General features: G+C 43.0%; 1 protein-coding gene across 1 annotated transcript; it reads right to left on the reverse strand.

The window, feature by feature from the left end:
• Positions 1-5,671: 5,671 nt before the first annotated feature.
• On the reverse strand, positions 5,672-99,041 carry LOC309545524 (protein ABHD15-like). Its single transcript, XM_082244736.1, has 3 exons — positions 98,461-99,041; positions 59,107-59,459; positions 5,672-6,351 (listed from the first exon to the last, which is right to left on the reverse strand). The coding sequence occupies exons 1-3, from the start codon at positions 98,908-98,910 to the stop codon at positions 5,811-5,813; spliced, it is 1,344 nt and encodes a 447-aa protein (XP_082100862.1). The 5' UTR covers positions 98,911-99,041; the 3' UTR covers positions 5,672-5,810.
• Positions 99,042-144,179: the final 45,138 nt, after the last annotated feature.

Here is a 144,179-nt window from a genome sequence, read left to right on the forward strand (position 1 = left end):
CTGATCATGGAACATGTACATGATTATTATTGATCATTTCAAATCCATTTTGTATAAGTGAACTTACCAAACCATTAATAAGTCAAGGTGAATGTAACATTACTCTGGTGCATGAAGAAGTATATAAACTGGAGAATAGGATTTAATTATACATTTGTCATGATCTGATCATGTCAGAAATCCAGAGCTGTCCTGTGTCTTGTGCCCACTTCAAATGGAGCAATTAGAACTCCCTTCTTACTCTGAGACTACAGCTAGATTAACGTCTATGTTGTAGAGGTCTAAGACTGGGAAGATTGGAGAAGTTTAGCAAGGGAAAATTAGGCATGGCTGAAAACCTGTTTCTGTTCACAAAAATACTGTGTTGTCAGCCCAAAATAAGAAATATAATTCTGTACTTGCAAAGTCTTCTAAAACATTCAGAAAAACAAACAATGGTACTTGTGCCAAGGAAGAACAGTTAGGACCAACTGGTTCTGCTAAAAAAAAAACAAAGAACACAATCTCTGTATGCTATATACAGGGTCCAAAAAGGCCATTAGAGAATGTCCATAATTTACAAATTGTAGCTTACTTGGGAGGCAGCTCTGCGTGCAAGCAAGAAGGGGCTTGAGGACAGCTAAGAGTAGAGCACAGGCGCCAAACTAAGTGCAGCGTATAGGGTTTTATTAATAAAAACACATGTATAGGTACTCACAAACTATGTAAGCATCAGAGGTAAATAGCATTGTAAGCGCTGTTAATTTTCATCCCTGTCCATGGAGTGGAAGATCAGGATGGCCTCTTGCAGTCGTCGCTTCTAAGGATGCTGCCGGTGGTTGCCGGCACTTCCTCTGGCTGTGGAATGCACGAGCTCCTCCTCCTGACGTCACTACCTGGAATTGATGGGATGCTGTAGGCGACGCGTTTGCCGAAGCATGTGCTCCTTCTTCAGGACTATACAATGCCATGTTAGATGAGTGAAGCCACTGGGTCCCATCTTCCAGCGGTTCCTCTCGATACAACAATCTTAAAATATACCATAGTAATATACTATAGAATATGCGCCACTCTAAGTGCAGTAGACTCTATGGTTTATTACACATCCACCAATACTGGGTACTCACAAATATAAATGATTAAAACATCATGGGAATCCTTAAAGGATCGGTTGTTCCACTGCCTGAGCAAGGGGGGATACTGATGTACTCCAAGGGAATCCGTGTCCGACTGTGCAAGCCAGCAATGTCCGGACCCAGGGGACACCTGTAATACCTCTGGCGGCGAACTTCCGGGTTGGGCGTGGAGCGTAGGACGTGATGACGTAGGCGACGCGTTGTCGGAGCATGCGCTCCTTCCTCAGGCCTCTAGACCCGCCATCTTGGAGAGGGGCATTATATAGGAAAGGAACATTCGGCTGCCGCAGGGTCCTAAGAGGAGTCCGATTACCTAACTGTGGACTCCTGAACGGCTGTGGAACGTACTGGCTGATTTTAAATGATGTTGGATATATGCACAAATTGAGTGTGGTCATATAGTGTGAATAAATATGAATGACATACATGCTAATTAAAACCCTAATGGCAGAAAAAAATGTACCTTGAACCAATCAAAAGAAATAATGAGAATAAATGAAAATGATAAATGGTGAAAAAGAAAAATGAATACTAATAAAACTAAGAATGATAAATAAAAATGAAAATAAGAATAAAAATAAAAAATAAAAAATTAATAATAAATAAGATAAAAATAAAAATAACTTTAATAAAAATAAAAGTAAAAAATAATAATAATAAAAAATAAAAATGATAATAAAAATAATAAAAAATAATAAAACAAAATAATAATAATAATAATAATAATAATAATAAATGTGAAGAATATAATAAAAATTAAATAAATAAAGAATTAATGAGAACTAAATGTATACAGCTGGAATAAATTGGAATATATAGAGTTAATGATAATTTAGCTAAAAAGAAGGGGAGTAATATGCATATAACATGCCGTCTCGCAACCTTCAATAAAATATGAGAAGGAGAGCTGTGTGCACATAAAAAATCTACGTGCACACAATCTCGCAACCTTCGGAGATAGAAACTATCACATACCATAAAACATATATATATATATATATATATATATATATATATATATATATATATATATATATATATATATATACACACACACATGTGTTCATGTACACACATATATATGGGGGGGGGGTGTATATTGGATAAAAATGAACGATTTTAAATAACCAATTTTAAATATAAAATTCTTTTAAAAATCTGTTGGAAAATATCATGAATAAAGAAAAAAAAGAGTAATATGTAGTGTCCAATGTAAGCAATCGCAGATCTATTGGAAGGCGTCCCTCTCTCCCCCCCCACCACAATACGGGGTAACCCTATCTTGCACAGGACTAGTCCAAACCCAGGGACACAAGGGCCCTACACCAGGGAATTGGTCTCTACTTCCTCATTGAGACCCCCAGGTACTAAAGTATCTAATGTGTATATCCAAAAAGCTTCTCTTTGACACAGCTGTTTAAAACGTTGGGCTGCTGAAGGCATAACGGGTATAGATTCTATGATCCAGACTCGTAGCCCTAGAGAAGAATGATCATGGTGAGTCAGAAAATGGCGGGGGACACTGTGCTTATCATCTCCTCCTTCAACAAACCTACGGTGTTCCCCAAACCTCTTCCTGAGTGTGCGAATGGTCCTCCCAACATAGAACAAGCCACAAGGGCACGTTAAACAATACACTACAAACTCCGTCGAGCATTAAAGAATTGCAGTATCCTGCAAGTTTACTTCTACACTTGAGCTAAAGCTGCCTTCAATAGTGCACAGACCGATCCAACTTTATGGACTTATTGGACTTTGCAGCACTTCATCCAGGTCCGTTCTTTATTTCCCTATAGGAGGCCATTAAGGTTCATTTTTTGATTTCTGTTGCGCCAGTCTATTTATGTTTGTTACTATAGAATATGCATTATATAGCCTAATGTAAAAATGTACCCTAAAATAATGGACAGCAGCAAAGTGACAGGTTCCATTGTACACATTAAAGCAAAAATAAATAAATAATACAAATTAAAATAAATCATAACATTGAAAAAACTAAAAAAATGAGGATGATCGATAAAAATCAATAATCTAAGAAAAAAAAAGAATGCTAAATAAATATAATTTGCTTTTTAGTGAGTGAAATGAGTATTTGATCCCCTATTAATCAGCAAGATTTCTGACTCCCAAGTGTCTTCTACACAGGTAACAAGCGGAGATTAGGAGCACTCTCAAAGGAGTGCTCCTAATCATAGCTTGTTACCTGTATATTAAAAAAAAAAAAAAAAAAAAGACACCTGTCCACAGAAGCAATCAATTACCAGATTCTAATCTTGCCACCATGAGTCTCAGCAAGCCAATTGTAACCCGATTCAAAAGGGTTGACGATAAAGCGTCTATATTGTATTAGCAGAAATACAATAGGCATATGAACGTTTGTATTTTGTTATTTTTTTTGTATGTGTCTACAATTTTAAACAGTGTACAATAAATTAAAATCTTTTGATATATTTTTTAAACCATTGGTACCATCAAAGTCCTTAAATAGCTATAGGGTCCTTTTGTGCAATTTCTCTGACAGGATGTGGTACCTGACATTAATGTCCAAATGCGAGAGGGTTCCTTGATAGGCCCTCCTCCCGTCCCCTCTTTTTTTCCCTCCTGAGATGTGTGCAAACCTGGTAGCCAACTACAAGAAACATCTGACCTTTGTGATTGCCAACAAGGGTTTTGCCACCAAGTACTGAGTCATGTTTTGCGAAGGGGTCAAATACTTATTTCACTCATTAAAATGCAAATCAATTTTTAACTTTTTAAAATGCATTTTTCTGGATTTTTTTTGTTGGTATTCTGTCTCTCACTGTTAAAATAAACCTACCTAAAATCTTCAGGTTTCTCCAGTGTACTGGGCATGTAGAAGTATATAAACTGGAGAATTTACTTACCCACATTTAATGGCAGCACCCACTTATTGAACCTTTTTGGAAAGATTACAAACCTCATAGTGAAAAATACTTTTGTGACCCTTCCACAGAACCCTTGGGTCCTCATGTTTCACAACTCAGTTAGGTCTGCCCCATATATGAGAAATTATTGATACCACAATACTTACCTACAGCTGAAATTGATTGTAATGGCCTGATCCCCAAATATTGGAAAACCTTCAGGCCACCATCAGTAGCAAAAAGATATTGCAAGTTGATCTGCTACATTTAAAAAATATGGATAGCCACTGAAGGACTGTTTTTGCTGTTCTAGGACACTTCTCACTACTTACAAAATAAGGGTGTACCAACATTTATAAATGCTATAATATATTGTGACTGTAATACTCTGAAATTGTATATACACAGTTTTTGAAATTTCTCCCATTTCTTGTATGGATATAATAGTAATACAACTTTATTGAAAAAAACAAAAAAACAAAAGAACCCAACTGATTTTTAGCTATTTATCGCATGCATAATATTGACAATTTTGTCTATTTGCTCTATGCAATTTTAACAAATATGCAAATATTTTAGTACCTTTAACAATTTACAAAGCCTTTCGGTTGTTTGTTTGGTTTTTTTTTTTGTTTTTTCTCTCTCTCTCTCCTTATTGGAATATGTACAATTGGGGGAAACCAGGTAAAATTTTCCCCAATTGGTTGATGTGTTCTAAAACGAAAAGGCAACGATTTATCTAAACTTTATAAATAGTGCAAATAGTCATGTCTACTTTACCTGAAATGGTTTCAGCTATTGACATATACATTTGGATTAATGTTGGTGAGAAATGATCTATTTATGTGCAAGGTTTTTATAGCTTGTTTTCTAATTTGTCAGCAGAGGAAGGTAAAATGACAAATATTGCTACAATAAGGACTGTACCATCTATCATTCTGATATTGAGGAAGGTGAGGCAATCAAGTAATGTGTTGCTTATTAATTTTATAGAATAATCTTTAATGTTTATATTAATTATCTGTAACATAATGTAACCCTCTGTCAGTCTTGATACTGATCTTTTGGGATTTTTTTCTTCCTGCAAGCATCTTCGATGTAGCCACATTTTTCATCTGGCCTGCATTGAGCAGTGGCTGCATACCACCAGAAACTGCTCCCTGTGTTGGTTTGACCTACGAGCTACCCACACCACCAAGGGTGCAGCTCCAGACAACTAAGCAATAAAGGGGGTAGGCCAAAAATCGAAACGTTTATTTCTTTTTCTTTTAAAACTTTCTTTCCTCAACAAACTTTTTTTTTTTTTGAGACTTTAATTTGTCTACGCATGGTAATGAAAAAATATATATATTGTTAATAGCACAATACTATCTACTTTCAGCACGTTTTGGGGTTACACCTGTTTTTTCTTCGTTTTATACAGTAGGTATATAGGGGAACTTTATATGGCCATTTTATCTTTCAGTAGCATTATGCTAGTTATACATATTACAGTCTGATTGTACAATCTCTATTCAGTCTCCTTTTGATTTACCTTGGATATCACTCATGCAGTTAGGGATATTGATACACTTAGCATCATATTACAATCTGATGGCCAAATCTAGTAAAGTTAGGTTGAATAATACAAACAACTGCAGATGGGCTTCCGATGGGAAGATGGGCTTACGATGTAAAAAGAGAGACTGCAGCACACTTGGGTCAGTACAGATCAGAAGATTTCTAAAGATTTTACACAGATGCCAGTTTATTCTCCATCCCATACTAAACTGTCTGTTTGAAGAAAAAAAATCTGGCAATACAGTTCCTGTCACCTCGTGTAGGATCTCTGCCAGTTATAAATTTCATGGATATTATGGGGACAGCTTTGTTCCTTTCTACACGAGGCCCTGTCCGGTGTTGTTCTGTTGCTAGAGACAGAGATAGTTCCTTTTCTCCTTGAAAGACCTTTAAGCCTTTCTTCCATGGCAAAGAAGTCCACAGTAGACTTGAAGAAGTCAAGCAAAGCACCGTGGCTCCACATTGTACTAGATACATCTTCTTTGATAAAGCCACAGTGGCCACCATAACGGCTCATCAGTAGGAAAAAGTGAGGGTTTGTCTCAAAGAGTTCAAAGGGTATTGTGCTGTAGGGCTCCCCGCGTATGGGGTCATCTTGGCTGCAGATACACAGTACTGGAATAGCCACTTCATCAATGTCTCTGAGTGGGTCATTCCTTTCCCAATAGGAATCCCATGACATACTATTTGAAGTCTTGGTCTGGCAAAATAATGCTTCTTCAAGTTCCTTTAATGTCCGGCTCCCCACAAGTCTTTCTGTATTGATCAGATGTCCTAAAGCTGTAGTATATCTATAGAAAATGAGAATAGAAATATAGAAGAAAAATTTAGTTTTTGTAAATCGCAGTCAAATCATTTTTTATTATGACATAACCATAAATATAAAGTGACCTACAGTTAAGAGATAGGCATTTACAAACGCATATAATTAGCTGAATTTGTATCTAGAATAAATAAATGATGCTATAATAAAAACCTGTATGGTTAAAAAAAAAAAAAAAAATAAGTGTATAAAACGCTTCAAGAAAAGCTCATCTCTCAAACTGCTAATGCATTTTAGAGTGGGTGGAGTGATTACCTGACAGGTACAATTACTTGCATACTGAAAATTAGATGTGAAAATCTGCCATGCTAAAGATCCCGTACGGATTCATTAACTGCTCACATTTGACCAGGACAAGGAGAATGGTTATGCTGGCCCATCGATGAGAATTTCTTCAACGTATTGTCAAACGAACAGTGACAAGGAGATTCACTACTCACAACGTGCCCTAACCACCATCCATCCAAAACCAAAATTCAAGACATAGTAGGCAGGTTTTGCTCCAAATTTTTAATTCCAATCTACACATTAGCTATGGCTAATACAGCACAGCCACAATTTGACAGAAGGGCTATTTCATGCCAAAAATGACGACTATAAAAGTAGGGTCCTGATCTTAAATATCATGCAGATTTTTGCTTTAACCTAAGACTTTAGTTGATACTTAGAACGCACTAACCCATAAATGAAGCTGGCCATAGTGTCGTTGATGTCTGCCTTTGTACTTTGTGAGGTTCAGCAAAGTGTTGCTTTTGCAGCCAAAAACTGTAGATGGCAGTCATGCTACTCCTAGTCTCATTGCTGCAAAACTTGTAAGAGTTTGAAGAGATTGCATTTTGAATTAAATATATAGCTGGGACTCTTCTAGATGTCATAAATTAGTATATTTATAGTGATAATTTACCAGCAAAAAATAAATACAGTAATTAGCAAATAATTGCATAATTATTTTGGCAAGGAAATGTACATGACTCACAAACCGTGAATACAAGAAACACATAAGTTATTCAGTAACCCATAGCATGCAACAAATATTTATCTTTTACTAATCTGGCCACAGCAGTTTTGCTATAGATTACCACACTTGATTGCACTGAAAATGAAATGCTGAGTTGTATAAGGGGACACACTAACCTACCTTCTTAGTACTTTAGCACTTCATTCAGGAATTCTAATGTATCGGTGCACTTAATTGGTCTGTGATCTGCTCATATTAGTATATACAGTACTTACTTCTAAAGCTAAAACATTCCTACAAGCTCCCTAAGGTCTTTCACATACATAAAATACAATACTAAAGGAGTTTAGTATAGCAACCAGTTCGATTCAAACCTGCTTTGGAAGTTTGAATGTATTTGGAAGGGCATGCAGAGAGAGAGCAAGAAAAAAAAAGTATTATAGCACAAATTTTAGAAGTCTAATCTTTCTGCTCCACTTACTGAACATGTTAAATGGACTGTGCAATCGGGGTGTAGTAAATAACACAATACACCGAATAGCACAGTGCAGAATTTACTTGATGCCATTTAGAAGTTCACATATTGCTTTCACATTTTGCCTGGAATCAATTAAAGGGGTTGTAAAGTCAGAAGGTTTTTTTATCTGAATGTATTCTGTTCATTAAGATAAAAAACCTGTGTGCAGCAGCCCCCCTCAAACTTACCTGAGCCCCTCTCAATCCAGCGATGATGCAGGAGTGTCTTGGCTGCCTGGTACTCTTCCTCCTCATTGGCTGAGACGGCAGCATGACGTCATAGGCTCCCACTGCTGTCTATCAAAGTCAGTGAGCCAATGAGGAGAGAGGGGCAGAGCTGAACGGCGGCTCCTGGTCTGAATGGACACACAGAGCAGTGGCTCGGCTTGGTTGACCCCCTAGCAAACTGTTTGTTGTGGGGGCACTCGGCAGAAGGGAGGGGCTAGGAGCGCTGGCAGGGGACCTGGGAAGAGGAGTATCCAATCTGCTCTATGCAAATCCCCTGCACAGAGCAGGTAAGTATAACATGTTTCTTATTTTTAAATAAAAGAAACTGAGACTTTAGTATTACTTTATAATTAAAATAGGCTCACAAATGTTACAGTTCCACATGCTTTTTACACCCCTTCAAAAAGACAGTTCTGTAGTAACAATATTTAACCTGCAGCCTTTAAGCTTAATAAATACTTCCAAAAATACTACTTCTGAAAAAAGAAAGACACCTAAAGATGGCACACCACCATACCCTACATAAGACAAGGCAGCAAACAGGGCCGGTGCTACTATACAGTGGCTTAGGCAGCCGCCATACGGTGGCAGAATGGGGGGACTGAATTACTTGCACAGGTGGGGGAGCCAGTTCCCCTCCCCCCACCACTCAGCACTGTGTAATCAGGCAATGTAAATCCCTGCATGCTTGCAGCCAAGTGAGAAGGTACGCGAGTCTGCTGCAGCTTGCCACACTCCTACAGTCTTATGTCAGCGTCACTATGCAGCCCCGCGATCCTCTACTGCCTGTGTAAGTATACAGGAAGGGGAGACATCGTGACTCCTCCCTTCCTGGACTGGGAGAACCAATAGGAGAGCTGACTGCTATTCAATGACAGAGTGGGCGTGTCCCCAAGGGGCTGAACAGCATGAGCATGTGGACGTTGTTCCTGTAGTGAGGCAGCTTTGGAAGCATCCTCAGAACTGAGTGCTTAGGGGAGCAAGTCCTGCAAACAGGTTAATGTATGTACAGTAGTGTCAGCAGGGTACAGACTGGTCTGTAAATAATGTACAGTATGGTGTCGGGGTACAGACTGTTCTGTATGTATATAATGTACAGTATGGTGTCGGGGTACAAACTGGTCTGTAAATAATGTACAGTATGGTGTCGGGGTACAGACTGTTCTGTATGTATATAATGTACAGTATGGTGTCGGGGTACAGACTGGTCTGTATATAATGTACAGTATGGTGTCGGGGTACAGACTGGTCTGTATATAATGTACAGTATGGTGTCGGGGTACAGACTGTTCTGTAAATGTACAGTATGGTGTCAGGGTACAGACTGGTCTTTAAATAATGTACAGTATGGTGTAAGGGTACAGACTGGTCTGTATATAATGTACAGAATGGTGTCAGGGTACAGACTGTCTGTATGTATATAATGTACAGTATGGTGTCGGGTACAGACTGGTCTGTATATAATGTACAGTATGGTGTCGGGGTACATTATATATATATATATATATATACATACACGCACACACACACACAGTGCCTTGCGAAAGTATTCGGCCCCCTTGAACTTTGCGACCTTTTGCCACATTTTAGGCTTCAAACATAAAGATATAAAACTGTAATTTTTAGTGAAGAATTAACAAGTGGGACACAATCATGAAGTGGAACGAAATTTATTGGATATTTCAAACTTTGTTAACAAATAAAAAACTGAAAAATTGGGTGTGCAAAATTATTCAGCCCTCTTACTTTCAGTGCAGCAAACTCTCTCCAGAAGTCCGGCGAGGATCTCTGAATGATCCAATGTTGACCTAAATGACTAATGATGATAAATAGAATCCACCTGTGTGTAATCAAGTCTCTGTATAAATGTACCTGCACTGTGAAAGTCTCAGAGGTCTGTTTAAAGCGCAGAGAGCATCATGAAGAACAAGGAACACACCAGGCAGGTCCAAGATACTGTTGTGGAGAAGTTTAAAGCTGGATTTGGATACAAAAAGATTTCCCAAGCTTTAAACATCCCAAGGAGCACTGTGCAAGCGATAATATTGAAATGGAAGGAGTATCAGACCACTGAAAATCTAGGAAGACCTGGCCGTCCTTCTAAAAACTTTCAGCTCATACAAGGAGAAGACTGATCAGAGATGCAGCCAAGAGGCCCATGATCACTCTGGATGAACTGCAGAGATCTACAGCGGAGGTGGGAGACTGTGCATAGGACAACAATCAGTAGTATACTGCACAAATCTGGCCTTTATGGAAGAGTGGCAAGAAGAAAGCCATTTCTTAAAGATCTCTATAAAAAGTGTCGTTTAAAGTTTGACACAAGCCACCTGGGAGACACACCAAACATGTGGAAGAAGGTGCTCTAGTTAGATGAAACCAAAATCGAACTTTTTGGCAACAATGCAAAACGTTATGTTTGGCGTAAAAGCAACACAGTCATCACCCTGAACACACCATCTCCACTGTCAAATATGGTGGTGGCAGCATCATGGTTTGGGCCTGCTTTTCTTCAGCAGGGACAGGGAAGATGGTTAAAATTGATGGGAAGATGGATGGAGCCAAATACAGGACCATTCTGGAAGAAAACCTGATGGAGTCTGCAAAAGACCTGAGACTGGGACGGAGATTTGTCTTCCAACAAAACAATGATCCAAAACAAAGCAAAATCGACAATGGAATGGTTCACAAATAAACATATCCAGGTGTTAGAATGGCCAAGTCAAAGTCCAGACCTGAATCCAATCGAGAATCTGTGGAAAGAACTGAAAACTGCTGTTCACAAACGCTATCCATCCAACCTCACTGAGCTCGAGCTGTTTTGCAAGGAGGAATGGGCAAAAATTTCAGTCTCTCGATGTGCAAAACTGATAGAGACATACCCCAAGCGACTTACAGCTGTAATCGCAGCAAAAGGTGGCGCTACAAAGTATTAATTTAATACTGAATAATTTTGCACGCCCACTTTTTTCGTTTTTTATTTTTTAAAAACGTTTGAAATATTCAATAAATTTCGTTCTACTTCATGATTGTGTCCCACTTGTTTTTGATTCTTCACAAAAAATTACAGTTTTATATCTTTATGATTGAAGCCTGAAATGTGGCAAAAGGTCACAAAGTTCAAGGGGGCCGAATACTTTGCAAGGCACTATATATATATATATATATATATATATATATATATATACACATATATATATATATATATATATATATATATATATATATATATATATACATACATACATACATACATACATACATACATACACACACACAAGCACAGTGTATCGGGAGCTGAGCCCAGTCGTGTGTGGGGGTGGCGGGGCCCCAGTATGCATTCACCTTGTCAGTAGCTGGGATGGAGATTGTTGGATTGGGAGCAGGCAGATTGCCCTTCCTACCACTGGCTGCCTGCTGATCCAGGCTGTGAACGAGAAGTGCCAAGCTTTGTATGTGTAGCACCCTCCTAGGTAGGTGCTAGGTAAAACATATCTGTGACCCTGTTCTGCTTATCAGGAGGGTCTGATCTACCACAGCAGCCAATGAGAGAGCTGTGGGGCAGGATTCTTCCAGGAAAACAGTATTTTGAGTACCTAAGCATCTGCCCAGGGGTCTGCCTAAGAGAGGGGACCACTCCAGAAAGGTCAAGGGGATCCAGGAGCCAGCCAACCTGGAGTGTTACTGTAAAAGGGGGTGCCACGTTGTGAAGCACTCCCTGAAGATTAGGGGGTTAAGGGGTGCCAGGAAGGGCCCTGAAGGTGCTCAGCTGTACAGTCTACTTTAGAGGACTACCTCAGGAAAGGAGTGCCTTAGTAAGCTAAAGGACTCTTTCACAGTCAGAAGGCAAAGTAAATTAAGCGGCCTAGCCGTGACTAGCTCAACTCAGCATTATTTAGCATTTAACCAGCATTAAGCAGCATTTAACCAGCGTTAAGCAGCATTTATCAGATTGTCCCTGCTTATTGTGCATAGTTTAGTTCTGTTGGAGTATTCCACTCATCCCTTCTCCTATCCAAGTTCCTAATAAAACATAAAAACCAAAGAAACTGGACTGGTCCTTGTCTGAGGTAAAGTCACTTGGAAACATGTCTGAATGTCCTACTGTTACTAATGGTAACCCAGGGGAACCTGTCTTCAGCAGCTCCCTTGGGAGAAGTGCTACATATGGGATGATTGGCATCATCGGCCCAGTACAGACCAGGTCCAATGATTTTGCTCCTCTGAATTCCTCAACATTATCTGGGCTCCTTCTGTTTCCCAGGCAGCACCAGTCACTAAAAGTCTGGCCTTCAGGGAGAGGGAGAGCAGCTTAGGAGAGGGAGATCAGGTAAGTGATTACCACTTATATGCTTCAGTCTCGGTTCACACTTGTGCGATGCGGGAAGGCTGCGAATTCGCAGCCTGTTCCCTCATCGCACCCGCACATCTGGCAGTTCACACTGCCATATGCGATACGCAGGGGGTGTCAATTAAATGTTAACAACACCCCCAGTTTGATCGCATATCGCAGTGCGATCTGACAGTTCGCACAGGATCGGATCGCACAAGTGTGAACCACTGTGCGATCCGATCCTGATGCGGCTGAAAAAAAGGGTCATGTGCGAGTTTGGTGTGGATACAGTGCGAATTAAGCCATACAAAGTTTATGGCTGAATTTGCATCCGCACATCCGATCGCATGTAATGAAGGAGCAGTGCGCTCCGAATTACATGCGATTGCCGCACTCGCAATAATGTGAACCGGCCCTCACTGCTGCCACTGAAAAACAACGGAGGGGAGATGTTTAAAGGCTAAGTTCACCTTTCAGAAAATGTTACATGTTCAACCCATATTTAGGTTCAACCTGCAGACGCCTCGCTTCTCAATCCTCCCCTCATTGTGACAGTGGGGTTACCTGTGTGCCTAATGTGTATTGTGTGTAGTATATGCTGCTTTTCCTAGTAGATTTGTTTGTTTTTTCTCCTTGCTTAGAAAAAACAGCCACATCGATTGCACTCCGTAAAGAGCCTTGTGTTGTTAATAAACACAGGGCTCTGTTCGGTCATTTGCTATGCCGATCAGCAGGCAAAGTGTATGCCATATGGGGGTAAGGGTTTGCATTGTGGAGGGGAAGGGGGTGGCAGGGCAGCAAAATGCATCTTCGCCTAAGTAGACAAAAATCCTTGCATTGCATCAACCTGGCCGCAACTAATACCTCAAAAGATTCTGGAAGCGATTTCTGAATGCCAGACACCCTGACTGTAAATAGCGGTAAAGCTAGATACAGTATATCTAATGTCTGGCAAAACTTTCAGAAGCTACGTAGGAGTCACCAAAGCAGAGTTGTGCCCATTTCTTCTTCATGCTGGAACAAACAATTCAGTGGATTGAAAAATGCTACTATCAGAAAGCCAACTCTACGAATATCATTATCCCATTATTTTGCCTTGGCCTTAGACTTACTCTAAATCCAGCCATTGACATTTTTTGAGCACAGTGGTTGGCTACCATAAGTTTTAAACCTGGTCTACAGTTACGTTGCTCTCTTCCTCATTCAGTCTTCGAATGAAATTTTGACCTGCCTTATGTTCCATAATTTATGCTTTGCTGAAGTTCAGTATCCTTATACATTGGTATATTTTAGAATATATTTTGTATTCGTTTATTTATGTCAGACAGGGAAAAAAAAGTAGCCTATTTATTGATCAACGACAGCGAAGGCCCCTTGAACCTCCTTTAGAGAAATCACTGTGGGTTTGAACCTAAAAGAGAAGTTAAGTAGCTCCCTTGGGATTGGCTACAAAGACCTGAGGTGAATAGGTGGAGCCTGAATCCTAGGAAAAGGCTACGCTGAGGCACATCCAACTGCTCTGAGGAGATTCAGCTGTCACATACTCTAGAGAGAGTTCAGAGAAGAGCTACTAAACTAGTACATGGATTGCAGGAAAAAACTTACCAGGAAAGGATAAAGGACCTTAACATGTATAGCTTGGAAGAAAGAAGAGACAGAGGGGATATGATAGAAACTTTTAAATACATAAAGGGAATCAACTCGGTAAAGGAGGAGAGCATATTTAAAAGAAGAAAAACTACCACAAGAGGACACAGTTTTAAATTAGAGGGGCAAAGGTTTAAAAGTAATATGAGGAAGTATTACTTTACTGAGAGAGTAGTGGATGCATGGAATAACCTTCCTGCAGAAGTGGTAGCTGCAAATACAGTGAAGGAGTTTAAGCATGCATGGGATAGGCATAAGGCTATCCTTCATATAAAATAGGGCCAGGGACTATTCATAGGATTCAGATATATTGGGCAGACTAGATGGGCCAAATGGTTCTTATCTGCCAACACATTCTAGGTTTCTATGTCACAAGAGTTGCCCACCTCCGCCTCTTGTGAGGTTTTGTCACAGCTTTATTGGCAGTTTTTGACCTTCCCAGCAATTGATGTTTCTTTATGGGCTGTGCCCTCAAGTTAAATTCTGGGGTCAGTCTAATGTCTGTCTGGCACTGATGGTAAGGACAGGCCTCTTAAACCAGCCTTTTTCAACCAAAGTACCCAGGCACCCTGGGGTGCCTTCAGGTCTCTTCAGGGGTGCCTGGGCAAAATGCCTAAAAACTGATCAAAAATTTTATACAAGCTAGCAGGTGAATCAATCTGCCATTTAGTAACACAAAGCCACTGGTTTTCATTATGCAAAATTATGACTTTCTAGTCACTGGCATCCTAATAACCAATGACATCATCAGTTGATAAGGAGGATGTCTGTTGCCTCCACAGCATCCTTGTTTGACCCACCTGTGCCTCTCTCCCTCAGCATTAGGGGGACATCAGCTGACTGATGGAGAGAAATTGGGGTTTTGTGTATTTGCTTTGGAAGAATAAATCATCTCCAACGTTGGGTGCCCTATGTGTGGATGTTGCTGCTTTGTGTAAAGCGATTAGTAAAGTTTTAACATTTTAGAATGGGATGCCTTGACATCGTCTATCTTTTAAAGGGTGCCTTGACTGAAAAAAAGGTTGAGAAACACTGTCTTAGACTATGTGAGTTTATGTTTATGGGTGCTCACAGTATAACCGTGACTGGCATGGTTGTTTGGTACATTTGGAAAGTTGTTACTTTTGCATAGTTCAAAAAAGCTGGAGGCCTTGCCCTATTTCCAACTTACTAAGCTGTGTCTTTTTGGGGGGCAAGGTATAGGTTCATTAGTTGGTCATAAATGCGCCTATGCTTCTTAGCAGTCATGACCTGAGATGCAGAAAGAGCTTCCACAGAAGTACTGTTGTGTACATATAACATGTGCTTGCAAAATAGTGGTGCCATTGACCGAAAACAATGTATATAGCCGTTGAACAGAATATACAGGAATATTTTTTTCCTAAAATGGGTCCTCTTCAAATTTTTAAACCAGTGCTTGCTATTCTTTTTAGTGCAACTCCAGGCATTTTCAAAAGCACAATATATGAGCTGGTACTGCGGTTTCAAAACAGACTAATGTTTCTGCTCAGTACATCTGCTAAGGGCGCTTCAGTGATTCTAAAGTTCCTTTGTGCGAGATTTACAATAGTACTGTGACTCAGTACATGTTTTATCATTTATATACAGTATATTTTTGCAGTAAAAGCCAGAAAAAAAAGCATTACCATTTAAAACCAATTAATCATTTTTCTAAGTTTTGCAAAGAGAACAGTCTGGGGAACATCAAAAAAGTTATGCCTGAACTGTTGTGACTTGAGTAGGGCTTGCATCTATATTAATCTCTCTGCACGTCAGCCCCTAATGCGTGCCTTAAAAGTGTACCTGTGATCATGAAGGCTTACCTGGAGGCTGCACCCTCTACAAAGTAAACATGGCACCACAGGGTTACTTTCACAAAAAAGCCCACCTGTAAAAGAAGCATTATTTAATTACCTTTTGACCCCTTCTCTGCTCTCCAGCCATTGAAAACATTTTGTCGAAACAGTAGAATGCTTGCCTCCCCCTGCCCGCTGCTGTGGTTCTAATGCCGGCTCATACCTCTATTGTAGGGACATAGAAGCCACCTGGAGGAACCACGATGCCATGGGGGGGAAAAAACATTTATCCGACAGTAGAATGCAGACAAACACTGAATAGTGGTGGATTTTCCTTACATAGACGGTTGGAAAGAGAAGTACATAATTGCTTCTTTTACAGGTGCACTTTTTTGTAAACGTGACCATGTGGTGACAGGGTCCTGTAGTGACGTACAGGCTTTTCCTTACACGGGCCTCCAGAAATGTACAGTACTGTGCAAAAGAATGAAGAAATTCTTCAAAGTGAAAGTAAGCATGCTTTCAAAAATCTATATTTTAATTATTTTTATCAGTTTACAAAATGAGTAAGCCAAAGAAAAATGTATATCAAATCAATACGGACTACCCTTTGGCTTCAAATCAGCATCAATTCTTACACCTAAACACGTTTCACAAATCAGGGATTTTGTAGGATTAGGGTCAGGTGTACGATTAACCTATTATACCATGCAGGTGCTAATGATCATCAATTTCATATGTAGTGTCATTAACTGAAACAAAAACAGCCGTGTAGGAGGTTTAAACCTGCGTGAGGAACAGCCAAACTCTGCTACTAATGTGAGGTTGTGGAAGACCGTTTCATTTCACAGGTCAAACACCATAGCAAGACTGGGCGCAGCAACAAGAGACAAGGTAGTTCTATTGCATCAGCAAGGTCTCTCCCAGGCAAAGATTTCAAAGCAGCTAGGGGTTTCAAGATGTGTTGTTTAGGCTCTTTTGAAGAAGCACAAAGAAAACAGGCAATATTGAGGACCATAGACGCAGTGGCCAGCCAAGGAAACAATGCAACAGATGAAAGACACATCATGTTTACTTCCATATATGTGCCCCATTGGAGGGGGAGCAACCTCAAGAGGTCAATATCCAGAAGGGGAAACCTTCTGGATATATGAGCTGAGATGTTATCGACCTTTGGGGTTGAATGTGGAGTGGGACATAAATACCCACATAAACAACAGTTAAATTATTTCCATTCCTTAATTTTAGCATTGATGATTTTATGAAAGATAATTTTAATATGCATATTTGATAGAATTTTAACATTATACATTTTTAAATATTTGTTATTTTAACATTTTAAAGTATATTTATCTAATGTATAGTGTATGCGCTTTAAAGAAGAACTTTTATGTAAATTCGTGTATTGTGAAGTTTTTAATATTTAAATATGAGATTCACAGAATGCCCCTATAGGGAAACACTAAGAAATGTTATTTCCGGTGTCCCGATCTCCAAAAATATATAATATACAAATTTTTACAAATACGAGATGATATTCTACACATTAGCTTTTAACATTACTTACGGTAATCTATTAATAAAGGTTTTAACCGTTTTTAAACAAATCCCACCGGTTTTTGTATCGGCTTCGACACTTCCTGTAGTTTTCTGCGTCACCGGAAGTACCCATTCAATCTAGGAGGTATTTATAGGAGAGTGTGGCGGCGCGCACGTCCCTCCTATCTCGGCGGAAGTCTCGTCAGAGGAAACACGTCAGAGAGGAGGCGTGTCGCGCCGTCACTCGCGTCAAATCATTCGCCCGTGCTGCAGCCGGACGTGGGAGGTCTACAGGCTCAAATTTTGATACATGCCAGTGAACATTTGGATACATGTAAGTGTAACTGCCTACTTTTAATCAATAAATCGGGGGTAATGCACTATTATTGGTCCATTTGCATCTTTTCACATATGTGACTTGCGGAGTAACAAGGAGATAGAATAACACCCTTCCATGAACCATAAGATCGTTCATCAGCTACAGGCTATATTCTGGAGTGAGGAGAGTTCCATTCCCAATGCCCAATTCATCTGCCATCTGGTAAGCGGCTTTTAGTGTGCTCACATGCCGGGTGAAGGTGCATGGGAACACAGTTGGTTTTATTTCATGTGGACCACTCACACTATTCATATAGTTTCATCTGGTAAGAAGATTAACCTGCTGGTAGTGGGGATCGTCTCACATGGATGTCACAGTTTTTGTATTAATTAGCAGCACTGTATATCATCATAGAAGTCACAGAAGTTCAACAGATTGTTTTTTCTGCACATCGTTAATTATACATTGATGGACATTTTTCACATATATGATTTATTTATAATTTTTGCACTTTTGTGGCAAGTGTTATATGTTTATTGATTTAAGATATATTCAAGTTTAGCTAGTGCACATGCTCAATTTTATATGCATTTTCTATCCTGAGCATTTCCTCCCTATCACACCTGAGCAGACTGACGAAAGAGTTACACATGTGGGCGAATGCTGTAAACAGTGGTAAATGACAGCCCACGTGGGTTGAATGAAAAAAAAAAAATAACTTGATTCCCCCATCTACACACTCTCGATGTGATGGGGGAATCACTCCATCTCAGGTATTGTATTCGGCTGCTACAATCGGCAGCGCTGATTGTGCAGAAAATTTCCAATAGAATGGTTGTACAGAAGTTAATCTGTAGATTGACTTCTGTACAACAAGCCTGCCCTTACATGGTTTGAAATTCAACCAGTCTCTGCTGAAGCAGCTGCCACTATTGCTTTGCTGTGAATTTCGTTTGGCCAGGTCACAGAAATAATGTTATAAAAAGTTTGTCAGATGCAATATTTTTAAATTTTAGCTAAAAATTTTAACAAATACACACATCCTGTGAATTCACTGCTTGCACTGAATTGTTTATTTCACAGGCACACACACATACACACAATACTTTTTAGGGCCCAATCACACCACCGCAGTGCGTTAGCATGTTGTTAAGGAAGTCCATTTACTTGATTGAGCTGCCGGACGCACCAAAATGCTCCAAAAAAAAGGTGCATGTAGCAATTTTGACTGCACACTGCAATGGACATCAGGGCATTGGCACTGCAACTCTCATCTGTGAGCATGGTGTGTTGGGGTGCCATCTAGAATGAAGCTTTGCCCTAATGCGCAGCAGTAATGATTGCCACAGCACAATAAAGTGAATGTAAAAGTCGGTTCACAAATATCACCCTGTTTTTTCCTACTTAAAATACAGCGGGTTTCAGGCTATGACGGTGCATTTTAATAAGGTGCCTATTAAAAGAGCAGGAAGAGGAGCATTCTAAAAATTGCTTTCTGGAGTTAAAAAAAAAAGCAAAACAAACATAAAAAACGATCAAGAGATAAAAAAAAAAAAAAAAAAAGCACTAATAAAAAAACTCATGGCTTTGTAAATTGAAGTTATTGTAACTCAAGGCCCTGTGCACACTGGGCTAAAAAAAAAAGAAAACAAAAAGCCAGTTCCCTTGTCAGAAAAAAACAATCATATAGAGCATTTTTTTGTACACAGTTTAGAAAGGTTTAGGAGAGTTTTTCTGCCATAAAGCTTCAATCAAAAATGCAAAGAAGACGGTTTTTTCCTGCTTCTTAACGTTGAGCTTAAAATATGCCTCAGTTCTTCCGCAGTCTCCGAGAAAGACACCCTGTATGAAAAATGTTAAAATGTAACACTCCAGAGGGGGTATTTCTGGTGGCATTTATCAGAAGAATTGGCCTACTTCTATACCTCATGTTTATGGGATTGTTATTGATATGGCTCCTTATGTTTAACGGAAACAGGTACAGAGATGTTTCCACTGTTACTGTATTTTTTCTTACTTTTGTCCTGTTTTCCATGTATGACCGTTGTTGTACCTATCTACGGTTGTTCCTAATAAAAATTTATATTTGCAAAAAAAAGGTGTATGGACACATAGGATAACATTGATCTGCTTTTATAGGCAGAACACATAACTCCTGTAGAAACAGCGATTTTTAAGCCAATGTGCATGGAGCCTTAAAGTGATTGTAAATGACCACCTTGTAAAACAGCCCTTTCAGTTTAAAATAGGAATGAAATGCAAAACAATTTTGTTTAGAAATAAAAATACAATATAAATACCTTTTTTCCCCCTATTTTTATAAGTGATCTAAATCCCTCTGTTCTGCATAAGAGATGGGGAGGAGAAGAAGCAGCAGCACACTGAGCTTCCCAGTGAATGGCTATGCGGGGTGGGGGGGGGGACATGTCAGATCATTGGAGGAGAGCACACAGAGTTCCCAGCATAGCTAAAAACCTGACCATGGTGTGTTCTCCTGCTTAGTGTGGTCAGTTTTTAATAGGAAAGCAGAGGGACTGGCAGAACACCAGGGGTTTCACATAAAGGAAGCAATACAAAGAATGAGATACTTTCTCATACAAGTACAGCAGGCACATATCAGGAATATGAAAGGTTGGGGTAACAAACACTTTAAGGATCGAAGCTTGGTCCCTGGGGTATTACAAGGGCAGAAAAAGGTGAAGAATAAAGTACATGGCAGCCTATTTGTTTAGCCTGCTGCCCACCCAATGTACATAATACATGCATTGCCTGTCTTGTCAAAGTGTTGCCGGTGCATATGGGTAATATGGAGTTAATGAACATCATGATCTAGAGACAAAGACAGCTCTGCCAATGTAGTGTGACCCAGTGGGTGGATTGCACATGGGTTTTGTTAATCAGTTAATAAAATAGACTTCCAGATAATTTCATTAACTGAGCCCTGGTGAATAATCACTAAATTATGGTGTCTGATACTTGATACACTCAGGCAGATACGGAATTAAAAATATAGTTCCAGTATACACATTATTTGCTGTAATCTTTTCACATGAGCCGAATATAAAAGGTAATGCTGTGAACCTGCTGTAAGAGAAAGCATGAGGAAAGAAAACTAAACATAAAACTGTGCATTATAAAAGTCGAATGCGAAGTCTCCACCTGCAAGCTATGGTATTCGGATAGCCACAGCACCTGTGTAAGCAGGGCCGTGATTCGCTGGCAACAACGACCATACTGGCATCTTCACCATTCTCCTGCAGCAGGAATGAGATGGGCACACACACACCTGTAACAGTAAGAAATGCCGCCATCCTTGGGCACGCATTCTCCAGGCCTGTGGCCCACCTCCAATAGGTCCACATGTTCAGCCTTTCAATTCTTTTACTGATAGAATGTAGAGTTTTTTTTTTTTTCCAACAGGTCTTTCATCTCAGGTGGTGCCAACAGGGACATTCACAGCTGGAATGTTGTCCAATTCAGCAGGAATCCAGCACTGAAATTTGAGTCCTGTATGGCCAGCTGCTACATTATATTGTAAATATTTCCGCTCCTCCAGACCCAAAATTCACACTGTGCATTTGCAACATAAACACAGGATAACCGCCCAACTCTTCCCTGCAGGTCCTTCATAAATGGATTCTCCAACTTGGTCTGTAAACGGGCCTACCAAAGGGTTCACTTCCTAAAGCTACATGCTTGTATATTAGTAAACCAGGAGCAGCCTGTTTCCATTACCTTCTGCCCACAGGCTCTTTCAGCTCTAGAACATGGGACCATCCTGGTCCTTCCCACCATACCCACCCAGGAGAGGGACCTCAATAAAAAAATGGCACTAACCCCTACTTACACTCCCTGTTAACACAGGCATACCCCTGTTGCAAGGCTACCACAATATTGGAAGAGCAAGGTGCGACTGCACATTCACTGAAAAAAAAAAACAATATGATACAATATATACATCATATAAAAATGGCATACAGGTATTACACCTAGTTGATCACTTAAAGTGGATGTATAGGCAAAACCTAATCTGCCTACGTGCACCTTGCCTTTCTGGCTAAACCTATTCCCACCCCCATTCTAAGCCTACTCTAACTCTGTATATTGCTATACTTGCTTCTGAAGATCGCTATACTTGCATATACTGAAGCTGCTCTTGTCCGGTCCCAGGCTGAGCTGTCAGCGCCAGATGCAGTGTGTAGGGGCGCCAGCCGACAACAAAAGCCCCATAGTAAGTCTATGGGCGATGTTACTTCCCAGGCATTTCCCAACTGTTGTCAGCTTTCTCCTGCACAGAGATGGTGCCACTGGAGACCGGACCAGAGCGGCTTCAGAATAGATGGGTGTAGTGATCTTTTCTGTTGGATAGATTAGGTTTAGAATGGGGGTGGGAGTAGGCTTAGAGTTAGGTTTTGCCTTTACTTCCACTTTTAAACGGTTAGAAGCTGTATAGTATTAATGCATAGAAAGTATAGAAATAACCAACTGCAGCTTTTGTAAAGGCAATTGATCCATTGCAAATCCATTGCACAGAGCAGGTAAGTACATGATTGTTATTAAAAAAACAAAGTTGCCTTTAGTATTACTTTCAATACACTATATTGTCAAAAGTATTGGGACACCTGCCTTTACACGCACATGAACTTTAATGGCATCCCAATCTTAGTCTGTAGGGTTGGATATTGAGTTGCCAAACCCTTTTCAGCTTTAACAGCTTCAAATCTTCTGGGAAGGCTGCCCACAAGGGTTAGGAGTGTGACTATGGGAATTTTTGACCATTTTTCTTGAGACCTTCAACAGCAACCTTTATCATATTAGAATAGAATATACATTATATATCTGCATATAAATAAAAAAAACTGTCATATCAAAAAAATCACTATTTTGAGCCACCGAAAAGTATACAGGCTTTGTATAACTGCTAAAAGAGGGCATACAATATATAAATAGTACAGGAAGCCACAATAAAAAGCAAAAAACACTGAAAACCACATGAGGACAGGAAGTCCTGCCTTGAAAAGCATGCAAAGTGACCACAGCACAAGACAGCATTATTCACTTGAAGCCTGAAGTCATGGGAGAGAAAGATGTAGCAGGGCCCGGGAGAGAGAACAAGCATGGTGTTGTGGAAGAAGTGCGCTTCCTATATCCAGTAGCAACAGTGGGAGCAGTCATTGGGAGTGAGGTGATGGAATTGTCAATTTGGTGGCGATCAGTACATGCTCTTTGCTACCGGTTCAGAAATGCTGCACACTTAGTAGTAGTGTCCAGACTGCTTAGTGTTAACAGTGTGAGAAGTATAGCCATGGATTACAAGGAGTCAAGTTGCTGCTTGCTTCTAAAGTCTGGGGACCTGCCTTAAAGGGGTTGTAAAGTCAGAAGGTTTTTTATCTGAATTAATTCTGTGCATTAAAATTAAAAGCCTTCTGTGTGCAGCAGCCCTCCTCAGCCCCCCCTAATACTTACCTGAAGTCCCTCTCTATCCAGCAATGTCCACGAGTGCCTCAGCCATCTGGGACTCTCTCTCCTGATTGGCTGAGACACAGCAGCAGCGCTATTGGCTCCTGCTGCTCTCAAACTCAGTTAGCCAATCAGGATAGAGAAGGGGCAGGGCTGAATGGCAGCTCTGTGTCTAAATAGATATACAGAGTTGCAGCTCAGCTTGAGTGCCCCCATAGCAAGCTGCTTGCTGTTGGGGCACTCAACAGGAGGGAGGGGCTAGGAGAGGCGAAGAGGGACCTGAGAAGAGGAGGATCCGGGCTGCTCTGTGCAAAACCAACTGCACAGAGCAGGTAGTCATAACATTTTTTTTTTTTTTTTTTTTATCAAAATAACAAATAAGACTTTACAATCACTTTACTGTTGATTTCAAATTACCACAGCTCCCTGTCTAGGGTTTAGGCATTAGTGAGTGCAGTTCTGCAGTGCCCCCACTAGGGGGCCTTAAGCTATGCCCACATATTGGTGCGCTGTTAAACAAAATTGAAATTATTGCTGCCCATAGCAACCAAAGCCAGCATCACATTGTCCTTTAGGGTCAGAAAATAAGCAAAAAACAATTATATAAAGTGAAGAGAATAGATTTGTGTAAGCTACTTAAAGCATATGTTAGAGAAAAGTAAAAACATTCAGTACACTTTCTGTAAAACAAGCACATTTGCCCCTGTTGCATCCAGTGGCTGCTGGTGCTCAAAATTTTTGGGGGGGGCGCAAAAAGAAAAATTTGTGGCAAAAAACGCGGTAAAAAATTGTGTGACTTTGACCAACTTGGGAACCATCTTATACCAGGCCGCTGTGTGCCATTTACTATTAATAAATATAGTGCCAGCCAGGCCAGCAGCCTGCTTAGCAGTGTAAACAATATAATATAGCGCAGGCCAGGCCAATTACATTGTACACAGGTAAAGTGCTATGCTAAGTTAGCATAGCACTTTATCTGATGTTCAATGTAATTGGCCTGGCCTGCACTGTCTTATATTGTGTACACTCACTGCTAAGCAGGCTGCTGGCCTGGCACTATATATTTATTAATAGTAAATGGTACACAGCAGCCTGGTATAAGATGGTGTAAAACTCATTAAAATTATTAAAACAGAAAGTTAATATTATGAAGAGGAGTAACTGTCCTATGAAAAGCAATGCCATTTAAAAAGTAAAATAATTTAGAGCCTGCACACTGAATTCTCATAAATTAGTAAAGGTCTGCACATGAAGTAACTCCAACACAGATATATACTGTACACAGGCTGTTAATATTTATAGGCCACAGATGCCCTGTGTATGTAGGCCTTAGACATGACCAGCGTTCTGTGCCCCCATCAATGCAGTGACCAGCTTGCATGCCCCCATCAATGCAGTGACCAGCTTGCATGCCCCCATCAATGCAGTGACCAGCTTGCCGTGCCCCCATCAATGCAGTGACCAGCTTGCCGTGCCCCCATCAATGCAGTGACCAGCTTGCCGTGCCCCCATCAATGCAGTGACCAGCTTGCCGTGCCCCCATCAATGCAGTGACCAGCTTGCCGTGCCCCCATCAATGCAGTGACCAGCTTGCCGTGCCCCCATCAATGCAGTGACCAGCTTGCCGTGCCCCCATCAATGCAGTGACCAGCTTGCCTGCCCCCATCAATGCAGTGACCAGCTTGCCTGCCCCCATCAATGCAGTGACCAGCTTGCCTGCCCCCATCAATGCATTGACCAGCTTGCCTGCCCCCATCAATGCAGTGACCAGCTTGCATGCCCCCCATCAATGCAGTGACCAGCTTGCCTGCCCCCATCAATGCAGTGACCAGCTTGCCGTGCCCCCATCAATGCAGTGACCAGCTTGCCGTGCCCCCATCAATGCAGTGACCAGCTTGCATGCCCCCATCAATGCAGAGACCCCTTCAAAGCAGTGTGTGGGCCCCCCCCCCCTGAGGCATCACTTCACTTACCTCACACTGGTGCCGTCACCGTGCCTGGCGTGCTGCTGCTGCTGACGGGAGTCGGGACTACTGACTCAGACGAGACGACCTCTTCTGTCTTCTTCCTCGATCACGCGTCCGCCCTCCTCTCTGGTCTGACAGCGGGCGGGAAGGTGATGACGTGACGCTGGGACGGTGAGTGACTGACGCATGCACCGCCCCCACGCGTCACGTCACCCGGGATGTCCTCCTGTATGATTGGTCCAGGCTGAAGTCTGGACCAGTCACAGACAGGACAGCACTAAAGTGGGGAGTGTCGGGGCACATTGCTCTGCGCCCCAATGACCCCCAGAAGGCCGCCAATCGGCGCCTCTGCCTGGCGCACGTGGGGTGCAAAACCCCACCCCCCCATAGACCATAGTAGGTCCGGCACCCCTAGTGGGCTGGAAATGGTAATTTTATTTATTTATTTTACACAGATTGGGGGGGCGCCCCCTATAGACCGGCCGCCACTGCATTAGAGGGTCTTTAGGAGAATTGACTATACGTTCTCACCATAGAATGGATGGTTTCTCTGACTAATGGAAACTTTACCCCAATCAGGAGACCAATTGTGGAGGTCATTCTGTAGAGGCAGTAAAAGAACCATATGCATTGACATCCCTGCATCTGCAAGTACAAAAAAATATCAAAATGATCTGCTAGAAATGCACTCCATTCCTAATTTCTTGTCGTGGCGTGTCTTTTCTAGACGTATTTCGAAATACTTCAGTCTGTGGCACTTATATCTCCTTTGTACAATGAAAAAGCTTCTCTTGAAAATTTTGACCTCTTGTCTCTCTGCAGCAATTCTTTATCTCAAATTCTGATCAACCCAGCTTCATGCCTGGTAAGGGTACCCGTGACAATATTCGCATATTGTACCTGAATATTAATAGTGATAACATCTCTAAGCAAGGTGGGTTAATGGTTCATAAAGGGCTTTCCAGACTTTGTTACCTGTTGTGAAGAACTTCAGGAGAGTCTCTGGACTAAAAGGTGGACCGGGGCAAATCCACTTCTTTTTCTATACTATACTAATCCAATCTAACCTATAGTCCAGTGACCAATAAAAAAAATGTTGTGAATTAGCTTAACTAAAATTTGAATTTCCCAACATGTCCCTCATAACTAACATGAATCCAGACTATAGCTCTGGAGCTCCCTACATTTAAACCTTTTTGGTCATATAAAATGTGATGAAAATGTATTTTCTTCATAAGTTTCTGTAAGACCTTAAGGCACTTCCCAACTTTTGCTCCAAAAACAGTTTCAGCGCATTATCTATTCTAGGTCTAAGTCCTCCCTGCAAACTATACCAGCTGAGAATGGTCTGGCTTACCCTAATGTTTAGAACTACAGCATTTGCTCTCAATTCACCTACAGTTAGGATTGCCTGCATTCTGTCAGTTCCAGTCCCACCACTGCTTTAATTGGCAGCAATTAAAAGATCATCCCAGGCCCTCACAGACAATACATTGTTATGTTTAAAAATTGTAATGGCAGATCTCCAGCAGACAATTTCCCTTCTAGCCTGGATAAGGCCTGAGGGTGCGCTTTCATCTTTTTAGTCCTTTCCCACATAAGACCTCCCCGTGGAATTATCCCAAGCTCCAGGAACTCTTTATCCATCCTGACTTTATTCAGTGGTCCAAAAATGGTATTGCATAGCGGTCACATATTTGAGAATGGTTCTCTACTTTATTTTCCTCCTGTTAAGTGATAAACAGGCATCACTAAACACATTTTTCCTTGCCCCCCCCCCCCAGTCCTCGCTAATGCTTATCTGAGCCCCTTATCAATCCAGGGATATCCACGAGTGCCTTGCCTCTCTAGGGACTTGCACTCCTGATTGGGTTTGGCAGCAGCGGGAGTAACTGACTCCTGCTGCTGTCACTCACAACCAGTGAGCCAATTAGGAGACGGAGGGGGCGTTGCCAAGTTGCGGCTCCGTGTGTAAATGGATACACCGAGTCGTGGGTTGGGAGCGCGCCTGCTTGGGTGCCCTCACAGCAAGCTGCTTGCTGTGGGGACACTCGGCAGGAGGGAGGAGCCAGAAGCGCTAGCCTGGGACCCAAAAAATGAGGATCCAGGCTGCTCTGTGGGTTTTGGGCATTGTACTAAGCAGGTAAGTATGACATGTTTGTTATTTAAATAAAAAAAAAAAAAAAAAAAAGGCTTTAATACCTCCAATTACATCATGCTTTTAAATCCAGGTCGATACTATAGATCGGACTTTGTCTTCTCCCTGGAACAATGCTTTTATGTTGAAAGTGTAGGGATCTGCTGCCCTTTACTGTCTGAAATTGTATATAGATTTATTTAGAGCTTATTCTTTACTACAGAGTTAGTTGGTTACAGTCAGGTACTTTCTGACTTGGAGGGCTGTGATGTTATATAAATGGGGATTTACACAGAACAGCCTCATGACCTTACATACACACAGGAGCTGCTGTAGCATATAACCCAAACCAGAAACGATTAAAGTATTTCTATGTTGCAATAGTTTAACTGCAGCTGCCCATAGCCTCGTGAGTGCATTTCTGAATCCAGTGCCGCGCTGACACCACGGAGAGGGCTGACATCTTCCTCAATCTCCTTTGGGTTTGCTGCCTCCGGCTACATGAGTGGCCAGAAGCGAGATGACGTCACTCCCACGCATGCGCGTGGGAGCTGCAGTTTCCACTATGTGCGCTTAACCTTCAGAGCCTTTGTGCAGTTGACCTCATCGGCTACATGCACCCTGAATATCTCCTAAACAGTGCAAATTTAGGAGATATTCACAGTACCTACAGGTAAGCCTTAATTTAGGCTTACCTGTAGGTGTAAGTGGTGTAACAGAGTTTACTACCACTTTAACTGGAAGAGTTCAACTCCTCCCAACATTATTTGAAGTTTTCCACCTAGTTACTATGGGGCACCCTTATTTTAAAAGGTAATGAACACTTTCAAATGTTTTTGGGTTTTTAAACTAGGTATTAGTGTACTTCTATTATCTGTGTCGTTTGTTTGCCTTGCCTTGCATTGATGGGCTCACATGATGTAGATGCAGATTGTGGTGTTATGGCTGATCGATTCCCCTGTGTCCATGCATTCATTCACCTAACTTGTCCCTATTCACTAAAGAGATGGGGGAACCGCTTGTTCTAGCCCACACAATATCCAATCCATGCCTTGCCATTTGCTCTGTGGTAGCGCTAATGGGATGAAATAGTGATCTCTGTTATTGCTCTGCACATGTCAGATCTTATTGCTAGCTTTCATCTGCAGAAAGCTAGACTGACACCCAGGGATTGTGGGATGGTGGCTATGCAGCAAACCTGTTTCTATGCTCGAAATGGACAAACTATAGATTCTTTTTAACCAGGCTATGCTGTTTGTGAGTGACATTTCTTCACCAGTATTTTTAAATATTAAAATCATCATTCCAATTGTTTTATTATAGTGCCATGCATGTAAATTTCATAGCAATTCGGCAGGCCACATCTTGGCTTCCAGCCTTGCCACTTCCTCCTTCTGTGTACTGGGTAATAGTCATCTATTGTGCGTGCTCACGTCATCAATCACTTAAGATTTTTGGCTCACACAAGCTGAACTCCGCTCTGGTTTTCCACACAGTATCAGACAATAGTGTGAACACTGAACAGTACATTTCTAAAGGCAACTTCATCATCTTCAGAATTTCTTAAATAAAAAAAGTTGATATTGTAAGTTCCATCTTCAAGTGGATCAGTTGCATAAAATTTGCAGAGATATCTTATAAAAGGTGCTCCAATATTCTACCCATCCATCCATTGGTCACTTTTCCCCAAGAAACTGACAGTGTGCATATTCGCAGCATACCCTCAAATAAGGTTTCAGTCTAAGGTATATATTGGGGTTGCACCAATACTGTTTTTTTATTGCCAATACCAAGTACCAATACTTTGTGGTGCAATTTGTGTCAATACTAAAAAAAAATTGGCGCAAATCGCACTGCAAAGAATTCCATGCAATTTCCGTGTGTGTTTTCAATAATACTCAAAAGGCTACTAAAAAACAAGGCTAAGGAGAAGAGCAACAATACAAATGATAAAAGGGGTTTGTCTGACCAGTGCCCAGCAATGCAGAGTGCCTAACCGATTCCCAGCAATGCAGCCTGACCAGGGTACAGTTATGAAGCCTGCCTGACCATTGCCCAGCAATGCAGCCTGCCTGACCAGGGCACAGCTAAGAAGCCTGACCAGGGCGCAGCTTTGAAGCCTGCCTGACCAGGGCACAGCTTGGAAGTCTTCCTGACCAGGGCACAGCTTGGAAGCCTGCCTGACCAGGGCACAGCTTGGAAGCCTGCCTGACCAGGGCACAGCTTGGAAGCCTGCCTGACCAGGGCACAGCTTGGAAGCCTGCCTGACCAGGGCACAGCTTGGAAGGGTCATATTCTCCGTGTTGTGAGAGACACAGGACTCTGATCTGGAACAACGGTTGTTTATTCAGGACTCACTGTACACTCCTAACATGCATTACAGGACAGCTCTGTATTTCAATGCATCCCTTGCATGTCTCTAAGATGGCCACTCTGCCCCTTGACCCTTGTCATCACTTCTGGGTGGAGCCAGCCTTAAAGAAACAATACATGTGAAACCCTTCAGGTATAGCACCTTCCATCCATCCCTAAAAAAAAAAAAAAAAAAAAAAAAAAAAAAAAAAACACAACAAAACAAGAACAGGCATAAAACAGTAACTAATAATTGTCCCATGCAGTCCTCCAACTCAGGAGATTTACATGGCTTCTTCCGCGTCCAGATGTGAGAAAAACTTCCAGGGACACTACGGGGAGAAAATAGCAGCAGATCACTTTCGGCGGGCCAGTCGATAGTCTCGTAACCAGTCTTGCAGCTGAAACCGGTCAGGGGGGCGACAGCGTAGTTGAGGACGGGCACCCAGCGACTCGGGGCTGGAGGAAGCAGGGCTGGCCGGAATGGACACCGGCGGGGCCAAGAGGGGATTCCCTTGCTCAGAGGGTGAACAGACCTCTGGACCAGGGCTGGAGGGCTCTTTTGGAGCTGAGTTCAAAAGTTCAGAGTCCCCCCAAGCATCAGTCTCAATGCCTCCTGATCCGATAGGAGCAGATCCTTGAGACACTGGAGGTGCAGCCGATGTCAGGGATTCGGGCAGCTGAGAACGAGGACGCAATTGGTCCGCATGCTGTCTGCAAATGGAACCATCTTCCAGGCAGACCCTATACATTTTGGGTTCCACAGTCTCTGCGACGATAGCAGGAAGCCAACGAGTGTTGGAAGCGCCATAAGAATGAGCCCATACCTTTTGCTGGGCTGTAAACCGGGAATCTCGTAGTGTTCGACCCTCTTGTCTTGGGACTGCCGTACATGTTCCTGGACCGTTTGAGGGCGGAGCATTTCCAAAACAGTCCATGGCTGCCGACCCAAAAGAAGTTCAGCTGGAGTTTTCCCAGTGGTTGCATGTGGTGTGGTTCTGTAAGCAGAAAGGAAGGAGTCCAGCTGCTGGGGTGACAGGGACTGTTTACTTGTAGCCACAGTAGCTTTGAAATAGCGTTTGAAGGTCTGTACAAACCTTTCTGCTTGACCATTTGTAGCCGGGTGGTAAGGTGCTGTCAACTTGTGTTTGATGTTGTGGGCAGTCAGGAAACTCTGAAACTCCTGGCTTGTGAATATTTTGCTGCAGTTGGCTTGACTGCTGTTCTAAAAACTTCCTCTTTAACCTCTTCCCTTCTGCTCTGGGGGTTCAATGCCTCTGTATCTTTCACAGCCATTTCCATCACTGAAGCTATCTCAATTGCCTTTGTAAGGGTAAGGTCTTTCTCTGTTAACAGTCTCTTTTGGCTAGACTCACTATTTAGTCCCATGACAAACTTATCCCTCAGTGCAGTCGGTAAAAACTCCCCAAAAGAACAGGTTGAGGCTAGTCTGCGAAGGGCGAGCACATAAGCCTTAATATCTTCACCCGGCTGTTGCTGCCGCTGATAGAACCTGAATCTCTCTGCAATCTCTAGTGGTTTAGGCTGGAAGTGATTCCCTAACAGTGTCAGGAGCTCTGCCAAAGTCTTAGTTGCTGGTTTTTCGGGGAAAAGTAGATCCCTAAGAGTGTCAAATGGCCTGCCTGACCAGGGCACAGCTAAGAAGCCTGCCTGGCCATTGCCCAGCTAAGAAGCCTGCCTGGCCATTGCCCAGCTAAGAAGCCTGCCTGGCCATTGCCCAGCTAAGAAGCCTGCCTGACCATTGCCCAGCTAAGAAGCCTGCCTGACCATTGCCCAGCTAAGAAGCCTGCCTGACCATTGCCCAGCTAAGAAGCCTGCCTGACCATTGCCCAGCTAAGAAGCCCACCTTACCAGTGCCCAGCAATGCAGCTTCACCAGTGCGGGGAATCAGAGAGAGAAAGACGAGGAGAGCCAGCTGGATCATCAAACAGGTCGGCATTGCCCGCTGTGACAGCTTTGATTAAATTGCCGGGCGCCTGCCGTCACACAAAGTTCCCCCTCCTGGATTGGCTCCTATGATAGACTGCACACATCCCGGGCATTGGACCAGTGTGCTGTCTATCAAAAGGAGCCGATCCAGGAGGCCGGACTTTGTGTGACGGCAGGCACCCGGTGATTCAAATTAAAAAAAAAAAAAAACTGTCACAGCGGGCGATGCCGACACGCCAGCATTACCCCCCAACACTACCCGCCAGCAGTAACCACCAGCATTAACCACGCCAGCAGTCTTGCAAAATAAGTAAAAAGGATATGTGCTTTGGCGTGTGTAAATTGTTGCAATATGATTTTTTAATAAACTAGTTGTGTTTTGTCATAATTTGTCATGTCCTTGTTCATACATTTTCTGGCTGCCATATCATATGTGCTAGGGGTGCAACTAGCCCCCAGCACATAACTGTAAATATTCCAGCATGTGCAGTGTTTCTGACTCCTACCACCATGACCAGTCCCGGGACAAGGTCATCCAGCGCCCAGGGCAAATATGTCAAACTGTGCCCCCTCCTTACCTTAGGGTTAGGGTCAGAGCGCCCCCATCCCTGCAATAACCCATTGCACCCAGGGCAGCCGCCCCTCCTACCCACCCCATGTCCCGGCCCTGACCATGACCACTTCAAATCACTGAAGTAGTCATGGTGGTTAGAGTGTTCCTTTACTATCTCTCAGAAGAAGTAAACCTCTGTATACTGATTCCATTTCATTTGATCATCCTCTAGTTGTGTTAAAATTAGTGCGGGGGCGCGAGAGGGGAGGGGGGCAGCGGCGGCGTGGAGTGCCACCTCCCTGAAATGAGTTTGCCACCTCCCTGAAATTAGTTTTTGCAGGTTGGGATGCCTGCCACTAGTCTGCAAAGGTTAAAAACAGCAAACCCAGGTATTAGAGCATTAAACAGTAATCCAGCCTGCGGAGCCAGGCATTGCAGGCATTGCTGAGTTTATAGGAAAGACTCAACTTTGCACAGCAACACCTGAATATTAGGCCATGCATTAGCAGTACTGCAGACATAACAAAACCAGTGAGGCAATAATGAAACAAACAGAACTATAATAGCAAGTTACCCTACTTTGGCAGCCAGACATATTATCCGCATAATAATCATGAAAAACCATGACAGCCTATGATTTAGCTTACCTACCTGTACAGTACACATCCCTGGCTGGCTTTAAGGTGATGGAAGAGGCTCTATTCCTGAACAGGTGGACACCAATAAACCCCCAGGCAGCCACCCAGGGCTCCCGGTCACTACTACTGCGAGCTGGAAGCTATCCCAATGCCACCTTGCTGCTCCCTGTTGACCGCAAGTCTGCCGGTCGCCATCCCCATCCACACATCCATTTGGAAAGGGCAGCCCACAGTACAGATAGAAAAGGAGGCATCTTAGATGGGGGCAACCTGACAACAATGCCAACGTTTTGCAAGGGAAACAAAACCTACACAGTGTGCCAGACTAACCAAATAGTGTGGGGCCACAACTCACCAGGGAAGAGAGACCAGTATCCTCTAAACTCTGCACTCTGTAGGTAGAGTGATCCTGAGCCCTGCACTCTGTAGGTAGCATAATCCTGAGCCCTGCACTCTGTAGGTAGCGTAATCCTGAGCCCTGCACTCTGTAGGTAGTGTAATCCTGAGCCCTGCACTCTGTAGGTAGCGTAATCCTGAGCCCTGCACTCTGTAGGTAGCGTAATCCTGAGCCCTGCACTCTGTAGGTAGCGTAATCCTGAGCCCTGCACTCTGTAGGTAGCGTAATCCTGAGCCCTGCACTCTGTATGTAGTAAAAATTGAGTTTGACGCCCCTCTGCTAGGGGGTGTTTTTCAAAGTGATTTCTTGGCAAAATAAAGCGTGGAGATTTGGGCAGATGGGAGAGTTTGCTTTGAATATTAAAAAATCAATTAAATAGCGTTTTTGTTTTGTGGTGCTCACATGCAGCGTAGTTTCGCTTTTAGTTATCAAACAAGGCCAGATTGTGGCCATGTTGGCTTCGGGCATGTGACTGAAGTTCATGGGCCCTGTATTATAGTTCACATTGGGGACCTCAATGTTAATCACAAAGCTACTGCAGGAATAAAGTATTTTTTTGAGATAGTTGCTGGTCATGTCATAATGAACCAGACAATTTCTGCAGATTTAAATAAATAACCTTGCTTTCACCAGACAGAAGCCCTTTTTTTAGAAATAGTTCTATAGTCCCACAGTGATTAGCAGAATACAGGTTTTTCAGGAAGCAGATTATGTGGGACATGCAAATAAATAATACACTAGAGATTTTCATAGTTTTGTGTGAATTCCTTCTTAGTATGAAGCAGTCGTCCTCTAGCCAGAACATGCAAACCAAGTATTTGCTTTTCCTCTTTGCTACTGAAGCATAGGGGTGCTTTCAGCTTGGTAAAGCTCAGCTGTGGCTACATACAGAATCTTATATGGAACAGAGAAACAAACAATATTGACTATACAAGAATTCTATACAAAGAGAAAATGGCAGCATATACTAGCAAATCTATACATTTTGAGGTTTTCTAAATATGATGAAAACTGTACAAATATACAAAAGAAAGCAAAGACTATCTGACTAATTTTTTTTTTTTTACAATTGCACTTTGGGGTTATAGCCAAGGGGTGTACTTGGATGGTAAAATGTTGCTAAAGGAAAAATCTGAAATTACGACATGTATGATATAGTCTATTGCTATTATTACAAAACTGTCTTTTTTTCCTGAGTTCCCCTTAAAACTTCGCTTTTTTATTTTATTTTACCGGTTAATCCTGCTGTTAGATTTCAACTTCATTTACCTACTTCAGTACCAGGCTCTTTTACCCCCTTCCTGCTTAAGCCAATTTTCAGGTTTCAGCGCTGTCCCACTTTAAATGACAATTGCAGGGTCTTGCAACACTGTACCCTTCTGAAATAATTTTTTTCACACAAATAGAGCTTTCTTTTGGTGGTATTTAATCACCCCTATTTTTTTTTTTTTTGCTAAATAAACAAAAAAAAAGGGCAAAACATAAAAAAAATAAAATGCTTTGTTTCTGGGTTTTTTTTTTTCATAAATTTAGGCCACATTTCTTTGGTGAAAATAACCCAAAATTAGTGTATAATATTTAGTTGGTACTCGGTAGGAAAGTTAGAATCCACAAACTATGATAGATATCTGAAAATTTATCAATCTTGATGTACCCTCATTTCTTGAGGCAGGACAGTACAAACAACCCCCAAATGACCCCTTTTTGGAAAGTGGACATTCTGAGGTAATTAGCAAGAGGCACGGCACTTTTTTTTTTTTACATACCGTCACCAATGCAGTACAGCGTCATCCTATAACTGGTGTGGCGGTGACCAGGGACACAGACTAGTGACAGAATGTAAAAAAGAAAAAGGGGGGTACTTTTTTTTTTTTTTTTAATACTACATACTATGACCAGAGCAATACAGTGTTACCATAGTAACACTGTACCAATAGGGAGTTTATCAGGATTTTATTTTTATTTTTTTTACATACGGTTTGCTTATAGCAGTGAATTTCACTGCTATAAGCAAATATTTTTACAAATATTTTTACTGGATGACATTGTGTAGACACTGTCTAGCTGTTATTGCTCACAGCTAATAACATGGTACAAATGGGCTGTGATTGCATACAATGAATGGCATGAATGGAAGCTATTCATTGTTTACAACTGTCATGTGGTCTGCTGTGATTGGTCATAGCGATAACATGACACTGACAGCTGGCTGGTATAGTAATCAGTCATCCACTGTGCCCAGAGGACTCAGCGGGTGACAGATCGCACCTTAGCATGGCCCATTCTCGTGAACACAAAAGCACCAACACCAAGCAAGTCCTACAAGGTATGCAGTCACAAGCTAAAAGAAGGGAACTATTCCACTATTGCATATACAATCTCCAAACATCACCCAATGGATTTAAGCTCAACCCTCTCTTTAAAATTCAAAATATATACCAATTATATATATATATACCAAAAGTATGTACAAAACTATTTGATAGAAAAAAGGTGTGAGACAACTGCCATTAATATAAAAGGGTCATCATCTTTAATTGGACTTGAATACAAAATCCACAAATACACATATAACAAGACATATATAAAAACATATATAAAAACATATCCCCGCTAAATGGTTCCCTCTCGAACCTGTATAAAGGTAAATCAATGGTATCATGTTAATACTAAAACTGGGCATATAGTGCAGGTAAACACTAAGTGGCCAATCAAGTGAACAGATATCTGTCCCTCAAACACCATATTCCTCAGGATTCCCCTTTGGACTAAATGGTTCTGGATGGTTGGATGTATATATACACATAGGTGGGTCAATTCCAACCAGACTCAAGGATCAATTAAACCCACAGGGGTGCGGTTTGAGGATTAATTGGTGTGATGGGAGTCACTTTGGTTGGGGGGGCCCATGGAACCCAGCTTACCTTTGAGAGGTTGAGAAATCCCTCTCTCAGCTTCCTAGGCCCCTATTATGTGTAAATCACCCTGTGTCTATTAGGGGCACAGGGTGGCCAAGAAAATGATGGACCTAATGGACACTGAGAATATGGTTTGGATTACTCAAATGGGGCAGTAATATTTGTCAACAATATATCTCAAAGAATATATGAAGACTCTGGGACTCTAGACCTAGCTGCCTATTGCCAATAAAAGACTGCTTCACACAGTCAGACTCATAGCAGATGCTAATATCTCAACCACCTGTCTTCCACACATTGTTAATTATGCTTATTTACACTTATAATAATGTGTATTTTTTTTGTTTTAGCCTTGTTGCCGGCAGTCTGATCATCCAGGCTGATTTAAGTGCGCTGAGTTAATTAGCATGTTAATGATAACCTCGTCTAGATGGCATCAGCCTTGAGTCAGCTTTACCTCATTATCTAACCATTGTGTGATGTTTTGGGTAAATATTAGGGTCATTGTTCATGTAGTGAATGACATACTTCTCAAGTGTAGGGTTGAGCGAACCTGGACTGTATTGTTAGGCATGCAGCGTGTAGCGGCCATGTAATGCAAGCTCAGTGCATATGTGTCTGCTTAATCTGGATTTAAAAAAGAAAAAACTTTTTTCCTTCATATTTTACTTTGACATACAGCATTTAGACACTGCTTTTCTAATCTGCTCTTCAAAAAGCACCAACTAAGGGGACAATTATTTTTCATTCATACTTTACTGTGACACTGTCATACAGCGTTTAGACACTGCTGTTCAAACCTGCTCTTCAAAAATCACCAATTAACCACTTTACCACCGGAGGATTTTGCTGTCTTACGTCTGGGCCACTTTTTGCGATTCGACGCTGTGCGACTTTAACTGACAATTACGCGGTCGTGCAATGCCGTACCCAAACAAAATTTACGTCCTTTTTTTCCCACAAACAGAGCTTTCTTTTGGTGGTATTTGATCACCTGTGCGATTTCTACTTTTTGCGCTATAAACAAAAAAAGAGCGTTTATTTTGAAAAAATAACAATATTTCTAACATTTTTTTATATGAAATTCCCCCCCAAAAAAATGTAAAAATCGAATTTTTTTAAAATTTTTGGCCAATTTGTTTTCTGCTACCTATATTTGGTAAAAAAAAAAAAAAATCACAATAAGCGTATTTTGATTGGTTTGCGCAAAAGTTATTGCGTTTACTAACAAAGGGAAAGATTTCTGTCATTTTTGGTGTTTTTTTTTTTTTAACGAGTAATGGTGGCGATCTGCGTTTTTTTTTTTTTTGCGGAACTGCGACATTGCGGCGGACAGATCGGACCCTTGACTGACATTTTTGACACTTTTGGGGGTACCAGTGACATTACTGCAGTAATCAGTGCTATATATATGCACTGTTACTGTAAAAATGACACTGGCAGGGAAGGGGTTAATTTTATTGGAGAGGGAGGGGTTAATGTATGCCTGGTGCTTACTAACATGTGGGGGGGAGGTGACTTAGTGACACAAGGACAGATCGCATGTTCAGCTATGCTGAACACTGAAATCTGTCACTCCTTGTCACTTAGGAGATCCGCCCGCTCTGTTTACACAAGTGGGCGGATCTCCAAACTAGATTCCCAGACGATCGGGGAAGAGCAGCGGCGATCGCCGCCTCTCCTCCCCTGGCCCGACTCCCGCTGTGACTAAAAACAGCGGGAGCGAGCCTCCAGCAGCGCGCGCACGCCGCCGAGAGAGGGGAATGTCTGGTGATGTAGACCTACGTCGCCAGACGATAACGAGCCACTGTGCCGCAGTAGCAGCACAGTGAGCAGTGGGGAAGCGGTTAAAAGGGAAAAATAAAAAAATTTCATTCATACGTTACAGTGAGATACACCCATTGGATACAGCTGTTGTATTCTGCTTTGCAATAAAAACCCATTTAGGGGAAATAAAATGAAATTGCAGCCTAGTCTGAATATGTTACAGTGAGATACACCCATTGGATACTGTTGTTGTATTCCGCTTATCAATAAAAACCCATTTAGGGGGAAAAAAAAAAATGTAATTTCGGGCTAGTCTGCATATGTAACAGTGAGATACACCCATTGGATACTGTTGTTCTATTCGGCTTATCAATAAATAAGTCAATAAGTCAATCAATAAGTCTGTGCAAGGTGTAGTTCCACCTTGTGGGCATGTCACATATGAGGCAGTGAGCGGGAAGGCCGAAGTTACGCTGCAGCACTGACAGTCGAGCAGCAGCAGGGTGAGAACGCTGAAAGTGCGCACAGACGGTCCGCACTTTCTGCAGCAGCTCTGACATATCAGGGGAATTTTTAAGGAAGCTCTATACCACCAAATTCAGCACATGCGCCAGGCAAGGGATGTGCGTCAAACCGGCTATGCCCAGAGCTGCTACGAGATTTCGACCATTATCGCACACCACCAGGCCGGGCTTGAGGCTCACTGGCACCAACCACTCATCGGTCTGCTGTTCCATGCTCCTCCACAACTCCTGCAGGGTGTGGGGTTTTTCCCCCAAACAGGCAAGTTTTAAAACTGCCTGCTGTCGTTTACCCCTAGCTGTGCTGAAGTTGGTGGTGAAGGTGTTACGTTGACCAGATGAGGAGGCGGTAGAGGATGAGGAAGCGGAGTAGGAGGAGTTAGGAACAGGAGGCAAATGGAAGCGCCCTGCAATCCTCGATGTTGGAAGGACATGCGCCAAACTGCTATCCGCCTCAGGCCCAGCCGCCACTGCATTTACCCAGTGTGCTGTTATGGAGATATAACGTCCCTGAACGTGCTTACTGGCCCACGTATCCGTAGTTAGGTGGACCTTGCCACAGATGGCGTTGCGCAGTGCACACCTGATTTTGTCACCCGCTTGGTTGTGCAGGGAAGGGATGGCTTGCCTGGAAAAGTAGTGGCGGCTGGGCACAACATACTGTGGGACAGCCACCGCCATAGGGCTTTTAAAACTCTGCATCTCCACCAGCCAGAATGACAGCATTTCAAAGGCCAGGAATTTTGAAATGCTGGCATTCAGGGTTTTTGAGGTGTCTACGACACTGCAGCTCGTGCTTTGCACTTAGATGCCTGGTCATGCAGGTTGTGCTCAGGTTGAGAAGGTTTATGCCTCGCTTCAGGCTCTGATTGCACAGCAAAACCACTCGTGTCCTGTCATCATCACATTGTCTGAAGAACTGCCACGCTAGGGAACTCCTTTGAGCTGGCTTTGGTGTGCTCGGTCCCTTGCTGCGTTGGGCAGTAGCAGGCGTAGTGTCTAGGGCACGGCTGCTCCGCTTTTGCACCCTGCTCCCTCTTCTGCTGTGGTGGTGGCTCTGTGCGACCACCGCCTCTTCCTCCAAGGTCACCTGCATGACGTTTATTCCATGTGGGGTCGAGGACCTCATCGTCCTCCACATCATCTTCCACCCAGTCTTCATCCCTGCCCTCCTTGTCGGTCTCCACAATTCGGAATTCCGCAGCAGTTGGCACCTGTGTTTCGTCATCATTCGAGACGTGCTGCGATGGTCCTCCCATGTACTCATCTTGAGACATAAGTGGTTGGGCATCGGTGCACTCAATCTCTTCCACTTCTGGGGCAGGGCTAGGTGGATGGCCCTGGGAAACCATGCTAACAGAGTCATCAAAAAGAAGAAGAGACTGCTGCATGACATGGGGCTCAGACTGCTTGGCGGATTTGCAAGGGGTGAGGTGAAAGATATCGGCTGCAGGTGCTAACTCTGACCTTTAGCAGAAGACTTGGTGGGAGACAATGTGAAGGAACTGGAGGCACTGTCAGCAACCCAATCTACTATCGCCTGTACTTGTTCTGGCCTCAACATTTGTAGAGGCGCATTAGGCCCTGCCAAATACTGCTGCAGGTTCTGTCGCCTACTCGCAGCTGAGAAAGGTGTTTCCCTTGTGCGTGTAGCTGGCACAGATCGACCACGTCCTCTCCTTGCAACAGGAGCTCCACCAGCAGCCCCACGACCCAGCACTAGCAAGGTGGAGCAGTATGTGTGCACACGCCTAGACGTACTTAATGATGGGTCTGCCCCCTTTAACTTCTGGGTCTCCAAGTTGGGCACATGGGCTGAGCTTGCCCTTTATGCCTTGGAGGTGCTGGCCTGCCCTGCAGCCAGTGTATTACCTGAACATGTCTTTAGCACGGCTGGGGGCGTTCTCACAGACAAGCGCAGCCGCCTGTCCAGAGCCAATGTGGACAAACTCACGTTCATTAAAATGAACCAGGCATGGATCCCACAGGACTTGTCCGTACCTTGTGCAGAATAGACATGTATACCGGCCTTACCCAGCCATTGTTGTATTTGATCTTTCTAAAGGCCCGTACACACGTACCGATCGTCGGCATACAAACGTCGGTGGACGAAGGATCTGCCGATTGTACGCGTGTTAGTATGGTGCCTCCGACAGATGTCTGCGCACAATCCGCGGACAAAAGTCTTTCGTGCAAACATGAAAATATTTGTATGCCGACACCAGAACGGACGATTGTTCGCCTGTCAGTACACAATTCGGCCGACAGACCGCAGATTTGCAAGACTGGGCATGCTCAGAAAATAGAAAACACAGGGAAAGTTAACCATTACATGACATCACTTCTGCAGTCGGCGGACAAAATTCTTGTGCTGTCCTTGTGCTGTCTTTGCACTTTTCAGCAGACACCGACATCCCGGGGAGAAAAGAGGAACATTTGTAAGCCGACCATCGGTACGTGTGTACGGGGCTTTACTCTTTTGGGATGTACCCTCATATAAAAAAAAGTTAAATTAAAAACCAAAACCAGTGTTGGCTTCCCTTGTCCTCCTCCTCCACCGCCGCTTCCACCTACACCGCCATATCCACCGCCACCTCAACCTCCTACTCCATATGGTCCTTGTCCTCCTCCTACATCATTCAAGATTATTATTTTTTATTTTTATGTATTTTATGTTATTTTAAGTTATTTCCCTATCCACAAAATTTGGGTTGTCCCCAATGAGGGCACAGACACCAATAAAAACTGACAAGCATTCTAATCTCTCTCCACTCTATCCAAAACTAATAAAGCATTTAATTATACTTTTAAGAATTTTAAACATTTTTGTCAAGTCATCTAATGTACTGATAATTTTTATATGAATGTTTATACAAACAAACATTCATTTGAATATATACTAGTGTATGGACAGCTTTAGTTCTTCAAAAAAGTGGCCAGCACAGAAAGGAACCTGGAGCAATTATTTTCATTAGTTCTCTTTAGAACTTCTATTTACACAATGTTTTTTTAGGCCAATAACCTAACAGCCATGAAAGGGGTTGTAAAGTCAGAAGGTTTTTTATCCTAACGCTTTCTATGCACAAGATAAGCCTTTTCCTGACACAACCATGACAGCATACATGTAAGGGTATAGGCTCCGCCCCTCACCCCAAATCAGCACTGGTTATACTATATAAAAAGGAGTCACCTCCCCTAAGGTAAGGCAGCATTCTATTTCTGTTCCTCAAATGCTCAACTGGCTATAACTATTGAAAGAAGATTTTTATTTTTACCCTTTACTTTGCCGGATTTATCTGGCCAGCCGCACAGGTTTAGCCTCTCTTCTGTGACAATGCTCCCTCCGTTTGGATGTAAACCGCCTATACGAAGGAGGCCTCCCCCATATGCGCTACAGAGTTTAGGGGTGCACTGTGTACAGAGTGCAGGGTTTAGTGGTGCGCTATGCCTAGTGTGCAACTCCAAACCCACCCCCCCCCCCCCAAAAAAGAAAAAAAAAGAAAAAAAAGAGGGTTTCCATATCTCTACTCTTTTCTACCTGGCCCAGCTCTAGTACCTCCCTGCATAGGTGGCTTTGCCTTGCATTGCAGGGAGATTGTTCTCTCTCTCCGAGATTCTGTAAATCTGTCCCTGCCGTGAGTGCTTGCAAGGATCTGTTAGATCTGGGAGCCACTAAGAACAAAGCTGTCCCCTGTAAACACAGAAGACTTCAGTGTTTACAAGTACTGCAGGGAGAGGAGGGTGAGAGCCAGAAGTGGTGGAATGGAGTTACCCTACATTCCGGCTGCAAAACTGGGTGCAAGGGCCACATGAGATGGCCAGGTGGGCCGAATTCATCTCACGGGCCTTGCGTTTGATCTGCATCAGTGCATTTTATAGAAAGGGCCAGGGACTTTTTCCTGGGGTTTGGTTCCATAGACGTCAACGGATCAAATATGTGTATTGAAAAACGCAAAATGAACCTTGAATATGCAAACTGCAACCTGCATAGGTATGAACCAAGCCTAAAAGGCAGAGGATTCATATCATGAAGCGTTTAATTTCTGGAATCCATCTGCCCTTAGTTCAGGCATGCAGGGAGGAGGGTGTGCTTAGCCGAGAAAGCCCTTCCTCACCTCCTGAAGACTCCTGGGGATGTATGACATTATTTGCCTAGGCCTGGAAACCAGGAAATAATTAAAGAAATGTAAACTTTTTTTTTTTTTTTTACAACTCTGCTATATACACTGCTCAAAAAAATTAAAGGAACACTTTATAATCAGAGTATAGCATCAAGTCATATAAATTCTTGGGATATTGATCAGTTAAGTAGCAAAGGGGGTTGTTAATCAGCTTCAGCTGCTTTGGGGTTAATGAAATTAACAGATGCACTAGATGGGCAACAATGAAACAACCTCCAAAACAGGAATTGTTTTACAGGTGGAGGCCACAGATTTTTTCCCCCTACTCATGTTTTCTGACTGTTTTTACACAAGTTTTGCATTTGGCTAGAGTCAGTATTATTACTGGTAGTATGAGACCATACCTGGACCCTATAGATGTTGCACAGGCAGGCCAACTCCTCTAGGATGGCACATCAATACATGCCATTGCCAGAAGGTTTGCTGTGTCTCCCACCATGGGCGTCCGCAGGTAGGGGCAAGGGGGGGCAAATGCCCTCCCCCGGAATCTCAACTTCCCCCTTTCAAGCGGTTGTTAAGCCACTTTATACCGTCCTGTCGGGTCTGTTTAATAATCCTGCCTGTATGTCTGTGTTTTAAAAAAATAAGCAGTTCTTTACCAGTTTTCAGAGGTCCGAGTGCCGCTCACGTGACTCATCGGCTCTCTCCTCTCCCCATCTGACAGCTGCCTGATGCAGGAGGGGCAGAGGATTCCTCACTGACGTCGGTTGGGAGGGGAGGAGGAGAGAGGCGGTGGGTCACGTGAGCAGCGAGTGGCGCTCTGAAAACTTGTAAAACACAGACACAGGGGCACACAGGATTATTAAACCGAATGTAGACAGGATATGAAACTTTAAATGAAACTACAGCAGCAGGAAGGGAGGGGCACTGACACAGGAGCACACAGGCAGGGAGGGAGGGGGGAGAAAGGACAGAGGAGGACAGGAGGGCTGCGGATGACGGAGGCACGAAAACTGACCACAGTGTAAGGGGTCAGCAGCCATGGTATACCGTGGTCAGTTTACAGAGGGGAGGACATAGCAAGGCAGGATCAGCCAGGTATTTTAGGTGATAGAAGGGGCCAAATTAAACAGCACAAGCACTTTAACATGCTTTAAAGGGAACAGGATCAGCACTAAGTCCTTCCCCTTCATGACATTGGGTGACCTTAAAATTATGCCCCCCCCCCTAAAAAAAGTTCTGTGGAAACCCATGTCTCCCACCACTCAGTCTCAAGAGCATGGAGGAGATTCCAGGAGACAGGCAGTTACTCTAGGAGAGCTAGACAGGGCTGTATAAGGTCCTTAACCCATCAACAGGACAGGTATCTCTTTGTGCAAGGAGAAACAGGATGAGCACTGCCACAGCCCTACAAAATGACCTCCAAACAGACCAGTGGTGTGAATGTCTCTGACCAATCAGAAACAGACTTCATGGAGGGTGGTCTGAAGACCGGACATCCTCTAGTGGCCCCTGTGCCCACTGCCTGGCACCTTGGAGCTTGATTGGCATTTGCCATTGAACACCAGATTTGGCAGGTCTGCCACTGGCACCCGGTGCTTTTCACAGATGTAAGCAGGTTCACCCTGAGCACGTGTGACAGACGGAAAAGGGTCTGGGGAAGCCATGGAGAACATTATGCTGCCTGTAACATCGTTCAGCATGACCGGTTTGGTGGTGGGTCAGTAAAGGTCTGGGGAGGCATATCCATGGAAGGAGGCACAGGCCTCTATAGGCTAGACAATGGCACTCTGACTGCCATTAGTTATCGGGATGAAATCCTTGGGCCCACTGTCAGACCCTAGGCTGGTGCATTGGGTCCTGGGTTCCTCCTGGTGCACGACAACCCCTGGCCTCATGTGGTGAGAGAGTATGTAGCCAGTTTCTGGAGGATGAAGGAATTGATACCTTTGAACTGGCCCCACGCTCACCTGACCTAAATCCAATAGAACACCTCTGGGAGTCAGTCCATCCAACACCACCAGGTTGCACCGCAGTCTGTTCAGGAGCTCGGTGATGCCCTGGTTCAGATCTGGGAGGAATTACCCCAGGACACCATCCGTTGTCAGGCATGCATACAAGCACGCGGGGGCCATATAAACTACTGAGTACCATTTTGAGTTGCTGCAATGAAATTTCAGCAAAATGGACTAGCCTGCTGCATCATTTTTTCACTTTGATTTTAGCCCTCTGTAGGTTGATAATGTTCATTTCAATCAAATGATGTGGCACCCTTTCCTTCCTAACACATTACCCAGTCCATGTCAGTATAGATATCCAGCATGATATTTTTCCCCATTGAGAGCTGATGTGTTTTCAAAGTGTTTCTTAATATTTTTTTTTAAGCAGTGTATATTTACTAATGCTACCAGCATATGTATTAAAATAGTCAATGTTGATTGAGAGTAGTGCAGATATGCTTTAATAATGTATGCGTGCATTTGCCCAATTACACAGCTGTTAATTTATAGTCTTATGTTATGGTTTGGGAAAAAAAAAAAAAAAAGTGCCCACCCTCTACTCTCCCATAGTTCATTTGTTCCTCTCCTCATATGGACAAATTATTTATAACTATATGAAATGCATTGTAGGCTAAGATGTACACTTTACACACGCTTTTATTGCAGCCACTCAACCTATACCATTGTAGTTCTCAAAAATTCAACAACCTTGTGAAGAATGCTCACTTTAAAAACACATAAATATTTCTTTATATTGATTGAAAAAAAAAAAAAAAGGCTTTGTACACAGAAAAGTATGCCCTGACACCTAGTTAATCTGGGTTTTCACTTATATCTAAAAATGTAAGCTTTCTCTCTCTCTGCCCACTGGATCACTAAGTCCTTCATCTCTCTCCTCTCCTTCTCATTTCTTGTTCTCTTTCCTCCTCTTCTATTTTCTTTCATGAAAAGTTCATGTTGTACCAGGCTACGCCTCCATTGTTCATTATACGACCTCAGATGATGGATACCCTAGTGTCACATATATATTTGGTATTTTGATCATATGATGTCTATGCATCCTGTTCATTTTACGGTATCCATGTTTAGTCTGGTCCTCCTCATGTGACACAACCTTCAGCCCAAATGTTTGGATTTGTAGAAGTCATGCTTTGGGCGATAGCCTTTGATGTTGACTTTGGATATTTTATTGTTGTGTCCTTTCCTTTGTAAAATGTGAAACAAAAACATTTTCACCTCTAAAAAAGGTTAGCTTCCAATTCAGCTTTAAGCTGACCATGCACCGCTTAAATGAGAAAAATCTTTACATGGTAATGCGGTTCTCTGTGCACATTTGCTAGCAGATGTGTGTGCATCCACCTCCGAGATCTGTGCACCCATTGGCTGTACAGACACAATTGCATGTCAAAGTTTGACATGCGGGCAGGATTGAGTGCACTGATCTAAATGCAGAGCCTCTGCACTTGGAACTGTGCACCCGCTCTTGCCCCGCGTCAAACTTTGACATGCGATTATTTCTGCGCCGCTCTGTGTGTGTATCCACTTCTATGGGCTGCTTGTATGCAGTTCTGAGGTAGATGCATGCACATCTGCCAGCGGCTCTTCATGAAGGATGGTACCAATCTTTGTGCCGTGCTTGCACAGCTTAAACATGAGTTGGAAGCTTACATTAATAGATGCTGTAGAAGTGAAAACACAGAATGTGCCTGACCGACTGTCAGTTAGCAAATGTTTGCCTGTTTGGATAAAGTGGGAAAAATGACATGCATTTAAATACAAAATATATGTATTGCTGTAGTGTGTGTGTGTGTGTAGATTTGTGTATGAGAGTCAGAATAGTCTGGCATCAAGATGGGAACATGGTGTCTTGTCGAGGGGGGCCTCTCTGGCAAGGTACCCATCCCTTGTTGAGGGTATGTGGCCTGGTATGGTTCGGGGAAAGGGGAAGCGATGTTGCAATCCCGTTCCTGGCCAGCCTAACAAAAACAACCACCTGTTCCAAAGATTCTCTCCCACAAACCCTCACCACAAATGTCCGGTACCTAGCCAGCTTCTGAAGGTCAAAAAACCATCCAGTGATGCTGGCTGATGTCCTGGACCAAATTTAAAGCACGACCACATATATGTTCAATGTCGTCACATAGAAACCCCCAGCCGCTTTAGTTACAAACAGAAAAAGGCAAGAGAAGAAGAGGTAGCATTTAGTGGCAATAGTTCTTTTTTTTCCTTTCTAAATGTCACTTCTGCTGTAATACACCCTACGGGCATGTCACTTCATGGGTGGGCACTGAGCAATTCTCAAGCACGTTATTTAAAAAGGAACTGTATTTTAATTTTGTCCTTTAAACCTTAATAAAAGGCTTTTCTACCTGCTGAATGGTATTTTAAAGATTTTTTTTTTTACCATTTTTTTTTTTTTGAAGATTTTCATAGGTGATACAAGAATAATGGACATCTAGTATTTTTACATGGTAGCATGCAATGCCCATCCGAGTAGTCCGAACAAACCATAAGAAAATCAATAATAAAAACCGAAAGAAAAACAATAAAGGGGAGGGAAGGAGGGGAGGAGATACTGACAATAAGAATATTCTTATTGTGTAAACACTTATTAGATTAAATCTTTTCCGCCTTATTTGGCACTAGGTGGAAGTTGAGGACCGTTTAAACCTACGCTGCCATCCCAGATGGGAACAAACTGACAGAGTAGAGGCCATCAACCACACCAGAATAAAGCATTCTATTCCAAAAGATTTCTGAGTTTTTAGGAAATACATTTGTAGCACTGCCCTCGTAAGGACTGCCAGAATCCCACTTTTCGGGTCCCCCTGAGTTACCAGCATACAGTTCTTTTGTTCTCCTTCCTTGGCTCATTTTAATAATCAGTCCAGGGGTATTTGGTTGTTTTGTGTTTTATTATAAATTAGGGATAGGAGAAGGGAATAGTGGGAAACTATGGGAATTAACTATGCAGAATGTTGGAGGACTTCTATCTTCACATACAGCCAGGCTATTGATTCACCCTGCCACTAAAGGTGAATTAGAATTAAGTCTCCTTCCTAAGATGACTTTGTGAACTATTGATCATCTTCAGGACACTCTCCTCAGCATCCTCTCTCTTTACTGCTGACACCCATCCTCTTACTATCCTACATGTGGGGGGGGGGGGGCCCCCACAGGTCAGGCCCCTTGACGAGTCCCTGTCAAGGAAGGACAAGTCTGATTTTTGGAGGAGAGCAGGCTGAGTTCCCAGCACTGCTAGAGAACTGACTATGGTGAACTCTCCTGCTTAGCGGGTCACTTTTTAACAGGAAAGCAGAGGAACTGGCAGGAACACCAGGGATTTCACATAAAGCATGCAATACAAAGAGAACAGGATGCGTTCTCATACAGGCACATGGTACAGAAAGGCATATATCAGGAATTTGAAATGCTGGGGTAAAAAACACTTTACGTTTTTGATTTGCTGCTTGAAACAATGCCTTCACTTTCCCCTAAACGGTGACTCCGTGTACTCCTAAATCCTGCACAGCTTTGGAAATTTGCAATTTGTCTTGCTGATCTGTTGTGTTATGTGACGAGACCAATCTCGCCACTGGGCGTTGGAGAAGCCTGGTTGCTTGCCTCCTGCAATATGACTATGGACCTAGGGGCTTTTACCCCTTTAAGACTGTATTTGGGCATGAAAATGTGCCTGCGGTCGGTCAGAAAAGAGCTTCTGTCTAACTTTTTAACCCCTGGAGGGATTTCTATGATTTTTGGTTATGTTTGCATTTGAAGTATGCTGATTTTGAAAATGTAAGTTTTATTTGAATGTGATGCATATTTTAGAAGTTATGAAAAATTTGCTTTTGGTCTGAGTTGGCTTTGCATTCACCTATTGTCGGGTGTGCTAAGTATTCCTGTTCCATTCTTACATGCTAATGACCTTGCATTGTTCTGGCCAGGTGGCTAGATAATTCGTTTAGTGTTATTTTGTGACTGTTTACAAATCTATCTGCATATGCTAATGCAATGAGACTCACATTACCTGATAGTGTATATAATATGTTTGTGTGGATTTAATAAACAGTTCTAAGTCAGACCACTGCTTGAACCTCACACTGAGCCTTGTCTCGTTCTTGGGGGGATTCACTGTATGCTGTTGGAGACTGATTGCTAGGAGTGTAAGCTGATGTATGCTTTTCCTGTTCGTCTGCTAGCAGCTATTCGTGAGGTTCCAGGTTGGAGTGCTATTTTGTATCCAGTTCGGGAGTTTGGTGTCCTGCAAGTAGCTGTGCCTGTCTCTCAGAAAGGGGCATATCGCCTAAACGGATTTTAACCCCTTGTCTGCTGAAACGGTCCGTTACATTTGGTGGCAAGCGGCGGGATCGTTCTCACAGCCAGAAGGACAGCTACAGGAGGCACCATTCCGTGGATTTACAAGTTGGGGGCAACGCATGTCTCAGTACAGCGACCCTTAAAGCAACAGGATGGAACCAGCAGTGGAGTACAGATACTCTCTGAGAGAATATGACCATATGGTGTGGTTACGGCTGAACTTCTTCGGACCCAATCCACTGGAGAGATCCAAGCGGTTCGTGAAGAACTTAGTGTTCGGGACTCTGCTAGACAGGGCAGAGAGAGAGGGCCAGCTGGCATGTTGGGAGGAACTCCAGCGGCAGGTACAGTTAAGGGAAGAGGAGAACCCAGTCTCCATTCCCCAGCGGCAGCCTGATTTATTGGGAATTGGGAGCCCAGTCTCCATTCTCCAGCGGCAGGCTGAGTTACAGGGGGCAGAGACAGTCGGTCCTGTCGCCCTGCAGCAGATTGATTTGTTGGGAATTGGGAGCTCAGTCTCCATCCCACAGCAGCAGAGTGTCCTGCAGGAAACAGAGAGCGCAGTCTCCTTTCCCCAGCAACAGGACACTGTATTGGGAGCAGAGACAGTCGGTCTCCCTCCCCGGGGGCTGGAAGTATATTTGGGAGAGGAGCTTGTTACCCCCTCTCCCCATTGGCAGAGTGATATACAGGGAATTGGGAGCGCAGTCTCCATCCCTCAGCGGCAGATTGAGTTACAGGGGGCAGACACAGTTGGTCCTGTCCCCCAGCGGCAGATTGAGCTATTGGGAATTGGGAGCCCAGTCTCCATCCCACAGCAGAAGCTTAACGTACCAGGGGGAGACAGTAAGCCCCCCAACAGTGCAGATGGGACCGTGGTCTCTGCACTCACAGCACAGGGGGTAGGGACAGTCGGTCCTGACCCCCAGCAACAGGGCTGTTTAGCCAAAGGGGAGACAGTCGGTCTCCCCCTCCAACAACCCGTCTCCAACCAGGCTACTTTTGTGGTAGCGCTGGCACCAGGGCAGAGTACCGCTGGTCTCTGCCCACTCAGCAACCCACCAAGGCAGTCTGCCAGTCTCTCACACAGCCAAGGTGAGGCACCTGGACATGGACAAATTTCTCTTCTACCCAGGTGTAGCAACCAGTTATTTTGGGTGGGCTGTACTGCTCTCTCTGTTTTGTGGGTGGGCTGCTGGACTAACAAGGGCACTGACCGGCAGAAGGTCAGATACCCTGTTAGTCTGTTTGGAAAAAGGGAGAAATGTGACGAGACCAATCTCGCTACTGGGCGTTGGAGAAGCCTGGTTGCTTGCCTCCTGCAATGACTATGGACCTACGGGCTTTTACCCCTTTAAGACTGTATTTGGGCATGAAAATGTGCCTGCGGTCGGTCAGAAAAGGACTTCCGTCTAACTTTTTAACCCCTGGAGGGATTTCTATGATTTTTGGTTATGTTTGCATTTGAAGTATGCTGATTCTGAAAATGTAAGTTTTATTTGAATGTGATGCATATTTTAGAAGTTATGAAAATGTTGCTTTTGGTCTGAGTTGGCTTTGCATTCACCTATTGTCGGGTGTGCTAAGTATTCCTGTTCCATTCTTACATGCTAATGACCTTGCATTGTTCTGGCCCGGTGGCTAGATAATTAGTTTAGTGTTATTTTGTGCCTGTTTACAAATCTATCTGCATATGCTAATGCAATGAGACTCACATTACCTGATAGTGTATATAATGTGTTTGTGTGGATTTAATAAACAGTTCTAAGTCAGACCACTGCCTGAACCTCACACGGAGCCTTGTCTCGTTCTTGGGGGGATTCACTGTATGCTGTTGGAGACTGATTGCTAGGAGTGTAAGCTGATGTATGCTTTTCCTGTTCGTCTGCTAGCAGCTATTCGTGAGGTTCCAGGTTGGAGTGCTATTTTGTATCCAGTTCGGGAGTTTGGTGTCCTGCAAGTAGCTGTGCCTGTCTCTCAGAAAGGGGCATATCGCCTAAACGGATTTTAACCCCTTGTCTGCTGAAACGGTCCGTTACATGTACACATATTTAGCAATCTGTCGGGTCACAAGGTGTTTCAGAATCTTGGAAGAGGTCCAATATTTATATATTATATATATATATATATATATATATATATATATATATACACACACACACATACATATACACACACATACACACATATGTACACTGCTCAAAAAAAAAAATTAAAGGAACACTTTGAAAACACATCAGATCTCAATGGGGAAAAATATCATGATGGATATCTAAACTGATATTGACTGGGTAATGTGTTAGGACCGAAAGGATGCCACATCGTTTAATGGAAATGAAAATTATCAACCTAAAAAAAGGGCTTAATTCAAAGACTCCCAAAAAATATAAGTTAAAAAATGATGCAGCAGACTAGTCCATTTTTCTGAAAAAATGGATGGTGTCCTGGGGTACTTCCTCCCAGATCTGGACCAGGGTACCACTGAGCTCCTGAACAGACTGGAGGTACAACCTGGCAGCGTCTAAAGGACCAAAGTCCCAGAGGTGTTATATTGGATTTAGGTCAGGCGAGCGTGGGGGCCATTCAGTGGTATCAATTCCTTCATCCTCCAGGAACTGGCTGCATACTCTCGCCTGGGCATTGTCGTGCACCAGGAGGAACCAAGGACCCACTGCGCTAGCGTAGGGTCTGAAAATGGGTCCAAGGATTTCATCCCAACACCCAATGGCAGTTTGGGTGCCATTGTCTAGCCTGTAGAGGTCTGTGTGTCCCTTCATGGATATGCTTTCCCAGACCATTACTGACCCACCACCAAGCTGCTCATGCTGAGCGATGTTGGAGGCAGTATAACGTTTGCTACAGCTTCGCAAGACCCTTTCATGTCTGTCACATGTGCTCAGGGTAAACCTGCTCTCCTCTGTGAAAAGCACGGTGCGCCAGTGGCGGACCTGCCAATTCTGGTGTTCAATGACAAATGCCAATCAAGCTCCATGGTGCTGGGCAGTGAGCACAGGGCCCACTATAGGACATCAGGCCCTCAGGCCACCCTCATGAAGTAGGTTTCTGATTGTTTGGTCAGAGTCACACACACCAGTGTCCTGCTGGAGGTCATTTTGTGGGGCTCTGGCAGTGCTCATCCTGTTCTTCTTTGCACAAAGGAGCAGATACCGGGCCTGCTAATGGGTAAAGGACCTTCTACGGCCCTGTCCAGCTCTCTTAGAGTAACTGCCTGTCTTCTGGAATCTCCTCCATGCTCTTGAGACTGTGCTTAGAGACACAGCAAACCTTCTGTCAATGGCACGTATTGATGTGCCATCCTGGTGGAGTTAAACTGCCTGTGCAACCTCTATAGGGTCCAGGTATCGTCTCATGCTACCAGTAAGGACATTGACTCTAGCCAAATGCAAAACTAGTGAAAAACAATCAAAAAAGATTGGTGGGTAAAAAAATGTCAATGGCCTACACCTGTAAAACCATTCCTGTTTGTTTTGGAGATTGATTCATTGTTGCCCATCTAGTGCACCTGTTAATTTCATTAACACCAAATCAGCTGAAATTGATTAACAACCCCCTCTGTTATCTAACTGACCAGATCAATATCCAAGGAGTTTAATTGACTTGATGCTATACTCTGATTTAAAAAAGTGTTCCTTTAATTTTTTTGAGCAGTGTATTTAAATTAAGAATCCTGGATCTGAAAACATGTTACAGAGCTATGTATTTTTTTATCTTCTACAGCAGCTGTCTTGTATCTCTGCTGTCATTGTATGGTTTGCTGTTGTGGTATTTTTGTGTGGTAAAATACTGCAAAGCATGGTCTGTGTACAACAGCTCAAAACTGGGTCATTGATGTCTGAGATGTAAAACTAGGAAACCAGTTAAGTGCATCAAAGCATGTGAAACTATTGCTTTTATTTAAAGAGAACTTATGCATCTGTTTAAAGGAGAACTCCACCTCACAGGTTTTCCGCAAAGTGGGAGAACAGGAGTGTGGCCCATCCTGAATGCTGTAATAAATGGCAATAATTTTTTTTGTTCCCTTTGTAAATACCTTTTTTGTTTTTTTTCTGCAGCACTTCCGGCTGAGGTCGCCCAAGCCATTACGTCACTAGGTGATTTGCAAGGTAAGCGGGAAAGCAGTGTCATGTATCTCAGGAGGAATCGCCTAGTGATGAAATCCCACGTTTTTTCCAGACCAGAAATTATACGAACGGAAGGACTGGATTGTCATGATTGACAGGTTGCTATAGCAATGGGGTGGAACTTCTGCCGATGCCGCCATTGCTATGGCACCCTGTCAGGAAGAGAGAAAGACACTCAGTGGCTTCACTGCACAGGCACGAGATTGGGTGGTGCATGCTGGATAGCCAGCTGCGGCGAATCCCAGAAATCAAGAGAAGAGGGCTTCAGATGCTCAGATGACATGGAACCTGCCTGCTTTCGAGATCTGGTTAGTTGTCAAATATTTTAACACATTGGTCCTCAACTCTGGCCTACAGGGCCCACTAACAGGCCGGATTTTCAAGGTAACTGAAATACATCCCAGGTGATATAATTTTCTGCTCAGTGATTGCAGTACTCTAGTCTGCATCTCCCCAAGGTAATACCTAAAATCTGGCCTGTTAGTGGGCCCTGTAGGCCAGGGTTGAGGACCACTGTTTTAACACAAACTACAGGGACTACACATCTAACATGTTGTAAATGTTGCTAGATATGTTTAAACAAGTAGTATTTGGGGGACTGGAATTCCACTTTAATGTCCAGACATAAACACTTCAGTCCCACTATCTTGTGCCTGTCTGAGTCTCTCAGTGGCTGAAGAACACAAGTCGATCAAACTTGCATTTGTATAGTATTGAATAATACCAGTTAAAGTAGAACTAGAGGTAAATCTTTATTTCATTTTGGATACAGTGGGGGGTTACAACACCTGTCTTTTTTGTCATCTTTGTCCCTTTGGGAATATTTTCCTCTAATTCCGGTCTCAAAGCCAAAACAGGAAGTTAGCAGAAATCCCTCTAAAGTGAGGGAATCCTTGATTGTCAGCAGGGCCACCAGAACTAGTGTCCAGATCGGAAGATTTCTCCTCTATAACTGCTCTGTGGACAATTTGGAATTTGTAATCCTCTTTCACTCTCAGTGAAAACAGTAAACATGACAAATACAGAAGGCGAATCTCCCCAACAGGGTCACAGACAGCAGAAAAGAGACAAACGTTCTAATCCCGGTCTACTCTTTCCAAAAACGAAAGAAACATTTTGCCATTAGTTTTACCTGAAGTTTCTGAACCATTTTCACATTTTGGCAATGACCTTTGTTTTGGTCAAAATGGTGTTTTCCCAGTTGGTACCTCATTGCGATTGGTGAATCAGCTAATACACTGGCAAATAGGACAAAAAAATTATTGGGGGGTGACGAATCTTGTCACAAACATGCATAGCCCTGGATTTCAATAAAAAGAATTATCGCATTACCGACACTCAATGTTTCTGGGGGGGGGGGGTTGTTAGGAGCGCATCACTATTGGAACCAATAAGGTTTCATGCCAGATCCGGCTACGGCTCTCAAATTTGAAACTAGACGGCATTACTCAAAGCCAGTTTTGCCTCCTCCTACAGCTCTTACCAGCCGCAATACAAAAGATAGCTGAGACTTGGAGGTTACCGTCTCTGGCAATGGCTGAAGCCATGCCAGAATGAATAAAGCCCTTATCCATGTTAAAATAGAAACAATCTAAAGTGATCGGATCTGTAAGTTTGAGAAAATTTGGCAGCCTTGGGTTAAGCATTGCTTACCCTCAGACTTTGATGATGCACTACTATTGCCCTGGTAACCTTTCTTCATTCATCACATCTCTACTGAAGCATTCAATCAAGGCCACATTACCTTTAGCTCTTTCTACACTTCCCCTTTCCTCTTTCTGATTTCTGAGTCTTCTGGCTCCTCTTCTTTTCGCCCTTACTCTGTACCCCCTTTTTCCCTCTCATCAGTTACTATGTTGTACTCCCAGGGGTGTATTCCTGACTGATTTTGATATACATCTGATCCACTGACCTAAACCATCTTGACCGATAGCCAACCATTACATAATAACAAACTCTTTTTTATCTCCTCGATCCTCTGTCGTTTTGGACTCCTGGTTTGGATGGTCTAATCATGAATGCCCTGCGTACTGGACTGTGACATTTATGTTTTCATGGTAGTTTTTCTAATCTGATATAATCAGTTACATTTTTATTTAATGCTGCACCACTATACTTACCTATTTATGATTGTTCACCTTTACTTTGTTTAAAATAAAAGAAAACATTTTGACAAAGAACTAATAAAAGGTTTCCCAAAGGATACTTACAACGTCATCATCGTAATAAGTGCTTGCAGCTCTACAGTACAGAGGTAAGCACACAGCTAGGGGGTAATGAGAGGCTGGCATTGTGCTAAAAAAGAAAAGCTTACAAATAACCCCCAGCTGATGAAGAATGTGTATCTTGTTTTCTCTACAGAATGATCTACTGCAGGGCAATCATTACTTTTACTCCACAGTCCTGTGACTGTTGGCGATCTGCTCTTCTCTCCAGGGTTGGAATGTGGACACTCCTTTTGCCACTAAACAGAATACAGGACCATAAGTTATGTCATGGAGATGGGATTGGACTGCTGGTCCTGTATTGTACATGGCATTGACTTTTAGCAAGAAAAGGGCAGCAACAAGACTGTTCAGAAACTGTTAGGAAGAGCAGCTTTGGTTGTTACAATCAAAACTGGGGGGGGGGGGGGGGGGGGGGTTGACACACCACGGGGCAGTGGATGAAGTTCAGCAATAGTATTTATTAGCTCATCCCCTAGCAAAATGTACACTAAATACTTTGTCTGCGGGAGATTTAGGGCTGCAATTTAATTTTTTTCAGCACTGACCAGAAATAAGAGAATATGAAAGTCACCAGGGATGGGATAGTTGTGGTTATGATGGCAATGGTGGGAGGGCCTAGGCTTAGGTTTTGAACGAGGCTTGCGATCCCCAAGATACATCTCTAGCCAAAGCCATGGCTTAGAATATAAAAAACTGCAATGCAGTCCCCATGCATTCATAGAACTGCTGTGATGTTGACTGTTCTTTGAAGAAATAGGACACTTTTTGCAAGACTTGTTTTTCTTTTAGGTAAATACCGGATATGCTCAAGAGGAACACTTTCACGGCTCCAGTTTTATAATAAACTTAATTTACCAGATGGAAAGCATCACAGAAAAAAAAACACCTCCAAAAGCAATAGATTTGTCAATCGTTTTCAGTCTGTTTTTATTATACAGACTACAAAAGAATGGCTACATCTAATAGATGAAAACACTAGCTAGATGGCATTTGGTTTGAGAAGGCATTGTTGTCATACAATATGTATATTTACTTAGCTATCTTGTAATTAAACTGCAGTGGCCCCTGCCTGCACAATGTGTATCAATATGGCTGTTTGTGTTGCCTATATTATTGAAGGTAAGTTCTGATAACGCCGTACCATTAGCTTTGAATGCCCCAACTCTATAATCCAATGCGTCCTCAACATATGTCTGTTTCAGCACACACAATGCAATACAGTGTGTCACTGCACTGTATTGGAAAAAGAAGTGTGATTTTCTCTGCAGTGTAGCATAAAAATCTGAATGGCTCTATAGCCAAGTTCACGCTTAGGACAGCCGAATAAGGTGGTGCTAATGAGTGGCCAAATTCACATTTAGGCAGTCCTAATCCTACCACCTCATGAATGCCTATTTTTTGCTTTTGTTTTTCCTATGGAACGAATGCCTGCAACAGTGAGCCAAGTGTTTGGCTCATGGTTGCAGAGCATCCCCATCGACACAAATGTGTTGGTGCCACTTGGCAACCCAACATGACACATTAAAATTTACCACGATGCAAAGCATTTGGTTACGGCTGTAGGTGGGTGGTCGGGAGGGGCAGTAAAACCAATGCTCAACCGCCTGTTTTTACTGCCCCGGGCTGCCCATGTAAAAGAGGCCTTAATGAGTGAATGTTAAACACGGAAAGTTTTCTTCACAAGGTCCATATTAAAAGTGCATTTTAAGGGCTCCAAAACTGAACTATTGCTGCTATACCACCTATAAACAAGCAGTGCACAATTCAGTTTGCCATCATGTACCGACAAGAGATATAAGCAGCCAGTGTGAGGGGAGTCACTTTGGGCAGGGGGCCCATGGAACTCAGCTTACCCTAGAGAGGTCAGGAAACTCCTTTTTCAGTTTACCCTGCCCTGTGTCTCTATGCAAACAAGGAGGGGGGGGGGGAGATTGTACCCAGGAATATATATTACACACACACATACACACACAGTGGGTCCGGAAAGTATTCAGACCCCCTTAAATTTTTCACTCTTTGTTATATTGCAGCCATTTGCTAAAATCATTTAAGTTCATTCTTCTTCCTCATGAATGTACACATAGCACCCCATACTGACAGAAAAACACAGAATTGTTGACATTGTTGCAGATTTATTAAAAAAGAAAAACTGAAATATCACATGGTTCTAAGTATTCAGACCCTTTGCTCAGTAATTAGTAGAAGCCCCCTTTTGATCTAATACAGCCAGGAGTCTTTTTGGGAAAGATGCAACAAGTCTTTCACACCTGGATTTGGGGATCCTCTGCCATTCCTCCTTGCAGATCCTCTCCAGTTATGTCAGGTTGGATGGTAAACGTTGGTGGACAGACATTTTTAGGTCTCTCCAGAAATGCTCAATTGGGTTTAAGTCAGGGCTCTGGCTGGGCCATTCAAGAACAGTCACGGAGTTGTTGTGAAGCCACTCCTTCGTTATTTTAGCTGTGTGCTTAGGGTCATTGTCTTGTTGGAAGGTAAACCTTCGGCCCAGTCTGAGGTCCAGAGCACTCTGGAGAAGGTTTTTGTCCAGGATATCCCTGTACTTGGCTGCATTCATCTTTCCCTTGATTGCAACCAGTCATCCTGTCCTGCAGCTGAAAAACACCGCCACAGCATGATGCTGCCACCACCATGCTTCACTGTTGGGATTTTTTTGGACAGGTGATGAGCAGTGCCTGGTTTTCTCCACACATACCGCTTAGAATTAAGGCCGAAAAGTTCTATTTTGGTCTCATCAGACCAGAGAATCTTATTTCTCACCATCTTGGAGTCCTTCAGGTGTTTTTTTAGCAAACTCCATGCGGGCTTTCATGTGTCTTACACTGAGGAGAGGCTTCCGTCGGGCCACTCTGCCATAAAGCCCCGACTGGTGGAGGGCTGCAGTGATGGTTGACTTTCTACAACTTTCTCCCATCTCCTGACTGCATCTCTGGAGCTCAGCCACAGTGATCTTTGGGTTCTTCTTTACCTCTCTCACCAAGGCTCTTCTCCCCCGATAGCTCAGTTTGGCCAGACGGCCAGCTCTAGGAAGGGTTCTGGTCGTCCCAAACGTCTTCCATTTGATGATTATGGAGGCCACTGTGCTCTTAGGAACCTTAAGTGCAGCAGAAATCTTTTTGTAACCTTGGCCAGATCTGTGCCTTGCCACAATTCTGTCTCTGAGCTCTTCAGGCAGTTCCTTTGACCTCATGATTCTCATTTGCTCTGACATGCATTGTGATCTGGAAGGTCTTATATAGACAGGTGTGTGGCTTTCCTAATCAAGTCCAATCAGTATAATCAAACACAGCTGGACTCAAATGAAGGTGTAGAACCATCTTAAGGATGATCAGAAGAGATGGAAAGCACCTGAGTTAAATATATCAGTGTCACAGCAAAGGGTCTGAATACTTAGGACCATGTGATATTTCAGTTTTTCTTTTTTAATAAATCCGCAACAATGTCAACAATTCCGTGTTTTTCTGTCAGTATGGGGTGCTATGTGTACATTCATGAGGAAGCAGAATGAACTTAAATGATTTTAGCAAATGGCTGCAATATAACAAAGAGTGAAAAATTTAAGGGAGTCTGAATACTTTCCATACCCACTGTATATATACACATATATATACACACACACACACACACACACACACACACACACACACACACTTGTGTTTCTTACCACCCTACACTCAGTTACGGCTAGTGACTGGGTGGGCTGGGAGCATGTAATCATTGGGTTACAGGGTCTCTGTAGAAGCAAGGCAGCAGTAATGGCGGATCTACTTAGCCTGAGTACCGACATCCGTCACAGCCGGTGTATAGTTTATATTGCCAGAATGTACCCACAAATGGAATACCACTTTAGGGAAAACTGAGACAGTTCATCTATAGTATAGTTTTTGCATAAACTTACCTGCTTAAATACATCTTTTGATACAAGAGTAGTGCTGACTGCCAAAGCCATGGACACCCAGCTTCAAACCAGTCCTGCAGGCGAAACAGAGGCGAGATGCAGCCTGCTGCTGTGATGTAGCTTGATGAACCACACTCGCCAAGGTAGGAAAGCAGAAGTCCAGCACCTGTTCCTTCAGCTGCGGCAAATAGTCTAGATGAGGGCTGACAATGACGGATGTATCGGATGGCTTCACGAAGGTCATTAGGGTCACCATACGGCTGTAACTTGGCTGTGCTGAGTGGGCATCCATTTTGACAGCGGCGGTTAAAGACCACAGCCTGGTATCCATGGGTAAGGGCCAAGTGACACATCTGTTAAGTATAGATATAATGATTATATGAAAGTGTTTAACGAGCAATAAAATATCATCTTCAAATATTTTTTAATTTTTTGGTGCTAAATCTTTAGTTACATCCGGCACACGTAAATACAGTTAGGCAATGATTTCATGTCTATAGGGAGGTCCAAAACTCCATTAGTCAACCAATGTGTGCAAGAACAGTTGACTGAGCAGGTTACAAAAACTGCCCCAGTTGCTGTTGCTATCTTTTGAATGTATGCTGGCAGCTTTTAGGTCATTCCTCTGCCTCTCTATATAACAACGAATGTAGCTTTCCACCAAGCCAAGCTGTCATCACTAACTGCCTGTCCAAGAAAGGTTGAAAACATGAAGGACTATGGGTGGTAAAACCTACTTAGTAGCACGTTTTAATCTAGTTTAGTGCTATGTTTAACTAGTGCACTAAGGACGACACAGTAAAAAAACCATGGCTCTCAATTTATATAAACTTTTTACATATTGCACACTCTATACAATCTCCTGCTCTGTGCACTCCATTGGAAATTCCTCCCCTCTATAAATGCAAACAGCCCAAGGCAAGGAAAGATCTGTATTATTTTTCAACCTCTTATTTTATATCTTTAATATATAGTATATGTTACACATATTGGTTACTTAATATAGGTAAAGTAAATAAACTAAACTAACAAATTAGAATTAATCCTGTAGTTTAAACCTGTACTGACAATGCAAGAACTAGCTATTAATAGAAAGGCTAAGTAGTTTTTAATAGAAGCTTAATTACGGTAAGCTGACAATAGACCATAAAAAGGTCACACCTACAGTAAAAGGTAGGGAGCCAAACAACGAGGCAAGACCCGGAGTGTAGCATGAGTTCCAACCTAATTATGTGAAGAGGGCAGAGCAAGCTGGCCATACATTTAGAACAGATGACAGTACCCCCCTTCATGGCCAGGTTTTTTTTTTTTTTTTTGCGATATGGCACTGTGTTACTTTAGCTGACAAATGCACGGATGTGTGACCTTGTACCCAAATAAAATACACACACACACACACACATACACACACAGTGCCTTGCGAAAGTATTCAGCTCCCTTGAACTTTGTGACCTTTTGCCACATTTCAGGCTTCAAACATAAAGATATAAAACTGTAATTTTTTGTGCAGAATCAACAACAAGTGGGACACAATCATGAAGTGGAACAAAATCACCTTCACTGTACTAATGACACTGGCAGGAAAGAGTTTAACATTAGGGGGATCAAAGGGTTAAGTGTGTTCCTAGGGAGTGCTTTCTAACTGTGCACAGTTAGAACTCCCATCTTCCTCTCTGACAGAACGGTGGTCTGTCTTGTTTACATAGGCAGACCCCTGTTTTGCCTCTCCTGTAAACGATCGGCGGGTCCCGACGGAAATCGCGTTTGCCGGACCGGCCGATTGGCTCCCACTGTGGCAGTGGCAGAGGGTCACCGGCAGTGTGCGCCCTAGACCCTGTGCACGAAATCACGTACAGGTACATGATTTCATGCAGGAGGGCCGCCCTGCCGCAGTATATCTGTGTGGGGCGGTCCATAAGTCAACAAATTTCGTATGAGAACTCAGGAAAATTTTCTACAATTGTCATGCCAAAAGTTTTAATTTCTGCATTGATTTTGAGATGCACACGGGCATTAAGTGCAATTTCTTCCAAAATGTACATTAAACCACAAATTACAGAGAAAGAAAAAGAAATGGAATGAACCTTGAAAAAAAAAAAAAAATGTTTTCCAAACTAAATTTTACTGTGTATGACCAGCTTAGGTTCTATTGTGCAGGATGGAAAATTGAATTGAGTGATAAGTTCTTCCAATACAAATACTTCCATTACTGCTCCCTTGGGCAGAGCTACAAAGGAATCTGCAGGCCTCAAGCCTGCTGGGAGAGGGGGGTTTATGCAGGTCAAAATAAATAGTAGGTTTGAATAATTAGAAATTCTACCTAACAGTTCACCTCCACATGGTGCTGCTAGAATCCACAATTATTTCTAGTGGTGCTTTCATTGACAACGGTAAAGTAAAATTGTTCAATGCACCTTGCACAACATAACAGTATTTTGCCCTATTTAAATAGGATAATATATTTTTATGTATACAGAGAAAAATGCCTTTAGAAGCAGGCAGCTCCATGCTTTACAGAATCTATGATCAATGCGGCTAAGATATATACTTTTTAAAAAAAAAAAAAAAAAATGTATGTTTATGAAATAATGACAGGTCCATTTAAAACAAGTTGTGTGCCAAATAGAACTATGTATATATACTGAATATAAACTAAGTTTCTAAAGACTAATACAGACTGTTCCAGACTCTTGTGAATAGTCTGTCTGTACTGAATGATCATCAATCTGCCTTGAAAAGATATCTAAAGACAGCGAGCTGCAAATAAAACATAACGTGAACATTTTAATATCAACAAACTGAAGATAACAGCATTGCCCTTGGCTTTCTTGATTTTAGTTGCCCATAATGTCTAATACTGACTGAAAATGGGCACCATTCAATTTTAACAAAGATTGTGTGCTCCTGTGTCATTGTAGTGTTACAAAATGGTAAAGCTCAAACCCAAATACATTCCATCATTGTAAATAACTTTAAAAAAACATGGCTCTGAATGGAAAAAGATGAAGAATTAAGCTCCTCAGCTGATATCACACGCCAAATTAAAAAGGCAAGTTTGGCAAATTGCCACTCTGCTGGGGGTAAGTACTGGGTTTCTGTAGAGCTGTAAAGATCTAGCTGAGAAATCAAAGTCTGCCCCACCTTATTCTACCTAGAATGGCCCATTTTAAAATTTGGATTTTGTTTTTTTTTAAACCACAAACCACCAAATTTTCTGGCAATATTTGGTAGTAAAATAGGCTGGGCAGAAGGAACCGCGTATTCGTCTAAGGCTCCCCATTTTCTACATGTCTCTTGAAGGATAATTTCATGGGGCAGTTGGTGAATGCACCAAGTGAGAACGCATTACTAGACCTACTGATTATTAACAATACAGATGATCATGGATGTGATACACGGGGCAACTTAGAAAACAGCAACCACAGGATGCAGTAAAAAAAAAAAAAAAAAAAAAAAAAAAAAATGTATAAGGGTAATACAAAAGCACTAAATTTCAAAAGAGCCAACTTCCCTAAGCTGCACCTCCCTAAATCCTAGCAAAAAAGAACACAGAGGAAAAAAAATGGGAGTAATATAAGAGCATATTAAATAAAGGTATTGGCCAGTGCATTAGAAAGGGATATAAGTTTAAAAGAGCTAAAATTAATCTTCGGTGGCTAAACTCTAACATAAAAATGCATATAAAAGCCAAAGAAAAAGGCTTTTAAATAAACATAATGCTGGGGGGGTCATTGTCCGCATTCCAACAATACAAAGAATGCAATAAGAAATGTAAGAGTGCAATCAGGGCAGTTAAAATAAACCATGAAATAGGCACAAAAAGGAGGGGGGAGTAAAAAAAAAAAAAAAAAAACACCCAAGAAAATTCTTTAAATATATAAAAACAGTAAGAAAGTGAGGCCAAAACATATTGGCCTAAAAGTATGATGAAGGGAGTTGGGTTACAAAAGACAAAGTGAAGGCAAAAGATTTTAAATGCATTCTTCTCCTCAGTTTTCACAAAGGAAACAGGGAGATATAGTAACCAAGACTGTAATGTTCATAAAACGTCACAAAATGCACCCTCATGGCTAACAGAAGACAATATCAGAAATCGACTTCAAAAATGTAAAATAAATCATCAGGACCAGATGGCTTATACCCGAGGGTTCCTAAGGAACTCAGCCTGGTGATAGCTAGATCATTGTTCCTACATTTTATGGACAGTTTACTGACTGGAATGGTACCAACTGATTAGAGAAAAGCCAATGTGGTACCAATAATAAAATAAGGGCAGAGATATATCCCTGGAAACTACAGACCAGTCAGCCTAACATCGATAGTATGTAAGCTAAAGGAGGGGATGATAAGGGACTATATCCAAGATTTTAGTAAAAAAAAAAAAAAAAAAAAAAAAAAAAAAAAAGGTATCATTAGTGATAATCAGCACAAAGCCATGAAGAATCATTCTTGCCAGACCAATCTATTAACGTTTTATGAAGAAGTGAGCTGCCATCTAAATAAAGGAGGGCCTGTGGATGTGGAGGATCTAGATTTCGCAAAAGCATTTGATACAGTTTCCCACAAACATTTACTTTACAAACTGAGGTCTGTCAGCATGGACCATAGGGGGAGTGCCTGGATTGAAAACTGGCTACAGGAGGGGGGGGTCCAAAGGGTGGTGATAAATAGCGAGTAGGGTTGAGCGGACACCTAGATGTCCGTGTTCGACGGGTTCGGCCGAACTTTAAAAAAAGTCCGGGTCCGTGTCCCGGACTTTTACCGAACTTTTCCCGGACACCGAACCCCATTGAAGTCAATGGGGACCCGAACTTTAAGGCACTAAAATGGCTCTAAAACACCAAAGGAAAGGGCTAGAGTGCTGCAAATGGCAGCAAAACGTAATTAAGAGCATGGCAAGTGCTCTGCAAACAAATGTGGATAGGGAAATAACTTAAAACAACAAAAAAAACCAGAAAAATAAAACAATGTTCTTCTTCATCTCTGAAGGACGAGGCCCATATGGAGTAGGAGGGAGGTTGAGGTGGTGGTGGATGTGGCGGTGACATAGGCATGCACACAGGGTGTGCCGGGTGTGCCTGGGCACACCCTAATCACCTAGGGCACATAGCATTGCCAGTGAGGAGATGGGAAAGATCTCCCTCGGACCTGCTCTGCTCTATTTCTCTTTGCCTACAGGTACATGGCCCCGATACATTACTCTCCCTGCTGGCAAACACATGCATGTGTATTTCAACTTTGGGGTGCACACCTAAATGCAATAGGCTGCGCACACCTATGGGCGGTGTAGGTGGAAGCGGCGGTGGAGGAGGACCAGGGCCGGATTAAGAGCATCATGGGCTTGGTGCTGAGGATTTTGAAGGGCCTTTAGGGCCGTGCCTTGCCATGCACCCAGAGGAGGAAGGGTGCAGCCATGCATGCCTAATTCAACATGGGATGCTGTCTCTGAAGCCCATAAACACATCCATGCATCGGCAACTGTCCCTCCTTGTCCGGCCTTCGCGCTGTGTGGGGAGGTTCTGAGGGTGCTGCCTGGGGAAGCGAGCATAGAAGCCAGACTTCTGTGTTTACAAGTGACAGAAGAGCGGTAACAGTGAATATGGCCAACCCGGGACCTATATAAAAAGGTAGGGGCCTGGAGCTGCAGCTCCAATAGCCCCTACGTTAATCTGGCCCTGAGGAGGAGGACGAGGTAGCCAACACTGCTTCTTTTCACAAATTTTAAATGAGGGTACACCCCAAAAAAGAGTGAGAAAGAGCAAAAATGGAACAATGGGGGGGGGGTAAGGTCGGTATCCATTGCTATTCTGCATAAGGTACGGAAAAGTCCCGTGGGATCCATGCCTGGTTCATTTTAACCGCTTCCATACAGAGCAGTTAGACCCCCTTCCTGCCCAGACCAATTTTCAGCTTTCAGCACTCTCACACTTTGAATGACAATTGCTCAGTCATGCTACACTGTAACCAAACAAAATTTTTATCATTTTTTTTCACACAAATAGAGCTTTCTTTTGGTGGTATTTGATCACAACTGGGGTTTTTTTTTTTTCGTGATATAAGCAAAAAAAGAGCAAAAATTTTGCAAAAAAAAACACTTTTTTTAGTTTCTATTATAAAATTTTGCAAAAAATTTATTTTTCTTCATACATTTGGGCCAAAATTTATACTGCTACATATCTCTGGTAAAATTAACCCAAATTAGTGTATATTATTTAGTCTGTGTGAAAGTTATTGAGTCTAGAAGCTATGGTACCAATTACTGAAAATTGATCACACCAGATGTACTGATGGCCTATCTCCTTTCTTGAGGCCCTGAAATGTCAGGACAGTACAAATACCCCCCAAATGACCCCTTTTTGTAAAGTAGACAGTCCAAGGTATTTAGTAAGAGGCATGGTGAGTTTTTTGAAGTTATAATTTTTTCCCACAATTCTTGGGAAAATGAAGAAAACATTTTTTTTTCTTTTTTTTTCCCAAAACGTTGTCAATTTATAAGCTATTTCTAACACATAGCATGTACACAGCAAAAATGACACCCCAAAATTCATTCTGCTACTCCTTCTGAGTATGGTGATACCACAAGTGTGAGACTTTTACACAGCCTGGCCACAAAAAGAGACTCCACGTCAAAGTAGCACCATAAGGCGTTTTAGGAGCATAAATACACATAAAACTTTCTTACTACCTATCACACTTTTCAAGGCCCTAGAGCACCAATACAATGGAAAAATCCACAAAATGACCCCATTTTGGAAAGCAAACACTCCAACGTATATTCTATGAGGCATTATGGGTCCTTTGAACATGTCATTTTTTTCCACAAGTTTTTGGAAAATGTGGGAAAAAAATAAAAACTTTTTTTTTTTTACACAAAGTTGTAAATTTATAGAATATTCCTAACACATAGCATGTACATAGCAAAAATGACTCCCCAAAATACATTCTGCCACTCCTCCTGAGTATGGCAATACCACATGTGTGAGACTTTTTCACAGCCTAGCCATATAGAGGGGCCTAAACATCCAAGGAGCATCATCATGCATCCTAGCCACTTGCCTAGGCCTATTTTTGACATTTGGTGTTTACAAGCTAAAATCAGTTGTTTTTGCTAGAAAACTACTTAGAACCCCAAAACATTATATATTTTTTTTAGCAGAGACCCTAGAGAATAAAATGGAGATTATTGCAATATTTTTTATCACACCGTATTTGTGCAGCGGTCTTCCAAACGCAATTTTTTGGGAAAAAAAATCACTTTTTTTAATTAAAAAATAAGAAACCAGTAGTTAGCCCAATTGTTTTCCATAATGTGAAAGATAATGTTACGCCGAGTAAATAGATACCCAACATGTCATGCTTCAAAATTGTGCACGCTCACAGAATGGTGACAAACTTTGGTACTTAAAAATCCCCATAGGCGACATTTTAAAAATTTCTACAGGTTGCTATCTTAGAGTTACAGAGGAGGTCTAGGGCTCAAATTATTGCTCTTGCTCCAACGATCGCGACGATACCTCACATGTGTAGTTTGAACACTGTTTACATATGTGGGCGGGGTTTCCGTATGCGTTCGCTTCTGCGCGCGAGCTCGCGGGGACAGGGCGCTTTAATTTTTTTTTTTTTTTTTTTTTACTATTTATTTTATTTATTATTTTTTATTTTTACACTGTTTTTTTAAAAAAAAAAAAAATTGATCATTTTTATTTCTATTACAAGAAATGTAAACATTACTTGTAATAGAAAAAGGCACGACAGGACCTCTTTTTTGTGAGATCTGGGGTCAAAAAGTCCTCAGATCTCACAAGTACACTAAAAGATAGAAAAAATAAAAAAAAAAAAAAATAAAAAAAAAATTAAATAAAATGAAAAAAAAAAAAAAAAGGGACCTTTAAACTGGTTGCTAGGCAACGACGTTTGCCGTAGCTCCGGTCCTCCAAGACCATAGAGTCGAGTGAGGGCAAGCTTGCCCTCACTCGACATCCTGTCTGTGAGGATCTGCGAACGGATCGTTTTCCCCGCTGCCGGCGGGTCCGGTAAGCGGGGAAAAGGACCAGAATGCAGCGGGAGGGGGGGGCACCTCTTCCGCCACCCCGGAAGGGTGATCCCGCGGCGAATCCGCCGCTGGGACCACCCTTATCGGAAAGCCAACCGTCCACCGTTTAAAAAAATACCAGAGTTATGGCAGCTATCTGCTGCCATAACACCGGTATTTAGGTTTAAACGGACGACGTATATAAACCTTTTTGGACTTGGACATGGTGGCTGTATGAAGGGTGACAGGTACTCGGGTACTTTGCTGGGCAGGTGACAGGTACTCTGGTACTGATGAGCAAATGGCAGGTACTCGAGTACTCCGATAGGCAGGTGACAGGTACTCGGGTACTCTTATGGGCAGGTGACAGGCAGGCGATAGGTACTGATGAGTAGTACTGATACTGATAGGTGATACTGATACTGTACTGATGATGGGTACGGATGATCAGTACTGATACTAATAGGTGATAGGTACTGATGGGTACTGATGAGTACTGATGAGTAGTGATGGGTAATGATGAGCAGGTGGCAAGTACTCGGGTACTTCAGGTGTCAGGTACTCTGATGAGCAGGTGGAAGGTACTTGGGTACTCTGATGGGTAGGTGACAGGTACTCGGGTACTCCGATGATGGGTACTCCGGTGACGGGTACTCAAAGTACCAGAGTACCCGTCATCAGAGTACCCGAGTACCCGTCATCAGAGTACCCGAGTACCCGTCATCAGAGTACCCGAGTACCCGTCATCAGAGTACCCGAGTACCTGTCACCAGAGTACCCGAGTACCTGTCACCAGCCCATCAGAGTACCTGTCACCAGCCCATCAGAGTACCTGTCACCAGCCCATCAGAGTACCTGTCATCAGAGTACCCGAGTACCTGTCATCAGAGTACCCGAGTACCTGTCATCAGAGTACCCGAGTACCTGTCATCAGAGTACCCGAGTACCTGTCATCAGAGTACCCGAGTACCTGTCATCAGCCCATCAGAGTACCCGAGTACCTGTCATCAGAGTACCTGATGGGCTGGTGACAGGTACTCGGGTACTTTGATGGGCTAGTGACAGGTGCTCTTTATTGGGGGGGGGGCAATCAGTGTGTTTGGGGTGCACAGTACTTGGTAACTAGCTGTTACCACAATCTCTTCCTCACACAGGATCAGTGTGTGAGGAGGAGAACACGGTGACAGCTAGTTACCGTGTTCTCTGATGACATTTGTGACCGGCTGTGATTGGACACAGCCGATCACGTGGTAAACAGCCAATTTCATTGGCTGTTTACCTTGATCGGGGATGGGCTCTGTCCGAGGGACGAGCCTCGTCCCCGATCGCCGCGCTGCGCGCCCCCGGGGGCGCGCAGTAGCGGGGAGATCCGGGCGCCGTCATATGACGTCCGCCCGGATCGAGAAAGGATTTGTGCCGACGTCATTTTACATGACGCGGTACGGAAGGGGTTAATGAACGTGAGCTTGTCCACATTGTCTCTGGACAGGCGGCTGCGCTTGTCTGTTATAATGCCCCCAGCCGTGCTCAATACCCATTCAGATAATACACTGGCTGCAGGGCACGCCAGCACCTCCAAGGCGTAAAGGGCAAGCTCAGGCCATGTGCCCAATTTGGAGACCCAGAAGTTGAAGGGGGCAGACCCCTCATTCACTACATGTAGGCGTGTGCACACATACTGCTCCACCATGTTGATAAAATGCTGCCTCCTGCTAAGACGTTCCATCTGAGCTGCTGGTGCTGCTGTTGGTTGTGGCGTGCTGACAAAGCTTTTCCACATTTCGGCCATGCTAACCCTGCCTTCTGAGGTGCTGGCGGTGCCCTGGTTGCGTTGGCGACCTCCTCCTCCTCTGCCTTGTGCTTCCACTGCGGCCCCGCTGTCAGATGGGAATGCCAGCAGCATGGCGTCTACCAGCGTGCGCTTGTACTCGCGCATCTTGCGATCGCGCTCCAGTGAGTGAATTAAGGACGGTACGTTGTCCTTGTAACGGGGATCCAGCAGCGTGGCCACCCAGTAATCAGCACAAGTTAGAATGTGGGCAACTCGGCGGTCGTTGTGGAGACACTGCAGCATGTAATCGCTCATGTGTGCCAGGCTGCCCAGAGGCAACGAAAGGCTGTCCTCTGTGGGAGGTGTATCGTCCGTGTCCTCTGTATCCCCCCAGCCACGCACCAGTGATGGCCATGAGCTGGCCTGGGTGCCACCCTGCTGTGAACATGGTTCCATCTCCTCCTCCAGCTCCTCCTCCTCCTCATCCTCCAGAACTGTGCCCCTGCTGGACAATTGTGTCCCTGGCGTTTGTGTGTGCAGGAACCCACCCTCGGAGCCCCTTGCGAATGACTGCCCTGAAAGCCTTGGAAATGTTACCTCTTCATCCTCCTCCTCCTCCTCATCCTGTGCCACATCCTCTTCCATCATCGCCCGAATTGTTTTTTCAAGGAGGCATAGAAGTGGGATAGTTAAGCTGAGAACGGCGTCATTGCCACTGGCCATGTTGGTGGAGTACTCAAAACAGCGCAACAAGGCACACAGGTTTCGCATGGAGGCCCAGTTATTGGTGGTGAAGTGGTGCTGTTCCGCAGAGCGACTCACGCGTGCGTGCTGCAGCTGAAACTCCACTATGGCCTGCTGCTGCTCGCACAGTCTTTCCAGCATGTGCAAGGTGGAGTTCCACCTTGTGGGCACGTCACATATGAGGCGGTGAGCGGGAAGGCCGAAGTTACGCTGCAGCGCTGCCAGGCGAGCAGCAGCAGGGTGAGAACGCCGAAAGTGCGCACAAACGGCCCGCACTTTCTGCAGCAGCTCTGACATATCGGGGTAGTTTTTAAGGAACCTCTGCACCACCAAATTCAGCACATGCGCCAGGCAAGGGATGTGCGTCAAACCGGCTAGGCCCAGAGCTGCTATGAGATTTCGCCCAGGCTGGGCTTGAGGCTCGCTGGCAGCAACCACTCATTTGTCTGCTGTTCCATGCTCCTCCACAACTCCTGCGCGGTGTGTGGTTTGTCCCCCAAACAGGCAAGTTGTAAAACTGCCTGCTGTCGTTTACCCCTGGCCGTGCTGAAGTTGGTGGTGAAGGTGTTACGCTGTCCGGATGAGGAGGCGGTAGAGGATGAGGAAGCGGAGTAGGAGGAGTTAGGAACAGGAGGCAAACTGAAGCGCCCTGCAATCCTCGGTGGAAGGACATGCGCCAAATTGCTATCCGCCTCAGGCCCATCCGCCACTGCATTTACCCAGTGTGCCGTTAGGGAGATATAACGCCCCTGACCGTGCTTACTGGTCCACGTATCGGTAGTTAGGTGGACCTTGGCACAGATGGCGTTGCGCAGTGCACACCTGATTTTTTCCCCCACTTGGTTGTGCAGGGAAGGGATGGCTTGCCTGGAAAAGTAGTGGCGGCTGGGCACGACGTACTGTGGGACAGCCACCGACATAAGGTTTTTAAAACTGTGCGTCTCCACCAGACGGAATGACAGCATTTCAAAGGCCAATAATTTTGAAATGCTGGCATTCAGGGCCAGGGATCGCGGGTGGGTAGGGGGGTACTTCCTCTTCCTCTCAAGTGTTTGGGAGATGGAAAGCTGAACGCTTCCACGGGACATTGTGGAGATGGTTGTTGGTGACCCAGGTGGTGGTGTTGCTGACAGATCGTCTGTTTGCGGGGTGGCAGGTGCCGGTATCACTACAGATGTGGCTGGAGCGGCCGAGACTGCAGCAGAAGAGGAAGCAGGATGAGCCAGAGACGTTTCTTGGTTTTGAAGGTGTGTACTCCACTGCAGCTCGTGCTTTGCACTTAGATGCCTGATCATGCAGGTTGTGCTCAGGTTGAGAAGGTTTATGCCTCGCTTCAAGCTCTGATTGCACAGGGTGCAAACCACTCGTGTCCTGTCATCAGCACATTTTCTAAAGAACTTCCACGCTAGAGAACTCCTTCGAGCTGACTTTGGTGCGCTCGTTCCCTTGCTGCGTTGGGCAGTAGCGGGCGTAGTGTCTAGGGCACGGCCGCTCCGCTTCTGCACCCTGCTCCCTCTTCTGCTGTGCTGGTGGCTCTGTGCGACCACCGCCTCTTCCTCCAAACTACTCAGGTCACCTGCATGACGTTCATTCCATGTGGGGTCGAGGACCTCATCGTCCTCCACATCATCTTCCACCCAGTCTTCACCCCTGCCCTCCTTGTCGGTCTCCACAATGCTGAACGCCGCAGCAGTTGGCACCTGCGTTTCGTCATCATCGGAGACGTGCTGCGATGATCCTTGCATGTACTCATCTTGAGAAATAAGTGGTTGGGCATCGCTGCACTCAATCTCTTCCACTTCTGGGGCAGGGCTAGGTGGATGGCCCTGGGAAACCCTGCTGACAGAGTCATCAAAAAGAAGAAGAGACTGCTGTATGGCTTGGGGCTCAGACTGCTTGCCTGATTTGCAAGGGGGTGAGGTGAAAGACGGTTGGACATCGGCTGCAGGTGCCAACTGTGACCTTTCTGCAGTAGACTGGGTGGGAGACAATGTGAAGGAACTGGAGGCACTGTCAGCAGCAAACCAATCTACTATCGCCTCCACTTGTTCTGGCCTCATCACTTCTAGGGGCGTATGATGCCCTACCAAATACTGATGCAGGTTCTGTCGCCTACTCACACTTGAGGAAGGTGTTTCACTTGTGCGTGTAGCTGGCACAGATCGACCACGTCCTCTCCTTGCAACAGGAGCTCTACCAGCAGCACCACGACCCAGGCCACAGCCCTTATTTGACGGTCTCCTCATATTTCTGTAATTTAAGATCTTGCCCTAGAAAGGTTTTTATTGAATAGCGGAATAGGAAATATGATCCAAAAAAGTGTATGTATCTCGCACGTACAAAACCACACTAGGCCCCAATTACTATTGTTTCTACCCCTAAAAGGATGGATGAGGAGTAGGAGGAGTATGGAACAGACAGCACCCTCAAATCTTCAGAAGTATGAGATGAACCTCAAAAACTTGGAAAGGTGGATCTCACACGTACCGACACAGACTATCCCGCAATTTAATTGATCCCCAAAGGTTTTAATTGAATAGCGGAATAGAAAATATGATCAAAAAGAAAGTGTATGTATCTCGCACGTACACCACCACACTAGGCCCCAATTACTATTGTTTGTACCCCTAAAAGGATGGTTGAGCAGTAGGAGGAGTATGGAACAGGCAGCACCCTCAAATCTTCAGAAGTATGAGATGAACCCCAAAAACTTGGAAAGGTGGATCTCACACGTACCGACACAGACTATCACGCAATTTAATTGATCCCCAAAGGTTTTAATTGAATAGCGGAATAGAAAATATGATCAAAAAGAAAGTGTATGTATCTCACACGTACACCACCACACTAGGCCCCAATTACTATTGTTTGTACCCCTAAAAGGATGGTTGAGGAGTAGGAGGAGGAGTATGGAACAGGCAGCACCCTCAAATCTTCAGAAGTATGAGATGAACCCCAAAAACTTGGAAAGGTGGATCTCACACGTACCGACACAGACTATCACGCAATTTAATTGATCCCCAAAGGTTTTAATTGAATAGCGGAATAGAAAATATGATCAAAAAGAAAGTGTATGTATCTCACACGTACACCACCACACTAGGCCCCAATTACTATTGTTTGTACCCCTAAAAGGATGGTTGAGCAGTAGGAGGAGGAGTATGGAACAGGCAGCACCCTCAAATCTTCAGAAGTATGAGATTGTGTTCACTGTACCCCACAAAGATTGTGTTCACTGCACCCCACAAAGATTGTGTTCACTGCACCTCAAAAAGGATTTTGTTCACTGCACCCCACAAAGATTGTGTTCACTGCACCCTAAAAGGATTTTGTTCACTGCACCCCAAAAAGATTGTGTTCACTGTACCCCCCAAAGATTGTGTTCACTGCACCCCACAAAGATTCTGTTCCCTGTACCCCACAAAGGATTTTGTTCACTGCACCCCAAAAAGATTGTTTTCACTGCACCCCAAAATGGATGTTGTTCACTGCACCCCAAAAAGGATGTTGTTCACTGCACCCCACAAAGATTGTGTTCACTGCACCCCACAAAGATTGTGTTCACTGCACCCCACAAAGGATTTTGTTCACTGCACCCCAAAAAGATTGTGTTCACTGTACCCCCCAAAGATTGTGTTCACTGCACCCCACAAAGGATTTTGTTCACTGCACCCCAAAAAGATGTGTTCACTGTACCCCAAAAAGATGTGTTCACTGCACCCCACAAAGATTCTGTTCACTGTACCCCACAAAGATTGTGTTCACTGCACCCCAAAAAGATTGTGTTCACTGCACCCCAAAATGGATGTTGTTCACTGCACCCCAAAATGGATGTTGTTCACTGCACCCCAAAAAGGATTTTGTTCACTGCACCCCAAAAAGGATTTTGTTCACTGCACCCCAAAAGATTGTGTTCACTGCACCCCACAAAGGATTTTGTTCACTGCACCCCAAAAAGATTGTGTTCACTGTACCCCCCAAAGATTGTGTTCACTGTACCCCCCAAAGATTGTGTTCACTGCACCCCACAAAGATTCTGTTCACTGTACCCCACAAAGATTGTGTTCACTGCACCCCACAAAGGATTTTGTTCACTGCACCCCAAAAAGATTGTGTTCACTGCACCCCAAAAAGGATTTTGTTCACTGCACCCTAAAAAGGACGTTGTTCACTGCACCCCAAAAAGATTGTGTTCACTGCACCCCACAAAGATTGTGTTCACTGCAGCTCACACACAGAAAAATGGATGTGGATCACTGACACCTGCCTATCTCCTATCCCACACCACACAGCAATATCGATTGTAGTTTGTAGAACACAGTTTCCCTAAAATTCAGCAGCAGCAGCCTCTCCCTAACAGGATTGAGAAGAGATCGTAGATCAGGATTGAGTGCAGAGTCACCCCACCCCCCACACAGCAATATCGATTGTACTTTGTAGAAGACACTGACCCTATAATTCAGCAGACTCTATCCCTAAAATGCCTACAACTCGCCCTGCCTAAACACTCCGACCTGTCCCTCAATTCTATCCGGACACAAATGGTTTTTTCCTGCCTGTCTTTCCCTAATCAGCAGCCAGCACGTTGATGTGTGCTCTGTCCCTGATCTAAGCAGCAGAATGAAGACGCTGCGGCTGCCTGGAACATCTAAAGACTTGATCACATGCTTCAGATGGCCAATCACAGCTACTGAGACATTTGCAGGCATGGCTGGGATGGCTTAAGGCACACCAGTTAAACGATTGTTGATTGGCTGTTGAAAGCCCGCCATGAAAAGAGCGCCAAAGCATGCAAAACCCAGAAATAAACGACCGAACACGGATCTTTACCCGAACATACAGTAAAGTGTCCGTGTTCGGGTACAAAAAATCCAATTATTCGGTACGAACACGAATAATACAGTCCGTGTTCGCTCAACACTAATAGCGAGTACTCGGACTGGTCCAGTGGGGTTCCCCAAAGATCTGTCCTGGGACCAGTTCTGTTTATGTTATTCATAAATTATATAGAGGATGGGATAAACAGCTCAATCTCAATATTTGCAGATAACACAAAATTAAGCATGACAAAAAAAATCAGAGCAGGATGTGGAAACCTTACAAGAAGGCCTAAATAAAATAATAGGGTGGGTAACTACATGGAAAATGAGGTTTAATGTTGAAAAATGTAAAGTAATGCATTAGGGTGCTAAAAATACAAAAGCAAGTTACTCGCTAGGGGGAAAACCTCTGGGGAAATTTAGGATGGAAGAGTTCCTGGGGGTCCTAGTAGATGACTCAGCAATAGCATTCAATGCCAAGCTGCTGCAAACAAATCCATCAGAATATTGGCATGCATTAAAAAATGTAATCCACCTTTAGAAATAAAAGGATAATTCTCCCATTCCAAAAGACTCTGGTCCGGCTGCATCTTGAATATGCCGTTCAGTTGTGAGCACCAGTCTTCAAGAAGGATGTGCTGGAACTCGAGAGAGTCCAGAGAAGAGCAACAAAGCTATTATAGGGACTAGAGGATCTCAGCTTTGGGGAACGACTACATGCATTAAACTTATTCTCTCTGGAGAGGAGACACTTGAAAGGGGGGGGGGGGGTATGATAGCGATGTACAAATACCGTACTGGTGACCCTAGCATAAGGAAAAAAACGTTTCAGTGAAAAGGAATTTAAAAAGACACGTGGCCATTCACTGAAATTGGAAGAGAATCGGTTTAACCTTAAAGTGCGTAGAGGGTTCTTTACTGTCAGAAAGGTAAGGATGTGGAATGCTCTTCCACAAGCAGTGGCATCAGCAGGGAGCGGCGATTGCTTCAAAATTATTTAATGGGCACCTTAACAATCACAACATACAGGTATATACAATTTACTATTGACATTAACACAAGCACACTTACACATCACAAGTTGAACTGGATGGACAGTGTCTTCTTTCAACCTTACCAACTATGTAAAATTACTTTTTCTAATTCTACCTCTTTGGGAGGCATAAACAGGACTGCTTACCAAAGAAAGGTTATGTAGCTGTCTAAAAATGGCAAGATAAAATTGATTACAATGTAGCCATTTTACACGTGAACACACCTCCGAAAAGGTACTGAAGGCTTTGCACTTCATTTATAGGTCTTCCAAAGAACAATGTGATGAAACCAATGAATTTGGTAAAATGCCCATTTTAGAACAAAATATTACCAATCAAGTGTCTCAACTGCTCTAGGTCACTGTTCAATGTTCCTGCTATTTGGAAGTTACATTTGTTTTTCATATTTTTAGTTCCTGAGGTTAATATTTCTGCATGTGAACTATTGGCCCATAAAGCTTTTTGGAGTTCTCAATGATTGTTTTGTCTGCCCGTAAAATTTATGACTGTGATGTGATGTACCACTCAGCTGACACCGTTGTGCACATTCTTGATGGGTATGTAAGTACTAAAAACTTTTCCTGGAATGTCACAAATTCAATACAATCACGTAAAGTCTGCATAAAAAGTAAAAGCAAGTGTGTATACATATTTTTTAAAACCACAGATTTCCAACCATCTATTTTGTAACAGTCTTTTGCTTGGACCCAAAGTCCTTCCCCAACAGTCACCCGAAAAGTAAAGCGGAACTTCACTTTCCCAATCAACATTGATTATTTTTATTCGTTATGCTGCTAGCATTAGTACATAGATAGGAAAGTATATCATATCATATATACTGGTTTTAAACTTTTTTTTACATTTCTTTAAGTTACTTCGTGGCTTCCTGCCTAGACAAATAATGTCATACATACCAGGAGTCTTTAGGAGGGGAGGAGAGGAGGAGGGGTTTCCTCAGCTAAGCACGCTCTCCTGCTGCATGCATGCCTGAGCTAAGAGCAAATGGATTCTAGGAAGTAAATGCTACATTGATCATTTGCCCTTAGCCAAGATGGCCATGGCCACAGCCAGCAATGCTTGGGGGGGGGGGGGGGTTGTTTTTCAAAGGGATTTCTCAACCAAATAAAGCATGGAGACACGGATGGATGGGAGGGGTTTGCTTTTAATATAAATATTGAAAATGAATAAAATATAGTGTTTTTGGTTTGTGGTGCCCAGATGCAATGAAGATCCACTTTAAGAGGGGCTGTGGCTTGGCACTCATCTGTGATGGCAGCTTGAAGAAGCTCCGTGAGACCCGCGGCCATTAAAGCCCTCCTGTACCACCTTAGTCAGCGTGATATGGGTAGACTGACCAGGCACACATCAGGGAACCGAACCCGAGGTTCTAAATCGACTCCCGATACGCAGAGCTTCCCCAAACTCTTCAAACCCAGATCCCTCGTGGACTGTGAGTAGCTGGACAAGATGGCGCTGAGCCAGCATGAGAGGGAATACAGCGAGGACTCTCAGTCAAGCTCCGACGAACCGGTAAGCGAAAAAGCCGCCTCAGAACAACCGCTCACTCTCTCTGCTATGACAGCAATAGCAGCAGATATAAAAAATACCTTCTCCCCAGCCATTATGGAACTTACGGCAGATCTGCTAACCCTGACAGAGAAGATGGCCTCAATAGAGAGAGCTGACTACTGAAGAGACAAGGAGATTTAGAGCCTGGACTCCATAGCAGAGACACATGCCACACACCTAATTGCCATTAATAAACATCTGGAGGACCTAGATAATAGGGGCAGGAGGCAGAACATAAGGGTCAGGGGTATTCCTGAATCTATGTCAACTATAGATTCAATCTGTCAACTATGAACATGTACCCTCTGCCCTGTGCTCAATATTTATTAACCTACTTAAGCAAACAATGGACTCCTCTATTGATTTTGTTTGAGCTCATAGAGCCCTGAAGCCAAAACCAAACAACTCTGCCCTACCACAGGATGTAATTTGCTGCCTACAAAGCTTTCGGTTAAAAGAAGAGATTTTAGCAAAAGCTAGGATCACCAACTCATTACATTCAATGATTCCAAAATCCTTCTGTTCCAGGATCTATCCCCATCACTTTAAAAACCAGAAGGGCTTTACGCCCCCTGCTGGATCTTCTAAGAGATCGGGACAGCGCCTATAAATGGAGATTCCCCTTTGCTTTACAAATCACCTACTGTATGAAGGGAAGCAGCACTATCTTCGGGCACCTGCTGATCTATCTGCCTTTTTTGACAACCTTCAGATTCCGCTGGTGGAGCTTCCAGAGTGGTATGAAGAGTTCCATTTGTCAACTCCACCTCGGAGCACCTCTCATTCACAAAACTATACCCCTGTGAAACCACCCACGAAAAAAGGAAAAAATAGTCGCCAACAAACAATACCTAATTGAGACATCTTTTCTACAGTTGTCTACACCGACCAGTTACAAATGATAAGAGGAGCACCATCCCTCTTGATCTTTTTTTGCTGTCCAACCTGACAATTTTTTATTTAAAGTCGGTAGAATTTGACTTCCTTTCTCCCCTCCCCTCTTTTTTTTGTTATTTTTGTTTCAGGTTTGTGTTTCCACTACCCCCTTCTCATGGAACTATGGGTCATGACGTCTCACATCAACATACTCCGACACAGTAACTTTGGTTTTGAAGCGGGACTTACCAAATGCTGTTTCATATGTGTCGGATTGTGACTCCAGCCCCCCCCCCCCCCCCACACACACTCAATTTGTACTAATCCATACTCCTAGGGGTCCCATTGCCAATTTTTTATTTGATCTACTGAAGAGTGTGCATTTAATTCAGGTTGTTCTTGCATGCCTACCTTGCGGTGTTAGCTTTTGGTGGTCTGTAGCGTGGGGATTTTCTTGGGTTATCTTGGCCCGTCATGATCCAAGTTACTAGGATTATATTGTTTCAACATTTGAGCCACGACTCCCCGGGCTGCAGATGATCATGGGTCCTGCCTATGTTCCGACACCCCGGACCCCCCCTTAGGATTTTGTGGGGGCTCACGGGGTGTCTCGCTGCTGAAGCCAGGTGGCTAATGAGCCATACTGAGAATCCAGCTATATCTATGTACTGGATAGCATATGGTGCTTGTTATAGTCTATGACATGGAACAATGTAAACACAAACAGTTAGTCCCCGTTCACACTTAGGCGACCTGGTCGCCTCACAGGTCGCCGTAGGTCGCCTCCCATAGGGAAGCTGCGGACCCGTTCTAATAGGAGCGACACAAGTCGCTCCGACTTAGATAAAGGGTCCGGAGCTTCTTTGGGGCGACCAGGAGGCGACCGCCATAGACTTCAATGTTATGAAGTCCGTGGCGGCCGCCCCGAGGTCGCGGCGCGCCGCTCGAACCGCGACCTCGGAGGTCGCGGTGCGAAGTAGCGTCGCCCCTATGTGAACGGGGCCATAAAGGCTATGAAGAGATGCTAGGCAATGTTTTTATCTAGTTGAACCTGAGTCTGCCCATTGGTTCCTCCATTAAACGGTTATTTGTTAGCTGGTTGCTTAATCATTGTATTAGCTGAAAGCTCACTTAGGTACAGGATACAATTTAAACTCAAAATCCATGCTTTGCTTTAAATAGGCTGTGGGTCCTCCTGCAACTTCTAGTTTTACATTGATATTCATACAACTCTTTTGCTAGTAGGTAGCAAAAAAATGATATAAATATATATATGTGTATAACCCTCAAGCAAAAGATTCCAATGTCATAATCTTAAAATGCTGTATCATAAATAAAATACAATGATGAAAAGTATAAAAAAAAATAAAAAATAAAAAAATATATAGTTGTGTACAGTGCGATTCCTAAAAATAATATAAATATGTATAGGTGTATAACCCTCAAGCAAAAGATTCCAATTTCATAATCTTAAAATGCTGGATCATAAATAAAATCCAATGGTGAAAGGTAAAAAAATATATATTAGTTGTGTACAGTGCGATTCCTAGAAATGAATATGAATTGTGCTAGAAGAAAGTGCAAAGTGCTAAATCACAAGTGTGTATCACAATAAATCCTTGTGCTTAAATGTACTGCATATCAATCCATACAATATATAAAGTGATATAAATGAGAAGTAGTATCTGTGCTAAAATAATAAAATATACAAGTCCATGCAGCACATAGCAATCAAGTGTCCAATAAAATCTTTTGTGACAATCTGTGCAAATAAATCTTCTATAAGTGCTCAAGCCACCAATTCGTGGCGGTGTCCCCAAACCAGGTGAGTGACCGGGGTGTCACAACTCACTCCTAATCGTGCACCCCCTTGTGATTGGGCGCTCACCTTATGTTAGATTCAATTGGGCTCAAATGCTGGATATCAAATGGTTAACGCCTCCAGGTGATCATATCCCATATATAAGCCACTTTCTCCGTAGTAATCAGCATATCATGAAAAATACAAAAGCTCACAATGGTGCTTTTATATACACCTTTTCAAAACCTTTTAATTTTATTAAAAATGTGGTAATGCACTCACATGCTTTGGTGAATCCATGCACCTTTAAAAAGCCATCCACGTGTAACAATCTTTAACTACCTCAATACTGGGCACTTAAACCCCCTTCCTTCCCAGACCAATTTTCAGCTTTTAGCGCTGTTGCATTTTGAATGACAATTGCGCAGTCATGCAACACTGCACCTAAACCAAATTTGTGTCATTTTTTTCCCCCCACAAATAGAGCTTTCTTTTGGTGCTATTTGATCACCACCAGGTTTTTTATTTTTTGGTGCACAAATAAAAAAAAAAAGACGGAAAAGTTTGAAAAAAAAAAAAAAAAAATTTTTTGTTTAGGTTATAAAATTTTGTAAATAGATACGTTGTTTCCTGCACTGATGAGCACTGATGACGCCGCACTGACAGGCACTGATGAGGAGACACTGATGGGGTGGCACTGATGGGCACTGATAAGTAGCACTGGTATGTGGCACTGATAGATAGCACTGATATGCAGCATTTGTGGGCACTGATAGGCAGCACTGATGGGCACTGATCGGCGGCACAGATCGGCACTGATGTACACTGATAGGCAGCACTGGTGGGCAATAATGGGCACTAGTGGGCGGCACTGATAGATGGCAATAATGGGCACTGGTGGGCAGCACTGATAGATGGCATTGGTGGGCAGCACTGATAGATGGCATTGGTGGGCAGCACTGATAGGGAGGGCACCACTGGCAGGCTCTCTGAGCCCTGTTTGCCATCCCTGGTGGCCATGGTGGGCATCCCTGGTGGTCATGGGTGGGCATCCCTGGTGGCTCTAGTGGCATCCTCCCCTCCCAGGGCTGCACTGGTAATCAATGTTCTGATTACCAGCACAGACCCCCCCTGTGATCAGTGAGCAATTAGAAATACTCACTGATCCCCCCCGGATGCAGTACCGATCCTCTCTTCTTCTCCTCACTGACAGGATCTGTCAGGAGGAGAAGAGATCGAAGCCGTTACAACGGCTGTTTTTACGTTACATGACAGCTGTGATTGGACACAGCCGTCATGTGATCAGGAGGGCCAATCACAGGGCCCTCCTGCCGCATCTTGTTGCTCTGTGTCCGAGGGACACAGGCACATCGAGATCGCGCCGATGTGCGTGCCCGCGGCAGCGCAATCTCGCTCCTTCTGAAGGACGTTCCGGAACGTCCGATCAGAAGGATGAGACTCCCACCCGGCCGTATATGTACAGTGGCCGGGTGGGAGGTGGTTAAAGTACTGTTGTGGTATAGTGGGAGACGCTGCAGCTGTGTCCTATCCTCTGCAGTGGATTCAGTCCAACAGCCTGACAGTCTCCCAAGTCTCTCAGCGAAGCGCTCTGTCCGTCCTTGCCCTTCCCCTACGCGTGACGACACAAGGGACCACGTGTCTTCCTCAAAAACGCGTAGGGGAAGGGCAAGGACGGACGGAGCGCTTCGCCGAGAGATTTGCGAGACTGTCAGGCTGTTGGACTGAATCCACTGCAGAGGATAGGACACAGCTGCAGCGTCTCCCACTATACCACAACGGTACTTTAACCGGTTGCCGACCGCCGCACGACTATATACTGCGGCGGTCAGCCCCGGCCAGGCAGAGTGACGTATCGGTACGTCACTCGCCTGTCACTGACTTGCGAGCCTATCGCGGGCGGGCGCGCGCCCACCGAGGCGCGCGCCCGCCGCGGCTCGTTCACAGACAAGTCAGTGCGTGTGACCGGCGGACTCGATGTCCGCCAGTCACACTGCGATCGCTCCTGTGAAGGGAGAAAGACAGAGCAGCTTGTGTAAACAAGCTGCCTGTCAGTTCTCCCTGTGTAAAAGTGAAGATCTGTCCGTTCTACTATGTAGAACGGTTGATCTTTGCTTTTACACCAATAGGAATGTCCCTACACAGTTAGAATCACGCCCCTAGGACACACTTAACCCCTCCCTGTCCAATAAAGTTAACCCCTTCCCTGCCAGTGTCATTTTTGCAGTAACAGTGCATATGTATAGCACTGATTACTGCAGTAATGTCACTGGTACCCCCAAAAGTGTCAAAAATGTCAGTCAAGGGTCCGATCTGTCCGCCGCAATGTCGCAGTACCGAAAAAAAAAAAAAAAAATCGCAGATCGCCGCCATTACGCGTTAAAAAAAAAAACACCAAAAATGACAAAAATCTTTCCCTTTGTTAGTAAACGCGATAACTTTTGCGCAAACCAATCAAAATACGCTTTTTGCGATTTTTTTTACCAAACATAGGTAGCATAAAACAAATTGGCCGAAAAATGTTAAAAAATTTTGATTTTTACTTTTTTTTTGGGGGAATTTCATATAAAAAAATGTGAAAAATATTGTTATTTTTGCAAAATTTACGCTCTTTTTTTGTTTATAGCGCGTGATCAAAAAAAATCGCACAGGTGATCAAATACCACCAAAAGAAAGCTCTGTTTGTGGGAAAAAAAGGACGTCAAATTCGTTTAGGTACAGCGTCGCACGACCGTGCAATTGTCCGTTAAAGTCACGCAGTAAAAAGTCGCAAAAAAACCCCTGGTCCTTTAGCAGCCAAATCCTCCGGGGCTTAAGTGGTTAAAGATTGTTACACGTGGATGGCTTTTTAAAAGGTGCATGGATGCACCAAAGCATGTGAGTGCATTACCACATTTTTAATAAAATTAAAAGGTTTTTAAAAAAGGTATAAGCACCATTGTGAGCTTTTATATTTTTCATGATATGCTGATTACTACGGAGAAAGTGGCTGATATATGGGATATGATCACCTGGAGGCGTTAACCATTTGATATCCAGCATTTGAGCCCAATTGAATCTAACATAAGGTGAGCGCCCAATCACAAGGGGGTGCACGATTAGGAGTGAGTTGTGACACCCCGGTCACTCACCTGGTTTGGGGACACCGCCACGAATTGGTGGCTTGAGCACTTATAGAAGATTTATTTGCACAGATTGTCACAAAAGATTTTATTGGACACTCGATTGCTATTTGCCGCATGGACTTATATATTTACTAGACATTAAGCCCGTTAAATTAACGGGCGCTAGAACGTACGTACGTATGTATGTATGTATGTATGTATGTATGTATGTATGTATGTATGTATGTATGTATGTATATATATATATATATATATATATATATATATATAAAAATATATGTGTGTAGATGTGTGTATTCATGAGGTCGGCACATACCGTAGCAGAGTGCAGCGCTGGGAGTGCGCTGTGTGATCGGTGAGATCCCGGGGCTGTCAGTGTGGATTTACCGCAGGTGTGTAGGAAGTTTTGTGGACTCCGGTGACTTGCTGGAACTTATGGTGGGGAGGTAATCGGAGGAGCCGGGACAGATCGGAGAGACTGCTCGCTATGATGTACCTTCTGCTGCTGTTGCTTCTTGTGTGCATGCTGGCTCCCCCCGCGGCTCCGGAGAAAGAGGCCTGTCGGATGATGCCTCTGTCATGTCGGATAATGCCTTCGAGGCATCATCCGACAGGCCTCTTCCTCCGGAGCCGCGCTCTTCTGAGGAGGAAGTGAAGTGGGCGGGGATCCGCTCCTGTCCAACACGCCCACCCAGCGCCGGCCGGCCACCCGAAGTCTCTCTGCGTCCCAACGGCTGTTCATGCGGCACATGCGCAGTAACACATTTCCACGGACGCAGAGACACTTCCATTTTATTAATATTGATTATTTTACCACAGATACTACTTATCATTTATAGCACTTTATATATTGTATGGATTGATATGCAGTACATTTAAGCACAATGATTTATTGTGATACACACTTGTGATTTAGCACTTTGCACTTTCTTCTAGCACAATTCATATTCATTTCTAGGAATCGCACTGTACACAACTATATATATTTTTTACCTTTCATCATTGGATTTTATTTATGATACAGCATTTTAAGATTATGAAATTTGAATCTTTTGCTTCAGGGTTATACATACACACAATATATATTTATTTATATAATTGTTTTGCTACATATTTTTTTATTGTTTACACATTTGGATAGATTTTTATTTTGCGCAACACTAATTATATATTTATTGGCTCCTTGCACTTTATGAGAAGTGAAGTGTTTGCGGCATTTTTAAAATCTAAGACAGGAAGGTTGCTCACAGGAATCTGATTCTTTTGCTAGTAGGGTTTTTCTTGACACTGACAGGCAAACCCACCCACTTTACCCCACCAGTGGATTGAATGGCTTATGCTTGTTGCTGTAGACCTCAATCTACACTTAATTTTTACCTCTACCCTTTGTGGTAAATAACAAATTTAATAATACTTTACCCAAGTACCAAGGGTCTTGAGTCGTCTGATCTACTTATCTTAGGCTCTATTGTCTTTCCTTCTCACTTGTTTCTTTAGCCCTTGACTGACCTTTTTGATAGGATCCTCCACACTCTAAGATGGCTTACTCGAATCTTGGCCACAACCCCACATTGATCTCCCACAATGTACAAGGTTTGAATATACTTGAAAAGAGGTCGGCACTCCTACGGGAACTTAAAAAGGCTGGTCCTACATTTGTGTTTTTGCAGGAAAAACATTTTAAAACAGGATGTATACCTAAATTAACATCTCCATTTTTCCCCCAAGGTGTACCATGCCACAAATTAAAAAGCTAAAACAAAAGGGGTTTCCATTTTAGAAAAAGTACCAAGGCAGCTAAAACAACCGGTTCAAGGGTCCTGACAAGTTATCACATCTAAGAAATGCCCCAGGCAAGTGGATAGGTGAAAAGGGTCATATGTAGAGGGAGGGAAAAGAGAAAAAAAAAAAAAAGGCAGAGGTCCGGCGAGGGCTCCCACGTCCCAGGAGGAGAACGGTAAGCCAAAGTGAAGGGAGGTGAGACAATAAAAAAAAAAAAAAAAAAAAAAAAAAAAGCTTCCCTTAACCTCTAGCATCCTGTTGTTCCAGCCAAGCAATGACAGCCCGGAATCTTCAAAGAAGTGGACCCTGTCTTAGCCTTCAACACGGAGACGTGCTGGAAATAACATTGCATATTTCACATTTTTGACGCAGAGTCTCCTTTTAGCTTCCATAAATCTTGCGTTTCCACTGAACATCAGCGAATAAATCAGGGAAGACTGCAAGTCTGCCATTACCGAACGGTGTGTTGCCCTTCTCACGCGTCAGCCTGAGGACCGCATCTCTATCCCTGTAATTAAGGAGTTTAGCGATAAAAGTTTGTGGTGGGGCTCCCTGGGGCGGTGGACGGCCCGACAACCGGTGGGCTCCCTCCACCACAAAGGTTGGTGAAAAAGCATCACGGCCATAGGTTTGATAAAGTAATTGTTCAAGAAAGTCAGTCAGATCATGCCCCTCAGCCCCCTCAGGCAGGCCTATCAATCTGATGTTACAGCGGCGCAGCCGATTCTCCAGGTCATCCTGTTTGAGGAGAATTTGGCTGACCTGCAGCTGGAGGTGATCTGAGACTGTTTGCAGAGGGAGCAGGGAGTCTTCAACACCACTAATACGGTTCTCAGTATCCGTGACCCTCTCTCTAAGCTTTTAAAGATCCTGTCGAACAAGGGAAATGTCTACTTTAACCTCCTCTATATAGGAGGTAAGGGAAGCCTGTCATGCTGAAATAGCCTCTAATACCTTCACTGTATCAGCTCCCGCCGAGCCCGCCTCCTGGTCTGCTGTGGCGCCATCTTGAGAGGAGGACTGCATCTCCTGGCGGCAGAACTTATCCAATTTTGCCAAGGTTTCAGCCGTTTTTTTCAGCGGTGACATGTTGCAGCGTAAGCCGGGGTGTGCTGCAAGTGAGAGGAGCCCAAAATAGGAGAGGGAAACAGCAGGATTATCTGTGCAGGGAGATAGGGCTGACGGAGCTCAGCTCACTCACGTCTCACCGCATGCCGCTCCAGGCCACACCACCCCAAGGGGTTTCCATTTTAATCAGCCAATCGGCTGAGTTTGAGGTCACCCACCATCTGGTGGATCTGGATGTCCGATCTCTTTTTGGTAAAGGCGACTTGAAAGGTATCCCAATCATGCTAGCTAATGTATATTTTCCAAATTCACAATATGCTTCTTTTTGCAAGACAATTGAAGATGAACTTAAATGGTTTGCCTTTGGTTGTTTACTGCTGGGGGGGGGGGGGGGGGTGACTTCAACACCCCATTAGATCCAGTGCTAGTTACCTCTAACATGAAATCCAGGATCCGCTACCATATCCTAAAAAAAATTAAATCTTTTCTCCACTCTCTATCACTCTTAGATTCTTGGAGGGTGGCCCATCCCTCTGATTGGGACTATACATATTATTCCAGTCTCCATTCAAAACACTCCTGTATAGACTACATTTTTATATCTCAGAGGGATCTTTCGCTACTACAAAACTCACACTTTGGCATCCAATCTATTTTGGACCATGTCCTCATTTCTCTGTCTCTTAATCCTGCTGTACCAAGGAGAAGTAGGGGTACATGGCAACTTAAACCCATCTTTACTATTAGATCCTGAATCTCTACCCCACTTAACTCATACTTTGAATGAATATTTCACTATCAACACCTCTGATGACCTTTCACCCATGACCATCTGGGAAGAGCACCAAGGTGTACTCAGAGGGGAACCAATAAGAAGGTAGCGGAGCAAAAAAACATTTCAGATCTGGCCTCTAAGGTAAGACACTTGGAAATGTCACACAGACAACCTTTTGGGGATAGGGTCTAAGAGGAACTCACTGAAACCAGGCAGGGATTACAACAACTCCTAAATTTGAACGCACAACGCTCCCTTTTCTATAGAAAGGGTATTTTTTATGAACATGGGGACAAAGCAGGCAAGTGTTTGGCAAAAGCACTGAAAGACCTTAACATGACCTGAAACATTCTACGGAAGCAACCGCCTCAGAATTTCATATCTATTACACAAAACTTTATAATCTTTCCCCGACACATAAACCTCCGAACACTCAGGGCGACAGAACCCAGATTATTAGAGACTACCTACAGCAGAGCTCAGATGCTGAACTACTACAGAGACCCATTGTCAGCAATAAAAGATTTGAAGCCAGGTAAAAGCCCAGGCCCTGATAGCTTCAGCTCTCACTACTATAAAAAAAAAACAAAAAAAAAACGTTTGCTCCAATCCTCAAGAGACCCATGTTAAGAGCCTTTAACTTTAAGGAGATGGAACTCACCCTTCTTAAACCTTCCTAGAAGCCTATGTGACGGTCATACCAAAACCAGGCAAGGATCCCACTGATTTTACAAGTTACAGGCCAATTTCCTTGCTCAACCAAAATCTGAAGCTATTGGCAAAAATTCTTGCAAATTGCTTGTAACCTTTTTTGTCTACTCTTATTGGCCCCGAACAGGCGGGTTTCATGCCTGGCAAAGAGGCCAAGGACAATGTGATAAAAAAACGCGAAACCTAATTTACAGAGCACGGAGAGATAACATCTGTCTACTGACCCGGAGAAGGCCTTTGATATGGTGGCTTGGGACTACCTATTGGCTACCTGTTCTCACATAGGTTAAAAAACACACATGCTCTCCTGGATAGCTTCCCTCTCCTATAAACCAACTGCTAGGCTAAAAATCAATGGATCACCATCTAACCTGGTGAAAATTGCCAATGGGACCAGACAGGGATGCCCATTGTCACCTCTACTCTTTATCATTTCTTTAGAACCTTTTATTTCGATCTGTGTCCCAACTGTCCTCTGTGAAGGGTTTCCATGTAGATAATAAGGAGTATAAACTAGCAGCGAACGCAATGATTTGTTGTTTTTCTGACTCAGCCCCATTTATCTATTCCAAATTTGCTCCAGGCTTTTGGGAAGTTTGCATACATTTCCAATTTCAAAATCAACTATACAAAATCTGAAGCTCTTAATCTTACACTTAAACCGCCTGACCTATCCTTGGCGCAGCAAAATAACTCCTTTAGGTGGGTTTCCAGAGAGCTGAGATACTTGGGCGTCTGGCGCCCCGCGAACACCCAAGATATTTTTATAACGAACTTTCAGCCATTATTATGCCAAATAACGAATGATCTTGCCAAGTGGACCCTCAAACACCTTTCATGGTTTGACCGCGTGGCAATTGTTAAAAAAAAAAAAAATAAAAAAAAAAATCCTCCCCGGGGACTTGTACTCTCTTACGCTACCCATTAACGTTCCCTCCAGTTTTAAGCAATTGTCATCCATTGTAAGAAGATTTCTCCGGATGGGAAACAAACCCCGTAATAACTTACGCTATTTGACCATGGCCAAATCGAAAGGGGGTTAGGTTTACCCAATTTTCGCAACTATTACCTAGCTACACACTTGGCTAAGATAGTCGACTGGCATTGCCATAAGGCCAACAAAGACTGGATGCAATTGGAAGAATCTACTACTACCACCACACACCTGAACTCTCCCCCTGGATAGATTGGTCCAAGTGCCCCCTAGATCTTAAGTGCCACCCAACAAATGAAGCAGCGTTATCGGCCTTCCAAGAGGTCAGTACGCCACACACCTCTTTTAACCTCCATAGGGCCTTTGACTGCTCTTAACAACCCTGACTTCCCACCAGGCTGAACCACTGTATCGTTGTTCAGAATGGAGGAGAACTCCCCCCTACTAGCACTACATTGTGTAAAAGGATGATAGGATTCTACCTTATGATAGACTGAAATATCCCATTGGCCCAAGCAGTTGTACACCTTGGTCCTTTTAACAAATACATAACTATTTCTCCACCCATCCTCAGAAAAGGGACCTTGGGAGACCCCTAACACACTTCGAGTCTCTTTGTCATAAGCAGCAAGACCTTGACAAAACCACGTCCCGGATTTACTCCTGCATCAGAACTCCTTGTCATCAGATTCGGACAGGTTCAGGTATCTGTGGGAATCTGCTCTACACACCAAATTCACTGATTCCCAGTGGGAGAACACGTGTATCTTAGCACATAAGTGCTCCATAAGCACTCGCTTACAAGAAACTTCTTACAAAGTGTTGACACAATGGTACGCAACACCTTTTAAGCTCAAAAGATGTTTCCCACAGACCTCCGATTGTTGCTGGAGGTGCCACCAGTCACCTGGCGACATGTTGCACATCTGGTGGGATTGCCCCTTACTAACTCCATTCTGGTCCCGGATACAAGAATTGACCTCACACATTGCTGATACGCAGCTCGCTTTGACCCCTGCCTGTTGCCTATTACATATATCTGACTGCTCTCTTGCATAATACAAACATTCACTGACCAAGCACCTACTAAATGCAGCTAAGTCTTTAATTCCCAAGTATTGGAAAACAGACCGAACCCCCTGCTTATTAAGGGAATGGTTAGGATCGGTAGACAGGCTATATAACTTAGAAGAAACCCTTGCCATTGCTAGAGACCTGACACACGCATTTAAAAAAATTTGGAGAGCCTGGATACTTGGAGGACTATGATAGCCTCACCACAGGTTGAAAGGTCCTGTGACAGCCCAGAACCTCTGTGATTCACAATGGTGTTCATTATCTATGCCAATTAGTTCATACAGGAATACCATCAGAGATCCTTTATCCATCTCTTTCTTCCTTTCTTTTCTCTTTCGATTCTAATCCTTTCTTTGAAAATAAAGTGTTACCTACAGTCTAGTAGAAATGTTGTGGTTTACGACATAAATGTTGTACCAAGACTTTAAGCACCTATAATGTTAAGCTCATATTTTTATAGTTTTATCATTAACATGTCATAAGCAATATGTTGCTCGAGGTTAATATGCTTCTGCTGATCTTTTTCATATTGTAACCATAAAACTCTAATAAAAATTGTTTTTGAAAAAAAAAAAAAAAAAAGATCCACTTTAAGTCAGATAAGTCTGTTAATAGGTGTGTAGGTCGCTCACAGCAATCAATCAGGTTGACGTTTTCATTGTTTCCAAAGTGGATTGTAAAAGTGCAAATTTGAGCTGATTGGTTAACATGGACAACGTGAATATGTATTAATTTCTTTCATCTTTTTAAAATGAGCACAATCTCTTTTCAGATTGATACATATTGGAATGGTTAAAATCTACATAGCTTATTTACTTTAGATTACCTTTAAACAAATATGTGAGCTGCATACTGATGACAGACACTCTTTGAATGTAAAAAGAGATGCAAGTCTTTTTTTTTTTCTAAACCACGTAACCAGCGACTCTAGTTATCTTGTTAAAAGTTATAAGATTTGTATTACAGTCTGGAAACATGACAGGTTGTGTTGATTTTTTTTTTGCTCCTTTTTTGCCTCAGGTGTGCAGAGTAATCCCAGACCTAGAATATTGTCATTTTAGGCCACACCATGAATTCATTACTAAATACAGGCCATAAAACTAATACGTATTAAACTCTTAACTACTAGGTTTAACGTTACTATTAAGGCAGTGTAAAATGATGCAAGTAGCTAACAGCTGCTTATTATCTTAATATTTGGCCACTGTGTTCTATGCACAAATATCCCCACCCTTTAACATGGAATTGGAAGAGAAGGTTGGGACTTTAAATGAAAGATATGACCAGGTAAACAGGAGACAATAAAACCATTTATTGTACATACACTTAAAGGAACCATAACATACAAGAAAATACCACAATCATTGAAATGATAAGTATGGCCCCAGGTCCAGGTCCAGTGTTCATAAAAACAAAATTGGCAATTTTCAAGAGTAGGATAATGGTATGTATTTGCAACATCAATAGGCTCATAAATCCAACTGTAGTATAGTATCTATGTATATGACAACAAGAAATTCTCAACGAGTTTCATGGATCGTATGTACCACTTCATCAGGATTAAATGTCTAGCCATGTCTATAAAAGATATGAGTATTTATAGGAAAATGGCAACAAAAATGGATGCATGAAAACTGGGCAGAGGGAGGGGGAAAGAATTCCCCAGCTTCATTGACTCACGTTGCAAACCAAGTGGACACAGGCATTGGTGGTGAAGCATGGCTCGGAATGTCTCCCACGGGAGCTGAGGGAACATAGGGCAGGCAGACCAGGACGGGCACGCCACACATGGGATGAGTGTAAACTGGAGTAGGTAGAGTGGAAGCAGTGCATATAAGCAGCGACAAAAAATGTATGTATCCAACAAAACGTAGAGTAGTATCTATAATAAAAACATAGTAGCAAAAATAGGGTATATTAAAATATATAATGGTGCTGCTTATAGAGTAAAGAAATAATAATGATAATGAATAAAATGGGAGCTGAAGTGTGGTGAAAGTCCACCAAGGTATGCTGAAATAAAAGTGATGGATACCACCTTGGAAGGTGACAGATAGGACAAAATGAGGGGATGTAGCCCAGATATGGTTAGATCAAGAAATAGGGATAGTGAACTCCATGAGTTTTTATGAACACTGGACCTGGGGCCATTTATTACTCATCATTTCAATTATCGTGTTATTATCTTGTATGTTATGGTTCCTTGAGTGTATGTACAATAAATGGTTGTATTGTCTCCTGTTTACCTGGTCATATCTCTCATTTAAAGTCCCAACCTTCTCTTCCAATTCTGTGGTGGGAGTGCACAAAGATTCAAGGTTTTGTTTTGGAAGACTGTATCCAGGTGGAACCTTGGAGTTGTCGGTTTCACAACACAGAGAAAAAGGTGAGAATATTTAAGAACACATTAGTGCCTCACCTCCTGAACACAGCTAAAAGCCTGATGCCAGAAGCTCAGAATATGAGGGATTTGGCTGTAAGGTGGATTGGGCGAGATCTTTGGAGGAAACGATGTATACAGTGGAGGACTCTAGTGCGAAATGCCTGGAAATATGGGGTGGGGGTTGGCTGAGGTTTAAAAAAACCTAAGGATTATATAAAGTTGCTGGGTGTTTGACGTTGATAACGGAGACAGTTGGGGAGAAGAACTACCGGGGCAGGGATGATCAGGGTCAGGAATTATGATGCCTGAGAGAGAAGGAGCTTGGTAGAGTGTGTAGGTAGCAGATGAAACAACAGGAGGGAACTGGATGGATTTTTTTTTTTTTTTTTTTTTGAGGGAGGGAAGGGTTTGCAATTATAGAAAGTTATTTGTAATAGCCATATATGCTCGTTAATGATGCAATGACCTGATTTATGCCTTTAATATGCTGATGAAAAATAAATAAAAATGTTAATATACAAAAAAAAACATGTAATATATCTAAGTGCTGATACACTAGTACTAGACAAGGAAGCACATCCATGTCACTTTTGGCTGCATTCCCTTAAGGTAGGGGTCCCTAAACATTCGGTGCATCCTGTTCACTGTTTCAGGTCCGAATTTTTGGCTGAATTAGGACTTGAAACAGGCCAGAAGACGCACATGAATTTCCTGCAAACCGCTCTGCAGCTATCCTGGAGCTATGTGAACTGGCTCTATTGAGAGCCAGTCTCACTCTCCTGACATGTGAATTGGATGCAGAGAAATCTGCATCCAATTCACACCAGTGTAAACCCCAGCCTTAGGGCAGCCAGACTGGTCAGTGGAAGTAATAATGCCCCAGGTTTGGTGAAAAGTGGGATAAGAAAAATGTGTCTAGTTTGTTTGGCTAGTGAGTGGAGGAAAAGCGCCCCATTGTTGGGGGTCAGTGGAAGGCAACGCACCCCATCGTTGGGTGTCAATAGGAGAAATAGTGCGCCATTGTTGGCTTAAGGGGGAGAAACTGTTCCCCCATCATTGGTGTCAGTGGGGGTAAGGGTGCTTCATCATTGATGTCAGTGAGAGGAATAGGGTTCCAAAGGTTGGTAAAGGCAAGCAAGGGCCACATCCTGCCTGTGGGGTAAAGTTTGGGGACCACTACACTAAGGTCTGCAACATTATCATAGTGAGGAGAAGCACAGAAAGTGAATGAGACTACAACGTCCAGTACAGTCCATGCTTGTAGGCAAGATTGCAGATATTTTCTTTTGATACCAGATTCTCAGCACTCTTGGGTACCTAGTATGCACACTATCCTTTTGTCACCTCCACCCTATCCCATGCAGATGGTAGCCTTAACCACTTCCCGCCCGCCCTATTACAGATTGACGGCGGGAATGTGGTTGAGTTATCCTGACCGGACGTCATATGACGGCGGCAGGATAACTCCGCTCTGGGCGCCCCCCGGGGGCGCGCAGAGCGGCGATCGGTGATGCGAGGTGTCAGTCTGACACCCTGCATCTCCGATCTCGGTAAAGAGCCTCTGACGGAGGCTCTTTACCATGTGATCAGCCGTGTCCAATCACGGCTGGTCACATAGTAAATAGGAACAGCCGTTGATCGGCTTTCCTTAGTTCGTGCCTGACAGGCACGAGTAAAGGAGCGCCGATCGGCGGCTCCCCTGACAGGGGGGGGGGTCGGCACTGGTAATCAGATCATTGATTACCAGTGCAGACCCTCGGGGGGGGATGCCACTAGATCCACCAGGGATGCCCACTATGACCCCAGGGATGCCCACTATGACCCCAGGGATGCCCACTATGGCCACCAGGGATGGCAATCAGGGCTCAGGGAGCCCCCCATTGCCCTCCCCATCAGTGATGCCCACCAGTGTCCTCCCTATCAGTGCTGCCCACAAGTGCCCATCACTGCCATCCTTTAGTGTCGCCCACCAGTGCCCATTATTGCCCACCAGTGCCGCCTATCAGTGCCCATTAGTGCCCATCAGTGCCGCCTGTCAGTGCCGATCAGTGCCGCCCATCAGTGCCCATCAGTGCCCACCAGTGCCGCCTATCAGTGCCCATTAGTGCCCGTCAGTGCCACCTATCAATGCCCGTCAGTGCCACCTATCAGTGTCCATCAATGCCGCCTATCAGTGCCCAGCAGTGCCGCCTATCAGTGCCCACCAATGCTGCATATCTGTGCTACCTATCAGTGCCACATATCAGTGCCGCATATCAGTGCCGCCTATCAGTGCCGCCTATCAGTGCCACCTATCAGTGCCACCCCATCAGTGCCACCCCATCAGTGCCACCCCATCAGTGCCTCCTCATCAGTGCCTGTCAGTGCAGTCTCATCAGTGCTCATCAGTGCAGGAAAAAAATTATTTATTTACAAAATTGTATAACATAAACAAAATTTTTTTTTTTTTTTTTTTAAACTTTTCGGTCTTTTTTTATTTGTTTAGCAAAAAGTAAAAATCGCAGAGGTGATCAAATACCACCAAAAGAAAGCTCTATTTGTGGGGGGAAAATGACATAAATCTGGTGAAGGTACAGTGTTGCATGACCGCGCAATTGTCATTCAAAATGCAACAGCGCTAAAAGGGGAAAATTGGCCTGGGCGGGAAGGGAGGGAAGTGCCCTGTATTAAAGTGGTTAAAGTATAACTGAAGGCAAAACATATTTTTTAGATTTGAAGAGAGTACAGAGGTGTTAGAACCACGGTCAGGGTTTTTTTTTTTTTTTTTTTAAGCCTGTGTCCCAGTTAGAGAGATTCACCCTCTCTAATTGTCCTGATAACTAATGTCACCAGTAATGAAAGTGCAGGTGGATTAAATGAGTTGCCATCGGAACAGGAATATAGGGCAAATATTCCAATGGGGAAATGTGTTTCCATGACAACTGTCAAAGATAGAATTGTCTTCACATTTGAAGGATATCCTCTAAACTTCCTGTAGAGTTGAGAGGACAGGAAGTAGAAGAAAATTTCCCTAGATAGACACATATGGCAAAAAAAAAAAAAAAAAGTGGACAGGAGTTTTACTCTCCTCTAAACGATTCCAAAATGAAGAAAAAAAAAAAAAAATGTTTTGCTTTTCGATATATACTTTAAAGGATAAGTTCACCTTTAAAAGGGAAAAAAAAAAACAAAATGCACATAAAAAAAAAAAAATATATATATATATTTTTATATAAATATATATAAATATATTATTTTATTGTTTTTTCCTACAGGACAGCAAGGGTGAATAGGCTACGAGCACATTATTCAGCACACTCGTAGTCCATTAAGAATTACAAGCCGTCTGCTGCGGTTGGCGATAGGGCTTGTAGTTTATTCATTAAACTCTTTGCGCCGGCGCCTCCTGGCCCTTTAAGGGATTTCAGCTAATGGGAGGCAGGGCTTATGATCACGTGACTGCCGTGCTTGACTGTCATGGCGGTCACATGAATGGAAAGTAAATCCCTTTACAAACGTTCACATAATTGGACAACATATTGTTCGCATTTTGTTGCATGATACTAATATCGAATTCAACAATGCGTACAAACCGTATGATTTTTGTTGTACGATTCGGGAAAAAGCTTCCTGGTTGCTTAGCTACGTATCAGATGGTGCAAAACAAAAACAATGGCAGCCAGGCTTTTTCCGTGCTATTTTAGTGTTCCTGATCATGCGCAGTCTTTGTCGATCGATTTTTAGCAGACGCATAGTGTACTGATGAAACGATTGTCATTCGTGGGGCTATCGTACGACAGAAGTTTTCCTGTTTGTCCCTTCGGATTTTGTTGGATGAACAAAGCTGTGTACTAACGATCAGATTATCGTGCGATCAGGTCGAAAGCGAGTTTTATTGTACGATTATCGGAACGTGTGTACAGGGCATTACTTGCCACACAAATATGCGGCCTCCCACTAAGAGTTTGCATAATTTCAACGCTGTCGGCGTCTAGGGGTTAACAGATTCTGCTGAATGACAGGGCTTCGCAGGTGTAGTGCAACCGTGTTGATTTTAGATAGGATGGTGGCTGCAGGGGTGGGGACAATTCAGTTCACTACAACACACTTGTATGGTTAACACAGGGCACATAGAAATCAACTGTTTTCTATGTGCCCTTTTGATGATCTATGCAAATCAACATAGTTCAATGGACATGGTGTGAATGAGCCCCTTATGCACATTTAATTGGGGTGCTACCTGGCCATCATTCTGGATCACAAAGGAATTCCATTATTGAAAAAGGCAGCTTACCTTATCAGACACAGACAAGTAACATTGTGTCCACCAGACATGTCACCATATTTGTCATAGTAACCATATGTTTTATGGACACCTTTAAATGAAAGTCTGCATTGCCTAAAATTTTCCTATAGTCATGCACACTTCACAATGAGCTGCAGTATATTTCTGTAACACCCATCTGCAGTATTCTAAAAAGTGACTTCCGTGACAACGGATATCTTCTGGTTGTTTTATCATTTACTGCCAGATAGGTGGACCCTTACCCATAAGTCAGTTTAGCATTAAAGCAGCATTATAGAGTTTCTAAAGCCATTTTTTTTAATAAAGTGAGGCTCATTCACACTATGCGTTGTAATAACACACGTGTTGTCATGCGTTGTGGCAGCTCATTCATTTTAAATGAGCTGGTAGTATTTGCACATGCAGAAGGAAACCACAATTGTAGTATTCTGACAGTGCAGTACACCACAACTCTGCAGGTGCCTTGCCAGCTACTACATATATGCATTGAGGTTACACATGTGAATGTGCAGTTAGGGCAACATATCAGCGTGACAAGGCTCTAAGCGAGGATTAGAACCCCATGTCAGGTCTTTACTGCTGTCTGCCTCTCTACTGGAGAGATTCATCGCTCTTTTGTCCTGGTGAGCATTGTTCCCTAAACAGTAAGTAAGGAAAAAAAAATCTAAAATTTTGAGTTATTACGGAACAGGTAAAAGGGGACACTTTGTTTTGGTGAGATTTCCCTAGTTCACACCAGCCTGCAAACTAGATTTTGCACACGCTGGGGTATGTGGTGTAGGAGCATTGAAATACATTGCTACAACACATCACACTTTTTATCTTTATTGAAGTGTCTCAAAACGATACTTCATTAAACTCTATGCACCGCCGCAGCATATTGTGATACGCTGCGGCGACATGCTGTACAATTATTTGCTCTGTTCAAAAATACATACATGCTGACAGGGCTTTTTTTCAGCGGGAACGCGGGGGGAACGCAGTTCCGGCCCCTCCAGTCTGAATGTATGCAATGGCAAAGGGGTGCTGGGGTCAGTAGGGTGAGCTGAATGGCATATTGATGCTGGCTGCTGGGGGATCTATTGTTGCTGGGGTGAATCTATTGTTGCTGGAGGGCATTTTGTTGTTTCGGGGGGGGGGGGGCTATTGTTGCAGTGAAGGATTTATTGTTGCTTGGGGGAACTATTATTCGGGTGGGGGGGCGGCTATAGTTGCTGATTCCAGGGGATCTATTTTACTGCTTTTCTAGTTATCATTAACAAATTCTATACAAATTACCTAGAACCACAATATGATACTTGGTTCTGTATTCTCTAAAGGGGGGCGGGGGGTACTGGGAGGTGGGTAGGGGGTGAAACCAAAGGACAGCGCTCGGAGGTGGGTAGGGGGTGGAGACAAGGAGTGACTCGGAAGAAGGGAGTACCTGCACCTATTCAGGGAGAAAAAAAGCCCTGCATGCTGAATTTTTATGCAGCACACCCTGCAAATGTATGGTGTGAACAGGGCACATAGTAAACTTGTTTTTTTTTAATTTGCCCTCATATTGGGCTTCCATTGATCTATGTAGTTTTCCCTATGTTAGAGACATCTTCTCTCACTTTCTGTTGTGCCTTGAGACAGGAAGTGAAGAAAATCTCCCAAATGGGGCACAAGCTAAAAAAAAAAAAAAAAAAAAAAAACACAATGCGAGTTTTAACCATTCTCTTCCCTATCCAAAATAACATTTTGGCTTTAAAAGTGTTAGTAAGCTCTGTTCTACCACTTGCACCTACAGGCAAGCCTATAGTAGGGCTTACCTGTAGGTGCTGTGAATATCTCTTAAACTTGCACAGTTTAGGAGATAATCAGAGTGCATACAGCTGGTGACGTTACCGGCACATGCGCTCTAAAGGTCCGGCATGCACTGCCGAACCTTCAGAGCCTGTGCCATAAAGGGCAGCTTCTGCCAATGAGTGACGTCATCACGGCTCAACCACTCACAGCGCCGGAGCCCAAGAACCTGGAACAAAGACCTGGGGAAGATGCCCTCTCAGCGGTGACAGTGTAGTGCTGGAGGGCTTGTTCTAAGGTAAATCTCTCATAATGTGCTAGTATGCGACGCATACTAGCATATTATGACATTGCCTTGCAGGGGATTTATTTCGTTTTTTCCTCTCCCATCAACTGCGGTTTACTACCGCTTTAAAGATCTTTCAGTACTCATGCATACAGGGCTATACACCATCAAGAAAGAGCATATTTTTGCACTCGGTAGTCACAGGGGTTTGCATACAGCCGCCCATACAAATCAGTGAAAGGCACCACAGCTACATGGATGTAACTGCACATGCACGCAGTTTCATGGGGACAGATGGGGACCTGGAGCCACTCATCTATCTCTGTACGCATATTACATCTGTACAGTTGCAGCATCTGTCAGCTGATTTGTATGTGCTGTTGGCCATGACTATACGCAAACACCTTTGACTCCAGGGTGCAAATCAATGTACACCCCTCTGCATCTGTGTGCAGGAGCCCATAAGCATGTCATGCAAACTAATCTCTCCTACCTTGCTGGTATTCCTAGTGATCTTGCCAAAGGAGTTTGGGATGACGAGAAGAATAGGCACAGTCGAGTTGCTAGAAGTCCTCCTCCTCCTCTGATGGTGTCCAGGCTTTACAGCCCAATCCAGGGCAACCAAGCCATCATCCGTCAGCTGCAGGTACTCCCTGACAAATTGCACCCCTTTATCCACAGGTCCCAGCACAGCAACCACGGTCTGCAGACTGGGGAAAGTTCTCCACACCCAGGTGACATTTGAAAAGGTGCAGAAAGTTCTGCACTGTCTCAGCAGATAGTTGGCAAGTGCAGAAGGTTTGCAGATGAGTTTGTAGTCCTCTTTCGGCTCCTCTATAGTTTTTGCAGGTACAGCTGCTGGGAAAAAAAGATAGAAGTGCTTTTTATAGGACCACAACACTAGGAGAAGGAGAGTGCCTAGAGAGGCAACCCATTCTAACATTGCAGTAGGAGTGAGAGCTCAGCTGGGACAGTGATAAGGACTTGGCTGGGGTGCCAGGACAGGTGCTGCTGCAGTCCTGAGAAATGCTCTCACATCTCAGAGAAGCACAGACAGCTCAGGCAATGCATGGCTTTGTGTACTCTGAGCAGTGGGCGGAGGAGCTGTGTCTTCACAGCCTATTATTGCAGTCACTCCCCAGTGTCGGAGAGGAAGAGACATACAAACACATAAGAGTTCAAACATGCAGCCTGAGCTAGGTTACAAATGGTATCAGAGAAAGTCAGGCGTCATGAGTTTAGAGTTAAAGCGTACATCAAGGCAATTTAAAAAAACATATTTAGTATGTCTCTGCAATGCGTGCACATTTCTCCATGTTTTATCCCTTCACCCTTCACGCGTATGCGTTTTGAAATTTGCAGAAGTGCACTACAGTCCATTTAACACGGTTTCCTATGGTACATATTCACATCTATGCATTTTTCAGCCAGTGCGTTTTTGAAAAGGGTCAGGGACTTTCCCTTAGCAGATTGTGTTTTACGTGTAATATACTTTAACCACTTTTTGCTGTCTTACGTCCAGGCCACTTTTTGCGATTCGGCACTGTGTGACTTTAACTGACAATTGCGCGGTCATGCAATGCCGTACCCAAACGAAATTTATGTCCTTTTTTTCCCCACAAACAGAGCTTTATTTTGGTGGTATTTGATCACCTGTGCGATTTTTACTTTTTGCGCTATAAACAAAAAAAGAGCGACAATTTTGAAAAAATAACAATATTTTTCAAATTTTTTTTTACATGAAATCCCCCCCCCCCCAAAAAAAAATGTAAAAATCTAAATTTTTTATCATTTTAGGCCAATTTGTTTTCTGCTACATATTTTTGGTAAAAAAATCGCAATAAGCGTATTTTGATTGGTTTGCGCAAAAGTTATTGCGTTTACTAACTAAGGGAAAGATTTCTGTCATTTTTGGTGTTTTTTTTTTTTAACGAGTAATGGTGGCGATCTGCGTTTTTTTTTTTTTTGCGGGACTGCGACATAGCAGAGGACAGATCAGACCCTTGACTGATATTTTTGACACTTTTGGGGGTACCAGTGACATTACTACAGTAATCAGTGCTATAAATATGCACTGTTACTGTAAAAATGACACTGGCAGGGAAGGGGTTAATTTTTATTGGTGATCAAGGGGTTAATGTATGCCTGGTGCTTACTAACGTGTGTGGGGGGAGGTGACTGAGTGACACAGGGAATCCTGCAATCTGACCCTGTCTGTCACTTAGGAGATCCGCCCGCTTTGTTTACACAAGCGGGTGGATCTCCACACTCGATTCCCCGACGATTGGGGAAGAGCGGCAGTGATCACCGCCGCTCCTCCCCTGGCCCGACTCCCGCTGTGACTGAATACAGCGGGAGTGAGCCTCCAGCGTAGTGCGTGCCGCCCACAAGGGGAGGAGTCCAGCGACGTAGGTCTATGTCGCTGGACGATAACTAACCACTTTGCCGCAGTACAGTCAACGTGACTGGTCGGCAAGTGGTTAATGGACCCGCACCAAAAACGCAAGCATTTTGCATGTTGCATTTTTTTTTTCTTTTCTTTAACAGTGTATAGGTGGTTGCTAAAGAGCAAGCCAGGAAGCTGGCTGTCGAGTCCTTAAAGCGGAATTCCGGCCTCAAAATTGACTTTACACCATCCGCTTGCTGTAATGTAGCTGAAAAGAATTGGATCATTTGAATTTTTTGTTTTTTGATTTACTTACCTTGTTATTAAAGAAAATATACTTACCTTCCTTCCTCTTTCTCCCTCTGCGGCCGCAGCCCGCGCCGTCTCTTCCTGCTTGCATTGACTCCTGGGAGCCGAACGCCATCGCTCCCAGGAGTCAATGCCCTGCACCGGCCCTGCTCGTCACTTCCGTTGCAGGCGTGTTATTCCCTGCTGAACAGCTTCTCGGCATGCCCAAAAGCTATGCAGGGATGACGTGCCTGCACCGGAAGTGACGAGCAGGGCATTCTGGGACTCCGACATCACCAAAGAGGACACAGAAGAGGGCGCTCTGGCTTCAGCTGCCCACACCTGAGATGGCAGCGCTGGACAAGACATTTTCAAGGTAAGTATTTCTTTTAAAAGGTAAGTGAAACCGGGGACAGTTCAGAGGCTATCGTTGCTGAAATGCACTAGCCCTGACTGTTCCGGGGGTATTTTTATCAAAAAAATTTTTTTGAGGCCTGAACTCCGCTTTAACAACTGACGAGTCATCCCCGCTGACAGCTGATGACCCATCGGTTGTTAAGAACGCAGCGGCCTGCTTCCCAGCCCGCTCCTTAGAAACCAGCTATATACAATGCGTTAAAGAGAAAAAAAAAAAAAACACATAGAAACTGCATGCAAAAATCTATCAAAAATGCGGGTTCAAAACACATCGTAAACTGCACCTATAAAACGCATCAAATGCAGCCGCATAGATGTGAACCTAGACTTAAGGATCCTTCAAGTATAGAAAAATAACAATGTGTCGATCTACCTGAAATGCACTCAGCTCTTAAAGTTGACCTCCAGCCAGAAAAACATTAATTTAAATATATTACTCAAGGGAAAGCAGTGATTTAGAAAACTCCCCTGTTAAGGAAACTGATCTATGATCACAGAGGTTGCTTAAAAAAATGTCAGACAATTTGGGGTATGTGGCAGGCAGAATCTTCTGCTGGTCATTATACACATCTCCTACTTTTTTTTGATCAAGAAAAATAATGTTTATTGTAAGAAAAGTAAATTGTACAAATTACAACAGGTAAAGCATAAGGCTACGTTCACATCTTGGCGTTGCTATTTACAGGCGTTTTTTTCAGGCGTTTTTATAGGCGTTTTTTTCAGGAGTTTTACAGGCGTTTTTGTGCAGGCGTTTTTAGGTTGACTAGTGACCAATGGAAAAAAATAAAAACGCCTGTAATCTGCCCAAAAAGAAGCTCATGTTCTTTTTTGAGCGTTGAGTGCTTTGCTTAAAATGTCAAAACGCTCAGATGTGAACAGGGGCCATTGAAATTAATAGGATTAGTCTTGTTGGGCGTTTTTTGAGCTGATCCTAGAGCAGAAAAACTCCCCAAAAAACGCCCCAAAACGCCTACATGTGAACTTAGCCTAAGTGATACAACGGTAAATAACAATAACACAGCGCAAAAAAACTGTGCAACAAACCAAATATAAAAGGTGCTATCGTATATAACCTGTTAAACACACTGTGTGTGAAAAAAATGAAATTAAATGAGATCTATAATCACCCTGTGGTTATATACTAGTAAAGTGAATCTATATTCCAATATGACTATATGGGAGGAAATACAAATCAAAAAAGTCAACTCAGAAAATATTCAAAAATATTCAAAAATGTATTTTCAAAAAAACATGAGCAAGCAAGTGTCCATTGACAGTTCATGAAATGTGCTCTTATTACAAAAAGTCCATGCCAATCTGTGACTTTCGTGCAAGGTGGCGGTATTTCACCCCCCTCCCCCAAAGTGAATTCACTTAACAGACAGTGTGGACCCCTGGGCAATATTGCACAGGGGTCTGGCAAGCTTTGGCCGGTAAGTATAATGGATAGGGCATTCCTGGATTCTCCTATTATCCAACACTCAAAATGGAAGACAGAGAAGAGTCCAATAGTGTAATATGTTCAAGCTTTTTATTATATGTGTATATATATATATATATATATATATATAAGGAATTGCACTTACAATGTATCAGAAGTAAAATCGCGTATCAAGATAATACTGCTGGAGCTCCTGAAAGCTATTACACTCAGTAACACTGCGGACATGGCGGTGTGCGTGCCACTACACTTCGGCATGCGTTCCACTGACCCGGGAGTGACGTTGCTGAACGGCTGGAATCTACGTTGACGCGTTTCACCCCTCCCAGTGGGCATTCTCATAGACAGAGTCTCTGTCTAATGGATGACCACCAGCACCCCCTGATCGGCGAGGAGGAAGACAGGACTGAGCTCTGTGTATGTAAACAATACAGAGCTCTGTCTCTGTCCTGTCAGCGGGGATGTGCCAGTGTTTGTTTCCCTCCAAAGCAGGGAATAAAAACCAGCACATCCCTTAAAGCACCTCACAGTAAACACATAAACACTGATTAGGCACACATTTAACCTTTTGATCACCCTAGATGTTTAACCCCTTCCCAGCTAGTGTCATTAGTACAGTTACAGTGTATATTTTTAGCACTGATCACTATATTGGTGTCAATGGCTACCACAAAGGGTCAAAAGTGTCAGTTGGAGTTTGATTGCCCCTCATACTATCGCAGTCCAGCTAAAAGTCACTAATCTGCACCATTACTAGTAAAAAAAAAAATAAGAATAATCCAGTGTATATATATACCATAGTTTGTAGAACTTGTGCGCAAACCAATCAATACACGCTTATTGGGATTTTTTTTTTCCCACTTTAAGGGGAGCCAATGGCAGCATCAAAAAACTTCCAAATCCTCATCTTTATTTGCGAAAGGACTGAAGTGAACTGTTCAGCCTGAAAATTACAGAAATGAACAGCAATTAGAGGGCTGCTGCCCCTGTTTTTTTTCTTTTCACGGACTAGGCCGGTCCAAAAACCCTGTTTCATCTCCAGCAGGGGATGTCCTATTCCAAAAGAAGAAATCTGAGTGAGGCCTAGCATTAGGCTGCTTTACTGATATGGAGCGGGTCCTCCTTCAAGGGACTTTTTTTCTGTCTACATATTTTTTTTCTGCCAGCAGGATCATAAACCCCCTACTAGCAGAATGTACAGAAAGATCGAAACTTCGCTTTAGGATTGCATTTCCTCTCATTTTAGGATTGCCCTTCGCAGGTATCTTCATGGATGACTGTCCCCCCCCCCCCCCTACTTATATGATGGACTTTAGGCTTCTTACAGTTTGTTGGGAGGGCCTCCCTTTAGAGGGGGGGGGGGGGTGCACCATTTACAGTATATCCCTTATCGTGTGTGTTTATTATGCTAGCTACAGGGACCTGTAGTCAGAATGTACATGTGTGTATGGTTCTTTTTTATTTTCTAAAAAAAAAAATGTATATTTTTGAAACTATGAATAATAATAAAAAATATTCAGCGCTGAACCCCTGAATACAAGATAATGACGGATCGGCAGCTGAACACTCAAGGGCAATCTAAAAAACCTCCTGAAACATGTATATAAATAAAGTGCAGCGCGATCCTAATGAATAAACATAATGAGCATGCTATAGAAAAGTCACAAACAGGTGCAAGGTGATAAGTGAGGAGAAAGTCTTTCTGTTTATTGATGGGAGAATATCTCAGAGCAAGCAGTATCCTGGTCCACAATGTGAAAAGGGTGCTCATAAGATCCCACCACCTGTCACTCCCTGCCTCTCACCTTATCTCTGAGACCCTGCAGGGTCAAACAGAATGTAATATCAGAGCCAAAACAGTAATCCACCTCCACTCCTTCTCATCTCATTTATCAACACTCAGGATCAGATAATGGTATCCAGACCTCAGATCACAATATGTAGCTGAAGTCATCAACATAGATGGAAAATTTCCTCCACCGGGCGTCTGTATACAGGGGCATGATGGGTGTTCGGGGCGTAGTATCGGCTCGCGGGGCGCTCTCTCTCTCCCAGGTTCATTCAAACAGGGCCCCGCACAGCAGTGACGCTGCAAAATCACCAAATTTGATGATTTTTTTTTTAACTGATTATACTCTAATTATATGGGCTTTGCTATATTATTTTGCAGTTATTCCTGCAAAACGTCTATGATTAGGTCTCCCATTTAATTTGCCTTTAGCAATTTTATACCTTGCCAACTATCCATGTAATACATTCCTTCTATGTATGCTGTATTGTAGAGACCTTGTTTTATCATTTGACTGAATATGTACATTGGAGATGAGCTTAGGCATGTTCGGATTCCTGTCTGAACCCACCCAAGCAATAATGTAGTAGGCCAGCTCGCCCTCTTTTCTTTTTCAATGCTCACAGCACTGTCAGGACGACCCCAGTCCTAGTGGGCAGCAAGGCATCTATGAGATTATCCACGATTTGACCAGGCACCTGTGACACTACACAGTCAGCTGACTGTAGCACAGGAGTGTGTTGTTCTTTTCCGTTGGTGTCCCACCCAAGCAGTCCCCGTGGGAAGTCACTGTACTGAGCCACATTTAAGCAGCATCTATACATGCAGCTGCAGAACAGAGAATGCCTTGGTCACTTATGATTGGCCCAGTACAGTAACAGTTTCTTGGCAGGATTGCTCAGGTGGGTTCAGACAAGAAACTGAACACATCTGAGTTCATCCCTAATGTACAACATAGGTACGTATTTGTAGCCAAGTGCTTGGCTAGAGCCAGAAAGCGATTTAGGACACCGTGCTGCTGTGGTCTCTGTGCTCCCAATAGACTTCAGGTGAAAGGATAAACACTATTTCATCTCTGTCCACCAGGGGGAACTGACAAGCAGAAGAAATGCTCAAAAGATTGATGGTTGGCAGCAATGAATCATGAAAGATGAAGTTCTGGAAACCACTATGGCATTTATAGAAAAATTGGGCTACAATGCCCGATGCAAGCCTGGTATAAAGAGACAGAGCTATATTTTCAGAGCACATTGCTGCCGTTAACCTGTTGCTGCTAGTAGAGACTGAGCGCAGAGTGACTAGCCATCTGAATAGCAGCATTATTTACTGCATGCAGACTTTTGGAAATGTGCACCACCGTAAAGACTGGGCTACAATGCTAGCCAGCTGAAGAACTAGGGCTAAATACTGCTCACTCAGATAGCTGCTTCACGAGAACATTGCTTATTTTCCATAGTATTGTCCATAGTAAAAGAGTGCCTTTTTGTGGGAAAAAATACACTTCACTAAATTTAAAAAAAACTTAACAGTAATGTTAGCCCAATTTTTTTGTATATTGTGAAAGATAATGTTACAGTGATTAAATAGATACCTAACATGTTTTGCTTTAAAATTGCAAGTACTCGTGGAATGGAGACAAATTAGGGTAGTTAAAAATCTCTATAGGCCACGCTTTAAAAATTACCAGTTACCAGTTTATGCGTAATTACAGAGAAGGTCTTTTGCTAGAGTTATTGCTCTCACTATGACGATTGTGCCAATACCTCACATGGTGATTTGAACACTGTTTACATTTGCGGGCGAGACTTACGTATGCATTTTCTTTGGCGTGTGAGCACACAGGCACGGAGACGCTTTAAAATGTTATTTTTTTTTTTTTTAAACTGTCCCTTTAAAAAAAAAAATTCTGATCACTTTTAGGCTACATTCACACCTGAGCGTAGCGTTTTCGCGTGTTTTTTTTACCGCGATTTTACCGCGATTTTACCGCGATTTTTACCGCGATTTACAGGCGTTTTTTGTGCAGGCGTTTTTTGATTGAATAGATACCAATGGAAAACGCCTGTAATCTGCCCAAAAAGAAGCTCATGTACTTTTTTGAGTGTTGGGCGTTTTGTAAACAGCGTCAAAACGCTCAGATGTGAACAGGGGCCATTGAAATGAATAGGAATTGTCTTGTTGGGCGTTTTGAGAGCTGATCTTAGAGCAGAAAAACTCCCCAAAAACGCCTAGATGTGAACGGAGCCTTATTGCTGTCACAAAGAATGTAAACATCCCTTTTCACAGTAATAGGCAGTGACAGGTACTCTTTGTGGAGGGATCTGGGGTTTAAAAGACCCCTCCACTGCACTTCAAAGTATTCAAAATGCCAAGATAAGCATTTTTGAATACTTCAGATTTTTTTTAAATCGGTGCTGTTGGCTGCGTTGTGACATCACTTCCGGGTTTTTACATCGGAGACCCGATCAATGCTGAATCTGGTTTGGTCGGGACTCCGGCCAGTCGTCGGACATGCCGGCTGGTCGCTCAGGTCTCCCAGGGGGACAGGAGACCCAGGCGGAGCAGCGGAAGGCGGCAGGAGGAGAGGTCACATCCCCTCCTGTTGCTTGAGATAACGGACGAGCGGCTGTTTAGCCACATCGGTTGTTATCACATAAAAGCCGACCGTCGGCTCTAAAAGAAATGGTACTGGGGTGATGCCTCTAGCTGCAGGCATCAATCCTGTACAACCACTTGCTCAAAATGACGTACAGGTACATGATATTGCAGGAAGTGGTTATACCTGTACATGTGGGTGCCAAACCTGTTTATTACATACTTAGGCTGTGCTTCTTGCTGATCCTCCTATGTTACAGATAATTCTTCCTGACTGAAGACGATACACTCTGTAGTCTCTTATATTTCCAGACACCCTTGAGGCACCCAGTGACTATGTTATCTTTGTCTTGGCTGTAAGTGACATGATGGAGCTCAGGAATGTTTTTTTTTAATAGCCTCTTAGTTTAAAAAAAAATGTTACTTGGTCAATCCAACATGCATCTAATGCACTGGCATATCCTTAATGTGTGCAGTGAACACAGGTTCCAACAGAGAGGGGTTCACCCAGGGCCACTGATAAGGCAGTACAACTGGTCCTGTTGTACTGGGCCCAGGCCTCATCAGCTAAACAGGGGAGCCTGGGGGAGCTTTATTGTTAATTTCTGCCTAAATCAACTACTTGATTTTACTAGACCACACCTCCGCTCCTACTTGATTTCCAAGGCCTAAATTACATTTCCTTGGGCCCCATCATGTCAACAGAGGGGCCCAGGAGGTGGGAGCAGAGGAGGAACTTCTTTTTCTATTTTCAGGGCATAGGGGCCCCCCCCAGAAAGGCTGTATGGGGCCCCATTATTTCTAACAGCAACCCGGGGTCCACCATGCACTCACTACACACATTGGGGATTCAATTTAAGAATAGCTCAGTGGCAGAACTGCCACCATAACAGCTCACACAGCTGCTATGTGGCCTAGGGCAGAGTGCCCTTTCAGGACCAGGAGGGTACACTTTCCCTTGGGGTCCGTGTCCAATGTTCTTCTGTTACTTTCTTTGCATCCAGCATGGCCACCAGTGCTTCTGCTCTGGTCAAAGTAAGCAGGGACCGAGAGAGCAGACGGATAAAGCATTGATTGAGATGTGGAAATACTGACTTTGACTTACTGGTTGCCATTAAAAGGGGGAAAGGGGGTTGTAAATACAGTGTAATTATAATCCTCCTTTCCCTAGTTTCACTGGTAGAAATGTAATTTACTTTTCCTGAGGAAGGGTGCCCAACCTATGATCTAATAATTCAGTAAAGTATAATTTTTCCTTTATGATAGAAACACTAAGACCCCATTCACACATGGGTGACGCAACACATCGCTTTTTTTGGTGCATTTGCCAAGCGACAGCATAGAGCAGCCCATTCACTTGAATAGGTTGCCCTACACGTGACCAAAATAGGACAAGCAACGTTTTTTTGGAGTAAGCATTTGCATTTTTGAAATGCGTGTTCTGGCTCTTTTTTGGCATGCGACAAAATGTGCGACGGCTACCTACATTTGAGGTGCCATTAGGAATTCTGTATGCGTTCCCAGAATGCCAAGTGTGTGAATGGGGTGATAAAGGGTGATATTGGATGTTCTAAGGACAGAATCAGACAGTTAAAACAAAATGCTCTTGAAAAATTTCCACAGTGTGTCCTGAGCATGACACATCAAATGAATCAGCACATTTCCAGGCAGAGAGCTCACTGCTGTGCACAGCATTTGTCACAAATGTGAGAAATAATCTTTTAAGAAGTTGTATGTTATGGGGGAAATGTATCAATCCTATCACACATATCTCAGCAAGAAATCAGGCAGCCTACTCGACTGACACCATGCTGGAGTACCTGGAATCGCTACAGATGAAACATGCTTCTAATTCCATTCGATTCTGTACGAAAAGTGCCTATTTGCCAGCTGGTTTCGCTCACACTGCGACAAATGCAGAAGAGCATCCAATGGAGTGTGGTTTACAGGCAGTTTACTGGCCTCAAATGGACCATTTAAACTTGAAAATTAAAAACGGCTTAAGTGCAGCCTTTGACACTTTGGAGAGATGCATTGAAATGCATTGAGTCAAGTTAAGCCACTCAAAATTTTTGGGTTGTGATGGACCTTAAAGCGGAGTTCCGGCCACAAAATCGACATAATCGATTTTGTGGCCATCCGCTTGCTTTTCTTCACCTGAAAAGGAAATGGATAGTTAAGATTGTTTTTTTTTTTACTTACCTTGTTATTGTAGAAAGAAATACTCACCTTTCTTCCACTTCCTCCCTCGGCGGCCGCGGCCCACGCCGTCACTTCCGGTTTGCAATGATTCCTGGGAGCTGAACGTCATCGCTCCCAGGAATCAATACGACGGCACCGGCCCCACTCGTCACTTCCGATGCGATGCGACGCCGCATTCCCTGCTAAACAGCTTCTGGGCATGCCCAGAAGCTGTGGAGGAATGCGGCGCCGCACTGGAAGTGACGAGAGGGGCCGGTGCAGGCGCATTCTGGGAGAAGAAGACATGGAAGAGGAGGCAGAAGAGGATCGCGCTGGCTTCAGCTGCCCACAACAGAGATGGCAACGCTGGAGAAGAAATTTTAAAAGTGAGTATTTCTTCTTGCAGGTAAGTGCGAACCGGGACAGATCAGAGGCTAGCCATTGTGGAATGTACTAGCCCTGACTGTCCCGGGGGTATGTTCATTGAAATTTTTTTTTTGTGGCCGGAACACCCAAAAATGTTGCTCCTGCTGTATTTTATCAGCACATTGCAATTCATACTGACACACCTAAAAAACAGGGTAGAGAGGAAAACCCCTTACCAAATCATATAGGACTTTTAAGGATGGGAAGTTGTCAGTGAGGTAACATAGTATAAACCAGTGTTTCTCAACCTTTTTTCAGTCAAGGCACACTTTAAAAATTATGGACAGTCTCAAGGCGCCCCATTCTAAAATGTAAAACCTATTCTAATAGTTTTACATAATGTAGCAACATCAACAAGTCCAAGTAGGACACCCAATGTTTGAGGTGATTTATTCTTCCAAAGCAAATACCTTTTTGGAGACTGGTACTGACTAGTAATCCTATGTTTCTCTTCTCCCTCAGTATTTCTCTATCACTCAGCTTATGTGACCCAAACGCTGATGGAGAGGGGCAGGAGAGGGTCAAACAATGGTGCTATGCAGGCGACTGACATTCTCCTTATCAACTGATGATGCCATTGGTCATTAGGACCCCGGCATCTAAAAGGTTGTAATGGTGAAAACCCATGGCTTTGTGTAAATAAAAAAAAGGCAGCCACAAGCCAGGTTGTATTCAGTTTTTGGACAATTTTTAGACATTTTGCCAAGGCACCCCTGAAGAAACCTCAAAGCACACCAAAAGGCTGGTATAAACTACTCATTGAATTAAAAAAACAATTTTATTACACATGGATAAAACACTTGTATGGTTACAAAGCCATACATTTGATTAAAAACTTTACCAGGGGTCACAAGACACACATAATTTTAAGCAGCTTGTTGACATCAGTTGATAATGAAGATTCCAGATTTAATGTCCAAGGCGTTTCGTAGGGTAAATCTGCTTTTTCAGGGAACTTCTATATACATCTAGGAAGTCATTATTTTTTCAATATTATATTCATTAGTGTTTAATAGTATTAACGCCACATTTTTACTATATGATCAAACAAAATCGAAATGCTCACCAACTGTGTGAAGAGAGTTATTCATAAGCTGCAACTCAGAGAGAAGAAAGCCACATTCAAAGGCTACCTCACCTCCCGGCCAAAATGCAGGGGGCTGGTTATACAGACGCTGGACCATTCAGGAGGGAAAAGGGGGGCCCCGCACAGGCCCACCACAACCACTGAAACAATAATAAAGGTCTGCTAAGTTGCGTGTTATTCCAGCACAGACCTATATCCAAGGAAAACACATGGATAGATAAACTAATAAGGAGCCCCATAGGATACACCTAAAAATCCCAAACATATTGCACCTACTCCATAAAAGTCCTAAGTAACAACTCACAATATACAAACCACACCTAACCTCATAATTACACCCCAGAAGATTACCCCACACATACAATACAAATACACACACACACACACCACCTTCACCTAAGGGGGAGGGTGGCAGGTAAACTCCACACTAACCAAATCCCAGAGACATCCCATCCTGATACAATCCCACACCAAAAGTCCTATATGGTTTGGTAAGGTTTTTCTCTTCTACCCTGTTTTTTTGTTGTGACTGACAATGTGGTTGTGGATGTGAATAGTTGTCCCTGGAACTGGTATTTCCAATTTCTTATCTGCAATGCATACTGAATAGGAAATAAGAGTAAAATAAGCCCCATCTTTGGTGTCAGTGGCTGTAATAGTAACACCCATTATTGTTGTCAGTGACCGCAATAATAACCCCTCAGCCTTGGTATAAGTGGATGCTATAATAATCCCTAGCATTGGTGTCAGTGGATGCTATAATAATCCCCAGCATTGGTGTCAGTGGATGCTATTCCCAGCACTGGGGTCAGTGGCAACAGTAATAACCATCAGCACTGGGGCGAGTGGCAGCAATAATAACCCCCTGCATTGATGTCAGTGGCTGCAATAATAACCCCCAGCATCGGTTTCAGTAATCACAATAATAACCCTGAGCACTGGTATCAGTGGCAACAATAATAATCCCCAGAACTGGTTAGCGGCATCACTGTTAACCCCTCCCCCCACATTGGTGGTCAGTGGCAGTGCTATTCTACCTTCCCCTTCCCCACACACTATTTAGCATCTCAACATTCCCTTTCCTCAGTGATTTATAACACCCCTCTCCCTCATTGTTGGCCAGTGCCAGTGAAATGTAACCTCCCCCCCCCTTCAAAACTTGTAATCATTTACCTGATCAACTCTCCCACGTCATGTTCTCTCTCCCCAGTGGCAGGACTTTCAGTGCCGGGTGCTGGAACGCAGGAAGCCTTCCAGTGCCTGGCATCTTGCTGCCACTCTGCTGTCATCTAGGGTCTAATAGGTGGTGGACCGTATGAAGAGTGCTGGTGGGCTGCCTGTTGGGCACCACTGATTTAAGCCATTAAAAAAAAAAAAAAAAAAAACAAGTGTGTTCTGAACACTACATATACTATAAAATGTAAACCCAACTAATAATGGTGCTGTGCCACAACTAAAAATATCATATAGTGCAATTATACTCAATCTAAATCAGGAGTCTTCAAACTATGGCCCTCCAGTTGATCAGGAACTATAATTCCCATCATGCCTTGTCATGTCTGTGAATGTCAGAGTTTTACAATGCCTCATGGGATGTGCAGTTCCGCAACAGCCGGAGGGCCGTAGTTTGAGTATACCTGATCTAAGTAATAAAGTGATACTCAAAGTGTGAGAACCATATAAATCAGCCATGTGAAAAAATATAATAAAAGTTCATATAACATACAGTAGCTCACAAAAGTGAGTACACTCGTCACATTTTTGTAAATATTTTATATCTTTTCATGTGACAACAATGAAGAAATTACACTTTGCTACAATGTAAAGTAGTGAGTGTACAGCTTGTATAACAGTGTAAATTTGCTGTCCCCTCAAAATAACTCAACACACAGCCATTAATGTCTAAAACACTGGCAACAAAAGTGAATACACCCCTAAGTAAAAATGCTTAAATTGGGGCTAAAGTGTCAATAATTTGTGTGGCCACCATTATTTTCCAGCACTTCCTTAACCCTCTTGGGCATGGAGTTCACCCAAGCTCCACAGGTTGCCACTGGAGTCCTCTTCCACTCCTCCATGACAACATCACAGAGCTGGTGGATTTTAGAGACCTTGTGCTTCTCCACCTTCCGTTTGAGGATGCTCCACATATGATCAATAGGGTTTAGGTCTGGGGACATGCTTGACCAGTCCATCCCCTTTACCCTCAGCTTCTTAAGCAAGGCAGTGGGTGTCTTGGAGGTGTGTTTGGGGTCGTTATCATATTTGAATACTGCCCCATGGCCCAGTCTCCGAAGGGAGGGGATCATGCTGTGCTTCAGTATGTCACAGTACATGTTGGTATTCATGGTTCCCTCAATGAACTGTAGCTCCCCAGCGCTGACAGCACTCCTGTGGCCCCAGACCATGACACTACCACCACCATGCTTGACTAGGCAAGACACATTTGTCTTTGTACTCCTCACCTGGTTGCCACCACAGACGCTTTACACCATCTGAACCAAATACATTTATCTTCGTCTCATCAGACCACAGGACATGGTTCCAGTAATCCATGTCCTTAAACTGCTTGTCTTCAGCAAACTGTTTGCCGGCTTTCTTGTGCATCATCTTTAGAAGAGGCTTCCCTCTGGGACGACAGCCATGCAGACCAATTTGATGCAGTGTGCGGCATATGGTCTGAGCACTGACAGGCTGACCCCTCACTCCTTCAACTGGCAGCACTCATACGTCTATTTTCAAAAGACAACCTCTCGATATGACGCTGAGCATGTGCACTCAACTTCTTTGGTCGACCATGGTGAGGCCTGTTCTGAGTTGAAACTGTCTTGTTAAACCGCTGTATGGTCTTGGCCACTGTGCTGCAGCTCAGTTTCAGGGTATTGGCAATCTTCTTATAGTATAGACCATCTTTATGTAGAGCAACAATTCTTTTTTTCAGATCCTCAGAGAATTCTTTGCCATGAGTTGCCATGTTGAACTTCCAGTGACCAGTATGAGAGAGTGAGAGCGATAACACCAAATTTAACATACCTGCTCCCCATTCACACCTGAGACCTTGTAATACTAACGAGTCACATGACACCAGGGAGAGAAAATTGCAAATTGGGCCCAATTTGGACATTTTCACTTAGGGTGAACTTATTTTTGTTGGCAGCAGTTCAGACAATAATGGCTGTGTGTTGAGTTATTTTGAGGGGACAGTAAATTTACACTGTTATACAAGCTGTACACTCACTACTTTACATTGTAGCAAAGTTTCAATTCTTTGGTGTTGTAAAATATTTACAAAAATGTGAGGGGTGTGCTCACTTATGTGAGATACTGTAGGTGCATCTTGATAGAATCAATCAGCAAAGTAATCCACCATACAGTGCAAACAAACAATACTGTGCTGGTGCTCGCCTCCACCTGTGCAATCAGGCCCATCACCTCATATTTTGATCCCTGTGTTACCAGTAGGTCAAAATCAGCTGTTCCCCTCTGGGACAAGTAATTGGCCTGGTATTCCTCTGTAACTTACTCTCCCTGCAGTCAGCTCTGTGAGCCTCGATAATGATCAACAAAATATAGGGGAACAAGAAAATAGCAGAATCTAGTGCTCTCTGTTAAACTAAAAATGTATTGTTCTATAAAATACAAGACACTGCACCCACAAGTGTAGCAGTTAAGCAGCGAGGGTTGATCTGGCGTACAACATATGTATCTCTTCAATCAAGATGGGCGTGATATTATGTCAGCATGTAGGCTCCGCCCCCCTATACGCGTTACGCTACGACTTCTTCAGTAGTGGTGGGGTTTAGGACGTCACTCCGTTCTTTAAATAATCTCAGCTAGATCGACAGCAATGCCTCCCTTTAATCTCAATCACACTCAGGCAGCATAATCAACCTGCCCTCAACGGGATACACCCAGAAATGGTGTGACAAGAGGAAGGGGTCACCGAGACATATATACTGGGGACACCACTCTGCTAAAAAAAAAATCTTTTTAAAATACGCAAAAAATGATTTTGCAAAAGTGGATAACTATACCTCCAGATAACAAAATAATTGCGGAGCATACCCACTCACATCAATTCCCATCACGGCCACCTTTACATAACCATTAACAAATCACAAAACTTTTAAAATAAACATCAAAATCACAGGATTAAACACACCTCCTAATTAATTTGCAAAGTCATTTAATCCCCACCCCTACTGAAGAAGTCTAGGCCCTGACGTAACGCGTATAGGGACGGAGCCTGACGTCACATCGCGGCCATCTCGATTGAAGAGATACATATGTTGTACGCCGGATCAGCCCACACTGCTTAAGTGCCACACTTGTGAGTGCTGTATCTTGTATTTTATGGAAAAATACATTTTAGTTTAACAGAAAGCACCAGATTCTGCTATTCCCTTGTTCCCCCCCATATTTTGTTGATCATTATCGAGGCTCACAGAGCTGACTGGAGGGAGAGTAAATTACAGAGAAATACCAGACCAATTACTTGTCCTCAGAGGGGAACAGCTGATTTTGACCCACTGGTAACACAGGGGTCAAAATATGAGGTGATCGGCCTGATTGCACAGGTGCAGGTGAGCACCAACACAGTATTGTTTGTTTGCACTGCATGGTGGATCACTTTGCTGATTGACTCTATAAAGATACACCTATGTTATATGGACTTTTAATAATTCTTTTCACATGATTGTTTGATTTATATGGCTCTCACACTTTGAGTATCACCTAATTTTTAGATTGAGTATCATTGCACTATATGACATTTTTAGTTGTGGCGCAGGACTGTTTTTAGCTGGATTTATATTTCTTTGAGTGTAGTAAAAACACTGTGTCAGTGACAGCGGCCATTTAAAGTTAGGAGCACATAATTCATTCTTTCACATTGGTATTGCACTAATGTTATTTTTGTTTTGAAAATGTATACAAAATGTGTCCTGATGTTTAAAACAAAAAAAACATAGAGGGTTAGTGCCGGTTCACACTACCGTGGCACGACTTCGGGGGCGACCTGTGAAGTCGCATGCACCGCGACTTCGGTGCGACTTGCACGGACTTCACATAATGGAAGTCAATGCAAGTCGCTCCGATGTCGCCCCGAAGTAGTACAGGAACTATTTTCTAAGTCGGAGCGACTTGAGTCGCTCCTATTAGAACGGTTCCCATATCACAGAATGGACCACAACTTGTCAGGCTGACCAGTCGCCTGACAAGTCGCGGTAGTGTTAACCGACACTTAGCCCTCATGTATACCACAGCTGCTAAACTGAAGATTAGGAGCAGTTGGGTGTATTTTTCAGCAGCCCCTGAACTCTCCTCCATTATCTTATGTATACATGTACACTTAGTCGTTTATAGTAGTTTAGAGGCAGTTGAGGTTACAAGCATTTTTTTGAAAGTGCAAAAATCGCATTCAGGACTGTTGTTTACTGACATTTCAACCCCCAAATGCTTGTAACCGTGGTACACCGCGTTTATGCACACTTGCGTTTATAAGCGTTTTTTTGTTTTTTTTAAGGGGAAAAAACTCCTCATATTCTTTGAACGTAAAAAATGTAAACAAAAACACAAATTTCACCACATGGTGTTGCCTGCCTCAATGGATGAGTCCAGTAGCGATAAACTCTGGTCCTCTCATGTAATTTTCTATGTCTTCATAGCCTCAGCAACATCAGGAGCGTTTCCTCACACATGCTCATGATGGGATCCATAGTGAAAACACAAAAAATAAGAGCTATCTACAAGCACATTGCTCTCTCTGCTGCTCACTCTCATCTCACAGAATGGCTGAAAGAGGTAATAATTTACTTGTTTTTCATGCATTGTGGCCATTTGGGAGGGTCTTCTGAGGTTATCTTTAAAAAAACGCTTCTAACCTCAAACGCTCATAACTGCTGCTAAACTCACATAAACTCAGTATGTAAAAGCTTTAAAATTGACGTTTTTTACTGTCAGTTTTCAGCTGTCAAGTTTCCAGTGTTCAGACAAGGTTTTAAATCACCATGTATACACGATACACTTTATTGTTACATAGTTACATAGTTGGTGAGGTTGAATAAAGACAATAGTCCATCCAGTTCAACCTGTGTAGATGTGTGTGGCTGTAATCATCTTGCATACCCCTGAATGTTCTGATCCTTGAGATGTACGTCTAAGAGTCTTTTGAAAGCCACCATACTACCTGCAGAAACCACCTCATGTGGTAGAGAATTCCACAATCTTGTAGCCCTAACAGTAAAGAACCCCCCACGTTGCCTGAGGTTAAAACGCTTCTCCTCTAATCGCATTGTATGCCCCCGAGTTCTCATGCAATCCCTTCGACTGAACAGCTTTTTTTCTAAGCCTAGATCCCCATTTAGATATTTAAAAATTGCTATCATGTCCCCCCTCAGGCGTCTCTTCTCCAGGGAGAATAAATCAAGCGATTGCAGACGCTCCTCATAATTAAGGCCCTCCAATCCCCTAATTAGTTTAGTTGCCCTTCTCTGGACTCTCTCCAGCTCCAACACATCCCTTCTGAGGACTGGTGACCAGAACTGGACCGATTACTCCAGATGAGGTCAGACCAGAGTTTTATAAAGTGGAAGGATTATAGTCTTATCTCTGGAATACATCCCTTTCTTTATGCATGCTAATATTCTGCTAGCCTTGGCAGCTGCCGCTTGACATTGCATGCTGTTGCCTAGTCTATCATCAACCAAGACTCCCAGATCCTTCTCCATTTCTGATTCTCCCAAGGGTTCCCCTCCTAACGTGTATTGTGCTTTTATGTTTCTGGTCCCCAAGTGTAAAACCTTACATTTCTCCACGTTAAACCTCATTTGCCATGTCTTTGCCCACTCCGTTATTTTGTCCAGGTCATTCTGTAGGATATCTGCTTCATGCTGTGCTGTTATTGCCCTGCCTAATTTTGTGTCATCTGCAAAAACTGATATTGAACTACTGATCCTGTCCTCAATGCTGTTTATGAATAAATTGAACAAGGTTGGTCCTAGGACTGAGCCTTGGGGGACCCCGCTTACTACCTCAGACCAGTCTGAGTACGCGCTGTTTATTACCACCCTTTGGACACGCCCTTTTAGCCAGTTCCGTATCCAAGAGCAAACCCTGCTGTCGATACCTGCAGACCTTATTTTATAAATTAAGCGCTTATGGGGAACTGTATCAAACGCCTTAGCAAAATCTAGGTACACCACATCCACTGGTCTGCCCCTATCTAGCTCACAGCTCACCTCCTCGTAGAATGTTAAGAGATTGGTTTGACAAGAACGCCCATTTGTAAACCCGTGCTGGTTACTACTGATGATGCTGTTGTCCTTAGCAAACTCTACGATATAGTCCCTTATCATCCCCTCCAGAAGTTTACATACTACTGATGTCAGACTGACAGGCCTATAATTTCCCGGTATATGCCTCTGACCCTTTTTGAATATCGGAATCACGTTAGCTTTCCTCCACTCCCCTGGTACATCTCCTGTCCTAATACTGTCCGCAAAGATCAGGAACAGTGGTCTGGATATAACCTTACTGAGTTCCTTGAGTACTCTCGGATGTACGCCATCCGGGCCTGGTGATTTGTTTGTGTTGAGTTTATCCAGCCTTTCCCTGATTTCACCCTCTGTTAGCCATAGTGGCAAGTCCTGTGTATTACTACTAACCATACAGTCATGGTCAGTGTACCCCTCCAATTCCTGTGTAAAGACTGATGAGAAAAAAGCATTCAGCACGGTTGCTTTTTCAGTGTCCTCTGTAACCATCCTCCCATCATTGTTAATTATGTGTGCAATATGCTCTGCCCTAGTTTTTTTGCTGTTGATATACTTAAAGAATTTCTTTGGGTTTTTTTTGCTATCCTCCGCTATTTGTCTCTCAAAGTCTATTTTAGCCATCTTGATTTTGTGTTTACACTTCCTATTTGCCTCCTTGTATTGGTCGAAAGCCAATACTGTGCCCTCTGATTTATATTTCCTGAAGGCCAATTTTTTTCCCCTAAGTTTTTTAACGCTCCGGTTTAGCCAGCCAGGTTTGGCTTTGTCCCTTCTAAATTTATTTCCCATAGGAATGCACTGCAAGATGCCTTTGCTTAATATGTTCCTAAAGCATTCCCATTTTTCCTCTGTGGTCAGGGATCCCAGGGTTCGGTCCCAGTTTACCCTTTCCATCAACAAGTACAATTTTGGAAAGTTTGCCCTTCTGAAGTTAAGGGTTCTTATGTTCCCCACTTGCCTTGCTATATTGTTATTTACGCTAAATGTGATCATCCTGTGATCGCTAGAGCCCAGGTTGTCCTGGACTCCTACCTCCGAAATTGTGAAAGAAGTAATGTTGTCACTGTAAAGTACAGCAGAGCTGACATGTATGAAATTCTGTCCACCATCTTATACATGTCTAAATGTTAGCAGTAGCCTGGTAAAGTGATTTTGTAAGCCATCACCTGATATTGGCAGAATCAGAAAAAAAAAAGATGTATCTCTGCACTGTGGTGGGGCGGCAGCTGACACAGATAGGTAATGTAGCACCCTCCTAGGTAAGTGCTAGAGAAAGTATAGTTTTGAGTCCTGTCTGCTTACCAGAAGGACTGCAGGTAAATCTATATGGTTCTCTGCCTACCAGAGAGTAGGATCTGTTGGTGAGGTCTGCTCATTGTGCTCAGGTGCAACTCGTTCTGAGTGCACAGGCGTTTGATACAGTCCTGGTGATTTGGCAGAGGAAAATTGCCTAGGTGCAGGCTGGGATACTGTATAAAAGCCAGGAGCACATCTTTCGGCTGGATAGCGGAGTCCTGGAGGGAGGGGGTGGCTGCCTCCTCCTCTGTAGAGATGCCATGTGGCCTCAGGTAGTCGACCTGAGGGCCTGGAGAGTACTAGTGAGGAACACTGGAGGGTCTGATTCTGCAGTACAGTGAGTATAGATGTGTGTGTCAAGAGACCCGACCTGAGGGTGGCCACCCCTGCAGCTAGAAGAGTCAGTGGACGGGTGTCAGTAAAGGGGATGCTAGTGAGTGTTCCAAAGAAAATGTAGAGTCACCAAGTCTACTGCTGGAGAGAAAAGAGCAAGGGGACTTAACCCTTTCCATACATGTGGCAGTATGGATTAGGCAGTGCTTCCACAAGCAACCTGGTGAGGCCAAGTGAGAGTTGTCCTTATCCATTGTGAATAGTTACAGTTGGAGTATCCCACTATTCCCTTCTCCAATCCAAGTTCCAAAATAAACACTAAAAACCAATACCCCTGGACTGTTTATTGTGTGACGAGTCATCGGGAGTAAGGAGGGATGTGTAAACTGTGCCCTAAGTGATGGTGTGCTTGTAATCAGAGGAGGCCCAACAAGTCATCACACAGCAAGCCCTAAGGGGACAGTGCTACAGTAATATACAAAGCTAAAATAATGTTAAGAAAAAGTGTGTAGTGCCAGAAATAAATGAGCAATGAAATGTGAATACTGTGTTATAAATGTACAACACCTTAAAATAAAATCCAAAAAAGTGCTAAAGTGAAATAAAAAAAAAAATATATATATATATATATATATCCATTCTGGAATGCAAATCAACAATAAAAGACAAAATAGTGAAAAATATAGATTTATATGCACAGTCCCATGATAGGATCAGCAATATAAACTTATTGGTGAAAGTACAATATTCAGTGCAAAGATGTGCACAAAAAATTGATGACTTGAAAAGTGAAGAAGTGTACCAGTACAATGCTCCAGAACAGAGGCGTAACTAGAACCTTCAGGGCCCCGATGCAAGAAACCATGAAGGGCCCCCCAGTCCCCTGGCCGGGGCTCTTCCCACTAATCCTGGGGCTCTTTACTCTCGTTGCATGGCCTTTTATTATGGTCCCGCAGCAGGACCCTTTCACAAGTTCTGCAGTGGGCCCCCTTCCTGCAATCTTGGGGCCTCCCCACAGTGGTGCAATGCCAGGGCCCGGTCGCAAGTGTGACCTTTGAGATCCTGGAAGTTCACCCACTGGTTTGCTACCGGGCCCCCTGGAGCATGGGGCCCGGTAGCAATTGCAACCCCTGCAACCCCTGTAGTTACGCCCCTGCTCCAGAATCATCCACCACACCCCTGTGAAATGGGCACTCTCCGGTAAAGCTGTGACAGACCGGGTCGGTAGTGGCACCGATTTTCATATGGTTTTATGATTCATTTTATTTTGGCTTTTAACCACTTAAGCCCCTGAAGATTTTACCCCCTTCCTGACCAGGGCCTATTTTGCGATTCGGCACTGCGTGACTTTAACGGACAATTGCGCGGTCGTGTGACGTTGTACCTAAACGAATTTGGCGTCCTTTTTTTCCCACAAACAGAGCTTTCTTTTGGTGGTATTTGATCACCTGTGCGATTTTTTTTTTTTTTTTTTTGATCATGCGCTATAAACAAAAAAAGAGCGTCAATTTTGCAAAAATAACAATATTTTTCACATTTTTTTATATGAAATTCCCCAAAAAAAATTTTCGGCCAATTTGTTTTATGCTACATATGTTTGGTAAAAAAAAATCGCAAAAAGCGTATTTTGATTGGTTTGCGCAAAAGTTATCGCGTTTACTAACAAAGGGAAAGATTTTTGTAATTTTTGTTGTTTTTTTTTTAACGCGTAATGGCGGCGATCTGCGATTTTTTTTTTTTTTTTTTTTTGCGGTACTGCAACATTGCGGCGGACAGATCGGACCCTTGACTGACATTTTTGACACTTTTTGGGTTACCAGTGACATTTCTACAGTAATCAGTGCTATAAATATGCACTGTTACTGTAAAATTACACTGGCAGTGAAGGGGTTAACTTTTTTGAGAGGGAGGGGTTATGTGTGTCCCTAGGGGCGTGATTCTAACTGATTGGCTGTGGCTTGAGGTGTAGGAACAGTGATCAACGGTTCTACATAGTAGAACCGTATGATCAGTATTACTACACAGGGGAGAATGACAGGCGGCTTGTTTACATTAGCCGCCTGCCTTTCTCCCTCTCCACCGACGATCGCGAATGACCAGCGGACGATCGGGTCCGCCGGTCATACGCGCGGGGGGGGGCCCGTGACCGCGCGGGAGCGCGCCTCCGGCGCGCGCTCGCTCCTGAGACCCTCACAGGCTAGCGACGTAGACCTATGTCGCTCTGCCTGTGAGGGGCTGACTGCCGCAGTAAATATACTGTGAGCAGTCGGCAAGTGGTTAACATACATATCCAATAAATACTACACTATGGAGACTTCATCTGACTCCCGGTGAGCTTTGTTTACCACATTAGTTACATCTAGTGGATCTAGTGCATGTTTGCTGCTGTAACAGCAGCCAGCTTTTTCAGTGAGTGTCCATTTCACAGGGGTGTAGTGGATGATTCTGGAGCATTGTACTGGATCACCTCTTCACTCATCACCAATTTTTTGTGCACATCTTTGCACTGAACATTGTGCTTTCACCAATAAGTTTATATTGCTGATCCTATCATGGGACTGTGCATATAAATCTATATTTTTCACTATTTTGTCTTTTATTGTTGATTTGCATTCCAGAATAAATTTATTTATTTATTTATTTTTTCACTTTAGCACTTTTTTGGATTTTATTTTAACCACTTAAGCCCCGGAAGATTTTACCCCCATTCCGACCAGGGTTTTTTTGCGATTTTTTTACTGCGTGACTTTAACGGACAATTGCGCGGTCGTGCGACGCTGTACCTAAACACATTTGACGTCCTTTTTTTCCCATAAACAGAGCTTTCTTTTGGTGGTATTTGATCACCTGTGCGATTTTTACTTTTTGCGCTATAAACAAAAAAAGAGCGTAAATTTTGCAAAAATAACAATATTTTTTGCATTTTTTTATATGAAATTCCCCCCCAAAAAAATGTAAAAATCAAAATTTTTTAACATTTTTGGCCAATTTGTTTTCTGCTACATATGTTTGGTAAAAAAAATCGCAAAAAGCGTATTTTGATTGGTTTGCGCAAAAGTTATTGCGTTTACTAACTAAGGGAAAGACTTCTGTAATTTTTGGTGTTTTTTTTTAACGCGTAATGGCGGCGATCTGCGATTTTTTTTTTTTTGCGGTACTGCGACATTGCGGCGGACAGATCGGACCCTTGACTGACATTTTTGACACTTTTGGGGTTACCAGTGACATTACTGCAGTAATCAGTGCTATACATATGCACTGTTACTGCAAAATGACACTGGCAGGGAAGGGGTTAACTTTATTGGGGAGGGAGGGGTTAAGTGTGTCCCTAGGGGCGTGCTTTCTTCTGTGATTGGCTGTGGCTACTAATGTAGGAACAGTGATCAACGGTCCTACATAGTAGAACCGTCTGATCACTGTTTCTACACAGGGGAGATTGACAGGCGGCTTGTTTACATAAGCCGCCTGACTTTCTCCCTCTGTACCGACGATCGGCGAGTGAACGGCGGACATCGGGTCCACCGGTCACACGCACTAACTTCCCTGTGAACGAGCCGCGGTGGGCGCGCGCCTCCGCGGGAGCGCGCTCGCACTCACTATTGGCTCACAAGGAAGTGACTGGCAAGTGACGTACCAATACGTCACTCTGCCTGGCCGGGGCTGACCGCCGCAGTATATAGTCGTGCGGCGGTCGGCAACCGGTTAAGGTGTTGTCCATTTATAACACAGTATTCATATTTCATTGTTCATTTATTTCTGGCACTACACACTTTTTCTTAAGATTATTTTAGCTTTGTATATTACTGTTGCACTGTCCCCTTAGGGCTTGCTGCATGATGACTTGTTGGGCCTCCTCTGATTACAAGCACACCATCACTTAGGGCACAGTTTACACATCCCTCCTTACTCCCGTTGGCTCATCACACAATAAAAAAAGTTGTTTTTTATTGTTGATTTTCATTCAAGACTGGACTTGTGTATATATATATATATATATATATATATAGAGTGGGTACGGAAAGTATTCAGACCCCCTTAAATTTTTCACTCTTTGTTATATTGCAGCTAAAATCATTTAAGTTCATTCTTCTTCCTCATGAATGTACACATAGCACCCCATACTGACAGAAAAACACAGAATTGTTGACATTGTTGCAGATTTATTAAAAAAGAAAAACTGAAATATCACATGGTCCTAAGTATTCAGACCCTTTGCTGTGACACTCATATATTTAACTCGGGTGCTTTCCATTTCTTCTGATCATCCCTGAGATGGTTCTACACCTTCATTTGAGTCCAGCTGTGTTTGATTATACTGATTGGACTTGATTAGGAAAGCCACACACCTGTCTATATAAGACCTTCCAGATCACAATGCATGTCAGAGCAAATTAGAATCATGAGGTCAAAGGAACTGCCTGAAGAGCTCAGAGACTGAATTGTGGCAAGGCACAGATCTGGCCAAGGTTACAAAAAGATTTCTGCTGCACTTAAGGTTCCTAAGAGCACAGTGGCCTCCATAATCCTCAAATTGAAGACGTTTGGGACGACCAGAACCCTTCCTAGAGCTGGCCGTCCGGCCAAACTGAGCTATCGGGGGAGAAGAGCCTTGGTGAGAGAGGTAAAGAAGAACCCCAAAGATCACTGTGGCTGAGCTCCAGAGATGCAGTCAGGAGATGGGAGAAAGTTGTAGAAAGTCAACCATCACTGCAGCCCTCCACCAGTCGGGGCTTTATGGCAGAGTGGCCCGACGGAAGCCTCTCCTCAGTGTAAGACACATGAAAGCCCGCATGGAGTTTGCTAAAAAACACCTGAAGGACTCCAAGATGGTGATAAATAAGATTCTCTGGTCTGATGAGACCAAAATAGAACTTTTTGGCCTTAATTCTAAGCGGTATGTGTGGAGAAAACCAGGCACTGCTCATCACCTGTCCAATACAGTCCCAACAGTGAAGCATGGTGGTGGCAGCATCATGCTGTGGGGGTGTTTTTCAGCTGCAGGGACAGGACGACTGGTTGCAATCGAGGGAAAGATGAATGCAGCCAAGTACAGGGATATCCTGGACAAAAACCTTCTCCAGAGTGCTCTGGACCTCAGACTGGGCCGAAGGTTTACCTTCCAACAAGACAATGACCCTAAGCACACAGCTAAAATAATGAAGGAGTGGCTTCACAACAACTCCGTGACTGTTCTTGAATGGCCCAGCCAGAGCCCTGACTTAAACCCAATTGAGCATCTCTGGAGAGACCTAAAAATGGCTGTCCACCAACGTTTACCATCCAACCTGACAGAACTGGAGAGGATCTGCAAGGAGGAATGGCAGAGGATCCCCAAATCCAGGTGTGAAAGACTTGTTGCATCTTTCCCCAAAAGACTCCTGGCTGTATTAGATCAAAAGGGGGCTTCTACTAAATACTGAGCAAAGGGTCTGAATACTTAGGACCATGTGATATTTCAGGTTTTCTTTTTTAATAAATCTGCAACAATGTCAACAATTCTGTGTTTTTCTGTCAGTATGGGGTGCTATGTGTACATTCATGAGGAAGAAGAATGAACTTAAATGATTTTAGCAAATGGCTGCAATATAACAAAGAGTGAAAAATTTAAGGGGGTCTGAATACTTTCCGTACCCACTGTATATATATATATATATAGATATATTACACATTTTTTCACTTCAGCACTTTTTTTGGACTTTATTTCAATGTGTTGTCTATTTATAACACAGTATTCACATTTCATTGTTGTTCATTTACTATTGGCAGAATCAGATTGTGCTATTTCTACCTACCTGGAACCTCAAATCTGTTTGCACCTGACCTGGTCATCTGACCTGCTGACTTTGCTACCTTCTGAGACCATCTGTCTAAGGACTTACACCACTTTAGCATCTGTTCTGCTTGTTGTCAGCTGTTGCCTCTGGAGTCCCATGACAGCAATTATACTGACCAGCATGGTAAATGAAGAGTTGGAATTATTAAAATAATATTAGACACAAAATAAATGTTACTGCACTAGTAAGGAATGTGTAATAATATCAAATACATTCACTGTGAAATATTATGGCAAGTTTAGCCTTGGTCCAAAAAATTAAAATAAAAAATACAGTGCTTTTCTACACAGACATTTTTCTATAAAATGTAACATTATTGTGTATCTCTAAAACAAAAAACAGACCTTTAAACTGATATAGTATAAAGTGTGTTTATTCGCAAATATGTGGCATTAAAAAAAATCGAAATATTATGTATGTAATACCAGACCTATAATTCAAAGACCTTGGACCTAAGGAGAGGTAAAAGGGCAAAGCGTTTATGACTATATGAGTTTGTTATGTGGGATAAGTGTAGGGACAACATCACCTGAAGATATCATTAGTAGTAGCAAATACAAAATACAGTTATAAACAAATTAGCCTTTTTTAGGCCCCTTTCACACTTGTGCGATTCCAAAGTTGTGCCGACTTTTAAGTGAAACTTTGATGCAACTTTGGATGGGTGCAACTTGAAAACAACTTTGGCTTTGACCAGTTTTAATAGACAACTGTTGCACACAAGTTGCATTGTATAACATTCAGGTATGACTTTCATGCAACTTATGAGGGTTAACATTGAAATCTATGGCCCTCAAGTTGCATGAAAGTCGGATCAAAGTAGTGCATGAACTACTTTGAAGTTGCTTCAACTTTAAGTTGCACATATTTGAATAGGTATCATTGGAAAACATGGGGAACGACATGTCGTGCAACTCTGATGTCCAAAGTTGCATAACAAGTTGCACAAATGTGAATGGAGCCAGATGCATGAGGAACTTCAAAAAAGGCCATTATCAATGGTTAATAAAGGTGTTATCTATCATCAATAATGTATTTGGATGTAACTTGGGTTTTAAGTTTCCAACCATAATTGTACCATTAAGACGTTTTTTAACCTCTTGATTTGAGACTAGTAAGCATGTATTGTTTGTTTGCTGATCAGTTACAAATATATGGGTTTCAGGGTTCTTTTATTACCAGAGTGTAAAATGACTGCCCATAGATTCTTGTTTAAGTTTTGTGAGATGATATAATTAATGTGGTTGTGTATTCTAATCTACAAACATTGGGCCCAAGGGCAAGACCACCATATGTGTACTATGTATCCAAGTTCTGAGCACCTCCTAAAACATTTAGGAGAATATTTAGGAATGCAATTTGTGATATGAGATGAAGTAAAATGTCCTTTCATGACATGTTGTTGGAGTTGTTGGACAAGGTAGATGAATGCGTTAAGAAAATGATATCAGTTGTGTATTAGTTATATTTGAATAAGCTCTCATAGATGGTAGGGGTCTGTGGAGACTTAAACTTGTTCAATAGAAAAAAAGATTTAGTGTCGTAATTGTACATGGCAGAAAAAATATCAATTGGTGATCCTATGGGATTCATTAACTTATTGAAAGGATTTAATTCTCTTTACTGTTAGTAAGGTGTAAATACTGTTAAAACGAATTTCCTGCCACCACAAAAGCCTGGTACACACTAGGAGTTTTTTCCATTCAACCAAGCGGGTTGAAGGGAAAAAAAAAACGTCTGCTCCAGTCAGATCCAGTGTTTCGACGTTAGTACAGCTGAGCTTTTCTGTTCTGACAGGGAGATGCCCCCCCCCCCCCCCCCGATAGAACAATCCGATCAGCGCTCTCAGCGATTGCTACTATTTTATGCTCACCAAAGGAAGAAGCCTAATATTTACAGAGTCCCAAACTGATAGGTAATAAGTTAGTATAGGTCTGTAGACGATTTTATATAATTATTTGTTTAAGTTATTTTTAGGGCAACCTAACCTGCCTTGACTAGCAGCTGAAACAACTGACAGGCAAGGCAACTGAGACTATGTATAACCATAAGCAAAACCTTCAGCTAGTTCCCCTAATTAGGATGTTGCTTATGAATAGCTTATACCTGTGTCAAGGTACAAATAAGTAAAAAATCCAACAATTTTCTTAATGTAAACCTAAGAGAACTATAGGGCTGTTATTGCAGACTTCAATACATCAAGCATACATTGACTGTCAGAATGTCCATAAAACCTCACCATTGGTAGAATATAAGTCAGCTGGGTGGAGAACTACAGAAAAAAATAATAATTTTTAGAGTTTATATTTATGAAGCAATTTATGTCACCAAATATAACATATTAACAGTTCAATCTCAGTTTCGGAAACTAAGAAGGCTGGTAAAATGCAGATTAGATGATTGTATTGGATATACTGGACCTGATTTGCCACAGTGGGTAGAATGGGTTCCTCCAGAGACACAGAGTCTAAGACATTCTTGGTATGAAGTTTGTTGCATAATGCTCTAAAAATACTGCCCCAAAATGTTATTCCATGATCAAAGCTGATGATGTTCTGGGAGATAACTTAAAGTACTGAATTTACAAGCAAATGCATAGTCCATAAACAAGTTATGGTCAGGGCAAATGGTGTTTAGGCATAACACAATATGCCTTAACACAATAACCACCTAGATGTTGTCAGCGTCTGTCCATGGATAAAGGAAAATCGCCCTATTCAGCTGGAAGTAGCCTGAATACTGTCATCTAATGGCTATATGCACCTTTAGGCAGAAAGGAAGAAGGTAGACTGACACTGATCTGTTAATGCTATTTGATAAATAGAAAATACAGTCGAACCTACACAAAATATATTAACAATATTCTGCTGATTTTTTTATACAAGATTGTAGTAAAGTACTTGTCAGCATGACCCATTTTGCCCAGGCGACACTTGTCAGCTCTTATTTCTCCAGTTTGTATTTTGATGGGCTCAGTTAGGTATTGATGTTGAAGGCTGTTACAGAAATAAATTAAATGAGCCAGTGGAAAAAAACTGAAGCAGACAAGTCTTTTCAGAGGAACAGGTCATGTTGACTTGTAGAATCTACGTTACATTTTAGTATTCTCTGATAATAGAATGAAAAAATTAAATAAAGAACTCCATGGTTAAAAAAAAAAAAACCCCAAATATTTACTGTATGTAATAAAAAAGCTGAAAAAAGCTGTACTCGTGAATTTTGATTTTTTTGTTCTTAAAGTTTTGGGCCCCTGGTAAAAATAAAGTCAATTTTGGACAATACTATGTAGGTTCTTAAAAGCAAAATATGTAAATGGAGGTGATCTACTAGAGTGCAGGGTTGAGGAGTGCACTGTGTAGTGAGTGCAGGGTTGAGGAGTGCACTGTGTAGTGAGTGCAGGGTTGAGGAGTGCACTGTTTAGTGAGTGCAGGGTTGAGGAGTGCACTGTGTACAGAGTGCAGAGTTGAGGAGCGTGATATGTGCAGAGCACAGAATTGGGAAGTGCGCTATTTACAGAGTGCAGGGTTGAGGAGTGCGCTGTGTACAGAGTGCAGGGTTGAGGCCTGTGCTGTGTACAGAGGGCAGGGTTGAGGAGTGCTCTACATACAGAGGGCAGAGTTAAGGAGTGAACTGTGTAAAGAGTGTAGGGTTGAGGTGTGCACTGCGTACAGAGTGCAGGATTAAGGATTGTGCTACAAAACAGTGTAGGGTTGGGGAGTGTGATACATACAAATTGCAGGGTTGGGAATTGTACTGTACAGCCTGCAGACTGCAGGGTTGAGGAGTGTGCTGTGTAGAGAGTGCAAGATTGAGGAGTGTGCTACATACAGTGAACAGGGTTGAGGAGTGTACTGTGTACAGAATGCAGGGTTGTTGATTGTATTATATACAGATGGCAGGGCTGAGGAGTGCGCTACATACAGACTGCAGGGTTGAGGAGTGCGCTGTCTACAGAGTACAGGGTTGAAGAGCGCACTACATACAGAGTGCAGTGTTGAGGAGTGCAAAAATTCCCTTGCAAAGTGAACAGTCTATTTTCCTTTAGAAAATCAACTCCAATGCATTTGAGTTAATCCTGATTGTTTCACTGTTGTTCTTTTAAGTAAGGGTACTTGCTCTCCGCTGCTACCAAAGGATTTGAAGCTTTCAGGACAGGTATTTCTGCAACTCACAAAAAAAATCTGTGGAAACAAGACAACTCTTCCCCGTGCTACATCACCAATCTCGTCTCCAAATATCACCCAAACCATCCTCTCTGCGCATCTCAAGACCTCCTACTCTCAAATTCCCTTGTCTCCTCCTCCCATGCTCGTCTCCAGGATTTCTCCAGAGCCTCTCCCATCCTCTGGAACACTCTATCTCAACCTGTCTGGCTATCTCCTTCTCGCCTTCAGACGATTCCTGAAAACTCATCTCTTCAGGGAAAGCTATCACACCTCCAACTAATCTTTGACCTCTTCTATCATCTTGTTCCCCACAGTTACAACCTTTTGTAACATCTGCCCCACCCTGTTAGATTGTAAGCTCTTCTGATCATGGCCCTCTTAATCCTCTTGTATATTATTGTATTGTAACTGTATTGTCTACCTTTTATATTGTAAAGCGCTGTGTAAACTGTTATATAAATCCAGTATAATGATAATAATAACATTGTTAGGAAGGGCATACCAGCACACTAGATGGCTCTTCTGGACAGCATCCTGTGCATAGGCACAGACTAATTCATGTTTCTTTACATGCACTTAGAAAATGTGCACATGCTCATGCACGCCTGCGTGCGCATTTGTTGCTCACAGGCGTGCATCTGTTGCTCACATTTGGGCCAAGCGGGCTATTTAAACTGAGCCTGTGCAATGCTTGAGTGCTGATTTGTCTACAGCGTTTCCATGAATACCTTAAACTTGTTAATCTGCATCTGGCTACTGTTACCAACCTGGCTTGTCTTAACTACTTCTAACCTCCACCTTCACTGACCCTAGACTGACTCTGACCTTGCTTTTGCCTGTGCCCCTTGCTGCTGATCCACTGATTAGTTACTGAATCAGCCTGTATCCTGACTTTGCAACTGCGTATGCAACTGCATCTGATCCATCTGTCTGTGTATGACTCGGTTCATCTGACTCTGCCTCTGTCCCTATTGCTGCTGGACTACCTGCTGTGAGCCTTTGCCTATATTCCTCCAGCGCCTGATCAACACCTGTCTGCTACTAGCCTGTACCTGTCTGCTGCCGTCAATGCCAGCCTGCTGCTGTCTCCTGCTCCATGATGTTTAACCGACACTCCTGCTCCACTGGGGTCTACTGATGGACTTTCTCTGCTTGATCCAGAGAGTCTTTCCAGCTCTGCTGATAGCAAGACCAGTAAGCACTTGTGCCACTTTGTACTCCTACGCAACCTGTCTGCACTATCAGGGGCCCGGAGTCAGAGGCCTTCCTCAGGCCTTGTGTCAGGCTCTTCTACCAGGTACATGACAAACATAATGATTATTAGAGATCTTCATTCTGCCTGAAGTTTTCTTTTAAAGGGTCAGCCCATGCAGAGCTGATATTTTGGTTTCTGGTAGATTCATATACGTTCAGGTGGAAGAAAAGCCTAACTAAGTATTCTTAAAAACATTCCCTCCAGCCTCGCACCTACCTATCCTGCAGCCCTCTATACAAAAGATCTGTGTACTTGCCTATTTTTAATCTGGCCTGGTTATGTGATCATGTAGCTCCTGCTCCCCTGGGTCAGTAAGGGAGAGGAGGGGTGCAGTCAATGGCAAGGCTAATGGGGGACATCATGTAATTTACATTAGTTGTCAAGTGCTTCTTTATGCAGGGGAGCCAGAGCTACTGAATCTAATGACTGGACTAAAGAAAGGTAGGTACACATATCTTTTTTTATACAGGATATGCATGCAGGATAGGTAGGAGCAGGGGGGGAGGGAACATTTTTAAGAATAGTTACAGTTAGCCTTTACTATCATTTTAAATAAAACCTATAATTATCAAATATGTGGTCTGCTGTTTCTGAAGGGATTTTTTACAAGTGTCATGTAGTTACTGCTAAAACTCATGGAATGCTGCAGTTGCAGTTCCCTGCAACTTGTATAGAAATTCATATTAACAGCTGTTGGTTAGAAAATCCATATGCAGTCCTATGGCATGGGGTCAATCCTTAGACACATAGAAGCAGTCTATATAAAACTGTTATTAAATTAGAACCAAGCGAAAGCAGATGAGTGCAGTCACCTTCCTCCTTGTAATAATTCTTAGGGGTCCTGGCAGAGACCTCTGCTCACGTAGCTCACAGATCTGCCCTATAATTTATCTCGCTCGCTCACTGTTTTTTAGCAACACGATGGTTGGCAATAGTCGTTGAAAACAAGAACAACCAGAAAGATTACCTGGAATCTGCTTTATTTGCTGATGTTGATTTAATGTGGATGAGGTAGCATTACTTTGATGGAATGGAATTGCAAATCTGTTAATATCAAATACCATTTTTTCTGAGGATAACTATGGGGATGCATTAGGAAGAAGAAAATCCAGGTTTGAAAAATAACATTAGTTTTTTAAATAAAACCGAACTACAGCTACATTTATGTCATTAGTTCTGTGTGTGGTGTATCAGATACACTTAAAACAGAAGTCTGGATATGACTTGTATTGCATAGTTACATTGGACCAATATAAATATCCATAGCTCATACCTGTGCAATCCCTGGGGAAGCTGAAAAAACACTGTAGTAGTTGCTGCAATAATAGTGTCAGGCACAATGTTCCAGGTCCCATATCGAGCTGCTTCCATTCTGCATAGTAATCACAGGGGGTTGCTCCCTATGCACCGCTGCTATTCACAGGTAAAAAAACCTTGAGCCTTTAGAACCACTTTAAATATTGACAGAAAGAGGGCTCAGGAGAGTCAATGTCTTCTTACACTTCAAAAGACAGGAAAAACATCCTCTGTACTGCAATTACGGTAGCTGAAGGAAAATTACAGTGAATTCAACTTTTGTGTCCTATTGAAGAGTTAAGTTGCCAGTGAATGGTGCCAAGTCAGCAGGTGACCATAGTGTCCATACACACTGGGTCTAAGGAGGTATGTCAATGGATAAAGCAGTATTTGAAACAGAACAAAATCCATGTATAGTCAAAAGTTTTTTTTAGTTTGGATAGAACAAAGAAGATTGAAATCCCTGCCAGGTTATTATTTTGTTTGTCTGTGTACCATTGAGGTACTTTCCCATCACTTCCTCTCTCTGAGCCTCAAAAGGAAGCTACAGTAGAGAACACCTCCGAAACTGATGGGAGTTCCCCTCTTAGCTAGTTGTACCTGGAATAGATGTCCCCTTTAGAAGATTTCACTTTAGCTCTTGCTCAGGGGTCAACTCTAAAACTTTGAATTTGTTAGTTATTTAGGAGCCGGCCCAGGCTGGGGGAGAGAGTTAAACATTTTTAGTTCAGTTCCCGGGTTTTCAGTTTTGGCAGGCCCACCAGTGATATAAATAGGCGGACAGCCAAAATCAGGAGCGGACTGGCGGGTGGAAAATGGAACGCAGTATAGGGGGTACAGCGACCTACCTGTAAGCTCAAAGGCAGGACTGAAGATACCAAGAGTCTTGGACAGCATCCAAGTCATGCACAATGCCTATATTGGCTCTTACCTCATGGAGGTATGCCTGGGTCACTACATTCTATTAGTTAGGATCATAGACAGGACGTTATTTATTTTGTAATGCCATGCTGCATTGTGACAGTAAAATTACATTAACCATTATGAGCCTGGTCTGAAGTTATACAAGGGGTTCTGGCATATTCCAAAGGAACCTGGGTCTATAATTGCGCTATGGGGTATGAAGTAACATCACTACAAAAGATTAACTTGCATTGCCAGGAAGTGGAGTATAGTTGCTTTGGGTAACCAAGTGAAGGAACAAGCTTCAAGCAACCAGTCATGAAGCATGGTATCTGGTAAGGTGGCAGGTCCTCCAGTAGTGAGGTGGTCGATGTTCTGGCTCCCTACCTAGCACTCCATCACTCATAGCAACTGGGAACAGATTAGCAATACAGAGATCTATGACCTAGTCACGTAGTACATGAAGGAAAGAGTGAGAGCACGCATGAGGTTCATGCTAGGTGCTCGGCGGGACCCCATTCTGTTACTGGGAGTAACATAGGTACACTAGAATGGAAGAGTGGGTGCAAGCTCAGTACATCTTATCTAATGCAACATACAAGTTACAATGTGTAGTGATATGTGACAAGTCACTTTTCAGTGGAACTCTGCACTTTATTACTGCACAGTGAAGGCTTATCTGTAAGTCGGGGAACTGCCTTGGTGTTGGATTTTTCAAATGACCGACGCCTCTGCCTGGTCCTGAGCATTAATGGGCAGGTTCTGCACAAGAGGTACCCCATGTACAACATGGCATAGTCGGAAAGGAGACCCTGTTTACACCCTCATTTTCATTCTCAGTGATGGTTGTCACCAGTACAAACTGGAAGGGTATACAATAATATGAGTGAGCGCTCAAGCAAATAAAAAGGTAGCAGCTAGCACCAAATAAAGGTAATTGGCCAACCTTATCTGCAAATCTGAAAAGTGACAGTGCAGCGCTTATACATTTTTAGACAGACACAACAACTTATGTGCATAAAAAAGTACTGAAATAGGTGATATACAAAAATTATCTAAAGATAAATAACTCTAAATAACTATATAGACAGTTCATGTATTAAAGGGTTATCACAACTAAATACCAACAATCCTACTAAAATGCTTGTAGTGCAAAAAAAGTCCCAAAAATACTGTAAAGACTGCATGCATGCAGCGGTGGCTCCTGACAAGTTGATCCAAGATGGTGTAGAAAGTAATGACCACCATCTGAGCTTTGAATTCTGAGGAATACCTGGAGATATAGCTCAGATAGTAAGCAATTGTGCTGCAAGTTTGAAAATAGCTTGCTAAGCTATTGCCAGACTTGCCAGGCTTCACAAGTTTGTTGCACAATTGCAGGAAGTCCGCATTGGATGACTCCAGATCAACTTTCATTGCAAACATTTTGCAAGTCTGCCACAAGTTCTGGTTCAGTTATTTTGTGCAAAGTCATCCCACCACAGGGGTCACTGTGGTTGAATTTTCATGCTGTTGACTTGCAGAGCTCTTGCTGTAGATTCACCACTGCAACTTTGCTCTTGATAGAGACTTGCTACGCAAATTTGCTACAAATTGGAAAAGTGCCAACTAGAACTTGTGCTTCAAGTGCTCTGCAAGTGTACAACTTGCTAGTGAAAATGTGCAACAAGTTAACAGACTTACAATTCAACACTGCCACATATTTATGGCAAGTTAATCTTGCTATCTGGGAGATTGTCTGTCTAGAATTTTATAAGCGCTGCACTGTCACTTTTCAAACTGGAAGGATGACTCTTCACAATGGAGACAGCAATAAAAACGTTATACAATCTGCCCAAAATTGTACAAAAATAACAGGTTTTTCCTTGAGATACACTATTCTAGTTATTTACATGCCATTATAGGTCATTACTAAGTTTAGGAAATTTACAATTTGCAGCTTGCACTTGAAAAATACTGTTGTAGCTTTCATATACCGTATATATGCAAGTCCCTCTGACTTTAACACAAACACAAAAGCCTTCATAAAAATAAGATAATCATCAACCATTCCGACCTTTCAAGAGTGATTAGGCAATTACATAATTTCTATGAGCAGCTGTAGACTGACTTGGGGCCAACAGGTCTGAGGAAAGAAAGCAAGCAGATAAGTACAGTAAACCCTTGTGCAGCTATGCATGGGTCCGCTGGAACTTAGGGGTTCATACAATATATGTGTCAGATGGATGTTGGAGTCCTTCGTACTGTCATGTCAACCTGGACTTGTTTTACATCTATTTAGCTTTTAACCCTAACACCCATAAGGAGAATCAAAAATGGAGAAGGATCTGGGAGTCTTGGTTGATGATAGACTAGGCAACAGCATGCAATGTCAAGCGGCAGCTGCCAAGGCTAGCAGAATATTAGCATGCATAAAGAAAGGGATGTATTCCAGAGATAAGACTATAATCCTTCCACTTTATAAAACTCTGGTCCGACCTCATCTGGAGTATTCGGTCCAGTTCTGGTCACCAGTCCTCAGAAGGGATGTGTTGGAGCTGGAGAGAGTCCAGAGAAGGGCAACTAAACTAATTAGGGGATTGGAGGACCTTGATTATGAGGAGCGTCTGCAATCGCTTGATTTATTCTCCCTGGAGAAGAGACGCCTGAGGGGGGACATGATAGCAATTTTTAAATATCTAAATGGGGATCTAGGCTTAGAAAAAAAGCTGTTCAGTCGAAGGGATTGCATGAGAACTCGGGGGCATACAATGCGATTAGAGGAGAAGCGTTTTAACCTCAGGCAACGTGGGGGGTTCTTTACTGTTAGGGCTACAAGATTGTGGAATTCTCTACCACATGAGGTGGTTTCTGCGGGTAGTATGGTGTAGTATGGTGGCTTTCAAAAGACTCTTAGACGTACATCTCAAGGATCAGAACATTCAGGGGTATGCAAGATGATTACAGCCACACACATCTACACAGGTTGAACTGGATGGACTTTTGTCTTTATTCAACCTCACCAACTATGTAACTATGTAACTATGTAACCCCACGAGTGTTTTTACTTGTTCAGTAGTTAAATGGAGAAGGCAGGGGAACCTGCAGCCTTTGCTATTGTCCCCCCTCCCCAGCAACAGGACTGCCTCCAGCAGGTTGGTTTCCACCACTCCTTTCTATAAGCACAAATATGAACATTTTGTTGAGATAAGTATTTAAATTTATGCATGCAGAACCAATGTATTAAGCTTGGTTGTGATTAGACCATGCCTGCAGGTCTAACCATTAGCAGTAAAATAATTTACATTTTCCAAAGGGAATAAACGTGGAAATGATCTTTAACTAAACATATAATACAAAATTGTTAAAAAAAACATTATAATCTTTAAAATATAAACTTTACAAAAATGTATTTAGGGCTATTTGGTCCATTGCCTAGTTAACCTGTATTCTAGTAAGTATATGGAGTTCTTTGTGCAATATGCTCTTGGCTTTGGGTAGATAACTTTGTACGCTGTTCTTAGTCTAATTTTTACAGTTCCATGAGACATTTCACAATCCATCTTTGGGTCACAGATTGGGCATCATGCTTTCTCCCTTACTAACAGGAAAGAGGAGAAAGCAGGGTCACATAAGGTTTCTGAATGTACAAACAAAGTAGAATGCTGTATCATTTAAAGTAGAATTCCAGTCAAAGATTTTTTTTTTTTTTTTCCTGTTAGAGAAAAGGAAGGGTTATCATTTTTGTCAGGTTCTTTCTGCTGTTGGTGTCCCATTTAAGAATATTAATCTTCATTGACATAAGTGTGTGGAAATCAACCCAGTGACAGGATATCCTACCTTTGTTACATTTTACTGGAACACGTACCTCCATTAGGAGATTTCCCCCACCTCCTGTTCCATTAACAACTGTAAAAGCTTGGCTTTCCTCTTGATTTTCTTTTCTCAACTGACAGCATAATAAAAAGTCACCATAAAAAATAGAGAGGTTGAATCTCCCCAATGGGGACAAACATAATAATACCAATCCACTCTATAAAAAACTAGAAACAAATGTTTTGATGGAAGTAAACATTGCTGTTTCCTAGAATAAAAAAAAAAAAACATTAAGTCCCCGTTCACATTAGGTTGCTCCGACTTAGGGGGCGACCTGTGAAGTCGCGTGCAGCGCGACTTCGGGGTGACTTGCACGGACTTCACATAATGGAAGTCAATGCACGTCGCCTCCAGGTCGCCCCCAAGTAGTACAGGACCCTTTTTCTAAGTCTGAGCGACTTGTGTCGCTCCTATTAGAACGGCTCCTGTACTACACAGTGGGAGCGACGGTGCACGACTTGTCAGGCTGACCAAGTCGCCTGACAAGTCGTACCAGTGTGAATGGACTCTAACTGCCTTATTCATTAGGCAGGTAAATAAGAAATGGTAAATATCAATACTTCATATTTACCAGCTAAAACCAGCAGGTGGAGCTCTAGAGCCTGCTAACAAAGTTTAGTGCAAGACTTTTTGCTATGTTGTAAAGAGAATGCACTACTGAGTGCCCACAACATGGGATTGTGGTGGCCACTATTAGTTTAAAAAAAAAAAATTGTTACTGTGTCTTTAAATCCTTACCATGCTTGTCTTTCTAGAAGCCTCTCTGCGCGTGTAAGGAGGGCTATATACGCGGCATTAGGACTTCCGTCTTAGTTGACCTGGATCGACTTGGCAACTCCCCTCCCCCCCACCCTTCAATCAAGGGGGGACTTCTGTTGAATTAATTTATTTGAGGTTGTTCGCTTGAGTTCTATGACTGAGCGAGTAAAATATATGAATTTAAAGTTTGGAATATTTGTTTATTTATGAATTTTAATAACATTTTCTTGATAAATTATATATATCCCAATAAAGGTGCCGCGGCCATTTTAGTACCAGTTCTTTGTAAGTTTGTTTATTTCTTCAGAGTGCCATTACTTTATTGAATCAAGTATGCAGCCTACATTCCCATGGAATGTGATCCCCCTGCTACTTTACTCTATTCAGAACACACATGCCGAGCTAAATGAGTCTAAAGTTACATTTCTCAAATAAAGATTTTATACAATAAATAGTTTATAAACGTATAAGTGATTTGAATAAAACTGATCAAAATTTCTTATTGTGTAATTTTAAAGAAAAAATTTAATTTTTATAATGTGTTCCCCCAGGAAGAAAAATACATGTAGCACTTTGTTCTATCGTCCTATGCTGTAAAAAGTAAAAATGGGGGTTGGACAGGCCACCCCTCTCTTTAAGGTTGTCAAGAATGCAACTTGCAAGGAGAAGGTAGCTTTGACAGATGCCATTTTTCTCCAAGCACTTGTCTGAAACAAGCGTCTCAGGAGGAATGAAGGGAAAGGGGGCAAAAAAGTTCAAGGCATGCGTGCAAATGCTTGCAAATAAGGGAAAATGCTGTATATCAAAGCAGCCATCTCTTTCCTATCTGTGTTGTCAAATGGCAGTGGAGGGAGGAGGTGTGTCCTATCTGACCTCACAGCTAGCCTTGGACAGTATAAAAGGAGATAGGGCAACTACATGTACTTTGTCCCCTGGGTAAGAGAACATATCATGTACTGTTGATTCTGAGGAAGGCAAAACAAAACTCAGTAAGATAGCTTTCAAATAATCATCACATTTGGGGAAAAAGGCAATCAACTTTTTCACCATTAATAGAAATTTAAATAATATGCTAGATGAAAAAATTCACTGATGTAAACTAATTATAGTTAGAAATGCAGGAAAGGCACTTAAAGTGTTGTTCCAGCCATTTCAGTGTTTATTAAAAGTTAGCAGCCACAAAAAGTGTAGCTGCTGACTTTTATTAAACACGCTCACTTGTCCTAAGATCCAGCGATGCGGCCGCCCAAAGCCTCTATCCTCTTCCTCTCCTCTCGGCATCACTAGTTTCGGCACCCGGCTGCGACAGATTGCAGAGAGGGAGGGGGTGAGGAGAACTTCTGCTCGGGCCGCCGCGGTGCTCCAAGCAGAAGTGGGAGCTGGGTACCTGTCAAAACTAGGTACCCGCTCCCCTCCCAAAAAAAATGGCATGCCAAATGTGGCATGTCAAGGGGTCAGGAATACTTAAAACGGAAGTTCCATTTTTGGGTGGAACTCCACTTTAATGTTCATTCTGATTATAAGTTTCCAATTGTGAAGTTACTATTTAGGCTTTTGAACATCAGAGTACAACATGGAAGTTGCAGTTGCATAGCTGGTACATTGGTCAGCTTTACATTTCTGAAAAAAAAAAAAAAAAAAAACATGTGCCAGTCTAGCATAGCCTACACACCTGTTCTAACCAAAGGTTCCAGAAAGGCATCAAAGTAGCACAAAAGGTGTAAACCAGGGAACATTTAACTTTAACTGCCGACAAGGTCAACCTCACAAATAAAGCCACAACAAAAACCAGGAAGGTGGTGGCTTGTATGGAGCTGCTTCTGGTCACCCAAGGATCCAAATAAGTAGCACACCAAACTCTGTTCCTCATAAAGGTGGTAATCATCCTGCACAAACTGATGTACATTAGAGCATAGGGCATTTTTAGTGGCAAGTTTTGACACCTACATGCCTAAGGTTTTTAAAGCCCAAATTCGGAATTCACATTTTTTTTTGCTTTGCTGTCTTCTTGCTGGTTTTCCAACATCCACTCACAAGGAAATATTACAACATGCAATCACCAAATTCTATCATGTGTCATATATAGGACAGCATCTTTAAACCCCAAGTCTATTCCATGTTATTTATTTTAGCTAGGCGGGAGAGAAAACTGTCACTTCTAGATGGGGGAAAATTCTTCATATGATAAACTGCAAACCCTTTGAGTCCTGTAATTGTATCCAGGCTTAGAGAGAATGCTGGCAATGCTGGGCATGCAGTAAACATTTTTGCTCTGTTCTTCTGTCCTTGTACTTAGCTAAAATGATTGTTTTTTAATGGAACATTTATTACTTGTATTGACAAAGCCAGTGTAGGATTTATTTGTTTTCCTTTGTACACATATAGCTTCATTCAATATACAGTCTTTCTTTAAAATGGTAACCATTAGCAACCAAGATTAAACTCTGGTAATGTCAAACAGTACAAATAAAGGCTTCTGAGGTATTTGTAACCTCTATTTCTGTTTTAATATTGTTTTACTGATCAAGCAAAATGGAGTCTAGTTACAAATGCTTAAAGTGTCACTAAACTCACATCATAAAAAACTATTGATAAATGGTGTATTACATGCTGTTCATAGTCACTATGAGATTAGTTTTCTGTATTCTGCAAAAATCCTGGTTGATCCTACTGCTCTCTGTCTCCCCCCTTCTGTTCATGTCCCCATTTCAGCTAGGAATTTTTCAGCTGTGGTGGCAACTCTGCACATGCGAGTGAATTTCTACGCTGAGTGTGTCCTAGCTATCACATCTGAGCAGCCCATTTGACTATAGAGTCACACATGTGGGCATATACACAGTGGTAAATGACAGCCCACTCCCTCCCTCCTCCTCCATGCCCACTAACTATCTAAACACAATGGGAATGGATATTACATGTAGAATAATGATGGCTTCACCTCCCTGTTATTCTAAGACACAGTGTCAGGGCACCAATGGCAGGAGGACTCTAGAACCCAGCATCTACGCCAGCACCTCACATGGGCCTTTATAAGGGAGCCAGTCCATGGCTGAAGTGCTGTTTGATCTTCAGCTGTTACCAACGTTCCCGTGTTTCCTATGATTCTTGATTACTGACCTGGCTTGTTCCAGACCTGTCTCCTGCCCACATCCTGACCTTGACTTCGGTTTGTTTAACGGACCTCCTCTGCCTGCTACCTGTCCTGACTTTGGCTTCCACCCGACCTCATCTCCTCTGCTATCCACCTGGCTCCGAACCTTGGCTTGTACCAACTAACCTCTGTCTCAGTGACCCTAGTTACCTGCTACATCTCACAGGTGCAACCTGCCTGCAGCAGCCCCTCAGCGCACCAGCGGTGTTCCTGAGCCTTTTCTGCAAGCAACTCTGCAGGCAACCTGTGCTACTTTGGTGCCTGACTCCTCCTATCTCATCTCCAGGGGAGTCCAGAACTTAGCTGCAAGGGAAGCCCTCTCTCCATTGGCCTCCAGCACTTTAGTACCTGATACACAGGCTAGAGGGGCATGACACAGCCTGTGACTGGCAGAAATCTGCTCACACTATGTTGTTTCCATAATATAATAAAGATTTGATTTCAAATATATATGTTTGTATGCCAATTTAAAACAGTTTATTGATATTATTTATTTATTTTTACTCTGTATTCCAAATGCTGTTTTTTTCTTCATGTGACCAGCAGCAGCAGCAGCAGCAGACTAGAAGCTCCTCCTGCTTATGTTTCCCTGCAGACAGGCTGGGAAAGAGCTGGGTCACGCGACAGCTGTAAATTGATTATGGAAAAGGTACTTAAATGTTAATTTATCATTAAAATAATAACAGTGCCATCATCCACATATAGAAATAGAAGGGATGATGTAAATTAAACAGTGTGTGTTTCAGTATAACTTTAACAATTGTTTAGTCTTGCAGAGATACACATCTTGATGAGTGACATACTTGAGATTTAGAAGCCTTATGTGCAATAAGTGGTCACAAAGGAACAGGACGTAAGTACCTTAGATATTTGAAGGTCTATTCAATCTCTTGAGAGTGAAGCTGCAGTGGTATGGGGTAAAATTAAGGGATCCATTAAAACTAATAGGACTTGACCTCCCTTAAAGGGCTAGAGAGAATGGTGGAAGTATTGCTCATCCCTGGTATAAACTTCCAAATACCATTAAGACACCCAAGGATAACGCATAGTCTGTAACAGGAAAATCTGCAAAACCAGAAACTTGATGTTGTAAGAAAAAAATTACTTGGGGAGTAAAAGAAAGCAAAGAGGCAAACGACACAGAGGGGTAGGGTGGGGTAGAGGGTTGGAGTTGGACCTGAGTGGGCCCCTATGTGCAGGGCGAACCTCCAATTGGTGAGCTTCAGAGAGTTAGAGCAACCATAGGGCATCATTGTAAGTTCCCTCAAAATAATTAGATAACCAAGGGTCCCATTTTTTTTTTTTTTAATTTTGATTATGTCATGTACAGTGGCAGCTTATTTTTTGTTAAATAAATACCATGGCATTTCTTGTTTCACTTATGTAATAATTGGAACTCCAAATTTCCATGCTCTCACTAGCATTTGCTTGGTTGTGGTAAAAATGAAAGATACTCATTTAAAATAGTTGGAGGTACATGAGAGAATTAAGATTTAATAAGGCTTCCTAGGGGTTCTCAGAAAAAATGTCCCCCAAGACTGTATAGGCCAAATGATATACCCATATCCATAATCTTTTGCTTTGCGGTGATTCCCTAAAGCCCCTATTTTATGTGGCTTTCTCCAGATTTGATGGTTCTAGCTAGGGTAGGTACAGTGTTTTTGTATATATTTTTCTAAAATATTTTTGTTTTTATTAGTCCAGAATATGTTGTTCAGGACTAATAAACACAATTGTAAAAAATATTTTCATTTTTTTGTTAGGAAAATATGAAACATTCAAAGAGATCTATTCTCTAGTCCTTCTTGTAAAGATGTTTAACTTAACTTAACTTAACGTTTTCCTATCTTATTCCAAAGTGACAGAACCTTTACGTCAAACTGGAATGTCACTTAGCAAAAGTCAAGACCTTATAGCAGTGGTCTCCATACTGTGGCCCCAGGGCCAGATATGGCCCTTTGCTTGCCTTTATATGGCCCTTGAGGCACTATTCCTCCTACTGAACCGATACACTATTCTGCTATCCGACACCAACAATGGGGCACTATTTCTCCCTCCAACACCAATAATGGGGCACTATTCCTCCAAGTGATACCAATAATGGGGCACTATTCTTCCCCTTAATACCAAATGTGGTGATGTTTACTCCCACTGATGTCAGGAAAATATCCACTCCCACTGGCCAGAGTATGGCCCTCCTAAACTCTGAAGGACAATAAACTCACCCTTTGTTTAGAAAGTTTGAAGACCCCTGCCTTATAGCATCAAATAAGTTAGCAAACTTGAGAAGCACCACACTGCGGGACAGGGAATAACCTGGTTCACAGCATAATGGAATACAAAAAAGTGGGAGTTTAGAATTTGTTTTACAGATGAGTGATGATTGAATGGGTAAATGCAGGCAGTGTTTTTTTTTTTTTTTTTAAATCATTGTATTATAACTTGATTACTGTGGAGACTTAAGCAGCCTATAGATGACTAGATTTTCTTTCTGTCCATCACAGGTGGACTGAAGGAAAATTGCTAGATTACCCCATCAACACAGAGAGTGTTGATGGGGGAATGCCTCCCGCAGCGCTATTGTGTTCTTTCGGCAGGGTGATGTGGGGAGCCTTCCAAGTCAGCGGTACACAATGATTACTGCTAGAGGCTATGGTTGCCGGCAGTAATGGAAAGCTAAAATTCCAACAGGCTGGTTATACCCAAATCAATCCATGGATTGACTTGGGTACAATCAGCCTGCCCATACATGGGTCAAATCTTGGCCAATTCCTGCTGAACGAGCCAAAATTTGATCCATGTATGGCTGGCTTTAGTTATTGTTTAAAAAATAAATTAATTATTTTATACATATGGTTTAGTCAGTATGCAAAGAGCTCTGATGAGCTATGCAAGCTACTTTGAGTGCCTGTTAACAAGGGCAATCTTTGGCTCCCCAGTGTGTGCAGGCTGTGTGTTAGCGCTTTTGGCTCTGGGAAATAAAACCACTATTTGGACATTGGATCTGAAGAACTCTTTGCGATTGGTATGTATCACAATATGTTTACTTATTTTTTCTCGGAAACCTCAATGTTCTACAGGATTCAAATAGGTTAATTACTTGTTATGTCTTACTGGTCTGTCTAGTCTTTAAATTACCCCTCTGCATTAACTCTGTCTTCAGGTTTAATAATCATGTTCTCTGTTTGCATCGCTGATGCTATCATTATGAAAAAGTATATGTCATGCTTTACCACCTAATAAAAGTAGCATAAAACCTGGATGTGATACTACATACTTTGTAGTCAAAAAAGGCACGTGCAGCCCTTTTGAAAATGCATAACAATGCATCTCACAAACACATGGACACTTAAAGTGAACCCGATCTCAAAGTAAAGATGTCCTATGTTATTGGGCATATCTAAAAATATTAATTATACCTAAACTGCACCCTGGAAATTGTACCTTTTGGATTACTGTAGATCCCTCCTGAGAAATAAT

The sequence above is a fragment of the Pelophylax lessonae genome (assembly GCF_965119305.1).
Source record: "Pelophylax lessonae genome assembly, chromosome: 2".
Taxonomy (NCBI): domain Eukaryota; kingdom Metazoa; phylum Chordata; class Amphibia; order Anura; family Ranidae; genus Pelophylax; species Pelophylax lessonae.

Excerpts from the sequence above, each read along its gene's own strand:
- LOC309545524 (XM_082244736.1), bottom strand. The coding sequence starts at position 98,910 with ATGTTAGAATGGGTTGCCTCTCTAGGCACTCTCCTTCTCCTAGTGTTG. Across the intron at positions 59,460-98,460 it reads TCACTAGGAATACCAGCAAG|ATGTGTCACTTGGCCCTTAC; the intron begins GTAGGAGAGATT and ends TATACTTAACAG. Across the intron at positions 6,352-59,106 it reads CAAAAGATGTATTTAAGCAG|ATATACTACAGCTTTAGGAC; the intron begins GTAAGTTTATGC and ends CATTTTCTATAG.